Source organism: Mytilus edulis, chromosome 12, assembly GCF_963676685.1.
Source record: "Mytilus edulis chromosome 12, xbMytEdul2.2, whole genome shotgun sequence".
NCBI classification, from domain to species: domain Eukaryota; kingdom Metazoa; phylum Mollusca; class Bivalvia; order Mytilida; family Mytilidae; genus Mytilus; species Mytilus edulis.
The window spans coordinates 68,481,931-68,626,109 of NC_092355.1; the positions used below are offsets into that span (position 1 = coordinate 68,481,931).

Below are 144,179 nucleotides of genomic sequence, written 5' to 3' on the forward strand. Positions count from 1 at the left end.
AGGATAGTCATAAGAGGATCATAAGACATGTCCTAAGATATGTCTTATGACATGTCTTAGGATAGCTTCGTGAAACCGGCCCCAGGGCCCAGTTTCACAAAGCTGTCTTAGGACTAAGACATGTCTTAGGATGGTCTTACGACATATCTTAGTCCTTAGTGGGTTTCACAAAGCGGTCCTAAATTAGGACATCTCTTAAAATTGGTCATAAAGTTAGGACAACGCGAGAGGTGTCTTATGATGGTCTTAGGATAGGTATACGTTTATTTATATAAATTACACTCATTTTTAAGTCTCCCAAACAAAGTTTGGAGACTGATTGTTTTTGGTCAGTTCTTATTATTAAGTCACCAAAACGGAGTTTTGGGGACTTTATGTTTTTGTTCGGTTTCTTATTATGGCACCCTCAACGGAGTTGGGGTGACGTATTGTTATTCTACGTTTCTTTTTTTTCTTATTATTATTTTTATTATTTTTCTTCCACACATTTTTGTCCGCGCGATTTCTCGAATTCCAATGGACCAATGTTGATGGAACTCTACTATATTGAGGACCCACAGGTGAAGAGTTGCAGTAAGCATGGAATGGTTCAAGATGGCTGCCGTTACCATGGAAACGGAACAAATGTGAAAAATTCCAGTTTTTGGTTTTGGTGAACTATTTGGATATGCTTAAACTCAGAATCATTATATTTTAATACAATGTAGATGCCCACTATACACTTGTGTTGGAATGATTTTGGCGATCTTTGGAACTTCTATGTTGCCATGGAAACTACACGAAAAATTTCAAAAATATCAAAATGCTCCAAACTTTATAAAAACTTCACAATCACGATGAGCAACATTGGAAGATGTGGTATTTGGAGTTGGAATTTCCAAAATATCTGTTGTTACCATGGAAACAATGCTAAAAGGTCAAAAAATTTCAAAAAAAATAAAAATGCTGCAAACAGGATGAGACTTTACAGGAATGGTCAATGGCATAAGCAGAGTTGACTTTTGAAGTTGGAATTTTCAAAATGGCCGCCGTAACCATGGAAACAGCAAAAATGTCCAAAATTTCAAAATGCTCCAAACTGCATTAAACTTTACAAAAATGATAATATGAATGTGTAGATGCACTCTTTGACTTTGGAATCTTCTAGTTTGCTGCCGCACGCCTGGCAATGGGGGAAGGGTGCCATCCGCTATTGCTCGCAATGGCAAATCTAGTTATTATTATTATTATTATTTTTCTTTTTCTAACCCCTTAAACGGTCCTACCATTTTCTTGGAAGGAGTAGAGGATGGAAATTTTATCTTTTTTCTGGGTAAGGGTCTGCATCATGGGGGATGCAGAACCCAATGTCCATGATACCAGGGTGTCATCTTGGCATAATTAGGGGGGCTCAAAGATGGGTGGGGTCAAATTTTTTTTACATTTCCTAAATTTTCTGATGTATGTAGAGTAGATGGAATTATATATTCTCTTATGAATATTTAGAGACATATGTCTGCTTCAACTTGGCACTAATTTTATTTCAGTAGGGGGTCTCCATGGCATAATTTTAGGGGGGGTGAATTTTCATGGAATATTCTAGAACATCAATGTTAAATTTGTTCTAGAGACATTTCATGGTATATGATGGTATATAATTATGGAGTTAACAATTTGCAGCAGAAGTGACACTTTGGAATTTTCAAAATGGCCGCCGTAACCATGGAAACAGCAAAAATAAGAAAAACATCAAAATGCTTCAAATTTAATGAAACTTAAAACTAATGTTGACTAACTTGTGTAGAATTGATTTTTGAGTTTGGAATTTTCAAAATGGCCGCCGTAACCATAGAAACAGCAAAAATAAGAAAAACATCAAAATGCTTCAAATTTAATGAAACTTAAAACTAATGTTGACTAACTTGTGTAGAATTGATTTTTGAGTTTGGAATTTTCAAAATGGCCGCCGTTACCATGGAAACAGGAAAAATATGAAAAAATTCAAAATGCTTCAAATTTAATGAAACTTATAACAAATGTTGCCTAACTTATGTAGACTTTTCAAAATGGCCGACGTTACCATGGAAACAGCAAAAATGTCCAAAAAAAAATCTGCTTATTGATTGAAACTTTACACACACCTTATTTGGAATCAATAATACCGCAGAACAATGATGTGGGGTCCGTTTTGGTGACTTTTGTGTTAGCATCCTAACACAGGATTACTTGTTTTTATTATTCTTCCTCTTCCTCTTCTTCTTCCGCCACTTTAAAAATGAACTTGTCCGCAGCGGTTCTCCTACACGGCTTGTCAAATTTACTTAGGATTTTACAATATGTTAGACTAACATGTCTAGGTGAGCCATCAATCTTTCGTTTGTGCATTGGGGTCTGTTAAGGGGTATTTTGGGGGGTAGAAAGGAGGGAGGGGTTTACTATAGAACCCTATGGGATTTTATTTTCTAAAATTTTCAAATGAATATAACTTGAAAACTGTAAATGATAGATACATGCAGTCTTCAGAAATGATTATAGGACAATAAAACAAATCACATGAAATATAGGGGGAGTCCCTGGGGGTCATCCCCACCCCCTTCAATTTGAGAATGTGCTTTTATCTTGTAAACGGTCCAGATCCCCACCTCTAAACCATATATATTCTTGAATGGGACGATAAAACAAATCAAATGAAATTAAAGGGAAGTCCCCAGGGGTCATCCCCACCCCGTTCAATTTGAGAATGTGCTATTATCTTGTAAACGGTCCAGATCCCCACCCCTAAACCATATATATTCTTGTAGGGGACAATAAAACAAATGAAATGAAATAAAAGTGATGTCCCTAGGGGGTCACCCCACCCCCTCTTGTTTGAAAACTTGTAAAGGGTCAACATCCCCACCCCTAAACCATATCTATTCTTGTATGGGACAATAAAACTAATCAAATGAAATTAAATGGAAGTTCATGGGGGTCACCCCCACCCCGTTCAATTTGAGAATGTAGTATTATCTTGTAAACGGTCCAGATCCCCACCCCTAAACCATATATATTCTTCAATGGGACGATAAAACAAATCAAATGAAATTAAAGGGAAGTCCCCGGGGGGTCATCCCCACCACGTTCAATTTGAGAATGTTCTATTATCTTGTAAACGGTCCAGATCCCCACCCCTAAACCATATATATTCTTGTAGGGGACAATAAAACAAATGAAATGAAATAAAAGTGATGTCCCTAGGGGCTCACCCCACCCCCTCTTGTTTGAAAACTTGTAAACGGTCAACATCCCCACCCCTAAACCATATATATTCTTGTAGGGGACAATAAAACTAATCAAATGAAATTAAATGGAAGTTCCTGGGGGTTGCCCCCACCCCGTTCAATTTGAGAATGTGCTATTATCTTGTAAATGGTCCAGATCCCCACCCCTAAACCATATATATTCTTGTAGGGGACAATAAAAGAAATGAAATGAAATAAAAGGGAAGTCCCGAGGGAGTCACCCCACCCCCTCTTGTTTGAAAACTTGTAAACGGTCAACATCTCCACCCCTAAACCGCATATATTCTTGTATGGGACAATAAAACAAATCAAATGAAATGTAGGTAAAGTCCCTGGGGGTCACCACCACCCCCTCCTGTTTGAAACTTGTAAATGATGGAGCTCCCCACCCGTAAGCCATATATATTCTTGTATTGGACAAAAAATCAAATCAAATGAACATGGGACCATATAAATGGCGAGTTATGGGAGCTTTGTTTGGGAGACTTCGTAACAGCATCCTGTTACAATTACTTCTTGTTTATATTAATTTTGAAGAAAAAAATCTTATTATTATCTAATTATCTATTCTCCTGTTCCTGCTTAAAACATATATACACTGACGGATTATCAGGATTTGTCAACAATGAAAATTCGATGTATTGATATAAAAATTGCACGTTTTTATCTCTTAACCTTTTATAACCAATAAAGTCGAAATTGAATTCAACTCACTTGTACCAAAACAATGTCATAATTTTATATTCTTTTTTATTAATTTTGCATTGAAAATTTCATATTTATATTGATGTATTGTTTAAAGATAATTTATATATAAATTACTTTTATTTTTTTATATTTATTTTGCAAATTATGTCATTATATTAATCAATACGTTTAGAATAATTTATGGTAAGACATACTACATTTACATGATTTTTTCCCGTAGATCATATTCATATTTGAAAATTTAAAGAACTTGCGACAGGTTTGGGATGTCTTAGCTAAGATTATCCTAAGACAGCATCGAGACGAGGTCTGGGATATGTCCTAGGATAGTCATAAGAGGATCATAAGACATGTCCTAAGATATGTCTTATGACATGTCTTATGATAGCTTCGTAAAACCGGCCCCAGGTTCGTAAACTTATAAATTTTGTTTAGTGAAAAATTAAACGTAACCATTGCAACGTTTTAATGTAATAATTTTATAACAGAAATCTTAAGTATTATTAAAGTTACCATTAATATCATGATAAACTATTTTAATTAATTGATAAAGTATTTTGATAATTGTTAATTCAATTTCATTTTAAGAATAAAACTCTTTATTTCATATTTATGTGTTTGATTAATTTACTTGTATGGTTGGACTCGAAATAAACATATATAGACATCTTTGTTTTATTCACCAGGAGGCCTCGAAAGAACGCGAACGACAGTCCCCCAAACTGTTGTAGTTAAGAATAGTGAGAACAGACATGTAAAGCTGTGAAACACATTTAACCCTTCAACGGGAAAGGGGAGGCAACTGCCTTAGTCTGCGCTTCCCCCCTCTTTCCTGCATAACATAATATTGAAAAATTGTAAACTGTTAATACAGTTAAGGATACATGTACATTTGGTTACGAATATATTGGGTAACCTTTTTCGATTTATATCTGTTAGTAGTTATCTATTATCTAGTGAAATGGCACGTATCTAGTGCTGGTTCCGATTTTATTTGTTCGAAGAGATTAGAGGCGAGGGAATGTTAAACAATTATATAAATTCAGCACATTCACTAAATAACCGAGGAATACAAAAAATGTGTTCAGCGGCAAATATTTCAAAATACAATTTTTTTTTTAAATCAATATCTATCTACAATTAATGTATTAAATGGGAGTGATAGTTGTTTCTCTTTGTCACAACCTTATATTTCACACGGTAAAATTGTTTTACAAATAATTTAACCTATATCGCTGACTGTCAGACATTTTGTATCCGTGACTTTTAAGTCGACATGACGATTAATGGTTGGAAGTTGCTACGCTTATAAATTAGCTATGACTATACAATGGTTGTAACTATCATATTTTTACTGTTACAACCTTTTCAGCGTTTAAACAGTTTGTTTAAAACTGTTTCAACGTTTTCCGTGTTGGGACAGTTACTAAATAACTGTTACAACTTTCAAATGGTTGCATCAGTTTTATAACGACTGTAACAACCCTTTAGGCGTTTAATCAGTTTATTCATGACTGTTGCAACGTTTTTCGAGTTGGGACAGTTGTAAATCAACTGTTACAACTTTGAAATAGTTGTATCAGTCCTTTATTGACTGTGACAGTTATTCCTTGCGTTGCGGTGCAGTCGATTTATGTTATAGACAAACAATTTTAAAGTTTGGACAGTTACAAAATAACTGTAGCAGTGAAATTTAACAACTGTTACAACTTTAACAAACATTATTAGTCTTAGAACGACTGTTACTGGTATGGACAGTTGTTTTTTCGTCCAGTGGTTAAAGCATTCTCTAAATCATGGTGTTTACATCGCAAGAACCACAACTATTATACCTCCTTAGAGAGGACAATTATTTTTCGCGTTTATCTAAATGTAAACTACGATTATTCTACTTTAATATATAGAGACTTTCTGTATTCTGTCTACTGTTTTCTTTGAAATGTTTACTATTTAAGGGGTCAAACCAGTTGCATATATATTAAAATAAGTAAAACATGTTGAAACAAGAATGTGTCTATAGTACACGGATGCCACATCGGCATTATATTAATACTAAGTTTCGAGTTGATTGGACTTCAACTTTATCAAAATCTACCTCGACCAAAAATTTGAACCTGAAGCGGGACAGACGGACGGACGGACGGACGAAGGAAGGAACGAGTCGAACGTTGCACAGATAAATAGGAGGAGCATAAACAATTATTGTTGAAAGTGGAAGTAGTGATTTGGCACAAAATGAAAGTAAGGTAAAGATTAGAGAGAGGCAGGACCTTTGTCGGAACGTCGGAATCGGGTGTTTTAAGCTCGGGATTTGGGGATTGATCCGGGAATATATTTTTCGATTTCGGGATTTCGGGTTATGAATGTCTTTAAATCTGCATCTCGGGATTTCATGTTTTTAAGCCCGGGATTTCGGAATCTGAGGACCCCTCCGACCACCCCTCAAATTAGCCTAAGTCGGTCTTAGTCATTTATACAAGATTCATATCCTACCATTGGCATTTAATAAGAAAGCACTGATGGATTGTTCTAGAAGCATATTTCATTAGACTAATAATGGTCTATATATAAGCAATAACATTTTTTTCATGTTTGAAGCGGCGTAAAATTTTAATTTAATTTGACTTTTACCAAAAGATGCATTGTAGCAAAGGAGAAGAATAATTGTAGCCTGAGGCCAGAAACACGAACATAATTGAATTAAACATAAAAGAAACAAATATCGGACTTTGGAAAAAGGGAGAGGGCTTTTGATAACTTTCAAGTAATGAAATTCTCCATACAAAATATCTTTTACAAAAAGTCATCCTAAAACAGTTCACAAGCCGTATATGCCCGCGATTTCGCGGATGTGTTCTAGTAACATTTAAAACTGATCCAGTCAGGTGAACCAGTCACAGATACTTGAATTCTAGTCAATTCGGCACTTGGTTAAATCGGCACCTGGTCAAATCTGCACCCAGTATAGTCAAATCGGCACCTAGTCAAATTGGCACCTGGTTAAACATGTTAAATCGGCACCTGATGTAGTAATTTTGGCACCCATGTTAAATATGTCTAATATATATTTTATATCAATTAATATATTTTTTTTTGCAATATTCTAAGCAAAACGATTAAAATAAAGAAGGGGTTGTGCCAAAATATGGACGAATTTACATTTTCGGGGGGTTTTTGTATGCCATTTTTTCGGTCTAATTAATGTGAGTGTATTAAAGGAGTAAAATATTTTTTTATGCATGTTTCATCCAGTTGAGCATTCTGTATGATTGTTGGTTTAATGCTGTTTAAACTTTCCTGCAAAGCGACCTTAGAATTGCGTATAATTTTCGATAATTAGTGATACTAATGAAAAGGGCTCATGGTTTTCCCTATCACTACTTCTAACTTTCTCATGATTAAACAACATCTTGCGTAATGGCTTCACATTGGCGGATCCAAGGGGGGTGTTGGGTGTTCTGGGGGTTGGAACCCCCTTGTTTTTGGCCGATCAATGCATTTGAATGGGAGCATATAGTTGGAAACCCCCCCTCCTTTTTACTCTGGGTTGGGACCCCCCTTTTTCAAATGGCTGGATCTGCCCCTGCTTCATTGTTTTTTATTTAGTTTTTCAGTAAAGAAAAAAACATCAATAACTACTTGTATATATATAGAGAGAGAGAGAGAGTTACAGCTCTTTTAATAATATAGCAAGACATTGGTTTGGTTGACTTTTCAATCAACAAAGATTTGTATAGCCTGACTAGTCTAGTGAATTCTTAAAATTTATTAATTGAAAAGAAAACTAATCAAAACAACAGGCTGAATTATCTATTGAATGTTGAGAAAACCCTAAGAATAATTAGAAATAGAAAGATGCCGATTTGACTAGATGCCGATTTAACCAGATGCCGATTTGATTTTTTCTATGGGTGCCGAATTATATAATAACCCCAGATTATTGATTTATTTCCTTTGCATGTAACCCTAAACATCATATAAATGAGGGTTTGGATGGGGATAAATGATCAAAGAATAATGCCCTTAAAAAATGAAGCAATGATAAGGGATTTTTTTTGAAGATTAGAGAGAAAAAAAAGGGTGAAAATTAAATGTTTACAGAACATTAGAACCCCCCCCATCCAGACCCTCATAAATCGTGATAAGCATGAGAATTTTTTTTCGATCAAAAGGGGAGAGATTGTACGCTCTAGACGTCTCCTCAGGCCTTAGTCCGCCACTGCAACTACAACCTCTTCTTCTTCCAGGTAAGGGAGAGATTGTACGCTCTAGACGTCTCCTAAGGCCTGGGTCCGCTACTGCAACGACAACCTCTTCTTCTTCCAGGTAAGGGAGAGATTGTACGCTCTAGACGTCTCCTCAGGCCTGGGTCCGCCACTGCAACGACAACCTCTTCTCCTTCCAGGTAAGGGAGAGATTGTACGCTCTAGGCGTCTCCTCAGGCCTGGGTCCGCCACTGCAACTACAACCTCTTTTTCTTCCAGGTAAGGGAGAGATTGTACGCTCTAGACGTCTCATCAGGCCTGGGTCCGCCACTGCAACGGAAACCTCTTCTTCTTCCAGGTAATTATATAAGGGAGAGATTGTACGCTCTAGACGTCTCCTCAGGCCTGGGTCCGCCACTGCAACGACAACCTCTTCTTTTTCCAGGTAAGGTAGAGATTGTACGCTCTAGACGTCTCCTGAGGCCTGGGTCCGCCACTGCAACTACAACCTCTTCTTCTTCCAGGTAAGGGAGAGATTGTACGCTCTAGACGTCTCCTCAGGCCTGCGTCCGCCACTGCAACGGCAACCTTTTCTTCTTCCAGGTAAGGGAGAGATTGTACGCTCTAGACGTCTCCTCAGGCCTGGGTCCGCCACTGCAACGGTAACCTCTTTTTCTTCCAGGTAAGGGAGAGATTGTACGCTCTAGACGTCTCCTCAGGCCTGGGTCCGCCACTGCAACGACAACCCCTTCTACTTCCAGATAAAGGGAGAGATTGTACGCTCTAGACCATTGTAGACGTCTCCTCAGGCCTGGGTCCGCCACTGCAACTACAACCTCTTCTTCTTCCAGGTAAGGGAGAGATTGTACGCTCTAGACGTCTCCTCAGGCCTGGGTCCGTCACTGCAACGGCAACCTTTTCTTCTTCCAGGTAAGGGAGAGATTGTACGCTCTAGACGCCTCCTCAGGCCTGGGTCCGCCACTGCAACGGCAACCTCTTCTTCTTCCAGGTAAGGGAGAGATTGTACGCTCTAGACGTCTCCTCAGGCCTGGGTCCGCCACTGCAACGGCAACCTCTTCTTCTTCCAGGTAAGGGAGAGATTGTACGCTCTAGACGTCTCCTCAGGCCTGGGTCCGCCACTGCGACGACAACCTCTTCTTCTTCCAGGTAAGTGAGAGATTGTACGCTCTAGACGTCTTCTCAGGCCTGGGTCCGCCACTGCAACTACAACCTCTTCTTCTTCCAGGTAAAGCAGAGATTGTACGCTCTAGACGTCTCCTCAGGCCTGGGTCCGCCACTGCAACGGCAACCTCTTCTTCTTCCAGGTAAGGGAGAGATTGTACGCTCTAGACGTCTCCTCAGGTCTGGGTCCGCCACTGCAACGGCAACCTCTTCTTCTTCCAGGTAAGGGAGAGATTGTACGCTTTAGACGTCTCCTCAGGCCTGGGTCCGCCACTGTAATGACAACCTCTTCTTCTTCCAGGTAAGGAACCGGATTCAAAACTGAACGTGATTGGTTCCGTGCGAAAAAAAAACCAACTCATCTGACTTCAGATTGTCCGGAGAAACAACACCTGAAACGAGTTGTATATTATATTTTTCTTTATATCATATTATTTGTCATTAAATTTTCTTAAAGAATCAGTTTACAGATTTTGACCGGGTTATATGCTTTTTCGTGAATTTAAATGTTATTGTTCAAAAATGTGTTGCCAGAGTCACGCTAAGAAAGACTTCCGGTCAACTTTTCGGTAAAAAAAGCATATTTAAATATATAATGTTTTAATTTCATATGATAGTCTATTACATTAACTTTCAAAATCAGTTTTATTTATTAATTTAGCTTCAGCGGTTCCAGAGATATTAGTTATAATACACCCACTTTTCACTTCCGCGTTTTCCACTTCCGCGTTTTAGACCTTCCCGTATATTATACGCATCCATTTCGCGCCCCTGACAAAAATATGTTTCCTGTGAAAGAAAAAGTGAAACATACGATTTTGGAAAAAACCTAGTCAAAGATATATCAAGGTATTGTGAGAACACAGAGATTTTAATTAAGATAAAGGACGGACGTACATTAAGATAAAGTTGACCCATTTTTGTCTTGGTTCCTATCCGGGTCCGTTTGCCCAAATATTCACGTTCGCTCTCATTCGCACCCCACATGTTCGCATCAAAGGTTTTGTATTGAATAAGTTCGGAAGCTTTATTTTAATCGTCCTTTTGAAAGTGTATTTTTATGCTCCACCTCACCATGATAGTAGAGGGGCATTATGCAGTGGCGGATCCAGCCATATTTTTTAAAAAGGGGGTTCCCCAACACAGAGTAAAAAAGGGGGGGTTCAACTAAATGCTCCCATTCAAATGCATTGATTGGTAAAAAAAGGGGGGGTTTCAACCCTCGTAACGCCGCTGGATCCGCCACTGTTATGTTTTCTTGTCTGTGGGTGCGTTCGTTCGTTCGTTCATTTGACGTCCGTTCATTTGTCTGCAACCGTTCAGCTGTTCAGGTTAAAGTTTTTGGTCAAGGAAGTTTTTGATGAAGCTGAAGTCCAATCAACTTGAAACTTAGTACACTTGTTGCTTTAAGCAATATGATATGATCTTTCTAATTTTAAAGCCAAATTAGACTTTTGACCCCAATTTCACGGTCCACTGAACATAGAAATGAAAGTGGGAGTTTCAGGTTAAAGTTTTTAGTCAAGGTAGTTTTTGATGAAGCTGAAGTCCAATCAACTTGAAACTTAATACACTTGTTGCTTGTGATATGAGCTTTCTAATTTTAAAGCCAAATTAGACTTTTGACCCCAATTTCACGGTCCACTGAACATAGAAAATGAAAGGGGGAGTATCAGGTTAAAGTTTTTGGTCAAGGTAGTTTTTGATGAAGCTGAAGTCCAATCAACTTTAAACTAAGTACTGCTTATGATATGATCTTTCTAATTTTAAAGCCAAATTAGACTTTTGACCCCAATTTCACGGTTACTAAACATAGAAAATGAAAGTTGGAGTTTCAGATTAAAGGGGCACTAGCTGTCAAATTCATGGTCACCGATTTGACTCAAATTCTCATATTTGATTTATAACAATGTAAAACATTTATCCAAACTATCAAAAGTCTAAAATTAACAGTTTACAGAGCAAGGGGTAGTCAGATAATAAATAGATATGTTTCATGTGTATTTTAGTCCAGACGCCATCTAATTACCTATCGATTTGACCTCAGATGACCAAATAAGAGATGTAAACATTAATAAAGATATGACTTGATTAAACCAACACGTGCAATTGGATTTTTATAGGTCTGTTTTGTTTTAGTTTATAGATTAAAAATAGATGTTTCTCATTGCTTTAACCGTATAAGAATGATTTTATGTGCATCGAAATTATTTACCGTAGTTTCACTTTCATTGTTGACATTCTTTTTCTTTAAATAACCAGTACACGTACAATGCATGCGTTTTAAGTCTCTAGCTGTGGTTAAATTGAAGTTCACATGAATACGGATTTAAAGAGGTCAACTCATTCACTTGCAAGTGAATTACTAATTATCCATGTTTCTTAGGCCAACATGGCCAAATAAAAATATATGTGTGGTTCCAGTAACCCTACTGTCCCTATTTTTTCGGCTTAAAAACAGCCTACCCTAAGGCCTAAATTAAAATATTGTTTGTTTGCCCTTTTTCGACCCTATGTTTTGAAACAGGGTAGGTACAATGTAGGTAGGTAAAATATTTTATTTTTCTTTCCCAAAAAATAACTTAGCTCGGTACATTTTTTGTCATGGGTAGGCAGGTAGGTATAATATTTTATTTTATAGATACAAAATCTACATGATGTCATTTTTGTCTGTATTGCTTTTGTTTAAGTATGTTTTTGCTAATAAGTTTCTAGGACTATTAGTATAATAGTCCCAAGTTTTGAAGAAAAAAAATATCATGTAGAATGTGTCATGTCAAACGCTCATGTGATACCAAACGGACTAGATCTTGTACAGAAAAGATAAAACCTGAGACTTCCGGTAAAAAAGTTTTGAGCGGGAAATACAAATATAAGATTTTTGGAAGGAACAAAAAATAAAATAAAATAATATCTTGCTGGTAAGCACAAATAAAAGATTTTCAGGCGGAACGAGTTTATAGGGTCGGTCGGTAAAGGGCAAACAAACAATATTTTAATTTAAGCCACAAGATTTTATTGTCATTTTTCATTAAGCACTGTTAAAGTCAGAATGTTGCTCCCATAGACTCAATGTAAAAAAAAACCATAAAATAAAAAAAATCCCTACCTACAATGTACCTACCCTAACTTTTTTCAGATATAATCAGTGATCTGGAAGGGTTTTTCCCTATGGGCCAAGGGCCCCTCAGGGTTGACTAAAACCTGGGTTATATGAGTATTGCCCAGCCCAGGGGGAAATACTGGGAAAACCCGGGTTTTATTGGGTTTTACTGGGTAATACTGGGCAATACTGGGTAATATAGAATACAGGCCTGAATTTTAAAGAGGATTCATTTATCAAACACATTTAGTATATGTACGTATACCTACAGGTTACAATTTTTATTCAAAAACTGCTGCAAAATTGTCCTTTACATGTCATTTCATTGGTTGGTTTGCTGTTAGGTTTCTGTCCCATTGATGTCAACCAATTTCCTACTTTCCTAATGTTTTACACATATAAACAAATATATTTCATTTGTGATGCACAACAGCATGAACAGTGCTAAGTAAGAATCATATATTAGCTAACAAGAAATACTTCAATATTTATTGGGATCATCAGGGCAAGTAAATTTTTTTCTGGACAAGTAAAATTTTAGGTTTCACTTGCCGGGGGACAAGTGCTCACAACAAATATTTTCACACCCCTGCCAGGGACAAGTGCTCACAACAAATATTTCCACACCCCTGCCAGGGACAAGTGCTCACAACAAATATTTCCACACCCCTGCCAGGGACAAGTGCTCACAACAAATATTTCCACACCCCTGCCAGGGACAAGTGCTCACAATAAATATTTCCACACCTCTGACAAGTATACATATGGACCATAATTTGGTATTCGGCCTTTGGTTTCTTTTTGTATCCTTTTTTATAAGTTCTAAAATTTTAACTTTTATTTTGTGGGTTGTGTTGGTGTTAGAATAGTATGAATGGAACAATTGAGTTTTTTCGAGAAAAAATTAATACATTTTGATTCACCGTTTACGTGACAGGAAACCAAACAGGAAACCAATCTTTATTTTCTTTATTTTGCACAATATAATTCAAAAGGCATAAATAAACACCATTACTAGTGTTACTTGCTTCATGTTAATATTTAAAATCTATTTTCAATGTTATATTAAAGTTTTTTTTAAACGTGACAGGAAACCATAAGAAACCGAAAGCATTTTTTTAGTTTTATTTTATTGCAAAATCTGCTTAAAATAATCTGAACAGTATACTTTTTCTTAAAATCCATCTTAAATGTAACAGTATTATAAAACTCCTAAATATGTGCTTGTTTTGAAAACAATTAGTACAATTTATTCAGAAATTTCCATATTTCTTCATTGATACAGGATACCATAATCGTTGTATCTTGATGTTTTGGCCAAAAAAATATATTTATATTTGGTTTTGAAATTCCAGTGTTATATAAAATTTATTCCAAATCATTGGCAATGTAAAATTCTTTAAATTCAGTAAAGAAAAAAACTTTTAACTTGGAATTAAAATCTTTAAAATAGGCACCATGTGATATTTGTGACCTGTACACCATCTACATGGTTTCCACATTTTAACCTACTTTAGTGGGCTAAAATCAATAAAGTACTTCCTTTCAAGTCATGCCTGGTAAAAGTTTACTTTTCCTTTGACAAGTTTATTGCGTTTCTGAAAAGTGTTTGCAGAACATGAATAAAAAAAAATAATTAAAAATTGTGACAAAGTTACCAACTTTGTACATTCCTAGTGTAACGGTATATTAACATGCATTTTTCATTTAATTATCTTTATTCACCTAAAATATCCAGTAATATTTACTGCTGAAGCAAAATCAATCCAACGAACATCGGCACCATGATAAGAGACGTAATTTCAATTGAATTTTCCAAGGACCCTTTACATCGTTATTGGGAAACGTAGTGTGTTTAAACGTCGGTCAAATTTGAAATCGATTTTGTCAAGTCATTGGGCATTTATTTTCACACAAGATCGTATGTAACATTGTGCACATAGGAATAATAATAGACCCCCGGCGCAATCTCTTTGAAAATTGTATTTTCCTTTTTTAAACAAGTCGAAACAAGTCTACAGATTATGTTTGCTAACATCCCGTTGGAAACAAAAACAATGTTTAGACCTAGTATTTCGTACATCCGGCCGTAATGGCGTTATCACATGTTAGTCACATGTTTCACGTATGACCGGAAATGATTAGAACTTAAGGACAAAAACAATTTTAATAAATAACTGGACTTCTGTTTCGTGTGAAATGTAACGCATAACGATAACGTCATTTTCTTACTTAATTATTACGAAGATCAAAACAAGAATGTAAATCATCTCTGATTTACCTGTTTGAACATCTCGCGAGAGTTCATATTTGCATATTGTTTTTAAGAATTCTATTACAACAAAGCAGATTACATCATCTAAAATTTGCGTTACGAAATCGGACACAAAAATCACGCCACTGTTCTTACATCTGCTACATAAATACTTATAGTTCTCGACATTTTCTTCTCACTATTCTTATTGGTCGATGTTCTTTGTTATTTGAAAGCAAAAGTTACGAATTTGCCGGTGACGATTATCTATAAATCAGTCAGCGTTATGCTCTTCGGAAGCAAAAAGTAACGCGAGAAACGACACAAAAATACGGTTGTAGAATCTTTGAAATTCGTATATTTCAATTTTTTTCTAGGGAAGAGTAGCATACACTTGTATGTTAATAAAAATAATGGCATCTTTAGATGTAGTTACGACTTTTCTTACAGTAATTCAAATTTTATCACTTTTCTATAGTTATAGGAAACGGAGCCCAATAGCAAATTATGGTCCATATTCAGAAATAGTTCAACTGATATTGATATAAATGTGAAGAACTGAAATTGAGCTATTTTATATTTTCAGTTTAAAGATCTACTGTTCGTTTTATTTGATTCAAGTCCAGTCAATTTATTACTTAGTAAAGGTAATTTAATATTATAGTCAAATTGTATTGGATCGTTAAGTTTTTTATTTTATCGAATGAAATTCAGAAATATATTTCAATTGTAAATGATAAAATTATTAAAGGAGAGATAATCAAGAGCTAGCTGGTTCATTCTAAGTAGCATTTCACCAGTGCTTTTTTTTAAATTCTCTTTAAGGTGGTACCTAACACTTTAACTAAATTTAATTTGGCTCATTTAATTTTCTTAATATTTTGACAAATTATTTACTTTGACCCTTTGACAAAAATATAAAAATTTCAAAAAATTTGAACCAACCGTTTAATCAGAAAAATTACACTGGTTATATATATGTCGTGTACAAGTTACGATTTTGTACAGGTTATAACATGTACAAAAATGTTGTACATGTTATAACTTGTATAATGCAAAAATACAAGTTATAACATGTACAAAAGTACCTCATACATGTTATAACCTGTACAAAATATTGCTTAAAAATGGTTTTAACTTGTACAAAATTTAAGATAAATCTTAATGAAGTAAAATATACATTTAAATTCACCAATGCATAAAGAACAACAAGAAATAGGCCAGAACGTGTCTTTTTCTGTAGAGGACAATGATCACAAAGTGTCAGAAATATATGATTCATGACTTATGTTCGCAAAATGTGTTTTCATGTAATTGTATGTTTTATGCAGTCCATCATGGCTTAAATAAGTGTGACACTATTTACTAAAAGCTTACATTTTCTCAATGACAATTACATTAGATATTAGTTACTAAATAGCAGTTTGACAAACACTTATTTTGATCATTGAGAAGCTTGATACTCCCTTATAAACACAATGTCATTAAAACATTCTGCTGATTTTACAGAGTTATCTCCCTGTAGTGTCAGGTATGTACCATCTTAAACAGGATTAACATTTTATAAATAAATTGGAAACAAAAAATAACCTGACATAATTTATACAAAATGAAGTGCATTTGTTAGTGAAAACTAAACAAAACATTACAATCAATTCATTACAATGTGAGTTGCTTAAAGAGTAAGAATTTTTAAGAAGCCACTTGTGGTGTAGGAATGACAGATTGGATGTTAATGTCAATGAGACAGCAACTCTTCAATGAAAACATTGTATTCAACCATTGGAAACTATCTTTAAATTAGAACTATCACTGAGTTTGTACTTACAATAATGAGCAACACAAGTGCCACATGTGGAGCACCTGAGATAACCCCTATTTTTTTATGGGTTTCCTGTCACTCAGTCTTTAATTTTTAGCTCACCTGGCCCTTCGGGCCAAGTGAGCTTTTCTCATCACTTGTCGTCCGTCATCCGTCGACTTTAACTTTTTACATTTTGAACTTCTTTTAGAGAACCACTGAATGGAATGAAACCAAACATGGCATGCATGTTCCATATGAGGTGCTGACCAAGTGTTGTTACTTTGTAGCCGATCCATTATTTAAGATGGCCGCCTGCGGGGGACTTAGTTTAAAATAGGACCCTATGGGAAATGCATACAAATGACTTCTTTTAGAGAACCACTAAATGGAATGAAACCAAACATGACATGAATGTTCCTTATGAGGTGCTGACCAAGTGTTGTTACTTTGTAGCCGATCCATTATCTAAGATGGCCGCCAGCGGGGGACTTAGTTTAACATAGGACCCTATGGGAAATGCATACAAATGACTTCTTTTAGAGAACCACTAAATGGTATAAAACAAAACATAGCATGAATGTTCCTTATGAGATGCTGACCAATTGTTGTTACTTTGTCGCAATTGCAACATCCAAGATGGCTGCCAGTGGGGGGACTTAGTTTAACATAGGACACTATGAGAAATGCATACAAGTCTTCTTCTAAAGAACCACTGAATTGAATGAAATCAAACATAGCATGAATGTACCTTTCCTTATGAGGTGCCGGCCAAGTGTTGTTACTTTTAGCCAAATTTTATATTTTTTTATATGATTTCAAAAACCCAAGTAGAATCAGGTGAGTGATACAGGCTCTTGAGAGCCCCTAGTAAATTTTGTGTTTTGTGTACTGTTGTTTGTCTTTTTCTTTTTTAGCCATATTTTTATTTTGAACATCTATTATTTGTATTTATTAGATCCTTGTCCAGTCAATGTAATCTTTGTACAGTCAAGTTGTCATTATAGTCAATGTGATCCTTGTACAGTCAAGTTACTATTATAGGTAAGTGTACATTATGTGTGAACTATATAGGATCAATTACTATTGAAATTTGTTTCAAATGTAAAATGTTCAAACTCTATAGGGGGAGATAATGTAAAATGTTCAAACTCTATAAGCATGGTAAGGGGAGATAATGTAAAATGTTCAAACTCTATAGGGGGAGATAATGTTAAATGTTCAAACTCTATAGGGGGAGATAATGTTAAATGTTCAAACTCTATAAGGGGAGATAATGTAAAATATTCAAACTCTATAAGGGGAGATAATGTTAAATGTTCAAACTCTATAAGGGGAGATAAGGTAACTGTAAAATGTTTAAACTCTATAAGGGGAGATCAGGTAACTGTAAAATGTTTAAACTCTATATGGGGAGATAATGTAAAATGTTCAAACTCTATAAGGGGAGATAATCAACATATAGTTTTTACATTCAAAATACCACCAATGTTTTTTTATAGTAAACAAGACACAAAGAATGTGATGACATCATTACAATGTTATTTGTCTTCAAATATAAGAGCATTGAACTAGTGCTATAGAAAAATAAAGTGAGATATATATAATGAGCAACCCAACAAAGCAAGAATGGAGATGTGTACAGGTTAATATATAGTCAACGATTCAAAAATAACCTCATATGATAAGGTCTTTATTTTTATTAAGCAGGCCATTAAATTTAGGATTTAATTGCACATTATACCTTTTTTTTTTTGTTGGTTTGGTTTGGTTTAACGCCCTCACATGGTGACCCCCTATGGATTTGGTTAGTGAATTTCATATGGGTTCTTGACCTCTGTGTCTATTGTTAATAGTGACGTCATCTATTGATGTTGTTGTATTTCGTTGTTTATTTTTGGAAAGTTTGCTATAGCTTGCTATTGCTACTTTCCTTAGGCGTCTGCCTCAAACTTCCTGTTGACAGATTATCGCAATATATTCTGCTACGAGATGGTGTAGTACTAGTGTTTGAGTTCTGATTCTTGGAAGATTCTTTTAAAATTTTGAGTAACTACTGTTTTGAATGAAAAGATTACAGCTTGAATAAAAAAGAAATGAATGTTCACCGACGATTCAGATGAATTTAACTTCATTTTCAAAAATGAGTATCACAAACACTACTTTGCGGATCTGCCATGCGCTGAAGAGAAAATCACAAGAAATCTACGCGAGATTACGTTTTCATTCATTCAAGAATATTTCATGAATGAACATTTTCCCGCTCTACTTTTACCTGTTTACTATATGTACGTACGTAAACGTGGTAAAATCCCGAGTGTATCGAAAGAATCGGGAATGACTGATTAAAATGCGAGAACAAGTTGACATTTTGACCAAGCTGTCGGATAATTGAAAAGTGATAACGGTTTGTTTGTTTGCTCTGGTTTAAACAAAACACAGGTGAAAGAATATAAAATACTCAATAATTATATCATATGTCTAACGTCTCACGCCAAGGACGAGTAAAGGTAAATACTCGCTTTGATTAAACAAAAATTTAAAAATGCATTGTTTTTGTCTAAACATGGATCGAAAAATTTTGATGCCAAAAATCATTTGAAAACTTAATTCCCTTATTTAATTACTAATTGTTTCACATTCCAATGTGGATATGAGGAACTTTACTCGTTCAGCATGCTCAAGTGGATCAAACTTACAGCAGAAAAACTTTGACCCAACATCAGTTCTTCTTCAGTCTTCTTCCAATAATTTACATTATACCACTTCTGGTGTATTATTGTAAATTTGTATCATATAGCATCCGTATTAAAAGCAACCGAGTCAGCATCTACTTCTTCCAATATTATAGCTCAGGGTATCAAGACAAGTTCTGTAGAAATGATTAAGGCTCATGATGTGTAACCTTTGGCTAAAATAAAATTGAGAATGGAAATGGGGAAAAAATTTGGCTAAAATGGCTGCATCAATTTCACCTCAAAATTTAGATAGATGACAGACAAACCTGTGCATCTTGAAAAGTTTGAAGGCATACCATGCCCTATATACATAGATTTCAATTGCATTGTCATCCAAACACAGAGGCAATGATTACCTTAATATATCAAATGAATGACTTAAAACAAAAATTCTCAAATGTTATTTACTCATAAGACAATGCTTAATTTCACAACAGCAACTAACATGTGTTACAGGTTATAAGCACCTCTATGAATCTAGTGATTATAAACTTTTTATTCCTGTGGTCATACTGCTGTTGTTATGCTCCCACCATATTGAGTTTTATCCTTGTTCTGCTGTAAGTATGTACCTCCTTCCCTTACTTGTATGTACATGTACCTCCGTACATCCCAAAATTCGTTTATGTTTTCGTACTTTAGTTTGCCTGAACCAAATTGTATGAAACTTATACGCAATGATTATAACCACAATTCACAAGTCAAGTTTGAATTTTCGTTGCGTCACTTTTACCATTCTAGCGTTTTATGCTACTTTACAAATAGGAAATATGCTGGAAATTTTAGTTTCTGTTCTCTAACTTTAGTTTGTCTTAACCAAATGCTATGAATCTTATACACAATGCTCATTACCACAAACACTGATCAAGTTTGAATTTTGGTGGCGATCGTTATACCATTTTAGAGTTATGCCCCTTTACATATGTAAAAAATTGCTGAATATTTTCGTTTCAGTTATCTAACTTTAGTTCGCTCAACCAAATGTTATGAAACTTATACATTGTAATACTTTTAACAATAAAACAAAGATCAAGTTTGATTTTTGGTGGAGTAATTTTAACTGCTCTAGGGTTGTGCCTTGTTACAAATGGAACCAGATGCTCCGCTTGACACATCTTTATACGACCGCAGAGGTCGAGACCCTGAACAGTTGGGGCAAGTATGGACACAACATTCGAGCTTGATATAGCTCTGAATTTGGATTGCGATCAAATTTTTGACTTAATATATAGGTTTCTGACACAAATCAAATGTCAATATCTTACACATCTATTGCCCAATACTGTGTAATTAGAATGTATACACAATGCTTATTACCCCATAACTCAGATCAAGTACACATTTTGGTAGTGTCACATTTACAGTTCTTGAGTTGTGACCCTTTATAACGTTAATGCTAGCGGGGGCATCATTTGTGTCCCATGGACACGTTCCCTATTTTTGATAAAAGCTTTTAATATAAATTCGCTTTCATTACAGTTGTATTGATTTAAGTTACTGTTACTGTCTTATTTATAAAAAAGGATGCGGTATTTTTTGCAAATAACCAATGCTATCCAAAAGAGTTCAAGGAGGAAAATGTATTGATAACCATAGGCCACCATATGGTCGTCAATAATGAGAAATATTTGTACCATATACATGTAGAAAAATATAAAAGGCCCCGATAGGAAATATGTGGAGCAATTCAAACAAAAAAACTTACGTGTTAATTTACTAAAAACAAATATGAAGGATCTAAACCAATAGAAAAATACTAATTCACAGGCCCTTGATGTTGACATGGCATGGGTACTTAAAAAAGAAATTAACAGAGCTTTCTGTATATTTCAATATTTTAGATCTACAGTTTTTAGGTTGCAATAGAAAATATCAAAACTTTTTATGACAAACATGAAAAAAAGTTATTTTTGATAATTACTGACGAGACAATGGTTTAGTTTAAAACATCCAAGCTGTGATGAAATACATTTTTGAAATAATACACGTCTATAACCTTTTTGGAATAATATGCAGCTACAGTTGCAAACTTTCCAGAGGTGCTATCCAGCACTTTGATTATACAAAACGCAGCAGGAGAAGTCCCATGTGCGATAAATTCGTTATATCGTATATATGGTTCACTACTTACCCCCTTCGGCCTCAGCCCCTATGGATTTTACTAACCCTCTATGGATCTGTAGGGGGTCAATAGCGAACCATATAACTTATAACTGTAAGTTTATTTTATTGGAACAGGGAGATAACACACACACATTGATATGTTTATAAGAAACATTCATAACAAGTACGAATGAAGTATTTTTTAGTCATACTTCAATGTTACATATATATCGGGCTTAAACAAGTAAATATGATTTATATTTATTTTTCACAGATGCTTTAGATGACGACACAACGTTACTTAGAAATTAGGCTGACCTCAGAAGTACATTCATCAGTATTTATTTATTAGTATGTATTGTATAATATATGTTTTTTTAAGAGAACAAAACAAATCAATCCATAAAGACTGCCTCGATGATCTTCACGGTGTTGTGGTATTGTGTTCACCTTTAGTGTGGGAGGTGGTGGGTTTAAACCCTGGACAGTTCAACCAAAGATCTTCACGGTGTTGTGGTATTGTGTTAACCTTTAGTGTGGGAGGTGGTGGGTTTGAACCCTGGACAGTTAAACCAAAGATCTTCACAGTGTTATGGTATTGTGTTAACTTTTAGTGTGGGAGGTGGTGGGTTTGAACCCTGGACAGTTAAACCAAAGATCTTCACGGTGTGTTGTGGTATTGTGTTAACTTTTAGTGTGGGAGGTGGTGGGTTTAAACCCTGGACAGTTCAACCAAAGATCTTCACGGTGTTGTGGTATTGTGTTAACTTTTAGTGTGGGAGGTGGTGGGTTTAAACCCTGGACAGTTCAACCAAAGATCTTCACAGTGTTGTGGTATTGTGTTAACTTTAGTGTGGGAGGTGGTGGGTTTAAACCCTGGACAGTTCAACCAAAGATCTTCACAGTGTTGTGGTATTGTGTTCACCTTTAGTGTGGGAGGTGGTGGGTTTAAACCCTGGACAGTTAAACCAAAGATCTTCACGGTGTTGTAGTATTGTGTTAACTTTTAGTGTGGGAGGTGGTGGGTTTAAACTCTGGACAGTTAAACCAAAGATCTTCATGGTGTTGTAGTATTGTGTTAACTTTTAGTGTGGGAGGTGGTGGGTTTAAACCCTGGACAGTTAAACCAAAGATCTTCATGGTGTTGTAGTATTGTGTTAACTTTTAGTGTGGGAGGTGGTGGGTTTAAACCCTGGACAGTTAAACCAAAGATCTTCATGGTGTTGTGATATTGTGTTCACCTTTAGTGTGGGAGGTGGTCGGTTTGAACCCTGGACAGTTAAACCAAAGATCTTCACGGTGTTGTAGTATTGTGTTAACTTTTAGTGTGGGAGGTGGTGGGTTTAAACCCTGGACAGTTAAACCAAAGATCTTCATGGTGTTGTGGTATTGTGTTAACTTTTAGTGTGGGAGGTGGTGGGTTTGAATCCTGGACAGTTAAACCAAAGACTTGAAAATTAATATTTGCTGCTTCCCCAAAATGAGGTAAATCAATACAGAGTCAGAGTAGATAGTTTTCACATATGCCATACAGCCACTTCCTTTTTTTCACATCTGCTGTACAGTCACTTCCTGTTTTCACATATGCCATACAGCCACTTCCTGTTTTCACATCTGTAATACATCCACTTCCTGGTTTCACATCTGTCATACATCCGCTTTCTGTTTTCATATCTGTCATACAGCCACTTCATGTTTTCACATCTGTCGTACAGCCACATCCTACTGGTTGATAGTTTGAAATTATACAACACTTATTGTACAATGAAAATTTCTTTTTCTTGGCTTCTATGGAAGGGAATGATTTTATATTTGATGAACAGCTTGAAAATGTTGATTTGTAGAATGTTAGCAATTTTTTTTGCCCCATTTATGGGCATTATGTTTTTTGATCTGGGTCCGTCTGTTCGTCTGATCTTCCGTCCGTTGGTCCGTCTGTCCTGCTCAGAGATGGGTCCGATTACTTTCAATGTAATTGATTAAATTACAATTACTTTGTCATTTGTACGATTAAATTAAATTAATGATTACATCATTTCTGAAAGTATCTGATTAAATTAATGATTACATTGGCAAAGTAATCCTGATTACATCTGATTACAATGAATTTAAAAACAAAACATTTTGAATGATGTGAATGAATTAACATTCAATATATATAACTATAGCATTTTTGAGAAAGTATTTTATTTGGTTCAATTATAAAATGATAACTTCAAATTAAACTTCATCTATTTAGATAAATACCAAATTTCACTACATATATATACATTACACTTTATCACCAATGATCTCTGAATTATTTTGAATTAAATTTAATAAAGATATATCATAATCAAGAGTTTTTTTGTTTGTCTTCTGACCTCTTTCATAATTTACATGTATTCCAAGTTGCAGTTTATGGAAGTTTAAATATGGATGAAAATAAAGTTACCAGTTAAAACCATGTTAAATTTTAATAGAAATGATTAATCAAATTGTAAACAATATGGAAGTAGTTGTACTAAAAATCATTGCATTTTACATGTACATTTTTAAAAATTTTAAACAACATATTTGTCCAACTTTTAATTTGGTTTGTGCTAATTAGATAAATTTTCATGTCTGATTTATTTTTTATCATATATATTTCCCTACAGCTATACTCTTTTGGTAATTGCAATAAAAACAAACCTTAATTAGTCTCCTACCTGTCAATTCAAAGTTGACAAAAATCACAAAAATTAACAAAAGATTATAATTCAGGGTTAAAGAAAAGTATTACTTGAATATATAACAGTTATTATCAAATATTAATATGAAGATCATTATAAAACGATGAATATACATGTATGTACAAAATCTTTTACTAAGATAAAAGGTATATAATTGTATTATATGTCTCTGCTTAGGCTAATGATGACTTTTCAATACTGTAACAGTTTATTTTTTACTGAAGTAGACATGCTTAAAGTAACCAAACCATTTTAGTATGTTAAAAAATTATCAAATATGAATAACAAAGAGGTTCATTTAATGACCAAAAACACAATTTAAGTTTTTTTTTCATTGTAATCAGAATGTAATCAAAAAGTAATCATGATTACAGGGTATTTTGAGAAGTAATTGATTAAATTAAATTACAGGTAATCAGATTTTTGGCTGATTAATGATTACACTGATTACTTGAAAAATTGTAATCAATTACAGCTGATTAACAATTACAATTACAATTACCCCAAGTCTGGTCCTGCTTCAGGTTAAAGTTTTTGATGAACTTGAAGTCCAATCAACTTGAAACTTAGTATACATGTTCCTTATGATATGATCTTTCTAAATTAGAGATTACTCCCAGTTCACGGTCCACTGAACATAGAACATTATAATGCGGAATGGGCATCTGTGTACTTAGGACACATTCTTGTTGTTTAAGCTGTGCAACTTCTTTCTGTTACCCAATAGTTTAAAATTATTCAAATTCATTGTATAAAGAAAATGTTCATGAAAGTTCATGTGATGAATAACAATGATACACATATTCCTAGACTAAAGAATAATTATATAAACAATTACAGTTTGTCCAACAGCCTTCAACAATGAGCAAAACCCATACCATATAATCATCTATAAATAGCCTTGGTATGATAAAATGTGAAACATTTCAAAAGAAAAAATCAACAGCCTACTACAACAATGAAGGAAAAACAAATATGGTACACTGAGCTTCTAACTACAGCCACTACGTTATAGGTCCTGTCTGTGGAAAGAGTCACACCCTGTATGTAGAATACACAGCTTCTAAATACAGCCACTACGTTATAGGTCCTGTCTGTGGAAAGAGTCACACCCTGTATGTAGAATACACAGCTTCTAACTACAGCCACTACGTTATAGGTCCTGTCTGTGGAAAGAGTCACACCCTGTATGTAGAATACACAGCTTCTAAATACAGCCACTACGTTATAGGTCCTGGCTGTGGAAAGAGTCACACCCTGTATGTAGAATACACAGCTTCTAAATACAGCCACTACGTTATAGGTCCTGTCTTTCAACAGACACATACAGAATAAAAAATGATTAAATTTAATGTGACTGGTCTAGTTGATTATTGATAATGTTTCGAGAAGCTGCAATATGATATTTAATATTGTTCTTTATGTGTGTCTTAATGCTGGTAAATAAAACTTTTGACATTCTTAGACCTGGGAAAGTGCAATAGATGTTCTGGTGTTTGATGGAAAAAGTCACACCCTGCTTGTAGAATACATTTGTACCTCATTCAGTCACACCCTGCTTGTAGAATACATTTGTACCTCATTCAGGTATGTGATTAAATCTTCAAGGTTTTGAGTTCAGTTCATTATTAAACTATAAATAGTGCAGAAAAGTTGAGATAAATGACTGTTTCAATGCTATAATATATTATTTGAATGAAATAAGAAGATAAAAATATTAGGTCAGTATTTTACCACCCATAGTGATCATGTTTTTTTCAATTGGCAATAACACAAATACCTTAATTAAAACTCAACGGTATATATTAAATATAACTTTTCTTTTCTATTTTAAGGCTATAATGGAAAGTTGGAATGAGGTAAGATTTACTTAATAGTCTCCTTGTCATTTGTAGTTTTGTTCCCCATTAGTGTACAATTAGATACAAGTATGTGATAACTTGAGATAAAAACTAGTAGAATTCTAAGTGAACTACCAAACTACCTATTCCAAAAACAAAAAAATACAAAACTGGGACAATGCAAGGTGCAAGGTGAATAAAAGATTCTAAAAGTAGGTGGTGGGAGATAGTGTATTATTTATGTAGTACCTTCAGAATCCTTGTTTATTTGTAACTCTAAGTAGGTCTGTAGAGTTATTTGAAAAAAATATTGGGACAATTTTTCTACATAAAAAAAAATACAGAAGTTATCTCCCCTTGCCATTGTTAAGTTCATGTGAGTTGAATACGACCAATCTATTTTATGGTATAAAGAGCCGACTGATACAACACACTTTTTTTCTTGTTAGGTTACATTCTCATTGCTTTATTATATCCCACATCTACATTTATTCAGTCTACATACATTTATATATGTATCTCTTTAAGTAAGGCCTAAAAAAAAAAGATATGTGTTTCCGGTAAAACATTTTGAAAAATAGGGTCGGTAGGTCGGAATTCTTTTTTTTTTTTTTTTTTTTTTTTTGACATCGTAAATGAAATCCGGAAAATTATCATGTTTTTGAAGCACCTGCTGTGCAAATTTCTTGGATTTTAACCTATTTGGAATACCTTTTGACATTAATAAAATGTTTTACTGGCTTTCTATGCAAGAGGAAGCAAGAGAGAAAAAATATTATGTCATCTATCAGAAGCCTGTGTCAAAAACAGGGTCGGTTGATAAATTTTTTTTATTTTTTTTTTTTGGAAGATCCAATAAAAAAGTTAGGGTCGGGGCTAAAAAACAGGGTCGGTCGGGTTACCGGAAACACGGATCTTTTTTTTCTCGGCCTAAGTTAATAGAGAGATTTCTACTAGCTGATATGAAAAAGGATGAGAAAGTACCTAGGGGCAATTAAAGGAATAAGTGAATGAAACACAACTACATGTCTTCAAAAGGCAATTAAAGGACTTAGTGAATGAAAAACACAACTACATGTCTTAAAAAGGACAAAAGTAGGGGCAACTAAAGGACTAAGTGTATAACATATCTTTAAAAGGACAAAGGTCAAAGTCCAGAAAATACTACAAGAAAGAAAATTCAAGAATATGCCAAATCTAGTCCATAATTTTATAAAAAAAAATTTTGTTTGAAGGTTAACAATTTTGTCGAGCCTGCGACTTAAGTTGCAGAAAGCTCGACATAGGGGTAGTGATCCGATGGCGGCTAACATCTTAAAAGCTTTATATTTTAGAAGGTTGAAAAACTGGATGCTTCATACTTTGTTACAGATGCCTCATGTTATGAAGTTTCCGTCAGTCACATGTCCAATGTCCTTGACCTCATTTCCATGGTTCATTTGGTATGTGTGTACCTTGCAAGGTCTTCATGCCCGTTAGACAGTTTTCACTTGACCTCGACCTCATTTCATGAATCAGTGAACAAGGTTAAGTTTTGGTGGTCAGGTCCATATCTCAAATACTATAAGCAATAGATCTAGTATATTCAGTGTATCGAAGGACCGTCAAAGTGTATATGTCCAACTGGCAGGTGTCATCTGACCTTGAACTCATTTTCATGGTTCAGTGGTTACAGTAAGGTTTTTGTGTTTTGGTCTGTTTTTCTTATACTGTATGCAATAGGTTTACCATATTTGGTGTATGGAATGATTGTAAGGTGTACATGTCTAGCTGGCAGGTGTCATCTGACCATGACCGCATTTTCATGGTTCAGTGGTCAAAGTTCAGTTTTTGAGTTTTGGTCTTTTTATTTAATACTTTATGCAATATGTCATGTATGTCAACTATATTTGTTGTATGGAAATATTTTATGATGTATATGTCAATCGCACAGGTTTTATTTGACCTTGACCTCATTTTCACAGTTCATTGCTCAGTGTTAAGTTTTTGTGTTTTGGTCTGGTTTTCTTAAACTATAACCAATAGGTCAACTATATCTGTTGTTTGGAAGAATTGTTAGCTGTACATGCCTTGACCTCATTTTCATGGTTCATTGGTCAATGTTTAGTTTTCTTGGTTAATGTTAAGTTTATGTGACAGTTGTGATAAAGCTTTTTATTTAGGACTATCAACATAATATCAATGATTAGTAAAGAAGGCGAGACATTTCAGTGTGTGCACTTTTGGTGTTTTTCTTGATAATATAATATGCATAAATCCCAACAATTTTATGCTATTAAAAGAATTCCTCGAGCTCTCTGTCTGTTATTTGAAGGAAGGATACTACTAATTTATGTAGTCATTGCTAAAGAGAAGAAAACATAATTATTACCTAATTTAACAGTAAGGACATTCATTACAATATATTTTTATTACGGTTTACTTACAGAAACTTACTACAGCTGCTGGGAATAGAGATATAGAAGCCTTAAAATTATGTCTACAGAATGGTGCAGACATTGATTATCAAAATTAAATGTGATTTCTATGTTTTACTTACAGAAACTTACTACAGCTGCTATAGTTGGAGATATAAAAGCCTTAAAATTATGTCTACAGAATGGTGCAGACATCGATAATCGAGATGTAAGTAAAATATTCACATTCAAAACTACCTTATTTTAATAATTCATAGAAAAATCATTTGAAGATACTGCCTTTTATGGTACATGAACAAAAAAAGACACAAAACTACATGTTACTTAAAATTAAAGCACAGTGAAACAGTGAAAACTACAAGTAACTTCAAAATTTTGAATATTGTACATAAACACACGACAACAATTTACTTTAGAACTATAATAATAGAAGTATAAAAAATAAAAAAACAAGTTGCTTCAGAACATAACAGATTGTACATAAGCAGAATAAAACAAAGAAAGTTCTACAAATTACTTCAGAACATAACAGATTGTACATAAGCAGTATAAAACAAACAAAGTTCTACAAATTACTTCAGAACAAAACAAATTGTACACCAGCAGTATAAAACACACAACTACAAGTTACTTCAGAGCATAACAAATTGTACACCAACAGTATAAAACACACAACTACAAGTTACCTCAGAACATAACAGATTTTACATAAGCAGTAAAAAAAACACACAACTACATGTTCTTCAGAACAGAACAAATTGTACATAAGAAATATAAAACACACAACTACAAATTACTTCAGAACATAACAGATTGTACACCAGCAGTATAAAACACACAACTACAAGTTACTTCAGAACAGAACAAATTGTACATAAGAAATATAAAACACACAACCACAAGTTACTTCAGAATATAACATATTGTACACCAGCAGTATAAAACACACAACTACATGTTCTTCAGAACAGAACAAATTGTACATAAGAAATATAAAACACACAACTACAAGTTACTTCAGAACATCACAGATTGTACACCAGCAGTATAAAACACACAACTACAAGTTACTTCAGAACAGAACAAATTGTTCATAAGAAATATAAAACACACAACTACAAATTACTTCAGAACATAACAGATTGTACACCAGCAGTATAAAACACACAAGTTACTTCAGAACAGAACAAATTGTACATAAGAAATATAAAACACAAAACTACAAATTACAGTGAAACCTGGGTAAACCGAACCCTGATAAAACCGAATTTCAGTTTAAACCGAACAATTTTCAAAGTCCCAAAAAATTTCCCTATCAATTAACGTTAATCTAACCTGAAAAAGACGAACCCTGTCAACACCGAATTCCGAACGCTTTTTGAAGGCTCGTTAGTAAATTTATATTTAAAAATTACCTGTCAAAATCGATCAATACCAATCAAAACACTAAAATATTATTAATTATTTGCATGATTTAATTAAACAAACACAGGATGGCAGAGTATCCCCGAGGGTATTTGAGGTTTAATGAACTTGTGAGTTGTTATTACAAACTAATTAGCATGTTTGTGTCCATGTATAAAGTGATTTTTTTGTTGTAAAGAAACGTTAAACTGATCAGGTACCCCATCGCCGATAATGACAAGAAAGGAACTTTCCCTCAGGTTAATTAAATGCACGTTACTCAAATAATTACGGCCACAAAATCGTAACTGTCATTCTGTAGTTAAACTGTTTAATTAAATAATAGTTTTAAAGCCTATCACTGGATTAAGAAGTCGTGCAACACAATAAGGTCAATCGATTTCGATATCCGGATTCCCTTTAGAGGCCCTATATATTTGATTCGAATGCTCCCAACGACCTCCGTTAGCTATTTAGCAACGATAAAGTCCAAGAATAAACTGGATCCCTGCTGTTGTTTCACTCCTATCGTGTGCCGAAGTATCAACCAGCGGGTGACCAGTTTAGTCCGAGAACTCGTGTGTACAATGACGTTCCCGATTCAACTACGGAATCTTCATTTCACAGTGACTGTGAATCTGAATTGGTTAGTGAATGAACGGATGAGAAAATAATTATAAAAAGCAAAATCGCTCCACGTCGGACATCTTATAACGACGAGCGTGAGTGACGGAGTGGCGTTTGATTTGTAAACAAAAATGTAGCAAAACGTCATCTTCTTATATTTTTACATTTACATCTAAATCAACACAAAAATAAACTGTCGTCTGTTGTGTCACCTATTATCCCTTGTCAGTAAATGTCTAAATTATTTTGGTGTCGACTTCCGTTTACCTCTACAATCCGAACACCTGTGAAAACCGAACAAAACACAAGGTCCCGTGGGTGTTCGGTTTAGACAGGTTTCGCTGTACTTCAGAACATAACAGATTGTACACCAGCAGTATAAAACACACAACTACAAGTTACTTCAGAACAGAATAAATAGTACATAAGAAATATAAAACACACAACAACAAATTACTTCAGAACATAATAAATTGTACACCAGCAGTATCAAACACACAACTACAAATTACTTCAGAACATAACGGATTTTACACCAGCAGTATAAAACACACAACTACAAGTTACTTCAGAACAGAACAAATTGTACATAAGAAATATAAAACACACAACTACAAATTACTTCAGAACATAACAGATTGTACATTAGCAGTATCAAACACACAACTACAAATTACTTCAGAACATAACGGATTTTACACCAGCAGTATAAAACACACAACTACAAGTTACTTCAATACAGAACAAATTGTACATAAGAAATATAAAACACACAACTACAAGTTACTTCAGAACAGAACAAATTGTACATAAGAAATATAAAACACACAACTACAAGTTACCTCAGAACATAACAGATTGTACATCAGCAGTATAGAACATAAAACTACAAGTTACGTCAGAACATAACAGATTGTACACCAGCAGTATAAACATACAAATACAAGTTACTTCAGAACATAACAGATTGTACACTTGCAGTATAAAATATACAAATACAAGTTACTTCAGAACATAACAGATTGTACACCAGCAGTATAAACATACAAATACAAGTTACCTCAGAACATAACAGATTGTACACCAGCTGTATAAACATACAAATACAAGTTACCTCAGAACATAACAAATGATACACCAGCAGTATATAACACATAACTACAAGTTACTTCAGAACATAACAGATTGTACACCAGCAGTATAAACATACAACCACAAGTTACTTCAGAACATAACAGATTGTACACCAGCAGTATAAACATACAACCACAAGTTACTTCAGAACATAACAGATTGTACACCAGCAGTATAAACATACAACCACAAGTTACTTCAGAACATAACAGATTGTACACCAGCAGTATAAACATACAAATACAAGTTACCTCAGAACATAACAAATTATACACAAGCAGTATAAAACACATAACTACAAGTTACTTCAGAACATAACAGATTGTACACCAGCAGTATAAACATACAACCACAAGTTACTTCAGAACATAACAAATTATACACAAGCAGTATAAAACACATAACTACAAGTTACTTCAGAACATAACAGATTGTACACCAGCAGTATAAACATACAAATACAAGTTACCTCAGAACATAACAAATTATACACCAGCAGTATAAGCATACAACCACAAGTTACTTCAGAACATAACAGATTGTACACCAGCAGTATAAACATACAACCACAAGTTACTTCAGAACATAACAGATTGTACACCAGCAGTATAAACATACAACCACAAGTTACTTCAGAACATAACAAATGATACACCAGCAGTATAAAACACATAACTACAAGTTACTTCAGAACATAACAGATTGTACACCAGCAGTATAAACATACAAATACAAGTTACCTCAGAACATAACAAATTATACACAAACAGTATAAAATATACAAATACAAGTTACTTCAGAACATAACAGATTGTACACCAGCAGTATAAAACACATAACTACAAGTTTCTTCAGAACATAACAGATTGTACATCAGCAGTATAAAATATACAACCACAAGTTACTTCAGAACATAACATATTGTACATTAGCAGAATAAAACACACAACTGCAAGTTACTTCAGAACATAACAGATTGTACATTAGCAGTATAAAACACATAGCTACAAGTTACTTCTGAACATAATATAATAATATATCTGTATGGAAACTGATATTTTATATCATTATACTGAATTCGATATTAAATCAAAATCTGTTTTTAATTTAACAGTTTAAATGAGAGAAAAAAGTAAGTAAAGGTATTTTTTTTCTCTCATTAATTGTTTATGTTTGTTTTGAATTATAGTTGAAAAAGTTCTAATTTGAATATTTACACCAAGGTTAACAGCAGGTGTAAAACAAATATCACACATGTATGTTATTGCTTCACTTCGACCACATTCCTTAATATATACAAAATTGTGTTGTTAATTAGACAGGTTGAATGGACAACAAATAATTGTAAGAATCATATAAAGTGGGGTCTCATTTTGTTTGTCTCCTAGTGCTAAATCAGGAAATGTAACTATTTTGCATATTTCTTTGAAAAAGTTACTTTTTAAAAAATTGATCATTATTCTGAATCATGTTAATCAGACAGATTTAATCATTATATTAACAAATACTTGTTAGAATTATATAAAGTGATATGTCATTTTACTCAGAGAATTGTAATGAATCCATTGATATAAATATTTTGTTCATTTCTTAAAAAAAAAAAAAAAAAAAAAAAATTAACATGACAGTTCTGATGGAAGTTTTGACATCTCACAAAAAAAAAAAAACAGTTGTTTATGATCAATATAAATACAGGTGTGACTGGTCATTTTATTCAGTTTTGACCACTGATTCATGTGATATCTATTTTGTTTATATTTATTACACAACATTGTCCAGTTTATCAGACAAGTTTTGATGTCAGTTGTATTATTCCAGGGTTGGGGATGGACAGCATTAATGTCTGCTGCCAGGATAGGACACCTGGAGATCTGTAGACACCTCATTGATAGAGGATGTAAGATCGACATCACAGCAGTATGTTATCTACTTAGTCTGATCACATTACTATTAATCTACACTAAATCATGTTGTTAATTAGACAAGTTTAATGAACAAATATTTGTAATAGTTATATCAAGTGGGGTCTCATTTTACTCGTTTTATTGTTCTGAATTAGAAAATATTACTCCTTTTCATATTTCTTAAAAAAAATATTTTATTAAAATGAACAATTATACTGAATCTACACTAATTCCTGTTGTTAATCAGACAGTTTTAACGAACAAATATTTGTAAGAATCATATATAGTGGGGTCTCATTTTGTTTGTTTTGTTCTACTGAATCCATTGATTTAATTATTTTACACATTTCTTGAAAAAAATATTTTTTTAAGATATCAGGTTTAATGGAAGTTTTGACATTTCACAACAAAACATGTTTAGTTATTGTTTATATAAAATATAAATACAAGTGTGACTGGTCATTTTATTCAGTTTTGACCACTGATTCATGTGATATATATTTTGTTTATATTTATTACACAACATTGTCCAGTTTATCAGACAAGTTTTGATGTCAGTTGTATTATTCCAGAGTAGAGGAGTGACAGCATTAATATGGGCTGCCAGGGAAGGACACCTGGAGATCTGTCGACTCCTCATTGATAGAGGATGTAAGATCGACATCATACATGTATGTTATCTAATTAGTCTGATCACATTACTATTAATCTACACTAAATCATGTTATTAATTAGACAGGTTAATGAACAAATATTTGTAATAATTATATCAAGTTGGGTCTCATTTTACTCATATTATTGTTCTGAATTAGAAAATATTACTCCTTTTCATATTTCTTAAAAAAAATATTTTATAAAAATGAACAATTATACTGAATCTACACTAATTCATGTTGTTAATCAGACAATTTTAACGAACAAATATGTGTAAGAATCATATAAAATGGGGTCTCATTTTACTTGTTTTGTTCTACTGAATCCATTGATATAATTATTTTACACATTTCTTGAAAAAAATGTTTTTTCAAGATATCAGGTTTAATGGAAGTTTTGACATTTCACAACAAAACATGTTTAGTTATTGTTTATATAAAATATAAATACAAGTGTGACTGGTCATTTTATTCAGTTTTGACCACTGATTCATGTGATATATATTTTGTTTATATTTATTACACAACATTGTCCAGTTTATCAGACAAGTTTTAATGTCAGTTGTATTATTCCAGGATGATGGATTGACAGCATTAATGTTGACTGCCATTGGAGGACACCTGGAGATCTGTCGTCTTCTCATTGATAGAGGATGTAACATCGACATCACAGATACAGTATGTTATCTACTTAGTCTGATCACATTACGATTAATCTACAATAAATCATGTTATTAATTAGACAAGTTTAATGAACAAATATTTGTAATAATTATATCAAGTGGGGTCTCATTTTACTCGTATTATTGTTCTGAATTAGAAAATATTACTCCTTTTCATGTTTCTTAAAAAAATATTTTATTAAAATGAACAATTATACTGAATCTACACTTATTCCTGTTGTTAATCAGACAGTTTAACAAACAAATATTTGTAAGAATCATATAAAGTGGGGTCTCATTTTACTTGTTTTGTTCTACTGAATCCATTGATATAATTATTTTACACATTTCTTGAAAAAAATATTTTTTTAAGATATCAGGTTTAATGGAAGTTTTGACATTTCACAACAAAACATGTTTATTTATTGTTTATGTAGAATATAAATACAAGTGTGACCGGTCATTTTATTTAGTTTTGACCACTGATTCATGTGATATATATTTTGTTTATATTTATTACACAACATTGTCCAGTTTATCAGACAAGTTTTGATGTCAGTTGTATTATTCCAGTTGTATGGAGGGACAGCATTAATGTCGGCTGCCAGGTATGGACGCCTGGAGATCTGTAGACTCCTCATTGATAGAGGATGTAAGATCGACATCACAGAAGTATGTTTTCTACTTAGTCAGATCAAATACTATTAATCTACACAAAATCATGTTGTTAATTAAACAGTTTTAATGAACAAATATTTGTAATAATTATATAAAGTGGGGTTTCATTTTACTCGTATTGTTGTTCTGAATTAGAAAATATTCCTCCTTTTCATGTTTCTTAAAAAAATTTTTTTATTAGAATGAATGAGTATACTGAATCTACACTAATTTCTGTTGTTTAAAATTAGTTTTAACGAAACAAATATTTGTAAGAATCATATAAAGTGGGGTCTCATTTTACTTGTTTTATTCTACTGAATCCATTAATATAATTATTTTACACATTTCTTGAAAAAAATTGTTTTTTTAAGATATCAGGTTTAATGGAAGTTTTGACATTTCACAACAAAACATGTTTATTTATTGTTTTTATACAATATAAATACAAAGTGTGACTGGTCATTTTATTTAGTTTTGACCATTGGTTCATGTGATATATATTTTGTTTATATTTATATTACAAAACATTGTCCAGTTTATCAGACAAGTTTGAATGTCAGTTGTAGGATATGTTGTATATTATTGATATTGACAACAAAGTATTGTACATAATATTTACATGTTATTTGGTTATATTATAGAGAGATGGATACACACCTTTACATTGGGCTGCTAGGAAGGGATATCTACTGATCACAAGATGTCTGGTAGAACAAGGAGATGCAAGTCCCTTGATTACAACACATAAGGTAATATTTTATAGTATATGACCAGTGTTCAACTATTAGGCCAGACTTTTTATTTTATCTGTTTAACGAGAAAATTTGTAAAAAAAAAGGGTCGAGGGGGCAAAATAAAAAAAAAATAAAAGTGCAAAATTGGTCGAGTCAACACTAAAAATAAATGTAAAACCATTATAAGTGACTTTTTAGCTCACCTGGCCTGAAGGGCCAAGTGAGCTTTTCCCATCACTTTGCGTCCGTCGTCCGTCGTCGTCCTTCGTCGTTAACTTTGACAAAAATCTTCTCCTCTGAAACTACTGGGCCAAATTAAACCAAACTTGGCCACAATCATCATTGGGGTATCTCAGGGATTATTCCAGGTGTTTTCAAATGGGTCCCTTGAACATCAAATTGGGAATTTTTATCCCAATTGGGAATTTTTTATGCATACAATCTAAAACGAAATAATATCATTTCCTGACCTGTAAAAACGGAAAATGTATATTAAGTTTCACCTGAACACTGCTTGAAGAAGTTATTGGATTCAGACAAGGGAAGTTGTAATACATGAATACCACGAATACCATTGCACATGATGCACTATCATCTTACCTTTGGTAAACAAGGCATATATATATACCAGCTAACATAAACCTATGGCACTTAAGCAGTTTAGCTATTTATTCGAATTTCAAATTATCTCATAATATATAAGATATCTTATATAACATATTAGATTTTTATAAGATATCTCATTTAATATATGAGATATCTTACATAATTATTTTTTTTAAAGCTATCTTATATATTATATGAGATATCTTATATTATATGAGATATCTTATATATTTAATAAGATATCTTATAAAGTTTAAAAACTTTATAAGATATCTTATATACTTTATACTTAGATATCTTATATACTTATAAGATATCTTATATACTTTATAAGATATCTTCTAAAGTTTATAAGATATCTCATTAAGTATATGAAATATCTTATAAATATTTTTTATACAAGATATCTTATATAGTTTATTGGATATCATCTTAAGAAAACTATATAAGATATATTATATGAATTATCTTATAATTTCTATACGATGTCTCTAATAATATATCTTATATAATATATATAGATTCTACCACTTCATCGAGTGTAATACGATATTTATCCACTCGCGACAGTTAAATTTTCAAATTTAAAACGCAAGGCTTGCCCGAGCATTTTAAATATTTAAAATTTAACTGTCGAGAGTGGATAAATATCGTATTACACGAGATTTGGTGGTGGAATCTGTTTCTCTAATGATTTTCTAACATTATGCAGGCACACTTATTCCTTCTTTTCAAATGATCTGCAAAAAGATGTGTTCTTTCTATGTGACTTCATCAGACATGATCGCCTTTTTTCATGCCGTCACAATAGGAAATTCAGAGGAAAGCAAGAACATTCGACGTCATAATCGGATTTTAACCAATGAAGTACTGAGATCAAACGAACCTCACATTGATTAAATTTTTTATTACAATGTGTGCAGAAAGGGATAAATTGACGAAGAATTAGAGAAATAAGATATATCTTAAATAATCTTATATAGTATATAAGATATCTTATAAATATACTTTATATAAGATATCTTTTATATAGTTTATAAGATATCTTATACAATTTATAACATATCTGATAAAGAAAACTATATGAGATATCTTATAAACTATAAAAGATATCTCATAAATTTTATAACATATGCATGTAAGATATCTTATAAACTTTATAAGATATCTTACAAACTATATAAGATATATAATGAACTATTATATAAGATATCTTATAAAGTTTATGAGATATCTTGAAGTTAGATTAAATAACAAAACGGCTTGCCATATTAACCACTGAAAAAAATCATCCATTCGGTATTTTTTCAACAGATCATCTTTATAAGCTTACCTTGATTCAAATGGATTTCAAATTGAACTGGCCAATTGTCAAATTCAGAAAAGCAATTACAAAAGGTTATATACTTATATTTAAAGCAATTGCACCAGGCACCAGTGAACTTTAAAATTATTTGGATCATTTTTATATCTTTTGAAATAGTTCCATAATGATGACATCGTATTTCAGGGGGGGGCTCATTTCATGAATGGTCCATCGTCAACATTATTTTCAAAAACGCTCAAACTTTTGTCTTTTGAGGAAATAGAGTAAAATATAAAATAATTTCTTTTACAAAACAGGATTTAAGCAAGTTACATAAACGGCTCTGCTGGGCAATCTGCTTTTATAAGATCAGCGCCCATTAAAATTTATTCATCAATGTTATATCAAAATTTGAATTTTTTCTTTGCCGAGGTCTGCTTTGACACCAATTTTGACAAAAAGCATGTTTCTGATCAACCTGCTAAGCGATCTACTTTTGCGAATTCAAATACTTCCATAAAATTTTATTCAATTGAATCCGGCTGCTAAAATTGTTTACCTCACGTTGACATAATTAAATCGTTGTTAATAAAATGCGATCTTAGTCAGCATTCTTATCCGGATTTTACTACGTTTTGACGACAAACTATGAAAAATTATAGTTGCGGTAATAGGTGACTGAAACTTTTTCGGAAATACCGATTTTTATTTTATTTTCCTGAATTGGGAATTTATATTCACTAACATTTTTTTGGGGCCGCTGGCAGATTTAAGGGCCGCTAAGCGGCCCTAAACTATATAGTGGAATCATCCCTGTATCTAGTTTAAAAATGGTGTCCGGTGACCCGTCCAACCAACCAAGATGGCTGCCATGACTACAAATAGAGCATAGGGGTGAAAAACAGTTTTTGGCTTATAAGGCCACGGTTTTTTAATTTGTTGGTTTACGGATTTTCTCCATGAAAATGTCGGGTCGGTCGGTCGGGAAAAAAAAAGAAAAAATATCTTTCAAGACATAAAACAGATACGCAAAATAAATATATATTTCACCTTTCTAATAATATGTTTGTTATGCTTTTTTGTCATATTTCTTAAATTTTAGTTCGATGAAATACTATTGCTCAGCTGTAATAAACATCGCATAACATTGTCTAATAATTTCCCGTAAAAAAAGGGGGATGCACGGATACTTGAAAGACGAAATTAAATCGTCATTTCACAAACAAGAAAAACAGATTCACGTAGCTCTTAATCAATTCCAGAAAACTTGGTGAATAATGATCTTCAAACACGCAAACTGATAAAGAAAAAAAATAATGTAAAAACTTCGTACGAAAACAAGTTTCAACACACGTGTCAAAAACGTTATAGACTCGTCCACTGGAAAAACGAGAATATCGGGTAAATCTGTTATCATGCATTCCCGTTTTTTATCCAAATGGATGATATTTTTTTTATTATCTATGAAACAAGATAATTTCGAATGATTTGTTAATAATATTGAATTCAGTACTTTAACTTGATGTCTTAAACTTCCACCTGTCCACATTTGGACAAGTCTATTTCTATGAAAAGATGCATATTACGGACTGGTGACAAATAAGGGAAACAGAACTTATTGCGTAATTCTTTTGAATCACAGGTTTCGTTCCGCAAAATTATTTGCGCAAACGACATTTCAAGGTCATTAATAATTGATTTGTCTATTTTTAGAAACGTAACCTGGAAGTTTTTCTTTTTTTCACAACAGAAAGTGTTATCAATTCTGTTAGTGATTAATGCATTTCATTTCATAAAAAAAGGATATTTTAATTATTTTTCAGGAATAATGCATTTGTTAGGGTCGGCAGGAATAAAAAAGCATGAAAAGTCAATTTTATTTTTATTCTGGAAATCGGCAAAATCAGGTCGGCGGATCCGTAAACCAACAAATTAAAAAATCCTGGCATAACTCAAAAACCAAAGCATTTAGAGCAAATCTGACATGGGGTAAAATTGTTTATCAGGTCAAGATCTATCTGCCCTCAAATTTGCAGATGAATCCGACAACCCGTTGTTGGGTTACTGCCCCTGAATTGGTAATTTTAGGGAATTTTTGCTGTTTTTGGTTATTATCTTGAATACTATTATAGATAGAGATAAACTGTAAACAGCAATAATGTTCAGCAAAGTAAGACCTACAAATAAGTCAACATGACCAAAATGGTCAGTCGACCCCTTAAGGAGTTATTGCCCTTTATAGTAATTTTTTAACAACTTTTTGTCATTTTTTGTTACTTTTCTAAAAATCTTCTTCTCTGAAACTACTTTGCCAAATTTAACCAAACTTGGCCACAATTATCATTGTGGTTTACAGTTTATAAAATGTGTCCGATGACCCAGCTTCCAAACAAAATGGCCGACATGGCTAAAATTAGAACATAGTGGTAAAATGCAGTTTTTGCTTTATATCTTTAAAACTAAGACATTTAGGGCAAATCTTTCAAGATTTTAATGTCCATCAGAATAAGATATATCCCCTCACAAATTTTCAATTGAATCGGACAACCTGTTGTCGGGTTGCTGCCCTAAAATTGGTGATTTTAAGGAAATTTTGCAGTTTTTGGTTATTATCTTGAATACTATTATAGATAGAGATAAACTGTAAACAGCAATTATGTTCAGCAAAGTAAGATCTACCAATAAGTCAGCATGATCAAAATTGTTAGAGGACCCCTTAAGGAGTTATTGCCCTTTATAGTCAATATTGAACAACTTTTCGTCATTTTTGTAACTTGTATAAAAATCATTTCTAAAACTACTTGGCCAAATTTAACCAAACTTGGCCACAATCATAATACTAGGGTATCTTTTTAAAAAAAAAGTGTCTAATGACCCCGCCTACCAACGAAGATGGCCAACATCTGTAAACACATTAACAGGTGAGCGACACAGGCTCTTGGGAGCCTCTAGTTCGTAAATCTTAGTAATCTTTTACAAAAATCTTCTCCTGAAACTACTGGGCTAAATTAATCCAAACTTGGCCACAATCATCTTTGGGGTATGTAGTTTAAAAAATGTGTCCGGTGACTCGGCCATCCAACCAAGATGGCCGCCACAGCTAAATATAGAACATAGGGGTAAAATGCAGTTTTTGGCTTATATCTCAAAAATCAAAGCATTTAGAGCAAATCTGACTGAGTTTAATTGTTTATCAGGTCAAGATATATCTGCCCTGAAATTTCCTGTAAAGAGCAATAATGTACAGCAAAGTAAGACCTAAAAAAAAGTAAACATGACCTAAATGGTCAATTGACCCCCTAAGGAGTTATTGTCCTTTATAGTCAATTTTTAACAATTTTCATAAAATTTGTAAATTTTTACTAACATTTTCCACTGAAACTACTTTTCCAAGATCATTATAGATAGAGATAATTGTAAGCAGCAAGAATGTTCAGTAAAGTAAGATGTACAAACACAATTTTGTCATGAATCCATCTGCTTCCTTTGTTTATTATTCACATATACCAAGGTGAGCGACACAGGCTCTTTAGAGCCTCTAGTTTTTATACGACCGCAAAAATTTTAATTTTTTGGTCGTATATTGCTATCATGTTGGCGTCGTCGTCGTCGTCCGAATACTTTTAGTTTTCGCACTCTAACTTTAGTAAAAGTTCATTTTAATTTGAAAGGAAGGTTGGGATTGATTTTGGAAGTTTTGGTCCCAACAGTTTAGGAATTAGGGGTCAAAAAGGGCCCAAATAAGCATTTTCTAGGTTTTCGCACTATAACTTAAGTTTAAATAAATAGAAATCAGTGATGTTTTGACACAAAGTTAATGACCACAAAAGGAAGGTTGGGATTGATTTTTGGAGATGAGATCCCAACAGTTTAGGAATTAGGGACCAAAAAGGGGCCCAAATAAGTATTTTTCTTGTTTTTTGCACCATAACTTCAGTATAAGTCAATAGAAATCTATGAAATTAAAACACAAGGTTAATGACCATAAAAGGAAGGTTGGGATTGATTTTGGAAGTTTTGGTCCCAACAGATTAGGAATAAGGGGCCCAAAGGGTCGAAAATTAAACTTTGTTCGATTTCATCGAAAAATAAATAAAAGGGGTTCTTTGATATACCGAATCTAACTGTGAATGTAGATTCTTAATTTTTGGTCCGGTTTTGAAATTGGTCTACATTAAGGTCCAAAGGGTCAAAAATTAAACTTAGTTTGATTTTAACAAGAATTGAATCCTTTGGGTTCTTTAATATGCTGAATCTAAAAATATACTTACATTTTTTATTTTTGGCCCAGTTTTCAAGTTGGTCCAAAATTATTATATTAAGTATTGTGCAATAGCAAGAAATTTTCAATTGCACAGTATTCAGCAATAGCAAGAAATCTTCAATTGCACAGTATTGTGCAATAGCAAGAAAATTTCTAATTGCATAGCAAGAAATTTTCAATTGGAGTTATCTTTCTTTGTCCAGAAGGTAGTAGTTGAATCAACTTAAATCATTGTTTAAACAATATAAAATGTATGTTCACTTTTACTACCAACTGAAAAATTAAAACAATCTTTACCATTCAGTTATAACAAGCACTTTTTTACATTTTAATATTTTATGATGTATTTAATTGAGTAGTTATTGTTGCAAACTCCATTAGAAATTTGAATTAAGATCAGTTTTTGAATAAGGGAAAGGAGGATGTGAAAAAAAATGGGGGGGGGGGTCCATTTTTCTCTCATTTCAGATTTCATGAATAAAAAAAAAAATTCTTCAAACATTTTTTTGAGAGGATTAATATTCAACAGCATAGTGAATTGCTCAAAGGCAAAAAAAAATTAAGTCCATTAGACCACATTCATTCTGTGTCAGAAACCTATGCTGCGTCAACTATTTAATCACAATCCAAATTTAGAGCTGAATCCAGCTTGAATGTTGTGTCCATACTTGCCCCAACTGTTCAGGGTTCAACCTCTGCAGTCGTATAAAGCTGCGCCCTGCGGAGCATCTGGTTGTTCATTTATGTCCATTTTTAAATCACAGCATCCACAATTGTATGGCGGACTAATATATTTTTTTTAATTACGTCATCTGAGTTCCTCATCTCAAGGTCCATTAGGGGTCCTGACCCAGATATAGAAGGCTCAGGATAGGGTATACAGATATAGGAGGGTGTAAATCGGATATTCAAATATAGGAGGGTGTGGTGGGGGTATACAGGTATAGGAGGGTGTGGATTTGGTAAACAGATATAGGAGGTTGTGGAGGGGTATATAGATATAGGAGGGTCTGGATGGGATATGCAGATTAGAAAATTTTGAATGGAAGAAAAAACATTGAAAATGGAGAGAAATTGGTGCAAAAATATAAAGATTAGAGAATAATATTTGTGTGTTGAAATATAAAGATTAGATAGAGAATAATATTTCTGTGTTCAAATATAAAGGACTTGAATAATATGTCTAAAAAATTAGAAAAGATAGTTAAAAATGAAGACCCCCTAAAGTCCCACATCCCTTATGTAGACATAAGGATGCATTTACCAATCTTTAAACTGCAGATCGAGCTTTTATTCAAATGCTTTATAAACAAAAGTAAAAAGCCTATTTAAAGTCTTCAAACAATTGTGAAAAATAATCTAAATGTCATCTCATCAGTTATATTTAATGAAGGAATATAATCTTTGTTAGCATCTTTAAAAAAAAACACCACTCAGTTGTTACTTATACTAATTGTAAGATTTGTGTTACAAAAATCTTCTTTGTAGTTAGGCCACACCAATTTAATTCCTTGTTCGACGGACCCGCCCGCACCTATTTTTTTCAAAACAGATTTTTTTATTTTTATTATATTCCCGCTTCCTGCATCAGGAAATGTAATCATGTCTATTTCCCGAACCGTTTTTAACCGGATTTTTGTGACAAAAATGTCGGTTATTGATTTGGGGATGTAAGCCGGGCTGTCGGGCGGCGGGGCTGTCGGGCGGCCGGGCGGAAGTCAATCAAATGTTGTCCGTGCATTAACTCATGAACCAAAGCTTTTAGAATTTTAATATGTTGTTACTGACATCTATATGAAGGTCAAGTTCAATAATGGCGTTTTTGACTTTTACCGTTCAGGAGTTATGGTTCTTGAAAGATTGAAAAATGGAGTTTCCAGGCGTGTTCGTGCATTTCCGCATGAACTGTTCTACCAAAGCTTCCAAAATTTTAATATGTTGTTACCGATGACAAAATGGAGGTCAAGTTCGATAATGACGATTTTGACTTTTACCGTTCAGGAGTTATGGTTCTTGAAAGATTGAAATATTGAGTTTCCAGTCGTGTCCGTGCATTTACGCATGAACTGTTCTACCAAAGATTCACAAATTTTAATATGTTGTTACCAATGACAAAATGGAGGTCAAGTTCAATAATGACGATTTTGACTTTTACAAGTCAGGAGTTATGGTTCTTGAAAGATTGAAAAATTCAGTTTCCAGTCATGTCCGTGCATTTACACATGAACTGTTCTACCAAAGCTCCCCAAATCTTTTCTAAAAGAGGGGTCCACTTATTTTGAATAATATTAAACTGTTAACGTAAATGTGTTAACATGGTTAAAGTCCAGGAATATTAAAAAATTCTTGGACATGTTTTGACCATTTAATACCATATAGATATTATAGTTATTTGGGAAAATATTAGCTCTTTTGTACTAAAAGTGTTTTTCCAAAAATAAAATATATTATAACTTATATTAACCCCTCATAAAAGGGATATTCATAACATTAAGGTGTTGTTCTGAACCTGATTATGACTTGGATGGAGAATTGTCTCATTGTCAGTCACACATACATAGACTAGATTTAATTATTCAGTTATTTCTTGTTGAACATGGAAAAAATACTTCATAAATTAAAGAAATGTCAAGATACAAGTGATAAATCAAGTTTTAATATATTCAAAACCTACTTTTTTATGTTTTATACCAAAAAAAAAATGTAATTGCTCGCCTTTACTTTTTACAGAGCTTCGCCTCAAAAATTTGCAAATTAAATATTTTTTTATTAAAATTTTCAAATCGCTTGCTCGCCCCAATTTTTTTAGTCCCAAAATCTGTAGAACAAGAAATTAAATTGGTGTGGCCTTATCAGATGAAAACAATATAAAGATTTATCTGTATTTCAGGGTAATACTCCATATGATGAAGCAGCAGCAAGACGACAGAAAGAAGTGATGGAATACTTACAGGTATATATAGTGGTAGATATGGTGTTGAATTGCGATGCTTAACAAGAATATTTTTTGTTGAAAAATGAGCTGTAATGGCGGATACCGACTGTAGTGACAGAACAAATTAATGAATTCTTAAATGATGACGATAGTTAAGACAATTTTGAGGGATTCGGTCCTGAATGTTTTTACAATATTAATCATCGTAACATATTTGCAAACCTGCCAATATTTAACTTTTCACCAGAGAATGACAGGGAATTCCCAGACGATCTCCAAAATGGATGGTCATGTCAGGACAGTGATGTAATTATTGCCCCGTTTACCGATGAATCTAAATTAAACAATGGTATGCAAAGCAATGAACCTTTGGATTTTTAAAAATTATTTATAAATGATGATATATATAAATGAACTTGTATTTCAAACCAATAAATTTGCCAAGGTAAAAACCAATGACGATGAAGGTCTGAAAGTAAAAAGCCGCATTAAAAAAATGGCAACCGGTCACTCTAGACGAAATGTATTACTGGATTTGACGGCAGATTTCTAAACAGGCTGACCTTATTCTTAGTGAAAATAAATGCAATACAACCTGTACAAAAGTGGTTATTGGTTTGTTGAGCCGGTATGGACTTTTGGAAAATGGTCACCATGTGTACATGGACAATTATTACTTGTCACCAGAACTATTTACAGAACTTGGAGTATTAAATACTTATTCCTGTGGCACATGAGAGAAAATTGTTTGGGGGTACCCGATGCCCTGAAAAAAACCAATCTGAAGCTGAACTTATGTGTTATCAATGCTTTTATTTTGATCAAAAAGTATCCACCAATAAATAAAACCAGAAAAGAACATTACATTTCAGGACATCTGTAGTAAATGCTCTCATTCAGAACATGCAGAAGGCTGTGAGTACTCCCAGACTGCAAAGTTGCATTGTGTGTACCAAAATGTTTTCAGGTGTATACACGCCAGAACTATTGAGTAATCCTCTTGCCTGCTGGTAAAAATTCTGCAGGTTCTGGATAAACAGTTGTTATAGTTGCTTGATCAGCAATTTTGAACACTTAATGTAGTAACATTCATTGTGTTATGTTCATACTGTTTATTACAATTTAACGTGTTTTTTGTCCTTAATGAGTTATTTTGACTCACCTGTGTAATACCTGCAGTATTACCTGTGACTTTTACAAGTTTTTTGCCAAATATTTTTTTTACAAATATCTAATAATTACAAATGTTCTTGTTTTACAAATATCTAATAATTACAAATGTTCTTGTTTTACAAAGTTTTATGTTTATTGAATTGTTGAAATATATTAAATCATAAAATTTTACCTTTGTATATCTTTATTTGCACCTGTACAGGAAAAACATGACTGCAGACACAAACAAACACAAAAAATGAAAAATCTGAGTCAATTGCACTAATAATTCATATTTTGTTCAGCATTGCACAATGACACAATAAAATCAATGCAGCAGTCTCAGGGTTAAACACCAAGAAGCAATACATCCAATTAAGTTTTGGCAAAATTGCCACAGTTCACAAGTGATACACTCTTGTTTGAGTCTCTTGTTTAATTTTCATTTCTGCTTTTCATCTTAAAAACTATAAAACTTGGTTGAGCCAAAATGATCAGCAAGACAGGTTTTGGCACACAGTTTCCATTAAACACAAATATTCTTGTTGCATTGCAAAATTTTTTGAAATTTAATAGTTCTACAAGTCACATGAGTCAAGATATATTCACAGTGCATATTCCTCATTTTTCAGACTGTCATGTCAGAGAAATCTTCAGATGTTAGTGCTAAACTAAGGATAGAAGGTATTTTTTTTTAACTTTATATCATTATTATATACATAGTCGCTGGGCTTCCAAAATGTTGTATATGGCTTTTGTTGTTGTTGCTAAAACCTACATTTTCACACAATCCGGCTTGATGGTAGGAAATCTCTGATGTTCCAAAATATCATACAGTTGAACCAATAAACACATTGGAAATAAGATTTATAACTATAATAGATAATAAACTATGGAGCTATACCTTTAGCACCTTTCAAATATATGATATACACGACATAGTAAGTACCACCAAATATATGATCTTCTTTATAATGCTATAGTCAGATAGTACAAGCAATATTCTACTTTGCTAGAATTATTCAACCAAGAATAAGGTAGCCATTGTATAGATGACATGCTGACATAATAGCTGTTAGAAATCAATAATTTTGTCTCGCGTGCGACTAATGTCTAAGAATGTGAGATATAAGGATCACACTCCAATCATGGCATGACTCGGTGATCAAGGTCAAGTGGTCGATGTCAAGTCAGTATCTTAGATGCTATAAACAGTAGGTCAACTATATTTGATGTATACAATGATTGTAAGGTTAGCATGTCTGTCTGGCAGTTTTCACCTGACCTTGACCTCATTATCATTGTTTATTGGTCAATGTTTAGTTGTTGTGTTAAGTCTGTTTCTCGAATCATGTACCAAATAGGTCAACTATATATGATTTATAGAATAGTTGTAAGGTGAACATGTTTGTCAGGCAGTTTTTAACTGACCTTGACCTCATTTTCATGGTTCATTGGTCAATGTTAAGTTGTGTTTTGTCTGTTTATTTGATCCTGTAAACAAAAAGTCAACTATATTTTTTATATTGGATGATTGTTAGAGGTACAAGTCTGTCTGGCAGGATTTATCTGACCTTGACCTCATATATATGGTTCTTTTATCGATGTTTTTTTCATTCTAAGGTATGTTTCCGGGTACTATAAGCATTAAGTCATCTATATTTGATACAATGTATTTAAAATAAGGTATGTTGAGTATGTCTGTCTGGCAGAGTTCATGTAAACTTTTCATGTCAGGGTGTTTTGTGCCCAATTATATATGGTGTGTGCTTTTCTCATCGTTGAATGCCTTGCAGTGACCAATTGTTTCTTTTCTCCACTTATTTGAACTCTGGCGGATAGTTGTCTCATAGACAATCCTACCACATCTCCTTTATTTTATATTGACCTCAATTTTCATTGTTCATTGGTTCAAGTTTAGTATTCTTGGTTAGATCTATTTCACAGATACTTTTAGTAAAAGGTTAACTATATATTTTTATGGAATGATTGTAAGGCTTACATGACAGATATTTACTACCTGCTTGCAGATACTTGATTTTTCAATATTTTGAATAAACTTAATGAACTCAAATAACATTTCTCTCAAATACTGCAAAACAGAATGACTCTTTATTTGGTCAGCTGCTTGTTATGTCTGAGTATTAATGTGTTTGCACTTTTCTGATCGTCAGACACCTACTTCTTGTTTTCCAATACTTTGAGTTAATTAGAGTGGAGGTATGCTCAGTCAGAAAGCAAGCCCTTACAAACGACTGTTGTTGCTACTTTTTAAAGACAAGAATGGGACTGATATTAAGGGGGCTTCATTAAAATTCATAGAATTTTTTAATAATTTGTCAAAATGTAGTTTTTAATCATGCTTTTTTCCAAAATATTATAAACAGTATGGGTCATCGGACTTTTTTTCACGCTACAGAATGTACAGGTTGTGCAAAATTGACAGATTTTCTATAGATTATGCATGGAAAATTCAATTTTGTGCGATAAAAAGAAAACAACACCATTTAATTTTAAGATAAAATGTGAGAAGATAGATCTTATAACATGCTTTTAGATCAGAAGAAAAATGGGGTCGCCAGACTTGTTTTCTTGCTTCATATTAAAATATGTAAATTCACAACACTTTCTATTATAAAAATTACTTAAACGAGGTATTTCCCCTACTATCTGAGTTAAGTCTCTTATGTGGCAAAGTTGAATAAAAATGAATCAAACATTCACAATTTTCTATATCAACATGAAAAGTCTAACAAATGAATTAAATACTACTCTCAAAATTTGTACATTTCATTAAAGATCTAGACCATTTGTAATTTGCTACTTAAAAATCCTAGATGGAGGAAGACACCCACTATTCTGAAGTTGCCTTATACTGCGGGAAAATGAAATTGGCGGCAATTTAGAAATTTTCTGTTTCTGTTTCTTACTTCCCATTGGAGTCAGAAATTGATGTCTTGAGCATGTGTCTTGTTATTATACAAAAAATAATTAAAATTATGCAAATTGTCTGTTAGTTTTTCTACTATTTTCACCAATAAACTTGCATTAAATAAATTTTACAGAAATATAAAAAATAATACAGACATTTTGTATCTGAAAGTAAAAAAAAACCTATTTAAAGTCTAAAGATCTGTCACCCCTTATGAAACCCCATTTGAACTAAATTCCAAAAGAAAGACATTTTTTGACATTGTAGTTTTTTTTTTGTCTGAAACATGGATATCAACATGCATGTGAAACGAATGTACACAACATTTAGTGTGTTTCAATCAATTATTTAAATTATGTTCACTTGTAAATAACAGCATATAGATCTATAATGCAGCAAGAAACTCCCGCACCCGAAAGTGTCCTTCAGCTGGCCCCTAAACAAATATCTATACTGGTTCAGTGACAATGATCGTCATACTAAACTCCGAATAATACTTGTAAATAACGGCATATGGTGCTAAGATAAAAAATATTCTTATTTGTTTGAAGTGTCAATAAAGGGATGTAACTCGTAAATTACTATTACAACCGCTTTGTCAGAAATTTTGACTGATTAAAGTGGCACATTTGCCTATTACAGCGTATTAAGTGGCACTTTGACACTGGCCAGTTCAGAAAAAGTCTCACAACATAATTTAAATTCAGCATAGCTCAGAAGTTAAGAAAGAAATTTCAACTTCTTTGTAGAAAAAAAATTGCCTCGACGGGTGACAAACTCGTGTTTAATAGCGTCGTATTCTAATCATTACATTTTATCAAAACAATTTTTATGTTATAACTAATAAAAATACGCAGTTGTCATTTATAGCAAAAATCATGTTTTGGTTTCATTTGATATGACTTTTTTAATGAAACCAACCGGGGTCAGCTTTCCTACTGTGCTTAGCACAACATTGTGTGCTTTCTTGTTGTTTTTTTTAAACCCACGTTTTCTCTTTTTTAAAGTACTCAAGTATTTGGTTTTGTAGAAATGTAAATTGTTATCAGATCAACATTTTTTATTATATCTTTAAATATAAAAACAATCTATTCTGAACTGAGAAAAGATCATATTTACTTTTTGTTTAAGCCTTGGCAAAGTCAAGGCGTTGAGACTTGGGCCTGCTATTGGTGGTGTCAACAATTTAAAAAAAACGTGATTATTATAACAATACAAAGATGTGGTATTACCTTATAGTTCCAGCATTCCATTCATACTGTTGCTGTTGTATAATAGTTGATATATAGATGTGGTATAATTACCAATGAGACAACTCTCCATAAGAGAGTCATTCAAGTATTACCTTATAGTTCCAGCAGTCCATTCATACTGTTGCATAATAGTTGATATATAGATGTGGTATGATTACCAGAAAAAACAAATGACGTAAACGTAAAAGAACTATAGCTAGGTCACCTTACAGCCTTCAAAAATAAGCAAAACCATACCACAAATTTTGCTATAAAAGGTCCTGAAATGACAAATGTTAAACAATTCAAAGGAGAAACTAATTGCCTGATTTATGTACAGAAAAATCAACCAAAAAAAAACCAAATATGTTATACAGCAATAAAGGAAAACCACTGATATACATCAACAAAGGAAAATCACTGAACTATATGCTCCTGACTTGGTGACAGGCACATGCAGAAAGATTACAAGGACACGAGGGGCACTTTCTATATAAAGGTATACACAGACATAATGCTGGTATGGGTCACTTTTTTGGAATGTCAAATATATCAATGGTGTGTTGTTTAAAAATGTATATTAAATGAGTTGTGATTTTCTGATGATGCATGAATGGGTAGGGATTTTAGCATAAATCTATAAATGAATTGGGTGTGTTAATCAAACCCCAGCCGCACTTCTGTACCCAAATTTATAGATTGTCGAAAACAGTTGTCCCTTTTAGGTGGTCTAGAAAAAAAAATCAACAGGCGAGGAAAAGGATAAATCGTGTAAGAATTAGAGAAATGTGTAAACTTAATTTTAAAAATAGAGAAGTTTAATGTTCTCCTTTATGAAAAAAACTCTTTACGATAAAATATCTTTATAGATGAAATGGTTCCAACTGAAATAAAATTAATGGCTGACAAAAGATCTATTGATTTGTACCTCAAATTACTTGAGTCAGGCTCTGAGAAAAAGAGAGACATACGTTTAGTAGTAGTTGGGAAGAAAGGTGCTGGGAAGACATCATTGATTAGACGATTGTTTGGTGAAGACATTACAGATGTTACCAGTACAAATGGAATCGAAATTCACAAAATAAAATGCAAAGCAATGTCTGATGATGGCATATGGAATAAATTAGATGGTATGATGCATAAGCTTAAATATGTTTCTCTTTTCTTAAGAAAGTAATTTATAACAGTTTTAGTTTCTAGTTTACATAACATATTTTTAAGCAATAATTTGGGTTGGTTTGGGGATGTTCAGTTCTGGAGGCATAGGTCTAACAAGATCTGATTCAAAGTTCCATTTCGATGATTTCAGGTCTTGAATATTCACAATTAGTTCGACGTGTTGGAAAATAGATGAGAGGCATTAATTGGCCAAATGCAAATCTAGTGCATTAATTTGGCAACATTAATTATGTTAGCTTTTACGCAGTATAAGCAAAGGTGAACAACATCAAATAGTTAATTTTCCCCCCTTTTAAGCATAATTAGATGTTATTTGAATAAGATAAGAAAACTGTTATACATACAAAAATGTAGGGATGCAGATTGTCAAAGGACTTCCTATAACTCTTTATCTACCACTGATGGATATATACACGGTTTTCATCATCGTTCTGTCCGCAGTGACTGATAAATCTGCTTGCATAATCTAGCGTGTTTTCGCAGTGACTGATAGATCCGTTGTAACATACACTAGCGCAGTCCCGGTGACGGATATTTCCGGAAAATATACCACTATTAAAACCCTTTAGATTGGACAAAACTGTTGTGGAGTCCCGAAATGAACCAATGAAATTCGGTTTAACAAATGAATAATCTTTCAACTCGTACATTCCTTTTTAACAAATTATGATGAATTTTACACGTGTTCGAAATGCGATTAAAACAATGGTGGACAAATGGGCTATCAAATTGGATAGCGAAAGTGAAGAATTTGAAGGATTTATGCAATTAGAAAGCAAAATTAGAAGTATCGTAAGGGATAGTTTAGTTTGTCAGAACAATATTGGGAGTCTTCCGAGGCTGAAGAAGCCAAACATGGACAAATAATTTGAAAACTTTTTCGTTCTTTAACAGCAGCTTTCATGTTTGATAAGGAAAAGAAAGAAATTGATTTGGTATTTGTTTCATTTTTCAATAAATATACAATAAATACTGATTAATTAAACATTTTATTAGAGTACTCATAACACAGCCTTAACAATTTGTGAAAAATTGTCTCACTGCAAATTTTCTCTGGTAGTTAACCTACAATTCAGCTGCAGTAGCTAACTAATCAGCAGTGTGTAGTAGTGAACTGTAAAGGAACCTGTGGTAGATAAGAAAATATTGTCCCTCGTAGAACATATATTGCCCTCGCAAGCTCGTGCAGTATAAAATTTTATTGTATAGCAATATAATATTTCCTACAGAAAGTAACCAAAAGTTAGCGTGCAATAAATCCCATTATTGCACTAGTGCAATAAATCTTCAAAATTCATGACGTCATCAACGACAAAATCTTAGTTTAGCACTTTCGCTCCTGAATTAATATTTTTCGCGGATTTTTCAAGCCGAAATAAATTATCACGAGACAATTGCCTGACCGGAATTAATTTGACAGATGCCCGGTAAAAATGACTATCGTATTTTTGATCGCTCATTTCTCTGGAACGGATTGAAATTTCGGTTAAAAATTTGAGATCTGTAGTCTTTGTCATGACTTATTAATATGAGAAAAATTGTAGCTCCGTACTTTTTGTTATTTTTCTGAAACTCAATGATTTCATCTGTCTCTCAACGAGAGTTTTGAAAGTGAAACTTGTCCATTCGATATCGATCTCGTTTTTGTGGTTATTTACCTATTCTAACTTATGGATGATTACTAGAGTGAAATACGTATCGTCTGATCATATTCGTTCCAAATTTAATTATTTTTCAATTGTTATTCCAACAATATGATTGAAAATTGTCCGACGGTCACGATGGTTAATGACCGCCATTTTGTACACAACAAGACATATTGAAGGGAGACAACACTATTTGTTTTTTTTTAAGACGTACATTTGCAACGCTGGAGTTGTCTTTCTTTTACCAATGTATGATCATACTAACATTCACTTTCAGTGATCAAAAATAATTTTCTAACTTTTCAGACTCGTTAAAAAGAGTTTAATTATAACATTAAACACAGACTTACATAATTTTCAGTTGTTTTTTTTAAAGTTCATTTGATATCTGGTCTGCCTGAGTGTCAGCAGGTACTGTCCTTCATCACAAAGTGCATTTATAGGAAAATTACAATGTATTTAATGTTTTTTCTCATCCATTTTTCTTTAAAAAAAAGTTTTTCAAACAAAACTGTCAACTATAGTCATTAACATGGAACAAACAAACGTCAAAACAGAACAACAAATAAACTGATCTCCATTTTCAATTCTAGCAATTCCTCTCAGTGTGGTATTTAGTGAAACACTCAGGCAGACACAGATGTTTCCCACAATCAAAACACCCAAACTTTGTCTGCTTGATAGGCACATCTCGACTATTTTGGCTTCTCATGTAACAAAGATGGCATCTAGACTTTTTGTCAAACGAGTAAGACATGTGTCGCTGAACTAGGCGGTTCTCCATAGGCATGAGTGATTGTCTGCCTCTACGTGTCTCGGATGTATAGCCATTTACCAAACCCTTGGCCACAGAAATTGAAAAGTCCAGAAATGTCATACTAGTTTGGTTGTTTGTACTCAAACTAAAGAGTTTAAAGGCATTAAATTTTGCCATTTCCATCAACACAAAGAATACCCTTTTGCTCCACTTATATGTTTTATGTTTGTAACAATAGTATTGGATATATTGATCTGCATGATCTACCCCACCCATGTTACATGTATAGTCGGCTACTGCCTTTGGACAATCAAAATTTTGTCTAGTGAATGTCCCATCAATATTGGCACGCCTTTTAACTTGTGAGATACTATGGTCATGGATGGTAGACAGGGTATACACATTTTTTTTATCACGCCAAACACTAGCAACTAGTGGACCCTTCTGTCTAAACTTCATATCTCCACGCTCATTGATACCAGTTGGTTTTTTACACATTATGTCTTTCGGAAGCTCCCTACGATTGCATCTCACTGTGCCACAAGCATATGTACCGAAATTGTCATATAGAGCAGAAAACAACTCAGGACTCGTAAAGAAATTATCAGTGTACAGATGGTACCCTTTGCCAACTAAATCAGATTGCTGCAAACATCTTTTTACCACACTACTACCAAGATGTGTCTGCGGGGGTTGCATTTTTGCCAGGATATATGTCAACGTATTGTATATAACTATTTTGTGAATCTGCCAAAACCCAAGCTTTTACACCCCATTTGTGAGGTTTTTGGGGCATGTATTGCTCAAACTGTACTCTCCCTTTAAAGGGAATCATTGTTTCATCTACCGTTATATTTCTGTTTGGAGTATATTCCTGCTTAAATGCTGTGTTAAAATGAGTTTGGAGAGGTTTTACTTTATACAATGGGTCAAAATTTGGATCTCCAGGCAGAGGTTGTTGTGTTGAATCAGAAAAATGGAGATATCTCATAATTTGAGTAAAACGATCCCGGCTCATGGTTTTTGAATGTAATGGTGACTGAAGAAAACTGTCAGTGGACCAATACATTCTTGTGGATGGTTTCCTGTCTATTCCCATTTCAAAACAAGGACCAAAGAAAGCATTCATCTCCTATATTGTCGGTCTAACCCATGCCATTTTGTTTTCATCGGGTTTGTTCTCTTTTTGCAATTTAGCATATGAATCAGTTTGCTGTATCAACATTTCCAACAAAACATGATCAAAAAACAGTGTGAAGAAGTCCAAAGGTGTTTTATCCTGAGACATGATTCTTGTAGGGCCAGTTCTCCCAATGGGGCTGAAAAGATGAGGCAACCCACGCTCAAAATAAAGAAAGTCATCATGCCAGCCATCAGTGTTTCCTGCATCACCAGCAGGTCCAGGTACATCTGTGTCAGATTCCTCATCACTTTCCAGACCATCGGAATCGTCACCAATTCCCTGAAGTAGCAGTTGTTGCTGAAATCTTGCTTCAGCTTCATCTAATTCTGCCCTGGAGAATCCTTCAAACTCGTCTGATTCAGAATCAGACGACATTTTTTTGGTGGGTGAAATACTACGAGGAGACGAGACTTATACCTTCTATCACTTTATTAAGTAAAAATTATTCCACAAAGACGACTAAAGATACAATATAGTGGAGTGACAAATCACGAAAAAGGTGCTTATTTTACGAGTTTAATGGACCGGCATACCTGCAGGCTGAAAATTATATTTTTGCAAAGCCAATACATTAATCTAACTTTTTTGCCCGGTCGTAGATATTTCGTACGGTGCAATTTTTTTTGAGAGTGAAAAGAAAATGAATTTTCGATTTTTACTTGAAATGCATTCCAAAAACATTTTTTAACATGATTTCATTTTTATAATCCACAAACTCTTAATTTTAGATTTTATTAAGAGAGTAACTACACATGTATATTATAAAATGAACATTTGTTCTATTGAACCTTATTTTTAACTTTTTTATCCCCTTTGAAAAATGCATACTCTTTTTTTTATTTGAACGGAGAGGTTACAAAACTTGTAATTCATAATTTATCGATATATTACAAAGTTTTTTATGTGTAAAGTAATAAAATTTCATTTTCTAAACTTATGAGACCAACTTCAGCTCATTCGGATGAGTATAACTATATTTTTAGCAATTTATAAACATTGCTATGAAATTCATTGAATTTCCGGATTTTTAATTCCTTACCGATACGCAGTATTATTACTTTTGATTGATTTACCTGGATAAATCACATCAACATTTTGTCATAGTATTTTTCGTAGTTGTTCCTTTTCAAAGTCGTTTTATTAATATTTTTGTATTATAGGGTTAGTAAACATTGTTAGTGTTTAATTGTTACTGATTAATTTTGAGTCAAATAGTTATTAAAATGTGTTTTTACTTTGACAAATTAATAGGTCTTTTATAATTTAAAAGTTGAATTGGTGCGGATAAGTTGTTTATCCGGAAAATGTCTACTTTTAGTAGCCCATTGAAGCTTACGGCTTCGCAAGCTAAAATTCGCCGTATGTCAAACCAGTGGAATCTTTGCATTATATGTCAAGTTTCAACAGTGGAAAAACTGTCCTCTTTATCTACGAAAGGACAGCAAACACTTTTAGATGCTGTGAATACAAGAAAAGATGACGTGTTTCGTCGACTTCATGATGAATATAGTTCACTTGTAGATGTAGACATTGAAAGATTGTGTTATCACAAATCTTGTTACAAATCCTACACTAGTAGAGTCAATTTAGAAAAGTTTGTAATGCCTGATGTTAACAATCTTAAAGACACTTCCAATGCGAATCAACCATGTTGTTCCCATCCTGTTCAGACCAGATCAATGTTCACGCCGTTTGATTGGACTACTTGCATTTTCTGTAAGCACAAGTCGTATAAGCGCGACAAAAACCTACGTCACTTAGAAAGTGATGAAAGACTACACAAAATAAGTGAATTAGCAGACCATAAACGTGATTTAGAGTTGAAGTCACTTCTTTTTTCGGAAGAATTTAAATCTAAAGCTCTTTACCACAGAGCTTGCATTGCTAATTATTTACTTAGCATTCCAAAGAGAGAACAATTTAATGATGAGGTGGACATTTCTGTACATGACAAGGCTTTTCAATCCTTCGTTGGTCACATAAATGAAGACTTGCTTATTCACAAAAAGGCATACCTAATGTCTTTTCTTTTAGAAACATACTGTTTCTTCTTACCTCCCGAATTAAAAACGAAATATACTTCAGCCAAACTTCAACGAAGGCTAGAAAAGCATTATGGAAATGCTATCGTCATTCAGAAACAGAAAGGGCAGGGAAGATCCAATATAGTATTCAGCAGTTCTATATCAATTGCCGAAGCCATTCAAGCAGCTAGCCATTTAAAATGTGAGTTAAAACTTTCGGAAATTGAAGCTGAAGTTGAAATAGGACCTATAAATGAAGACCAGACTTTACATGCAGCCGCTTCAATAATCCGTAGACAATTGCAGTCCTTAGATATATCAAATGAGACTTACCCAACACCATCTGAAATATCGTTGTCTTATTCTACACAGCACACTCCTTGCTTATTAACAAAGTTTTTGTTGTGGATTATTGATGATAAGTCATACAATGGAGAGGGTAATGTTTCTGACCTTCCTGCCGATGTGATGCGTAAAGTCCTTGCAATAGCCGAATGTATTGTTTCATTGAATAAAGGCATTTTTACATCATTTCATCTTGGTTTGGCATTACAACTCCACCATGAGTTTGGTTCCAAAAACCTGATTGAAAATCTAAATTCACATGGCTTTTGCTCATCATACTCAGAAGTACGAAGATATCTGACTAGTCTAGCAAATTTTGAAATAGGCAGAATCCAAGACACATCATATTTACCTAATGGGATTGCTTCTTTTGAAGAAGGTGGTCATATCATTCAGGAGGGGGCTGATAATATTGATATTAATGCTGAAACCATAGATGGTAAGAATACCTTTCACTCAATGGCTAGAGCTGTCTTTCAGTTTCAAAATGACACATCCAACGCAAGTATTAGTTCCATTAAGGTTAAACGTGGACCAGAAAGATCTCTGATGTTGGATGATTCTAATACCAAACTTATGGCATGCTTACCTTACAACAAGCCAAAAGAACGTTATGGTCCCCCATGATATGCAGATGCTTATGACAAGATTGTGTCGAGCTTTAATGATTCAAGACTAGATGTTGCTGATATGTCTTGGGTATTCCTTCGAATACTGTCGAGACGCAGCATTGATCCTATTCCTATTTCTGTAGAAAGTAATGAACAAATTGTCCCATTTTGGACCGGTTTCTACAAAAGATTATCTGAATCAAAATATGAATTTACGCTTGTAGCCTATGCTCCGGTCATTGACGCCAAACCTAGCGACATGGCAACAGTATATACCACCATGAAACAATGTTTAGATATGTCAAATCGTGCTGGTCAACAATACGGCAGGGTTCGACACTAACGCTAGCCCGCTAGCCCGAGACTAGTAACTTTTGTGTCGGGCTAGTAAATGTCCGTGGCGCGGTAGCCCGAGGGGCTAGTAAATTTATTTGTCATTGAACATCAATCTGTTGTACTTTCGGCAAAGTACAGTCCAAACGCCGGTCATATCTGACAACTTTGTGGAATATTGTCTACACTGGTTCCACGACCTCTTTATTTACATACAGATAGGTACTGGAGGGTAAAATTTCTACCGTAAACCAGTCGCCATATACAGTAAACTCGGCCTAAGATTACTCGGCCCTTAAAGTAAGAATGCACCACGTTTCAAGATAACCCGTTTTGAAATGAACAATAATTATACTGCATATACATTTTGGTTTTATTATATTTTATCATTAATCACAACAGAGATCCTGATAAATCGTGTGCATAGTTTAGCCTTATCTATTACATAGTCGTCGCGTAAATAGTTTAAATTGGAAATGTCCTTTCGTTCTAAAAATAGAGCGTTGAAAGGTTCCCTGTTGAAATTTCCCTTTACTCCAAAGGTACACGTGGTGATGAAAACTTTTCGAACTTCTCTGTCTTTATCGAATTAGCGTTTGTCATGTCGTCATAATTCATTTCGTATTGCTCGGGACTTATCATTACAGTTGCAATGGACTGAAACGAAAGTAAATTTCCGATAATATTAAATGTGATTAGCTTCTTTTTGAGAGCTGAGGGGGTGATGATGATAACAAGACTAAGCCATTAGTATCATAAAGCGTCCATTGCACGTACCGGGATGTATGCATGTCATAATGCATTAGCGAGAACAGGGTTAAAACTCGTCATGAGACAAATTAGTCCGAGATTACTCTGACGTCCAACGGCTGTTTTGCCAGACAAGCTGGGGCCGTGGGACGTCAGAGCTCGTCCCACGGCCCCAGCTTGTCAAGCAAAACAGCCGTTGGACGTCAGAGTAATCTCGGACTAGAGACAAATCAGTTGGAACATGAAGACTCAGCATCAGAAACCAAAAAAATAGGGGACAAGTCAACTTATTTATGTAAATAAAATTAATCAAAAACATTGTTTTTTTTTAAATTTGATTATTTTAGTTGATGAGTTTTTTATAAGCAAAAAAAGTGTCCCATTGAATTGTCTTCTGATATTCATCTGTGAAATTTCGTTCTGGGACAGAATATCACATTTTTAAACTATAAAATAGACTTTTTAGTGTCCCCCTTAGTGAAAAATTGTCCCAAGTGCTTGGACATAATTTCATGGATGTTTTATAAAAATATGTCACAAGGGACAATTTTTCATACTGTAGCTATTTTTTTCTGTCCCTAAAAAAGGGAAATAATTTAGCAATCATTGAAATGTTTTACTCAATTCATTAACAGTAAAAATGCAAGTTTTGACAAACAAATTCCTGCTGTTGTTTCTTTGGTGTTCATTTTTAAATTTTTAAATTTTTTTTTATGAAGATAACAAGTATGAAATAGTTATTTTTCAGACTGAAAACATCTTCTTATAAGGCCTCAGAATGCAGGATTTTGCATCTAAATTTCAAAAAATTTCTGGGGGGGCATGCCTCCAGACCCCCCTAGCAAGTTCGCAGGCCTACGGCCTGCTCACTCGTGGGCCGTTGGCCCACTCACCGGGCTACCTGACACAGAACAGGGCTAGTTGAATAAAATTTTTACTAGCCCTGCGGGCTAGTGCCTACAAAAGTTAGTGTCAACCCCTGAATTATACGCTGTACAAACTTTTGATCAGCAATTATATGCTGTCGCCCAACAGGTGAAATGGTCTATGCCGGATGTTTTTCACTCCCATATAATAAGACTCGGTGGGTTTCACGGGCTTTCCTGTTTTATAGCAACAGTTGGTAAGTTGTGGGCATCAGCTGGGCTCTCTGACTTACTTGTAGACTCTGGAATTTATGCTTCAAATACAGTTGATCAAATGCTAGTTGGTAAACAGTTTAATCGTGGTGTTCGAGGATTAACATTGGCCTATGAGGCTCTTATGGTTCTTTTGTTTAAGGCATTCTTTAATTGGTGTAGAGATGAAAACCGTATGAAAACGATTCAACCAAATGTGTGGAAGGTGTTCCTTGACTGTCATAGCTCATTTGCTGTCCCCAGCACATCACAAAGCACTGAAGATATTGAGGAGTTCTTCAATGTTTTTGAAGAGCATATTGTACCTTTGTTTGAAGAATTCAGAACACATTATTGTAGTATATCACCAACCTTTGCATTTTGGGATATGTTTCTTCGTGCAGTTGAAATATTGTTACAGAAGAGCTGAACGGGATGGTTTGTGGCTTTTACATTTGAAATCAGTGTCTGCAATGTTGCCATACTTCTTCATAACTAACCGGACAAACTATGCTAGGTGGACTCCAGCCTACGTTTTGGATACATATATGTTAAATTTACCAGAAACGGTTAAGTCCTCCTTTTTGTCAGGTGAGTTTGCAGTCAGACAAAAGCCTGGAACCTTTAATGGTATCTGGAGTGACATGGCCACAGAAAAAACTATCATTAAAGATTCCAAAGGTTGTGGCGGCATTGTAGGATCTGAAGCTAAGAAGGTAAGAGCTGAACGGGATGGTTTGTGGCTTTTACATTTGAAATCAGTGTCTGCAATGTTGCCATACTTTGATTCCAAAGGTTGTGGCGGCATTGTAGGATCTGAAGCTAAGAAGGTAAGAGCTGAACGGGATGGTTTGTGGCTTTTACATTTGAAATCAGTGTCTGCAATGTTGCCATACTTCTTCATAACTAACCGGACAAACTATGCTAGGTGGACTCCAGCCTACGTTTTGGATATGTTAAATTTACCAGAAACGGTTAAGTCCTCCTTTTTGTCAGGTGAGTTTGCAGTCAGACAAAAGCCTGGAACCTTTAATGGTATCTGGAGTGACATGGCCACAGAAAAAACTATCATTAAAGATTCCAAAGGTTGTGGCGGCATTGTAGGATCTGAAGCTAAGAAGGTAAGAGCTGAACGGGATGGTTTGTGGCTTTTACATTTGAAATCAGTGTCTGCAATGTTGCCATACTTTGATTCCAAAGGTTGTGGCGGCATTGTAGAATCTGAAGCTAAGAAGGTAAGAGCTGAACGGGATGGTTTGTGGCTTTTACATTTGAAATCAGTGTCTGCAATGTTGCCATACTTTTCCATAACTAACCGGACAAACTATGCTAGGTGGACTCCAGCCTACGTTTTGGATATGTTAAATTTACCAGAAACGGTTAAGTCCTCCTTTTTGTCAGGTGAGTTTGCAGTCAGACAAAAGCCTGGAACCTTTAATTGTATCTGGAGTGACATGGCCACAGAAAAAACTATCATTAAAGATTCCAAAGGTTGTGGCGGCATTGTAGGATTGACAAGAAAAAAACCAGCATTACTTCGATAGATGCTTACAAGGCATATTCTTGCGCATTTCAGTGCTGAAATGAGAGCAAGATCTGGATTATCGACCGACACAGAAGGTGAGCACGAAGAAAACAAACCAACAGCAATGAATCGCGACGAACAAAATGTGTCTGATTTGGTTAGTTATGTGCATTCAAACATGACTGATCCATTTAACATCACCGATCATCCAAAATACTTGATCAATATTTCTACAGGGATGCAAGCCTCAAAAGACGTTCAAGATTCTCTTCTAAAATCGCTTGAACGTGGCAACCAAATGGTCAAGTCTTTTGTCGAAGGTTGCTTTAATTAAGGTGAAAACCGTGTTTTCTACAGTCCTATTTCGAGGTCTCCACTAAAGACATTTGAGGATATGACTAAGACTTCAAAACTCAAATGTAAAACAGGTGACATTGTGAAAGCCCATATAAAACCAGAGATGATATTTCGTCGCGCTTTAGCCCTGGCTAATGTTCGAGAAGATGTTACAGTAGACAAGATCTTGGCATATCCTATTGGTTCAATACCTTCAGCACTTTTCCACGATGATGGTACCATGCGTAAGTGTTGCAAATCAGATATAATTCACCTACTTGAAGAGGAAATCTGCTCTTCCTTCAACCTTCCAAGTTATGACACAGCAAATACAGTTTTGATACGTGATGGTATGGGAATTATTCAATGTATGGATGTCAAGAAATGCAACACATTTGGTGATCTGCTACGAAACTATGTAACAATGCTTCTGACGTGTTTTTTTAAATGCTGGAACAGTGGTCGATGTTTTTGATCGCTACGATGTAAAACATTCAATCAAAGCAGCGGAAAGATTGCGTCGAACCTTGTCATTTGGAGCTCAAAAGGTTTATCAGGTTATTGAAGGAAGAGCAATTCCGGACTGGAAAAAGTTCCTTTGCAATCCAGAAAATAAACAGTCACTTATCAGATTACTTGGTGAGTATTGCGAACGGTATTTTGGACAGTCTTCTTTAGAGGGAGGTACCGAATTGTTTCTCGCGGGTGTTTTTGAAAACCCAGAAGTTGTCAAGAGATTTTCTTGTGATGGCCTGTCAAATTGTACTGACTTATACAGCACACAAGAAGAAGCAGATACACGAATGATTCTTCATTCGGTGTATGCAGATGCCAATATTTTTTCGAATGATAGAAAAGGTCGTATTATTATAAAGTCATCTGACACTGATGTGTTAGTGCTCTGTGTCCACTATTTTCCTAAACTTGAAAATACAGAGGAGATGTGGTTCCAAACTAGGTCAGTATCAAATTTGAAAGATGGAAGGCGTTTTCTACCTGTTCACGATATATGTCGCTCACTTGAACCCTCAATCTGTAATTTACTGCCAGCTACACATGCCCTCACAGGATGCGATACGACTTCTTCTTTTTTTGGTCTCGGAAAGAAGTCTATGTACAAACTTTTGCAGAAAAGTGCAGACAATTTCCAATCCCTTCAGATAGGTTTTTCAACGGGAGATCAGGAATCCGCCATTCATGATGGACGCAAATTTGTTGCTTTGTTATACGACCCGAAGAGGAAATTCAGTGATTTACATGAAGACCTAAACAAGTTAAGGGTGAAATTTGCCACAACAAAAGATATGAATCTTGTTAGATTACCCCCATGTGAGGCGTCCTTTTTACAACACATCCTCCGTGCAATGTTACAGACGCAAGTTTGGATGCATTCACACATTGCAAAACCAGCAACCAGACAGCCCAAAAAGTCTGGTTGGCAAGAGGGTAAAAATGGTTTACTACCGATTTTGTTTGAAAAACCTATGTCAGCAGATTTCCTTCAAGACCTTATTTGCACATGCAAGGGTAAAAAGGCTTGCGATAAAAATTGTGTCTGCAACCAGCAAAATCTAGGTTGTACAACTATTTGTTCGTGTGAAGGTTCTGAGAGTTGTAGAAACTATCTTACTCACATTCAAATTAGTGAAGAAGATGACGATGAAAATGGCGTCTGAGTGAATCATGACATTATTTTTAACAAAATGATTACAGTTGGTTTCTTTGTGGTTAATATCACTTCGACTATGCGATTATTTGAACCTGTGTATTTTGTTTGGTTCTTTGATTTTGTGTATGTTTTGTTTTGCATTTGCATCTGCACTTTATGACTGACCACTTTTTATTTGTTTTATGGGTTTTATGTATGCATACATGTAGCTGTCCTGCAATAAGGGAAAGTTTGTTTTTCTATCCGTACAATATGTATTTTTATTGGAGTACACATAACAATGACGCATTGGAATTAATTGTTTCGATCTCATTCACATACCTTTGGTGAAATATTTGCCACTGACAAATGGCATATACCATACCAGAAGCATAATTTACTCTCTTTTAATTTGAGAAAACGTATAAATCAGAAATACATCGTAAAATGTATATGTGAAGAAAAAAATGCCAATTTAAGGTCATAAACATGTTTATCTTGTGTGTAAATATTGTTGCTGATCTGAATTTTCTTTAAAATCGCCATTTTTTTATTTTTTTTATTATTTTTTTTTGGATAGTGAATTGTTACAGTTTATTGCTTCATTTAAGAATTAAATTTTGTTTATTAAAGCAAATGTGATATTATTTGTTTGATGGTTCATAACCCCGTGTGAAATAAATGTACTTCGGTGAAAAAATCGACCACTGCACTTTAACCCCAAATTAAAAAAAATGCACCATATTTCGATTCTACGACCAGGCAAACATTAAACTTTAATCATTTCTCTATCCAAAAATGTATAATTTAGCCTGCAGGTAGGGTGGTCCATTAAAGTTGAAAATTCATCGACTTTGTCACTCCACTAATAAATTAACACATTTGTTTATTAAGTATCTACGAAAAATAATTTTAATCTTTATTTAAATCGAAACAAGTGAAAAAATGAACTAATTCTGGATAGTATAAGTTATGTCGCCGAGGTTCCGCCAAGTTGTTATCATATTTTCCATAACAACATCAATTTCCGGCTTTCTATTTTTAGCGTTGGATTTATCACTCTTTAAATATAATTTGCAGATGACGACACCAACAAAAAAAATTAAAATGATCTTAAGAATCACAGGAATTTAATGACATATAACACGACACCGGAATCTTATTTATTCTTTAAATTGCAGTTGATCAAAAACGCTATATAAAATTGTTATTTTGCGAGGACTACGAACACCTGTCAGGACACCACGAGGCTTGATTCCGATTCTAAAACACTACATAAACGATTGGAAATTGACAATACTAACCTTCAATACTCATGATACTTTATGAAGTTCGTTGAGTAATGATTTTTGTTGTTTTTTTATGCTTTCTTAGGTTAATTTACTAAAAAGTTGACTTGATCATTCTCGTCCGCCATGTTTGTTGTGGTCATAATTTTTTCACCTTAGCTTCAAAACTTTACACTTATAATAAATTTTACATTTTAATTATTTTATTTCTTAAATTGGTCTCACGTCGTCATCCGAAGACAATGGGTTTCTGGACAATAACTTTAGTGTAAGTAAATAGAAATCTATGCAATTTAGACACAAGGTTTATAACCACAAAAGGAAGGTTGGGATTGATTTTGGGGGTTATGGTCTTAACAGTTTATGAATTAGGGGTCAAAAAAGGGGTTCATATAAGAATTTTTGTTGTTTTCAGACACTAACTTGTGTTTAAATGTATGAATCTCTCTGAAATTATACCACAAGATTCCATACCACAACGGGATGGTTAGGACTGACTCTTTGGGGGGTATGGAATTATGGAATTCGGGGCAAAACAGGGGAAAACAAGGGTTTCCTGATAAATGGACAATTGAGACAGTTTAAAAGCAGTGTAAGGGAGGTAATCCAATTACATTTAAAGAACAATGTTGAGTATGTTTGATTACCTCCCTTACACTGTTTGTAAATTATTTATGAATAAATGTTGTACTTTCTTTCTTTGTCTAAATAAAATTGAGAATGGATATGGGGTATGTGTCAAAGCAACAACAACCCGACCATAGAGCAGAAGTCCACCAATGGGTCATCAATGTAGCGAGAAACTCCCGCACCCAGAGGCGTCCTTCAGCTGGCTCCTAAACAAATATATATATACTAGCTCAGTGATAATGGATGTCATACTAAACTTTGAAATATACACACAAGAAACTAAAATTAAAAATCATACAAGACTAACAAAGGCCAGAGGCTCCTGACTTGGGATGGGGTTAAACATAATTTATTGAGATCTCAACCCTCCCCCTATACCTCTAGCCAATGTAGAAAAACAAACGTACAACAATATGCAAAGTAACACCCAGTTTGAGAGACATCCGAGTCTGATTTCAGAATATGAAACAAAAAGAAAATAAACAAAATGACAATAATACATAAATAACAACAGACTACTAGCAGTTACTGACATGCCAGCTCCAGCTCTCAATTAAAACTGATTGAAAGATTTATGTCTTCATCATATGAATATCAGGCACAATCCCTCCTGTAATTAGAAATTAGAATTTGATATTATGACTATATTATCTTGACCGAAAGAATTTTTATTTTTGGAAAAAGGGAAAGGGGGAGGTGAAAAAAAATGTGTGTGTGGGGGGGGGGGAGGGGGTAAATAAGAAATTGTGTGGGGGGACAATTTTTTTTTACAGATTTTAGATTTTAGAAATTAAAAAAACAAATTCTTCAAATTTTTATTTTTTTGCAAACAAAAGGGGGGTCAATATGCAACAGCATAGTGCAAAAGCAAACATATTGAATATAAATTCAAATCATATGACCAATTCTTAATTCTTTGACTACAGTTATTCTGAGTTTGAAACCTATTATGTGTCAAATATTTAATTACAATCCAAATTCAGACCTGTATCAAGCGCAAATATTGTGTCCATTTTTGCCCCAACTGTTCAGGGTTGGACCTCTGCGGTCGTATCCAGCTGCACTCAGGAAAGCAATTTATTATTAAAAAAAAAACACAAAAAAACCCAGAAACTTGAGTTTCAGAAGTCATGCTAAACAGATTTCCCCTGGATCTCCAGTGAAGAAACTTAAAAAAATAAATTTATTTTTGCACACTTTGTAGGAAACACCTACATCTTTGCTACCAAAAGTCAAACTGATTTGTTGGCAAATTAATAGATTTAAGGGAAACTTCATGATCTATTATTTAGTGTCCATTTCGTTAATGGTTTCAAAACTTAGTACATATACATTTTTACATGTACCTACTGCCTAGCATTTAAAACTATATATGTCTTTTATTAATCCCCTACCGTCTAAGGGGACTTTAGGTTTGCACTCTGTCTGTCTATCTGTCTGTCTGTCTTTCTGCCTGTCTGTTTTCCGCACTTTCTTCGTCATGCTTGAAGATATTGATTTGAAAGTTAGTATATAGTTTTATCATGACAAGTTAAAGATCAAATTTTAATTTTGTTTCGGTCTGATGATTTTGTGCAGAATTATAAATGGTCCTTGGACTTAGAAAATTCACTTAAATAATCACCCTCATGAAAATATTTTTCTGAATTTTTTCTGAACTTAATGCTGAAATTTTACTGAACACATTTAGTAAACCCTTTTCTTAAAAATGCCTGAATTTGGCACGTTCCAGCAAGTTTTCAGCACATTTTCAGTAAAAATTCAGCAGTACGTTTTCAGAAAATATTCAGCAATATTCAGAAATAATTCAGCATTAATTCTGAATTTTTCTGAACACCTTGCTGAATTTTACAGAATCTATTAAAAACCATTTGCTTAAAAATGTCTGAATTTGGCACATTCCAGCACATTTTCAGCAAATTTTCAGTAACAATTCAGCAAGTCATTTTCAGTAAATATTCAGCAATATTCAGAAATAATTCAGCATTAATTCTGAATTTTTCTGAACACCTTTCTGAAATATTCAGAACCTATAAAAAAACCTTTTGCTTAAAGATGGCTGAATTTGGCACATTCCAGCAAGTTTTCAGCAAACTTTCAGTTACAATTCAGCAAGACATTTTCAGTAAATATTCAGAAATAATTAGTATTATTTCTGAATCTTTCTGAACAACTTGCTGAAATATTCAGAACCTCTTAAACACCATTTTCTAAAAAAAAACCCAGCTATAATTTAACCCGTTCCAGTGGGTTTTCAGCAAATTTTCTGTTAAAGTTCATCTAAGACTCTAAAGGTAAACTTTTCAGCATTTCTTTCTAAAATGTTCAACAAACTAAACAAAATTTAAGCAAATATTCAGTAAAAATTTGAATTAATCTATACTCAGCCAATATTCAGTCTTCAGCTATTGTTCAGGATGGGGTTCAGACCATTTTCAGCTTTAGCTTACATTTTTCAGGAAAGGTTCAGATGATTTTCGGTTATAATTCAGGAATGTTTCCATTGGTATTTAGACAATATGAGCTTTTTAATATTCTGTCTGAAAGACACTATTTATCCAAAACAAATAAACATTATTTAAGAAATACAATGGTATCATATGTGAAGTAGAATAATTAGTTGTGTCTTTGTCTTTTTTATTATTGCTTTTTATTTTGTGTCTTATATAGTTGCAATCAGATCAGTCAAGCCTTTTACAACTGATGATTAGTTTGTTATGTTGTGACATCAATGACCCAGCATTGTGACATAAGAAATTCATGAGAAAGTGGACACATTTTGAAGTCGGTTATACATAATTCAGTATAGATTTTGCCCATTTTAATCTTTAACTGACCAGTAATGACCGTTTGTTATATCTCTGGGTTTTTTGTTTTTTTTATCTATGAATTGTTTGCTCAGCATCAATCATGCCACATCTAATTATTGTTATATTTTGTATAATAAACTTATAATTGTCCCAAGTGAAAGCTTCCATGCTGCTGTTGATACTTGGGCCAAGTATTGTACACCGTTAGGTTACCACACGAAAGGAGCACTACAGTAAATCTACATGTAATCTCACGTCTTTCACTTGAAACATTTCGTATCTATAACAGTAACATTAACAATATGCGTCTTGTTCTATTTTTCCAACTAAAAAAAAGAAGTCTTTTGGACTCTTTCCTGTCCTTCAACCCTTTGAAATTTTCTTGTGTTAATAGGGAAAATCATCAATCCAATTTCAACGGCCTGATAATTATTTCAAATAATGTGAATCATGAATTATTCATGAAGTTTTAATTCTATTAATTCAGAAATTGAGAATCATTTGTATATTAAATAAAAATCAGATTATAATATATGTAAACTTCTTTTTCTTTCTGTATTAATCAAAATTGAAGTTTCAGAGCTTCAAACTTAGATCAGTTCAATTTCTGCTTGAATTTCAAAAAGTTTCTGTGGAAGATGCAGGACTTTCACCTGCAAGAAAATACAATCCACAAAGAATCCAATGTCTTACTTATTTTCTAATTCAATATAGATTATGATTTTTTCATAATGCCGTTTTTTTAATTGATTGATTTAATATCATGAAAATTTTTTTTTTAGAAGGGAAGCGAAAAAAAGTATAAACATTTCTTAGAGTTTTCTGTATTGAAAGGTGCAGATCCATGATTTTGTTAGAGGAAAGGGCGCCCCTTTTTTTTATGATCAATGCATTTGTCGATTTGAATTGGGACATATAGTTGCCGCACCCCCACTTTTTAAAATGTCTGGATCCGCTCCTGTTGGTGTGAATACTTGTAAAAAGTCTATGCAATTATCATATATATGAAGCTCCATATGTGGGACCCTGGCACCCTGTATCTGCCATTGATTGATACTTTCATAAAGAAAAGCAATGTGTCATATCTAAGTTCAGGTTAGGGGCACAATATGGTTCATTTCCGAAATCCTGCTTTTTTGTATTTTTTTCATTATTCCTCTCACATCTGACATCCTCCCCCTCACTCAATTCCATATCCCCACAATCCCCTATAATTCACATCCCAAAATTTGCAAAAAGCATGCCCCCCCCCCTTTTTTGTCCCTCAAATAAAAAAAAACTGCTAGTTCCCAAAATATGGTTCATTTACCAAATCCGGTTATTTTGTAAAAAAAAAATCATGATTTCTCTCACATTCTCCCCCTCCCTTTGTTCCATATTCAACCCCTGTATCTCACATACCAAAACTTGCAAAAGCATGTCCCCCCTTTTTCTTTTTTCCCCATTAAAGTAAAAAAACAGCTGGTTCCTAAAAAAAACAAGGACATTCCCCTTCCTCCTCTGATTTTCTCTAAATACATGTAAGTTGAATGGTCAGTGCATAATGATGTGCACAAGTTCAATACATAATTTCAAGGATTTTCTTCATTTTTATTTATTTTCTGGTGTTGACTTTCTCAAAAATGGTATTTATAGATTGTCTCAATAAACTTTTATCTTTAAATATGATTTAAAATTAGCAATAAACATTTCAGTTCAAACTGTAATATACTTATCTGATAAATATAGCCATCTACGGGTGCGGGAATTCTCGCTACATTGAAGACCCATTGGTTGCCTTCGGCTGTTGTTTGCTCTATGGTCGGGTGGTTGTCGCTTTGACATATTCACCATTTCCTTTCTCAATTTTATCGTTTCACAAATCGTATTTAGGGCGCCTAAATAGTTTTTTGTTGACGTAATTTATAATGCGTTTCCTGTTCAGAAAGGTTTCACTTATTAAACTGGTATCTACTTTCTGCGAACATAGTGTAGTAGCCAGCAGGGGACCAGCTTAGATCATGAAAACGTTTTAACTCCCCATATAACTGACTGTACTATCAGTGCTTGTAAATAACACTGTATTAGTTTACAACAACAGAATACAGAATACAATTGACTAATCTGATCTTATTCTTAGTTCTTTTTTATGCCGAAATACAATTAAGTAAGGCATATTTAAGAACTTGGAGAGAGATTCAGAAAACTTCTTCTACAGATAAAATTAACACTGGCAGTGCACCAGCAAAAACGGATAGGTTATCGAACAAATCGCAAATAATTTCAACGTAAGTTCCCTTTTCAAATTTTGAATTTTTATAAATACTTCGACACCGAGACACATTGACACCTGGCAAGACCTCCGGTGTCAATATTTTAATATAACATAGGTCCTTGCTGGTATTATTTTGGTATGCCTCTCAAGTCTTCATATAAATGAATTCTAGACATTCCGGCACCTTGTCAAATTGGCACTGTTATAGACAGTTCGGCACCAAGTCAAATCGGACCTGGTTAAATTGCCCCCAAAATTAACAGATTATGTTTTGCAAGTTGGGAAATCATGACTTTTAAAGAAAGGAAATTTATTATAGAAACAACAAACTTGTTATAAATTGTAATTGATATCAGATCTTCAGTTTTTAATGTGATTACCAATCATAACATTATTAATAGAGTACTAATGACTTTAAACAGAAAGCCAGCTTATTATTGTTTATTGTAGATTTCCTGTGGACATGATTACATTTGGGTGCCCCTGAGTGGGAAAATCTTAAATGACACCCTCCCTCTTTTTTTGGTACATGTAGTTAATGATTTTGAGATATTTTTATTTGTTTATATAAACTATTTTTACTTCGAATATATTTTGATTTTACTGATTGGCTAATATCTCAAAAAGATACTACCCAAATTCTTAAACTTTCCCTTTAAAATCATATATGTCACAATGCTTATGTTATATCAATTACTCTGCTCTAAAAATTAATTGTTTACATTGTTTACGCCAATTGACTTCAGATCAACCCAATAATTAAAAAAACAACTTCAGTTTGGTGGTCTTTGGTGTATGTGTATTCTGCTCTGGTCTGATATAAAAGTTTGAAAAATATTTTTTATGCCCCACCTACGATAGTAGAGGCCGGTGGCATTATGTTTTCTGGTCTGTACGTCTGTTTGTCCGTCCATTCATCTGTCCGTCTGTCTGTCCCACTTCAGGTTAAAGGTTTTGTTCAAGGTAGTTTCTTATGAAGACTTGAAGTCCAAGCAACTTGAAACTTAGTATACATGTCCTAATGATATGATCTATCTAATTCTAATGCCAAATTAGAGTTTAACCTCAATTTCAAGGTCCACTAAATATAGAATATGATAGTGTGAGTGGGGCATCTGTGTACTGTGACACATTCTTGTTTGTATTATTTTCAGTATTCTGTCTGAACAGTTCAGCATCTTGCAAATCTGTTCATATAAGCTCTTAGAGCTGTTCTGAACAGTTCAGCTTTCTATCATTTCAGAAAGGTTTTTTTTAGCTGTTTTGAACAATTCAACACTGTCTGAATAGTTCAACACATTTTCAGATGTCTCTCTGAAAAATTAAGCAAGTATTTATTCTGTTCAGAATGATTTCAGTATTGTTTCTGAACATTTCAGGATCTTGAAAATCTGTTCAGAAAGTTTTCAGGGCTGTTCTGAAAAATTCAGCACTGTTCAAAGATATCAAAAAATGTTCAGCATAGTTTCAGATGTTTGTCTGAGGAGTTCAGCAATAACTGAACAGTTCAGATTATTTTCAGCTTCAGTTCAGCGATGTCTGAATTTTTCAGCACAGTCTGAATTTTTCAGAAAATGTTACAGCACTTTTTCAGCAAATCTGAACATTCCAGTAATTTTTCAGTATTTGTTCAGAATTTGGAAAAAGTGCTTCAGCAAGTTTTCAGATCCCAAAATTTGGTTCAGCATGCATTCAGCTAGGGTCCAGAACCTATTCAGCAAAACTCAGCAAAAATTCAGACATTCTTTTTCATGAGGGCTGAGTTTTCAACATTTTATTTCGTCATGCTTGAAGATATTGACCTGATATTTGTTATATAGTTTACACCATGACAAGTTATAGATCAAGTTAGAATTTTGTTCCAATACATTCAATGTTTAACCAGTATGGAACTGTGTCATTCGTCAGTCCAACAAATCAGTTTTCCACACTTTTTTTCTTCATGCTTGATATTGGCGTTATGGTCCTTGGACTTAAAAAAAATCACTCAAATAATCAGTTTTTCCGCATTTTTTTCGTCATGCTTGAAGATATTGATTTGAAGGTTAGTATATAATGTTATCATGACAAGTTACATATCAAATTTGAATTTTGTTTCAGTCTGATGATTTTGTGCAGAATTATGGTCCTTGGACTTAGAATATTCACTCAAATAATCAGTTTTCCGTACTTTGTTTTGTCATGCTTGAAGATATTGATTTGAAAATTGGTATATAGTTTTATCATGACAAGTCACAGATCAAGTTTGAATTTTGTTCCGGTCTGGTATTTTGTGCAGAGTTATGATTCTTGGACTTAGAAAATTCACTAAAATAATCAGTTTTCAAGATTTTTATTCGTCATGGTTGAAGATATCGACTTGATATTTGTTATTTGTTATATAGTTTACACCATGACAAGTTATATTATAGATCAAGTTAGAATTTTGTTCCATTACATTGAATTTTTAACGGGTATGGAACTGTGTATTGCCATGCAATACTCACAGAATGCTTGTTTTTTTACTGTTGGATATCTGTCTCATTGATGTTAACACCATAACTTCTTTTATTCATACACATTGACAAACATCACTTACATTGTGATACAAAACAAATTTAAGAATCATACAAGCTTTACAGTAAAATACTTCAATATCTATTGGGAAATCAGGGCAAGTAACCTTTTTCTGGACAAGTAAAATTTATAGTTTTACTTGCCCGGGGATAAATGCTCACAACAAATATTTCAACACCCCTGAATGACATTATAGCCCAAAACACAAAAGAGTATGTGCCTTTCCATAAATTGTGTTACCTAATTATGTACAGACATGACCAAACTCATTAATCTGCAACGGTAGATGAATTAGCTATGATTTTTGACATTATTATTAAGTTAAAATAAATAAAATGTTGGTTCTAAACATATATCATTGTTTAAAAATTGCATACTAGATAATAGTTTATTATTAGCTGCATTATTAGCTTGGTTAAAAATATGCCCCAAAACTTCGTTGTAATAGTATTGTCTAGATAATAATCTCACTTCATTTGCATCCTTATCAAGCGTTACATGGTTTGATTTTAGGCAAAGAATGTGCTCATCATGTTTAGTTTTTGGAATGAAAGTCAGCAGAAAAGTAGGGACGTCAGCATTAAGACTGGTTATGTTGACTGATTAGACCTCTTATACAAGTTAAAATTAAAAAGATGATGCACATTACTTTTTGTCTCGCCTGTGACGAAAGTCGCAGAATGCGAGACTTAGGGATTGCATTTCATGTGATGTTGACGATGACGACAGTGTCAACAACTGTTAAGTTTTCTGCTTAAGATAGTTTGATTTTAAGGCCCTGCCCCCTAGGTCATGGTCAAGTGAATTTGAATTAATTAGGAAATTTGAATATTTTAAAGTTGTCTGCTTAAGTTAGTTTGATAGAAACTACTTGCGATAGATCAATGATATTTTGTATGAAGTTGCATTATACTATCAGTAGTTTATTATTACTTAATTATTAGTTAAAATTTGCAAAATATGGAGAAAACAACCTAAAATATTCAAAAATGACTGAAACCATGCGATGTCATTGCAAGTACTTTATCACCACTCACTCATATTGGAAACCAAAATTTCAAGAATTTTCAAATATTTTAGATCAATAAGAGCTTCCATCTAGAAAACAACTGTTTACTTAAAATTTGAAAACAATGCATTACATGCTGTTTTTATAAAGTTCTAAATTTCCACTTACGTGGAATAACATATTTGTGTTTAACTTTCTTTATTATTTTTTTGTAATTTTGTAGCATGTAATTGAGAGAAATCGAAAAGTAATCATGTACATTTGTGTACATACAAAAATCAGAGTAATCGATTATTTATCGAATACACAAAAATCCTTCAAGTAATCGATTATTAATCGATTACATTTGTCAGTAATCGTGCCCATCCCTGATTATGTACATTAGAGGGTCTGTCCCCCTAGGTCATGATCCAGTGCTCTTTGAATTAATTAGTATGTTAAGTTTTCTGCTTAAGTTAGATTGATAGAAACTACTTTCAATAGAAAATGATACTTGCTATTACGTTACATTACTGTCTGTACATCTCAGTTTGTCAACCATTTTCAGGTCCTGTCCACTAGATCATGGTCCAGCGACTGTATAAATAAGCAATGTTGCTGTCCATCAGATTGTTTTTTATCAGAATTTTATGCCTACGGAAGAGACATATCTCTATGCCAACAGTTTATTTATCTATGATATGATATCTCACAGAATTAAGGAATATTATCATTACACTATTTCGTTTGTTATTTATAATAATCTTTTTAAATTGACATTTTGTCACATGCCTTTCTTTGGATGTTATCTCGATTGCGAATTAGAGGTTTTCCAGCAGCAAAATGTAGATCAATGCTTCATCAAAATTTTGTCTTTTTCGAAATTTTCTATGAATCTTTGTAAAATTTCTGATATACGTTTTAGTATAAATCAAACTAAGAGTTCCGAGTCAAATCTGGTAGCTAATGCTGCTATATCATGTGAAGATATTGATATACAATGTTTAGTGATTTCCCACGAGACAGCTATCCACCACAGACCAAAAGACGAGGGTTTAATTAAACAATTACAACTCACTGTTTGCCTTCAAAATGATACAAAAACCACACTGTCGCATGGTGGTTCAAGTTTATTTTATACTGGGATCTCACATTTTTTTAATATTATTGTAATTTTCTATTGATAGGAACCAATGGAGAAACTGAAATTCATGCAAGACTCTTGAAACCATTCAAAGGAACAATTGAAGCATCAGCAGAAGGAGCCCATAAAGCTGTGAAGGAAAACACACCATCAACAAGTTTTGATGAATCACAGACAGTAACCCAGCAGCCTAAAATAATGTTACCTTCAGTTACCACTGAATCTCAAGTTGAACCTCCAGTAACCACGGAATCTCAAGTTGAACCTCCAGTAACCACTGAATCTCAAGTTGAACCTCCAGTAATCTTGCAGCAACGAAACCAAGCATTAGAACAAGCAAGAATGGAAATTGAAGCCATGCTTAAATCTAATGTTGATTTACATGACAAAGAGGAGTATGCCACATTATTGTTATGGGATTTTGCAGGAGATGAAGAATTTTACCACACACATCAAACTTTTTTATCACAAGATGCGATTTATCTTGTCGTAACAAAACTCAATGAGGCTGACGACAAAAAAGCAAAAGGTAATATATCATATACACTTATATGCGGCCAAGCTTAGCGAAAGGTAGTGCGTGCGAGGTAATCAGTCAAACAAACTTTATTAGATTAACTCGTAAAGGAGTGATCGTTTTCATTGGCCAATTCAAACCTTGGTCCTCACACCTGCGAAAATAGAACATGCGTACTATAAGTTGAATGGACTGATCAGTATTCACGTAGCCGGTCAATGTTGTTATAACCTCCATCGTCGTATGCACGTACATTATTGTGTTCTTGATTATCCCATAGCAATTCTAGCTTTTCAATGATACATGTATGTGCATGTAAAATTATATATTCACTCTGCGGACAAAGTTTTTAAAATTTTAATAACTTTCTTAAACTATCCTTGATTTCTACCAAACTATGACAGAAGCTTGTTAATGATCATAAGATAGTATTCAGAAATAAATTTTGTAAAAGACAAAATTCCTGTTTTTCAGTATTTTATATTATTGATAGATGGACTTGGTTTTTCTGCCAGTTAACATTACATTCACTCTGTGGTTAACGTTTTTGTCAAGTGAGCCTATGACTTTTGTCGCATTATTGTAGGGTGTACATGTCTAGCTGGCAGGTGTCATCTGACTTTGACCTCATTTTCATGGTTTAGTGGTCAAAGTTAAGTTTTTGAGTTTTGGTCTTTTTTTATAATACTATATGCAATATAGGTCAACTATATTTGGTGTTTGGAAATATTTTATGATCAGTCGTGCAGTTTTGTTTGACCTTGACCTAATTTTCACGGTACATTGCTCAGTGTTAAGTGTTTGTGTTTTGGTCTGTTTTTGTTAAACTCTAAGCAATAGGTTATATATAACTATATTTGTTGTATGGAAGAATTGTTAGCTGTACGTGCCTGCCTGGCATGGTTCATCAGACCTTGACCTCATTTTCATGGTTCATTGGTCAATGCTTAGTTTTCTTGGTTAATGTTGGGATATGTGACAGTTGTAATAAAGCTTTATATTTAGGACTATCAACAAAATATCAATGATTAGGAAAGAAGGCGAGACTTTTTAGTGTGTGCACACTTGTTAAAATTTTAATAACTTTTTTAAACTATCCTGGATTTCTACCAAACTTGGACAAAAGCTTGTTATTGATCATAAGATAGTATCCAGAAATAAATTTTGTAAAAAAACAATCCTGTTTTTCAGAATTTTATTTATAAATGGACTTAGTTTTTCTGCCAGTTAACATTACATATTCACTCTGTGGTTAAAGTTTTTAAAATTTTAATAACTTTTTTAAACTATCCTTGATTTCCACCAAACTTGGACAGAAGCTTGTTAATGATCATAAGATAGTATCCAGAAATCAATTTTGTAAAAAAACAATCCTGTTTTTCAGTATTTTATTTATAATTGGACTTAGTTTTTCTGCCAGTTAACATTACATATTCACTCTGTGATTAAAGTTTTTAAAATTTTAATAACTTTTTTAAACTATCCTTGATTTCCACCAAACTTGGACAGAAGCTTGTTAATGATCATAAGATAGTATCCAGAAATCAATTTTGTAAAAAAACAATCCTGTTTTTTTCAGTATTTTATTGATAAATGGACTTGGTTTTTCTGCCAGTTAACATTACATTCACTCTGTGGTTAAAGATTTTGTCGAGCGAGCCTGTGACTTTTGTCGCATGATTGTAGGGTGTACATGTCTAGCTAGCAGGTGTCATCTGACTTTGACCTCATTTTCATGGTTTAGTGGTCAAAGTTAAGTTTTTGAGTTTTGGTCTTTTTTTATAATACTATATGCAATAGGTCAACTATATTTGGTGTATGAAAATATTTTATGATCTATATGTCAGTCAATGTTTAGTTTTCTTGGTTAATCTTAGGTTTATGTGACAGTTGTAATAAAGCTTTATATTTAGGACTATCAACATAATATCAATGATTAGTAAAGAAGGCGAGACATGTCAGCGTGTTAAGATTTTAATAACTTTCTTAAACTATCCTGGATTTCTACCAAATTTGGGCAGAAGCTTGTATATAATCAAAAGCTAGTCTCTAGAAGAAAATTTTGTAAAAATATATTTCCTGTTTTTTAGTATGTTACTTATATATGGGCTTAGTCTTTCTTCCAGTTAACATTACATACAGTCTGCAGTTAAAGTTCTTAAAACATTTATAAGATTCATAAGGTAGGCGAGACACTAGGTTCCGCGTAACTCTTACAAATTTTTGTTAAACCAATTATCCATTCATTTCTATGCTAGTAAGTAATTTTGTTTACTTCGAAACAGTGACAAATCTGCTGAATCAAATATTATGCTATATGAAAAATAAGGAAATCTGCTTACTGGTATTTTAACATTATATTCTGCATTAATTTAGACATGTTCAAAGCAGATATAATAAACGCATCCAATAAGTTCAATACTTTTGTGCACAAGATAATGCAATGTTCACTGCGCTATGACAGAGTTTCAAATGACGTAATGTTGCTTGTGATTTGCCATGAATTGACTCAATAAAGTAGTTAATTATTTTGTTGTCTCTATTATTTAAGTGATTTTCATATTTTTTAATAATTACAAAATACCTTTGGACTCAACTTATATTTAGACAACTGCATACCTGTCAACCTCTGAAAATGAAAAGTCAGGTCATGACCTGCATTGAGAAAAATAATCTCAGGTCATAACGCGTACGACATTTTGCGGGCTCAATTGAAGAACAAAAATATGTATACATATAATTTATATAGTCAATATGTATATGAAACAGTTAGAACATGTATACAAGTTTATTTCAGACTATTGTTATATTCCATAGTAGCAGACTTGGCATTCTTTAAAAGAACTGCACTTGGTTTCAGTTCATAGCAATGCAAATGTGTATTCATTTTACAAGAAAGAAGAGCACACAGTGTATCCTTATTAAGATCAGCCCTAAACTCTGTAGCTATTTTCTTTACTAAAGAAAATGCCCTCTCACTGTCTGCATTGCTGTTTGGCAAAACCAGTAATGTTTTAGCAAGTTTTGACAAAACAAAAAATCTTGGCTTGTTAAGAAAAATGTCATGCAACTTGGACATTTCTCCCCAAAATGTACCAATGTCAGTTTCAGGGGAAGTGCAAAGTGGAAGTTCATCTAATGGGGTCAACTGATAGTCACTGAACTCATCTTGTAGCTTGTTGGAAATATCGTTACGTAGCTCAGGTAAACAAGTCCTACATTTTGACTTTTGGTTACATTGAAAAAGACCGATAAAACCGAAGGTCGTATTACTTCTAAATACCGGAAACAATTCCGGTCAGAAATCCGGGTGAAACGGGTAATGTTAGAAATTCCCGGGACCCGCCGGGTAAAGAAAAACTCCCGGGTGAGAGGTGAAAATAACGGGTGTCACCCGCAAAAAACGGGTGAGTTGACAGGTATGCAACTGTCTGTTGTTATATACAACCTGTACGATTAAGAGTCTGACATATTGTATAGACAACTGTATGTTGTTATATACAACCTGTACGATTAAGAGTCTGACATATTGTATAGACAATTGTATGTTGTTATATACAACCTGTACGATTAAGAGTCTGACATATTGTATAGACAATTGTATGTTGTTATATACAACCTGTACGATTAAGAGTCTGACATATTGTATAGACAATTGTATGTTGTTATATACAACCTGTACGATTAAGAGTCTGACATATTGTATAGACAACTGTCTGTTGTTATATACAACCTGTACGATTAAGAGTATGACATATTGTATAGACAATTGTATGTTGTTATATACAACCTGTAAGATTAAGAGTCTGACATATTGTATAGACAATTGTCTGTTGTTATATACAACCTGTACGATTAAGAGTCTGACATATTGTATAGACAATTGTATGTTGTTATATACAACCTGTACGATTATGAGTCTGACATATTGTATAGACAATTGTATGTTGTTATATACAACCTGTACGATTAAGAGTCTGACATATTGTATAGACAATTGTATGTTGTTATATACAACCTGTACGATTAAGAGTCTGACATATTGTATAGACAACTGTCTGTTGTTATATACAACCTGTACGATTAAGAGTCTGACATATTGTATAGACAACTGTCTGTTGTTATATACAACCTGTACGATTAAGAGTCTGACATATTGTATAGACAATTGTCTGTTGTTATATACAACCTGTACGATTAAGAGTCTGACATATTGTATAGACAATTGTATGTTATTATATACAACCTGTACGATTAAGAGTCTGACATATTGTATAGACAATTGTATGTTATATACAACCTGTACGATTAAGAGTCTGACATATTGTATAGACAATTGTATGTTGTTATATACAACCTGTACGATTAAGAGTCTGACATTTTTTATAGACAATTGCATGTTGTTATATACAACCTGTACGATTAAGAGTCTGACATATTGTATAGACAATTGTATGTTGTTATATACAACCTGTACGATTATGAGTCTGACATATTGTATAGACAATTGTGTGTTGTTATATACAACCTGTACGATTAAGAGTCTGACATATTGTATAGACAACTGTATGTTGTTATATACAACCTGTACGATTAAGAGTCTGACATATTGTATAAACAATTGTATGTTGTTATATACAACCTGTACGATTAAGAGTCTGACATATTGTATAGACAACTGTCTGTTGTTATATACAACCTGTACGATTAAGAGTCTGACATATTGTATAGACAATTGTATGTTGTTATATACAACCTGTCTGATTAAGAGTCGGACATATTTTATAGACAACTGTCTGTTGTTGAAGACTGTACATTGCCCTCTATCATGTCCTTTTATTATACCCCATGCAACCAAGTTGCGGAGGGTATAATGTTATTGACCCGTCCGTCCGTCAGTCCGTCCGTCCGTCAGTCCTGTTTCTTGTCATCGCAACTCCTCTCAAACCACACAACAGAATTTCACGAAACCTTTTCAGATAATAAGGACATACTATGTAGTTGTGCATATCGACGGGAAATTGCGATTCAATTTTTTTTCTAGGAGTTACGCCCCTTTGAACTTATTTACTTTAATGTACTACTGCAACAGTTTGTCATCGCAACTCCTCTTAAACCACACAACAGAATTTCACGAAACCTTTTCAGATAATAAGGACATACTATGTAGTTGTACATATCGATGGGAAATTGCGATTCAATGTTTTTTTTCTAGGAGTTAAGCCCCTTTGAACTTATTTACTTTAATGTACTACTGCAACAGTTTGTCATCGCAACTCCTCTCAAACCACACAACAGAATTTCACGAAACCTTTTCAGATAATAAGGACATACTATGTAGTTGTGCATATCGATGGGAAATTGCAATTCAATTTTTTTTCTAGGAGTTACGCCCCTTTGAACTTATTTACTTTAATGTACTACTGCAACAGTTTGTCATTGCAACTCCTCTCAAACCACACAACAGAATTTCATGAAACTTTTTAGATAATAAGGACATACTATGTAGATGTGCATATGAACAGGAAATTACGGTTCAATATTTTTTCTAGGAGTTATGCCCCTTTGAATTTATTTGCTTCAATGTACTTCTGCAACAGTTTGTCATCTCAACTCCTCTGAAAACACACAACAGAATTTCATGAAATTTTGTAGATAATAAGGACATACTATGTATATTGACAGGAAATTATTATTCAATATTTTTTCTTATACAATTTTTTTTTCTTATTCTTATTTAATTTCTCCAATGACAATGTGGGCACGTTGGGTATGTGAGCGTGCTCACTAAGGTTCTTTAATTATTTTTGGCTTTGAGTTGCTCTCTCATTGATGTGTATTCAAGGGAAACCTCCACAAAAAGTCCAATTTGTTTTTACTCTGACTAATAAGCAAATTGTCTCTACAATTGTACACTGATTGAAGAAATTATTGGATTCAGACCAGGGAAGTTGTAATACATGACTATCATTGCATATGATGCACTATCATCTTAACTTTGGCAAAAGAGGCCTATTACAAAAACATATATACCACAAGTACCAGCTAACATAAACCTATGGCAGGCCCTTTAGCTATTTATTCGAATTTCAAATTATCTCATAAGATATATGATATCTCATATAATATTTAAGATTTATTTAAGATATCTTAAAGTATATGAATTATCTTATAAATATGTTTTGTATAAGAGATATCTTATATAGTTCATTGGATATCATATTAAGAAAATTATATGAGATATCTTATAAACTACATGTATAAGACATCTCATAAATTATTTCAGATATCTCGTGAACTATATAAGATATCTTATAAACTTTATAAGATATCTTATAAACTTTATAAGATATCTTATAAACTTTATAAGATATCTTATAAACTTTATAAGATATCTTTCAAACTATATCAAATATCTAATGAACTATTATATAAGATATCTTATAAAGTTTATGAGATATCTTGAAGTTAGATTAAATAGCAAAACGGCTGGCCATATTAACCAGTGAAAAAAAATTAAAAATATTTCAAATAGAACTGGCCAATTGTTGAATTAAGAAAAGCAATTACAAAAGTATATATATATATGCTTAATTGATAAGTTATTTAAAGCAATTGAACCAGTGAACTTTAAAATTATTTGGATCATTTTCATATCTTTTGAAACAGTTCCATAATGATGACATCGTATTTCAGGGGGGGGGGTCTCATTTCATGAATGGTCTATCATTAACATTATTTTCAAAAACGCTCAAACTTTTGTCTTTTGCGGAAAAAAGAGCAAAATATAAAATAATTTCTTTTACAAAACAAGTTTTAATCAACATAACCGGCTCTGCTTGGCGATCTGCTTTTACCATTCAAATTCATTCATCAATGTTATATAAAATTTGCTCTTTGCAGAGGTCTGTTTTGACACCCATTTTGACAAAAAGCATATTTTTGATCAACCTGCTGAGCGATCTACTTTTACGAGACCACATACTCTCTTAACATTTTAACTTCAATTGAATCCGGCCGCTAAAATTGTTAACCTCATGTTGACATAATTAAATCGTTGTTAATAAAATGCGATCATAGTCAGCATTTTTATCCGGATTTTACTATGTTTTGACGACAAACTTTGAAAAATTATAGTTGCCGTAATTGGTGACGGAAACTTTTCCGGAAATACCGATTTTTGTTTTATTTTCCTGAATTGGGAATTTATATTTACAAATTTTTTTTTGGGGCCAATGGCCGATTTAAGGGCCGTTAAGCGACCCTAAACTATATAGTGGAATCATCCCTGCAATTAGTGCAAAGAATCCAATAACCATGGCCAGTCCACTTCATAAAACAAAATAGGAATATATAAAGTAGGGAAAATATGGTAGATTTTTAATAATCACATCTTCCCTAGAAAAAAAAAGAAAAAAAGACAGACATCAGTCAAACTTTAACAATTTTATTTTCAAACCTATTTGTTTTTAAGGGCAATGTTTTCTGATCTTTCCATTGGTATGATTAAGGCAACAGAAATTATGGGCTTCATGGTCGATAAAAGTATTGAATCCATTCAGAAAACAATTTGATGAAATAAAAATCTGCATAATATCAAAGAAAAATTGGTTCTTAAAACATTAATAAAACTTCAACCTGACAACCTCAGTAGCAATGTCATAAGGTCTTTTCAAATGAACTTTGGTAAAACAAACATCTAAATTACCCACAAAATATATATAAGTCACAATAATGAATGTGACCAGTCCATTATAAAGGACCATGAAACTGTCCACAAATAAGTCTTGGTTTCTTGTCATTCTATCGTCCACCGCCACTATGGTAGAACAAGCATCTAAATTACTCACAAAATATTTTACTCACTATAATAAATGTGACCTGTCAATTAGAAGAAAAAATATCTCTCTTATTTACCTAGCAGTCTGCTGATTGTAAATTCAACTTTTCATCATACTATCAAATGAGGTGAATGTACCAAAGAGATCTGACAATTACATGGCAAAAAAAAACAAAAAAAACCAACAACATAGAGCTAAAGACAAAGCAACATGATCCCCATTAAAACCGGGGGTGATATAGTTATCAAAAGTACCAGGATTATAATTTTATACGCGCGTTTCGTCTACATAAGACTCATCAGTGACGCTCAGATCAAAACAGATAAAAAGCCAAACAAATACAAAGTTGGAAGAGCATTGAGGACCCAAAATTCCAAAAAGTTGTGCCAAATACAGCTAAGGTAATCTACTCCTGGGGTAAGAAAATCCTTAGTTTTTCGAAAAATTCAAAGTGATATCTGGTGCCTTTGAAGGGTAGGTAGTTCCTGCTTCACATATTGCACCCGTCGTGTTGTTCACGGGAGTATACATTGTGTGTAAAATCTTATTAAGTGATGTCATAATCAGGGAAAAGAGGACAGGATTGTAGTTACGACTATTGGAACATATTTATCATCATTGGTAAAACAAACATTCCATAATAGTCGACCAACTTGTGATGGAGTCCATAAAATGTCCCATGGGATAACTTTAACCTGAACACTTGGACCCCATGTTTCAAAGGTTATCATGATGGGAAATGCAAGCTCTGGCAAATCTTCATGACTAAGATACATTTACCCCATATGGAGACCCTCTAGACACAATATAATTAATCAAAGTACTGAAGTACTGACATCGGATGACCACAAGTTCTTGTGGATGGTCACAAGCACTTGTCTCAGAAAAAAAAATCACATCTTTATACTTGAAAGTGAGATAAATGTACAGAGATATATTTTTTTCTGAGACAAGTTTGTGCGTGGATGATGCATAAATGACAGGGAATTCAACCTCACCGTAATCATATTGTAGTGATACAAATCAGTATACTCTGTTTGTTGTTATATATTATATAAATATTTGCACATAACAGTTACATATATATATAATTTTCATCCATTGTATATCTTTTTGTTCTACTAGTGCAGTGCAAGTGCATGATGGACACTCTTCTGTAATAATTCGATCTTATAGATAGGATTTGAGTAGGCATTCATATTTTCTTGCAAAACGTTCTTTTCTCGAGATATTCTTCCGCATGCGTTAACACAATTTTTATGTATGTCAGTGCATATATATTAATGATTTTTGTCGAGCCTGCAACTTTTGTTGCAGAAAGCTCGACATAGGGATAGTGATCCGGCGGCGGCGGCTACGGCGGCGGCTACGGCGACGGTGTTAGCTCACTTCTTAAAAGCTTTATATTTTAGAAGGTGGAAGACCTGGATGCTTCATACTTTGTATATAGATGCTTCATGTTACGAAGTTTCCGTTAGTCACATGTCCAATGTCCTTGACCTCATTTTCATGGTTCAGTGACCACTTGAAAAAAAAGTTCATTTTCATGGTTCAGTGGTCAAAAGTTAAGTTTTTGAGTTTTGGTCTTTTGATCTAATACTATATGCCATAGGTCAACTATATTTGGTGTATGGAAATATTTTATAATCTTTGTGTCAGTCGCGCAGGTTTTATTTGACCATGACCTCATTTTCACGGTTCATTGCATAGTGTTAAGTTTATGTGCTTTGGTCTATTTTTCTTAACCTATAAGTAATGTGTCAACTATATATGTTGTATAGAATCATTGTTAGCTGTACATGTCTGCCTGGCATGGTTCATCTGACCTTGACCTCATTTTCAAGGTTCATTGGTCTTTGTTTAGTTATCTTGGTTAATGTTAAGTTTATGTGACAGTTGTAATAAAGCTTAGCTTTATACTTAGGACTATCAACATAATATCAATGATTAGTATAGAAGGCGAGACATTTCAGTGTGTGCACTCTTGTTTACTTATATATATATTTAAAACGACAAAACATTTTCATATTATTAATTTGTATTCTAAAAAATATTTTTATGAGTGTTCATTGAAGAAATGAATTTATAACAAGCGATAAGGAATGTTATTTTGCACTCGATAATGTTCTCGTATTTATACTATGGGTTACCAGTCAAAAACGAAAGTCAAATCTCTGTGGCAACAATACATCGGAATGCCCTTACCGTCATCGTGATGTAAAAACCGGTAAATATGACTTGAAGTGTAAGATAGATGTGCTGATGAAAAGTCTTTGCTTTGTAGAGATGTTTCAGTTGTGGATGAACTCAATACATTGCTACTGTAGTACCACTCAAGTGCTTGGAAGTATTGAAGAGAAGAATAAGTGTCTTTATCCACCAGTGGTTCTTGTTGGTACACATAAAGACAAAGTTGAGGCTTCTGAGGAAGTAAAGGTATATATTAGTATACATATTATGCACAGTTTGTCATCGCAACTCCTCTGAAACCACACAACAGAATTTCATAAAACTTTGTAGATAATAAGAACATACTTTGTAGATGTGCATGCATATCGACAGGAATTATGATTAAACTTTTTTTTCTAGGAGTTATGCTCCTTCGCTTTGAACTTAAACTTTTTGCCATACAGTACTAAACAGTCCGTCTGTCAATCCTGTTCTTGTCATCTAAACTCCTTTGAATTTTTATACCCCAAGCAACAAAGTTGCGGAGGGTATAATGTTTTTAACCCGTCCGTCCGTCTGTTTGTCTGTCTGTTCGTCAGTCCTGTTCTTGTCATCGCAACTCCTCTGAAACCACACAACATAATTTCATGAAACTTTGTAGATAATAAGAACATACTATGTAGATGTGCATATCAACAGGAAATTACGATTGAATTTTTTTTCTGGGAGTTATGCCCCTTTAACTTAAATATTCTACTGCAACAGTCTGTCATCTCAACTCCTCTGAAACCACACAACAGCATTTTATGAATCTTTGTAGATAATAAGGACATACTATGTAGATGTGCATGTCGACAGGAAATTACGATTCAATTTTTTTTTCTAGGAGTTATGCTCCTTCGCTTTGAACTTAAACTTTTTGCCATAAAGTACTTAACAGTCTGTCTGTCAGTCCTCACTCAGTTCTTGTCATCGCAACTCCTTTGAATTTTTATACCCTAAGCAACAAAGTTGCGAAGGGTATACTGTTTTTGACCCGTCCGTCTGTCTGTCCGTTCGTCAGTCCTGTTCTTGTCATCGCAACTCCTCTGAAACCACACAACAGAATTTCATGAAACTTTGTAGATAATTAGGACATACTATGTAGATGTGCATATCGACAGGAAATTACGATTGATTTTTTTTCTAGGAGTTATGCCCCTTTAACTTAGAACTTTGGCCTAAATATTCTAGTGCAACAGTTTGTCATCACAACTCCTCTGAAACCACACAACAGCATTTTATGAATCTTTGTAGATAATAAGGACATACTATGTAGATGTGCATATCCACAAGAAAAAAAAATTTTCTCGGAGTTATGCTCTTTTAACTTTGATACTACTGCAACAGTTTGTCATCGCAACTCCTCTGAAACCACACAACAGAATTTCATGAACCTTTGTAGTTAATGAAGACATAATGTGTAAATGTGCATATCCACAAGAAAATTTTTATCAAGTGACTTTTGTACTCTCAAATCTTATTTTCTTGTTAATTCGACCTGTTGATACTGTTTATAATGCTTTTTTGTTATTTTTTATTTATATGGATCTTGTCTGTACACCAGCTTTGATTATTTGTAATATCTTCAATTTTTCACTTATTCTTACAACATTTGTATAAACTTCAAGATTATAAAAAAACCAGTTTTTTTCTAAAGTGAACATTGATTGGTTAAATATTTCTCAGTCATGTCCTGTGTTTGAATTTGTTTGTTAGCTTTTTGGTCATGAATGTTTGTCTCTAATATTTAATTAACTGTGCATTTGTATTCAGATATCGCAGATCAAATTTATTCGTTCATTGTTTAATCATACGTTTTTTGATGGAGTTAAGTCTGCCAATTGATATTTTATCGTATGTTTTCTTTGTTGTGATGTTATGCTATTGTTTCATAAAAAGGGAGAAGGTTTGGATCCATTAAAACGTTTAATCCCGCTGGAAATGTTTGCACCTGTCCTAAGTCAGGAATCTGATGTACAGTAGTTGTCGTTTGTTTATGTAATATATACGTGTTTCTCGTTTTGTTTATATTGATTAGACCGTTGGTTTTCCCGTTTGAATGGTTTTACACTAGTAATTTTGGGGCCCTTTATAGCTTGTTGTTCGGTGTGAGTCAAGGCTCCGTGTTGAAGGCCGTTACCTTTAACCTATAATGGTTTACTTTTTAAATTGTTATTTGTGTGGAGAGTTGTCTCATTAGCACTCACACCACATCTTCCTATATCTATATCCACAAGAAAATTTTTATCAAGTGACTTTTGTAGAGTTATGAGTCTTTGAACTTAGGAATCTGGTGAGATTTTGTTGGTCCAGTGACAATGTGGGGGCGTGGGGTATGTGAGCGTGCTCACAAAGGTTCTTTAATTTAATTCCTTGTTTGATTCACTTCAAACTTTATAGAATGACAAATCATGATATGCAAACATTGCCATTCAGGAAATTTCGTTTTGTTTAGATAATCAGAATCATGACCATGTCACCTTACAAATGTTAACTTTTTTTAAAACCATCCTTGGCGTCGCAACTCCTCCTACTTTATTTTTCTGGATCTACATGAAAATTTGTGTATTAATTTGTTAGATCCTAATATATAGATGTGCACGCAGGTATGGTTTTCTGATCCATTCAGGTGTTTTTTTTTAACTATACACCTTTCAACTTAAATTTGTTTGACAAAACCGAACTTGTCATTGCAACTCCTCCTACATGGTTTATTGCGTCCGCTTTAAACTTACAACAATGACAGGTTTTTTTTTCACTTCTTCCATTGGTTGATAACATTTGATTGTGTCAGGTTTTATGTACTTTCAATATGAAACTTTCTTTCAGACTTATTTAGTTTATTCACAAAATATACTTTTTACGTAGTTACATCAAGAGTCAAAGATCCTCTTGATGAATCATGTACGGTTTCACTGATAACCAAGGTTCATAAATAGTTGTTCATATATATATACTTTTCTTGAAATACAAAAAAATTATGCATTATGTATTTATCTATTCAATTTTGGATACTTCTTGTCACTGACTGCAGTAACGGATTTTATTTTATTATTTTGTTTTCGTTACATCTTTTGATACATTCTTGAACCAAAATTTGGAAGACATTAATATTTTTCAATTTCTGATTAGATATATAATACGATTTGTATATAGAAAAACCTAAAATTGTTTCGAAATAATTCCGACCAAAATATTTTTTTCAAAAACTTTACATTCGAACACTAATTTTTTTAACGATATGCTAAAATCTACATTTTTTTCTCATTAACTCATAAATACTCTTCCAGAAATTTTCTAAACATTCACAAGTAATAAAACAAGTGGTTATAATCATCTTTTTTCATTACATACATCACATATAGACTGTCGTTTGTTTGTTTCCATTTATATAATAAGTGTTTCGTTTGAAATATGAAATTTAAAAGTTTCAAAGTATATAGTTTTAGCTTATTCTCTTCTGAAAAATGAAAAATAAGGAAATACAATTTCAGTAATTTTTAAGATACATATACATTTGCTTACACCAATTGAGTGTTCAGTTTAAGCTTTACAAATGGATTTGTATAATATGTTAGTTGGACTATTTAAAGCTTCAATGTAATAACCTTTCCAAATAAATTAATCTCATAGAATATTTACAATACTCCTAAATGAAATTTCGGACATTTTAAGATGGCTTTTATTTTATGTCAAAATATTTATGTCTGGTTACCAATTACTCTTCTTTAAATATCAACAATGCTATTTCCAAGAGGAACTCATTTTACTGCTAAAACTGTACCACTTTTACTATGAGGTTTGGTAAAGGAGGGGTGAAAGATACCAGAGAAGCATTCAAACTTGTATGTCGAAAATAAGTAAAAACTGATATCCTAGAATGGAAAGCTCATATGCACTACTATCTTTTTCAAAGGTCAAAATATAGGACTGTGCGGCATTTTTTCAACATGTATATGACCCAAACTTCTAAGAGTTTAAACTTATACTAAAATTCTGTACTACCTGTCCCTTTACTTTTGGGTCTTCCTCAGAATTCAATTTCACCACTATCCATGTGTATTCATACTGGTAAAATTCCCAAGTTCTGTTTCTACGAAATGAAACATATATAGATCATAGCCGTGAACCAGTAGGTAAACAAAACAAAATATCTATGAATATTATAAACTCCCCAAAAGAGCGTGGTTTGTGAAACAGCTGTAATTACAAAATGCAACCTATAAAAGCATTTATTCAAAAATTCTTGAAAACACTGTTTCTCACAATAGTTTTTTTATTATGATCATAGCCTAAAATAAAACACTGGATATGCTATTACAGTATATTTTATACCCCCACCCCTGATTCAATTTTTAAACAATTCGAAAACAATTTAATACTTTAATTAATGTCAGCTTACCCTACATGTGTGTGCATGTTTTCTGACATAAAATGTATAGAACCTGTATGAAACTATATTCTGATAACAAATTGAAAGCATTTCAGAATTCAATAAATGGAAAGCTTAGTAGTTAATCATTACAACATTCAAGGTTACATAAAGTATCCAATCCACCTTTAGTCTCCAGTTCATATCTAACTGTATCTATAAAAGTTCATAATATCTGCCTCAAATGGTCTGTTTAGGAATATAACAGTTTTTGTCCATTTGTTTGATGTGTTTTATCATTTGATTTTGCCATCTCATTAGGGACTTTCCGGTTTGAATTTTCCTCGGAGTTCAGTATTTTTGTGATTTTACTTTGTAGGGCCCCTAATGCTTAAATTACCTGTTTTATGACCCAGGGGTTAGAGCTTTTCCCCTAAGGCCTCATATTTGTTTAATAATTCTGCCGTTTCTGTGATTATGAAATATTTATTAGAATCTAAGGATAGAGTACACTATTGTTAGTTTAATTGAGGTATTTTTGTATCCTGAATATTTTAAACTCCTAAAAAGAGGCTTGGTTTGTGAAACAGCTGTATTTACAATGTCAACCTGTAGGCTAATTTCTACAAAAAAAATATGCTGAAATAAAGCACTTGTGTCATCTTTAATATCATTGACAAAAAAATATCAAGTTACTAGAACTCTTTCCAATTTTCAAAAATAATGGTTCTATTTTCAAAATTAATCCATTTGTTTTCCCCTAAATTATCTGTTTTCTTAAATCTGTCAAGGCGATAGTTTTTTTTGGGGTCTCACCACCTGATATTACCCAACGGATTTTAATGAAAGTTGATATTAACTAACGTATCCTTATATTGTTCCTTGTGTCCAAATTTTCGACAATTGATACGTTGTAGATGATTGAAATTCACACTGTCTAATCGATCAACCTCATGCATTGCAATGATTATCTGGTATGGCCTTGCCTCTTCGTAGAAATCACAAAAACCATGTGAATAGAAAGCTTTTATTAATGTTCGTGACCTTTATTCATGATGTCACTGCACCGCTAGTCCCAAATGGAATTGGGTGAAAGTAAACATTACTACAGAGTCAATACCTTTGGTAATACCAATATCTTTCTAAATTTATTTTCCACACGAAATACGGTTCAGACGCGCCTTTGTGAGATTTTTCATCAATCAATCAAGAAACAAATGTGAAAAGCTACGCGGGCATCTTTTCCAAAGAAGCACTGAATGAAGCTTCATGGGCAATAGGGTTATATTTTAATGAAACTTGATATTAACTGACGTATCCTTATATTGTTCCTTGTGTCCAAATTTTCGACAATTGATACGTTGTAGATGATTGAAATTCACACTGTCTAATCGATCAACCTCATGCATTGCAAATTATCCGACATTATATGAGTAACAGTAACCTTGATGTAATTCTGAAAGTCTCAATTTTCCAGCGAGATCGATGGCAAATCCTTTAATAAGGTCAGAGCTAAACACTATAATTGACACATTTTAGTCATGCTGCGTCTGAATTGTGATTAGAAGCAATAAGGAATTATTAATTTGCTCTGAAGTTTTGCAGGTGGAAAGGTATCTGAGTCACATGAGTCATTCCTGAGCAAAAGTGATCAGTATGTGTTGAGTATGTGCGATATAAAAAAAAACTTCTTATGCAAGAATAGGGCGTCATTAACAGTCGTTATTAAAAATGTAAAAGAGAGTTCATGGCCTGATCATTGCTGATTATTTGGTATTGCTTTATTTATTGCCTGATTGTGTTTATTTTAATTAATTCTTGGTCATGGATGCTAAATGGTAAACTGCTTTTCTGTTGAATCTAAATCTGTGCAATTATCTTTACCATTGATTCATCATTTCTTTCACGTACGCGCCTCAATATTTGCAGTTTTTCTGTCTTTTTTTATGGTTAACTCCAATCCTCTGTGACTTTCACTTTTTTGTACTGACTGCTCGCATCCAATTTTCCATTTATTTATTTTTCTGGTGACAAACATTGACACAAAATACATCTTTCCTACACAATGACAATCTTTCTTATTCCCGTGTTCGTAGGAGTAGACTTTATAGGATTTCAAAAACTAGCCATTATCCGGGAATTTTTTTTCCAAAGGATCTGTTTAACTATATAGTTAATTAAAACTCAAGCAACTAATATACAACCACGTTTATTTCACCATTTTCTACATAAGAAAATGCCTGTACCAAGTCAGGAAAATGAAAGTTGTTATCCATTCGTTTGATGTGTTTGAGCTTTTGATTTTGCCATTTGATTGTGGACTTTCCGTTTTCAATTTTCCCCGGAGTTCGGTATTTTTTTTTATTTTACTTTTTGCAGCACAAAACTATTCCAAGTTGAAGTTAAACATCCCTGCTTGTGGACTAGATATATTCGTGCTTACTGCAGGGGGCATCACCATTGTCTTGTGATGTATATCCAAACTCATTGTGAAACGGTACTCTAATTTATAATAACCATTGACATATATTTTATGTTTTTTTGTTCTTAGACTTATTGTAGAAAACAACTTTATTTTTTAGATTGAGGATGCATGTAGAGATTGCCTTGATAAATATGCTGAGGATGTTTCAGCTGTTGCACGAAGACACATTAGTGATAAGTACGAGTACTTTATTTCAAACACAGAAGATAATCCAAGTGTATTCCAGCTAATACGACAAAATCTCTTAAACTTAGCCACAACAATGAGAACATGGAATAAAGACTATCCTATTAAATTTATTCAGTTGGAAAAATGTCTACGAGAGAAAAAGAAGGAGTTACCAATTATTTCCTTTAATGAAATTAAGCAAATATCTACTGAAATACCAAAACCATTAAATCATGAAGAACTTATGTTATATTTAAAATTTCATCATGAACTCAGAGCTTTGGTTTATTTTGAGGATCTTTCAGATTATATCATTTTAGATACTCAATGGTTGTCTGATGCTTTTAAATGTATAATAACAGCAGAGAAATTTCAATCAGGTGCCAGACGGCATCTTTTAACGGATGAATGGAATGATTTAAATATTAGAGGAATATTACATAGTGTGGTTTTGGAAAATATATTAGAAACAAATAAGAAAATCTTTAAATTTGAGGAAAAGCAAAACTTGTTTCAACATAAAGATCATATATTGAAAGTCATGGAGAAATTTGATATTATAATACGTCCAACTGTATCAGACAGAGATGCCGCTGATTCAAATCCTTGCTATTACATACCGTGCATGGTTAAAGATGTACCTGACTGTCCTATACACGAACAATTTAATGTGACAGAAAAAAACTGTACAAAATCCACTTGGTTATGTTTCAAATTTAAATTTCTACCAGAACATTTAATGAATCATTTGATTGCTTCACTGAGCCGGAAGTACGAAATTGCAGAAGTACCTCTCCGTGGACAAACAAAACGGCCAATAGCTCTTTTCAGAGGAGCTGTCGTCTTTAAGTTTCAGAAGACTTCAAAATTACTTGTGATGACATATCCCAATGTGATTCAGATTCAGGTTTGGGATTTTGGGAAACATTGTAACATTGAAAGATGTCTTTTCAAGGACATTGATGATTTTGTTACAAGAGAAATAAACACTATAATATGTAAAAGATTCAAAATGACGACTGTAAAATTTGACAAAATGTTGGGATGCAGCCTTGCAGAACCAGAATGTGTGACAGGATTTTATGAGCAAGATGCAGATTATTTTTGTGAGATGTGTACAGAAACACATATCAATGAATGGTCTGATCATGCACCGATACAGGTAATATATTATTTTAATTGTTTGATAGGAAAGATTTCTTCTCATTCATGTTATTGCATCATTTTTAATATATTAGTCTAGAAGTCATTCTTGCATTTATAAAACATGTTTTGACAACTTGTTCTCACGCTTTTCCTTTGATTCATAAATATTATCCACAGGCACCCGTTTAGCAATTATAAAAAAAATCACTGTCATTTTATTTGTTTTTTTTTGTGTGTATTATCTGTCTTTTTGTATTAAATTGGCACAAATATCTGAATGTCTACTATGTTTTTAAGAGTATATATGGATATGTCCCCTCAGTCAGGTTTCAGTTGATTTTAGGTTACTCTTATTGATTTGGTATAATTTTGAAGACTAACATACACTAGATAATTGATATTTAGTTTAAGGATGTTATAAAAATTTCTTCATTTCCAATTTAACCGCAATATTGGGATGTACCTTTAGTCATGCTTAAATGACTTTTAAATTTTGTTTGTTTACTTATTGAAGTCATTTGTGTGATAACAGTTCACACAGGATCGACATACATATAGTCTATGAAGTCAAAAAAGAAAAGTACAAAGGGATATTAAATTCCTTAAGGCATTTTTTTTACGCAGGGAAATCACAATTTATCAAATTCCTGTATTTATAGATTATTGCTGCAACTAGATAACATTGTACATGTTATGTATGTTTCATTAATTATTTATAAATTTAAGTAAAAGTAATGAACATTCAATAGTGGTAACAATTTTTTAATTTTTTTTAGCTGACCAAGATTTCTGAAAAAACTCAACATGTTCCAGGATCTCATCTTTGGGTTGAAATCACCAGTCCAATGCAAAGTACATCCACAAAGGTAACACTCTACTGTTGAAAACATACAACATGTATATAAACTAGTATTATGTAAATATATGTAGTTTTGTATAACTAAATGTGTAGGATGTTTTAGATTAATCATAATTACATGGATAGCATTTATCACTGGTCAATTATTGTTACTATCAGTTATAACGGGTAATCAGATCCGTAACCTTTTTATGGGTTCGAAAACATTATAGAAGAAAAAAGAAAGAAAGAACACCAATAATGATCGACAAGTCAAGATCTACAAATAATTTTAATGTCCGAAATAAACTGTCGACTTCGTACGCTTATAGCAGTTATTGGCTATAAACATGCTAAATATGGATGTTTACCCATTTTTTGTATGTTCGCTCATCATCATGAAAACTATCAGGGATAAGAAGAAACTGTTTACAGCTAAAATGCTCATCAGGACAAGATCTACAAATTTGTCAATCTAGCATACATAATTAGTTGACCCCTTGTAGAAGCTAATTGTCCTTGAAGATGTTTAATGAGGTTTTGATGAGTTCAGGTATTTTTGTGCATTTTTGGCAAACACTTTTAGCTTTTAATAAACTACTTGGCAGACTTCGTATATCTGTATATGCCCTTGCATGATGAATTTTACCATTATTAAGTTTTATTTGTTTTGTTTTTCTTTTTTTTCTTCATTGTATGCTAGTAGACATGTATATCATGTATATTAGAAATTCAAAATGGCCCGAACTCCGAGGAAAGGTTCAAAACGGAAAGTCCGTAATCAAATTATTAGTTTATTATTTATTGACAGAAATTTCTAAAATTGTCAGCTAATAAATTTTGAAATTTAAAAAAAATGTTATGTTTCAACTTCCTCAAAGTTGACTTCAGATAGATTTGGCTATTTTTTTTAGATCCATTTTGGTCATATAGCTCTTCAACTGTTTAGATTCTTATTCATCCTTTGAAGGTAAATCCAGAAAAACGCATGAAATATATATGGTGTTGTTTTCAAATCTCATTGAAATTATATTATAGCTTAATATGCAGTATTAGCGTTGTTCAATTTTGAATGTCGTACGGCGACCAATTGTTGCTTACATCTTTTCCATTTGGTGTCAGGTGGATAGTTACATTGGCCTTCATATCTCATGATTGTATGTCTAGTTAGCTCACCTCTTGTTCATTTGTTTATCGCCCAATACAAATTATTTTACTTATTTCAGAGTTACTATGAGTTTTCCAAACTTTGTTTATTTTACATACCAGCCCTATACATGATTAATATAATGAAACCTGTATGTGAATTATAACTCCTAAGTCCAAACAAATAGAGTGAGCAGAAAGGATAAGTATCATCCACAATGCTTAGTTTTCTGTCAAAATTGAATAATTTCTCAAGGTTTACTAATTATTATATTATGTTTTGTATAATTGAACATGATTTATTAATTGCAGGTGCGTCTAAGTGTCAAACGTGGTAAGAAAGATTATTCAAATATTTCTGAAGAGCCACCAAGTAAACGCAATTTGAGAGAGGTATATGATATCACAATAATGTATCCGAAACTATGTATAATAAACATTCTGACCGATATAACATTTAGAAGATTGGTATGATTGCCATTAAGGCAACTCTCGAAAACACACCAACGACACAGAAAATAACAACTATAGTTTACTGTACGGCATTCAGTAGTGAGGAAAACCCATACCACATAGTCAACTATAAAAGGCCCAGAAACGCCAAATGTAAAACAATTCAAACAAGAAAACTTACAGCCTGATTTATGTTCAAAATGATATTAACACGAAAAACAAAATAATATAATATACAACAACAAACGACAGCAACTGGATTACAGGCTCCTGACTTGGGAGAGGCAAACACAGAATGTGGCGGGGATAAACTAGTTCAAGGCACCAATCCTTCCCTAACCTTTTATGGACAAAGGTTTAACATTACAACATAAGAACAAAATATAAAAATCAGTTGAAATGGGCTTAACTCATCAGATGGATGCAAAGCAGAAAAAAACCATCTAGCTAAATCACAGAGTGGACGTGGCAGGGTGCTTTTACATCCCCAAAACAAAAAGAAACTAAGGACGGATATTGGAGTAGCCTTATTTACGATTACGCTGACCTTTTACATACTTTATATAACAATTATTTACTTTTATTATTTGTTTTCAGTTCACCGCAGAGCAGATCAATTTTACAAAGATGGGAATAATTGTGCTTAATATTCTTGCTGATGCTTCTTATGACCTGTTAAAACAAGATATACCAAATATACGTCCAAGGAGCGATTGTGATATCACATACTTGTACCAGGAGCATTATAAATTAAAAAAGCATGTTCCATCTAAAGGATGGGGAGGGGACTGGCAAAAAATTCAGCTTACAAACATAGCTGTTGGAGATGATATTGAGCGTATAAGACTTACAAGGAATGAACTACAACACTCACGGGCAGCTGAACTTGGGGATACACGTTTTAATGAGTTGTGTAACATATTAACTGATCTCTTACAACGTTTTGATCAACTTAACAAACCAACAAGGCTTTATACTGATCACCTACATGAAATTTTGGCTAAAACTATTTCTGCTGAGGACGTTCAATCAATTGAAAATGAAATATTAGGTAAGTTAGAAATCTTAGCCTTTTTAAAAACAGAATTTGTGCACAAAGTTCGTTATGATTGTATCCATTTATTTTTTTACAACAGTATGAAGGTATGCGAACATAAAACATAAGTATTTAGAGAACATTTTCCATTGCATGATAATCAATATAGCTTCCTTTTCTACTGGTTTAAAAATTGGGTTTCTTTGAAAACTGTTAAAGTAGAACTTAAAACAAAAACTAAAGTTATCTGAGCAGTTGTGATTTATTTTGTTTTCATTTCAGAAATTGAAGTTGAAATTCCAACACAATAGAGAAATAAGCTCATGCGTATTTTTTATTACAAATAGTAATTTCAAAACTTTTAAAGAAATTTACATACTACCTACCATACCAACTTATTGGCATTAGACTGATCATTTTTGACTAGATCCGTGTATTGAGAAAAAAATGCTACCAATTACAGTCTGTCTTAAACCGTCTCTACATAGAGTTATACAAATAAATGAACCAGATGAAAAAGTCAACCAAACTGATTATTCATAGAATTATGGAATGTGATTTCCAAGATGGAATAGAGAAGAAAACTGTCTATTCATAGAGTTATGGAATGTGATTGCCAAGATGGAATAGAGAAGAAAACTGTCTATTCATAGAGTTATGGAATGTGATTGCAAAAATGAAATAGAGAACAAAACTGTCTATTCATAGAATTATGGAATGTGATTGCCAAGATGGAATAGAGAAGAAAACTGTCTATTCATAGAGTTATGGAATGTGATTGCAAACATGAAATAGAGAACAAAACTGTCTATTCATAGAATTATGGAATGTGATTGTCAAGATGGAATAGAGAAGAAAACTGTCTATTCATAGAATTATGGAATGTGATTGCCAAGATGGAATAGAGAAGAAAACTGTCTATTCATAGAGTTATGGAATGTGATTGCAAAAATGAAATAGAGAACAAAACTGTCTATTCATAGAATTATGGAATGTGATTGCCAAGATGGAATAGAGAAGAAAACTGTCTATTCATAGAGTTATGGAATGTGATTGCCAAGATGGAATAGAGAACAAAACTGTCTATTCATAGAGTTATGGAATGTGATTGCCAAGATGGAATAGAGAACAAAGCTGTCTATTCATAGAATAATGGAATGTGATTGCAAAAATGGAATAGAGAACAAAACTGTCTATTCATAGAGTTATGGAATGTAGACTTGTTTTATTTCACTATAACTTTAGTATAGGTCAATAGAAATCTATGAAATTTAAACACAAGGTTTATGACCAGAAAAGGAAGATTGGGATTGATTTTGGGAGTTATGGTCCCTGCAGTTTAGGAATTAGGGGCCAAAAAAGGGCCCAATCTTGCATTATTCTTGGTTTTCGCACAATAACTTTAGTATAAGTAGATAGAAATCAATGAAATTTTAACATAAGGTCTATGACCACAAAAGGAAGGTTGGGATTGATTTTCAGAGTTGAGGTCCCAACAGTTTAGGAGCCAAAAGGGCCAAAATTAAACTTTGTTTGATTTCATCAAAAATTGAACTATTGGGGTTCTCTGATATACTGAATCTAACCGTGTATTTCGATTCTTAATTTTTGGTCTGGTTTTCAAATTGGTCTACATTAAGGTCCAAAGGGTCCAAAAATCAAGTTTGATTTTAACAAAAATTGAATTCTTGGGTTTCTTTGATATGCTGAATCTAAACATGTACTTACTTTTTTTATTATGGGTCCAGTTTTCAAGTTGGTCCAAATCAGGGTCCAAAATTAAACTTTGTTTGATTTCAACGAAAATTCAATATATGGGGTTCTTCAATATGCTGAATCTAACCATATATTTTATCGTATGTTTTTCTTTGTTGTGATGTTATGCTATTGTTTCAGAAAAAGGGAGAAGGTTTGGATCCATTAAAACGTTTAATCCCGCTGCAAATGTTTGCACCTGTCCTAAGTCAGGAATCTGATGTACAGTAGTTGTCGTTTGTTTATGTAATATATACGTGTTTCTAGTTTCACGTTTTGTTTATATAGATTAGACCGTTGGTTTTCCCGTTTGAATGGTTTTACACTAGTAATTTTGGGGCCCTTTATAGCTTGTTGTTCGGTGTGAGCCAAGGCTCCGTGTTGAAGGCCGTACTTTAACCTATAATGGTTTACTTTTTAAATTGTTATTTGTATGGAGAGTTGTCTCATTGGCACTCAACCACATCTTCCTATATCTATTTAGATTTTTAATATTTAGGACCGGTTATCAAATTGGTTCACATTGAGGTCTAAAGGGTCCAAAATTGAACTTTATTTGATTTCATCAAAAATTGAATTCTTGGGGTTCTTTGATATGATGAATCTAACCATGTATTCAGATTTTGGATATTGGAATACCACAAAGGGATGGTTAGAATTATCTTTGGGAGTTATGGCTCAAACCGTTAAGGAATAAGGTGCAAAAAAGGGGGAAAGGGTTTCCAGGTTATTGGACAATTACTTAAGTACAAAACATAATTTAAAAGCAGTGTAAGGTTGGTAATTGAAACTCATTTTAATATCTCACCTAAACTGCTCTTAAATTATGTATATTGGAAATTTGCCAAAAACTTTATAATTAATAAATTCCAATGGAAATTTGCCAAAAACTTAAGTTTAATGAACTTCATTGGAAATTTGCCAATATAAAATGTTGCATTGGAGTTATCTTTCTTTGTCCAGAATAGTAGTTTTAAAAAATCAACTTAAATCATGACTGTATAACATTTCATATTTTATGTAGTATTTAAATGAGTAGATATTGTTGAAAACTCCATAAGAATTTGAATTGAGATCATTTTTGGAATAAGGGAAAGGGGGAGGTTAAAACAATTGGTGGGGTTCAATTTTTCTTATTTCAGATTTCAGAAATGAAAAAGAAAATTTCTTCAAATATCAAAGGATTAATATTCAACAGCATACTGAATTGCTCAAAAGCAAAAAAAAGCAGTTTAAGTTCATAAGACCACATTCATTCTGTGTCAGAAACCTATGCTGTGTCAACTATTTAATCACAATCCAAATTCAGAGCTGTATCCAGTTTGAATGTTTGTGTCCATACTAGCCCCAACCGTTCAGGGTTTGACCTCTGCGGTCGTATAAAGCTGCACCCTGCAGAGCATCTGGTTTAGTTTTGAAATATGTTGTAGGCCTTGTCGAGTTATGAAATAAAACACAAAATAAAACATAGGTCACCGTGCTCGTTTTCGAGTAAATTGAGGCTGAAAATTGGGGATTTGTGCAATTTTGCAAAAGAGTTAGGCAATATTATAAAAATTTTGGAGCAAATATTCTTCGTCCTAAATTATTAAAATCGGGTTCAATTTGAAGCTGTGATAAGTGACAATAAGGAAAAAAATAAATCCCTACACGAACTACTATACATTTTTTCAAGCTTTGCTTGAAATTGCAGACCAGATGCTCAAATTGGTTTTTTTGTAATCCAAAAAATATGGAAATAAAGTGTTTCTGATAATGTAATTTTTATCATTTTTCTGCATAAACTGCATTTTGTCATGCTTTCTCCAAATATTAAATAAAAAATACATATGTCACCGTGCTGGATTTTATAATAAAATCGAATTATCCTAAAAATTGCGTTCCCCCTTTTGTAACATCATCATTAACGCTAAAGTGCACAACGTCCCTGGCAGACTTTTCAACGTAATTGCTGCAAAATACCGGCGACATTTTTGAGATGTATAAATATTGCTTGTAAAGAGCTAACTAAAAATTGGTAATATTGTTTTCGGAATTAACATCATGTGAATCATAAATACATCTCTTTGTTTGTGGTCTAAGTTTGAAACATCTAAAAAAAATTAGTGATTACGGACTGTTGATAATTATACCCCCGCTTTAAAAAAAGGGGGGGTATACTGTTTTACCTCTGTCTGTCAGTCCGTCCGTCCGTCAGTCCGTCCGTCAGTCCGTCCGTCAGTTAGTCCCATGAAACTTTCGTCACATTTTTCTCAATAACTACACATCCATCCTTTCTGTAATTTGGTATCAACATTAATATATGTCAGCCATACCGTGTGATGCGTTTTCAGATTCATCACTTGACAACTTCCTGTTTACCGAACACTTGTATGATTTTACACATGATAGCCAAGTTGAAAATTTTCGTCACATTTTTCTCAGGAACTACAATACAAGGATTTCTGAAATTTGGTTTCAGGATTTATATAAGTCAGCTATACCGTGTGATGCGTTTTCAGATTCATCACTCGACAACTTCCTGTTTACTGAACACTTGCATATTTTTACACTATTAATATTATCCACTTGCGGCGGGGGTATCATCAGTGAGCAGTAGCTCGCAGTTTCACTTGTTTTCACGGCTTTTAAAATTAAAGACTCGGCAAATCAGAACTTGACATACAGTCACTTGTGTATTAATTTATACCATATGTTTACCTCTAGATGTTGTTTTTTGTTTTGATTTGTTTTGTTTGATGGGCTGCTTTCCATTATAAAAATCCTTTAATTCCCTTTATTCACGTTAAAACACTTTTTATACGACCGCAAAATTTGAAAATTTTTTCGTCGTATATTGCTATCACGTTGGCGTCGGCGTCGTCGTCGTCGTCGTCGTCGTCCGAATACTTTTAGTTTTCGCACTCTAACTTTAGTAAAAGTGAATGGAAATCTATGAAATTTTAACACAAGGTTTATGACCACAAAAGGAAGGTTAGTATTGATTTTGGGAGTTTTGGTCCCAACATTTTAGGAATTAGGGGCCAAAAAGGGCCTAAATAAGCATTTTCTTGGTTTTCACACTATAACTTTAGTTTAAGTTAATAGAAATCTATGAAATTTTGACACAAGGTTTATGACCACAAAAGAACGGTTGGGATTGATTTTGGGAGTTTTGGTTTCAACAGTTTAGGAATTAGGGGCCAAAAAAGGGCCCAAATAAGCATTATTCTTGGTTTTCGCACAATAACTTTAGTTTTAGTAAATAGAAATCAATGAAATTTAAACACAATGTTAATGACAACAAAAGGAAGGTTGGTATTGATTTTGGGAGTTTAGGTCCCAACAGTTTAGGAATAAGGGGCCAAAAAAGGGACCCAAATAAGCATTTTTCTTGGTTTTCGCACCCAAACGTTAGTATAAGTAAATAGAAATCTATGAAATTTAAACACAAGGTTTATGACCATAAAAGGAAGGTTGGTATTGATTTTGGGAGTTTTGGTCCCAACAGAATAAGGGGCCCAAAGGGTCCAAAATTAAACTTTGTTTGATTTCATCAAAATTGAATAATTGGGGTTCTTTGATATGCCGAATCTAACTGTCATGACTGTGTATATAGATTCTTAACTTTTGGTCCCGTTTTCAAATTGGTCTACATTAAGGTCCAAAGGGTCCAAAATTAAACTTAGTTTGATTTTGACAAAAAATGAATCAGTTAGGTTCTTTGATATGCTGAATCTAAAAATGTACTTAGATTCTTGATTATTGGCCCAGTTTTCAAGTTGGTCCAAATCGGGGTCCAAAATTAAACTTGTTTGATTTCATCAAAAATTGAATAAATGGGGTTCTTTGATATACCAAATCTAACTGTGTATGTAGATTCTTCATTTTTGGTCCTGTTTTCAAATTGGTCTACACTAAAGTCCAAAGGGTCCAAAATTAAACTTAGTCTGATTTTAACAAAAATTGAAATCTTGGGGTTCTTTGATATGCTGAATTCAAAAATGTACTTAGATTTTTTATTATGGGCCCAGTTTTCAAGTTGGTCCAAATCAGGATCTTAAATTATTATATTAAGTATTGTGCAATAGCAAGTCTTTTCAATTGCACAGTATTGTGCAATGGCAAGAAATATCTAATTGCACAATATTGTGAAATAGCAATTTTTTTTTTAATTAGAGTTATCTTTCTTTGTCCAGAATAGTAAGCAAGAAATATCTAATTGCAAAATATTGTGCAATAGCAAGATTTTTTTTTAATTGGAGTTATCTTTCTTTGTCCAGAATCAACTTAAATCTTTGTTATATACAATATACAATGTATATTCACTTTTTACTACCAACTGATAAATTAAAATAATCTTTACCATTCAGTGATAACAAGCAGTTTTTTTTTACATCTTAATATTTTATGATGTATTTAAATGAGTAGTTATTGTTGCAAACTCCATTAGAAATTTTAATTAAGATTAGTTTTGGAATAAGGGAAAGGGGGATGTGATTAAAAAAATTGGGTTCAATTTTTTATACGACCGCAAAATTTGAAAAATTTTTCATCGTATATTGCTATCATGTTGACGTCGTCGTCGTCGTCGTCGTCGTCCGAATACTTTTAGTTTTCGCACTCTAACTTAAGTAAAAGTGAATGGAAATCTATGAAATTTTAACACAAGGCTTATGACCACAAAAGGAAGGTTGGTATTGATTTTGGGAGTTTTGGTCCCAACATTTTAGGAATTAGGGGCCAAAAAGGGCCCAAATAAGCATTTTCTTGGTTTTCGCACTATAACTTTAGTTTAAGTTAATAGAAATCTATGAAATTTTGACACAAGGTTTATGACCACAAAAGAACAGTTGGGATTGATTTTGGGAGTTTTGGTTTCAACAGTTTAGGAATTAGGGGCCAAAAAAGGGCCCAAATAAGCATTATTCTTGGTTTTCGCACAATAACTTTAGTTTAAGTAAATAGAAATCAATGAAATTTAAACACAATGTTAATGACTACAAAAGGAAGGTTGGTATTGATTTTGGGAGTTTAGGTCCCAACAGTTTAGGAATAAGGGGCCAAAAAGGGACCCAAATAAGCATTTTTCTTGGTTTTCGCACCATAACGTTAGTATAAGTAAATAGAAATCTATGAAATTTTAACACAAGGTTTATGACCATAAAAGGAAGGTTGGTATTGATTTTGGGAGTTTTGGTCCCAACAGAATAAGGGGCCCAAAGGGTCCAAAATTAAACTTTGTTTGATTTCATCAAAATTGAATAATTGGGGTTCTTTGATATGCCGAATCTAACTGTCATGACTGTGTATGTAGATTCTTAAATTTTGGTCTCGTTTTCAAATTGGTCTACATTAAGGTCCAAAGGGTCCAAAATTAAACTTAGTTTGATTTTGACAAAAAATGAATCAGTTAGGTTCTTTGATATGCTGAATCTAAAAATGTACTTAGATTCTTGATTATTGGCCCAGTTTTCAAGTTGGTCCAAATCGGGGTCCAAAATTAAACTTTGTTTGATTTCATCAAAAATTGAATAAATGGGGTTTTTTGATATACCAAATCTAACTGTGTATGTAGATTCTTCATTTTTGGTCCTGTTTTCAAATTGGTCTACACTAAAGTCCAAAGGGTCCAAAATTAAACTTAGTCTGATTTTAACAAAAATTGAAATCTTGGGGTTCTTTGATATGCTGAATCCAAAAATGTACTTAGATTTTTTATTATGGGCCCAGTTTTCAAGTTGGTCCAAATCAGGATCTAAAATTATTATATTAAGTATTGTGCAATAGCAAGTCTTTTCAATTGCACAGTATTGCGCAATGGCAAGAAATATCTAATTGCACAATATTGTGAAATAGCAATTTTTTTTTTAATTAGAGTTATCTTTCTTTGTCCAGAATAGTAAGCAAGAAATATCTAATTGCAAAATATTGTGCAATAGCAAGATTTTTTTTAATTGGAGTTATCTTTCTTTGTCCAGAATCAACTTAAATCTTTGTTATATACAATATACAATGTATATTCACTTTTTACTACCAACTGATAAATTAAAATAATCTTTACCATTCAGTGATAACAAGCAGTTTTTTTACATCTTAATATTTTATGATGTATTTAAATGAGTAGTTATTGTTGCAAACTCCATTAGAAATTTTAATTGAGATTAGTTTTGGAATAAGGGAAAGGGGGATGAGATTAAAAAAATTGGGTTCAATTTTTCTCATTTGAAATTTCATAAATAAAAAAGAAAATTTCTTCAAACATTTTTTTGAGAGGATTAATATTTAACAGCATAGTGAATTGCTCTAAGAGAAAACAAAAATTTTAAGTTCATTAGAACACATTCATTCTGTGTCAGAAACCTATGCTGTGTCAACTATTTAATCACAATCCAAATTTAGAGCTGAATCCAGCTTGAATGTTGTGTCCATACTTGCCCCAACCGTTCAGGGTTCAACCTCTGCGGTCGTATAAAGCTACGCCCTGCGGAGCATCTGGTTAGAATTTCACATTTATTTATTTAATTAAACTTTTTTAAGGGTGAATGATTACAATTGTAAAGAATTGGAAGGCTCCTAAACAGTTTCAATGTTCACAGTTTTTATAGTTGACAATGCAGTAAGGCCTTTGCTCATTGTTTAAGACCGTACAGTGACCTATAGTTGTTAAATTCTGTGTCATGTGTGTCTCTTGCGGAGAATCTTCTCATTGGCAATTAATCCACATCTTCTTTTTTATGTTGTTGACATCATGAAAAAACAACCATGTTAAGTTTAATGACTTCAGGATAATATATTGTACCACGTTTAGGACGGACAGTGGGACGCCAGACATTAGTATACCATAATACGTACCGTCAAATTTTTTACGGGCTCATAAAAACATTGTTGGCTATTGTCTTTTGAATTTTCCGCGGAGTTCAGTATTTTTTTGCGATTTTACTTTTTGCTACCTGGAGGTAATAGGAATTTTGTTCTTTTATCAAAGTTGTTTTATTGTTGATTTTAGCGGAATACCATTATTTATCTAACATAAATAAATTGTTCAGTTAGGAATTTTCCTTCTCCGTGTACCTAAATTTTCGTAATTAGTTTTAAAATATCATTGTTGGATTTCTGTGCTGTAAAAAGATTACAGAAAATCAGACAAAATCATGGATGACGAATGACAATGTCCTCTGCTTGAACAGAATATTTTGTTTTCATCAATTTGGGAATCAGAATATGTTTTTAAGACACATGTAAACTACTAGAAGTCCAAATAATTATGACAGTGAGGAAGGGTATATTAATTTTTTGCTTTGGTGGCCCGCCTTCCTGCGACGTGTGAAAGAAAAGAAATATGATAGCCTTTCAAGACGTTTTGGACTATAAAATTATTATACTCCTTCCAGCCTTTTAAAGTGGAATGATCGTTCCATAAACATTTTTCATCTGAATTTATTTTATTTTAGACAAAAACTATATCATATGTAGGACATACGTCCTGAACATGCATGAAATATTTGCACCTGGACATTAACCACCAACAATCAATCAATATATTGGACATAGTAAAATTTAACGTGGTATTCACAAACGTTTCCGTTAACATTGTGATAACGGGTGCGTTTGTATGCACATAAGACATAATTGATATGTCGGGTGTTTTCATTGGTTTATCAATCGATTCGACACTACAATGGTCAAAGAGTTTGTTTACATTTTTATAATAATAGTGTTAACTTTTTCCAGCGATTGTGCATTCTAGACAATATGATACAATACGTCGAAAACAAACAATCCGATCAAGACTACATCTGGTTTAGGTTTAATTTGTTCATTTGGAGAAATGTAACACAATACATTATTTTGAATCTGTTCAAAGTTTTGATTTTTCTACCCTGTATACCACATTGCCTCACATTCTCATTAAGAAAAAATTCACACACCTAATTAAATGGGCATTTAAAAAATCAGAATGTAAATATATATGTTCAAACTCTTTAAGGTCATTTTTTAGTAGCAATAAACAAAAGAACTATGTCAATTGGACATGCTTTGATACTATATATGCCCTTGAATTTTTACTAGATAACATTTTTGTTCGCTTTGGGGTTTCCGTATATCGTCAGATTATCGGAATTCCAATGGGGACTAACTGTGCACCACTTATTGCGGACCTGTTTTTGTATTGCTATGAGTTACAATTTATGACAAAAATAAGCAAAGACCCATCGAAACAACATCTGATAAACAAATTTAATAATACTTTTAGATATTTGGATGATATTTTGGCTCTCAATAATGACGACTTCAGTACTGTAAATTCAGAAATTATTGCGAGGTTTTTATTAATGCGAATAATGCGAGCGTCGGACGATCGCAATAATTAAACCTCGCATTCTTACTTTCATTTTTCCAATGTCAATTTGTGATTGATTTATCTCCCTTTGTTCAGTGGTGTGATGTGTTTAACCTTTCACCTGGGGCATTTAAGGGTAATATGTTTTTACAACTTATTTCGGCTAACCTGTGTAATCAGTGAAGCCAGGTGACATTTTTATAACACTTCGACTTTTAATTGGTAATGTGTCTGTAATATGTTTATGATTGAACAATACTGCCGGGAACTTTTATGAATGGGATACTAGTACTAGTAATTACTTTTGAATGCTGTTCGATTATTATATAAAGTGACAAATTACGATGTTATTTTATTTTGTTAATATTGTTTGTAATTGTTCAGTGGAGCATGTGTATTTTCAGTATAAATAAACCTTTTGAAACTTAGAAATAAAAACAAGTTATATAATACAATTTATTACAATAAATAAATAATAAATAACAAAATAACAAAGATCATCAGAAGATAATATTGTTCATAAAGCACAAGCTACTATTGTTCATTGAGCACAAGTTCAACACTACATGTAGTTCATTAAAAATACAATTTAACACTTTATACAGTCACTTATACCAGACTTTTTCCAACCTAGCAAGATAATGTCTTTCTTTGACTTCAAGTCGTGGAACACTTTACTCAACCACTTAGCATGTAACGGCTTGAGAACAGAAAGTCTTAAGTCAACCTTGTTGATGGTGGATGAATCTTTAAGATCTTCAGCAACCATATCTGCGTACCAGTTCGTGAATTCGTTTTTCATGGCAGCTTTGAGCTCACCATTCACGCTGAGATCCATTGGCTGAAGTTCCCCAGTACAACCCGCGGGTACGAAAACATGTTGAATTCGAGCTTTAGACAAAGCATCTAGGACTTCTTGACACCTGTGTGCACGGAAAACATCAAATATGGCAATTGACTGCTGTCGTATCGGCAGGTCTAACTCTTCTTTAACTTTGTCGGTATACGGCACAAGGACAGTCTCAATGTATCGCACCATGCTCTGTTCATTACTCCAGTGGCTCTCTGTGTGGAAAACGTCCCAGTCGGAGGGAAACGGATATTTAGCATGGCACTGGTCTGTTTTACCTTGGTATAAAATCTGAGGTGGTAAGAGGCAACCATCTGATGTGCTACCTAGTAAACCTGTTATCTCACGTTTATCTTCTAAACCGATGATATCAACTTGCTTTGAGCCCTCCATCTCTAATGTCCAGTTAGATACAGGGACGATCTTCAACCCGGTCTGGTCAAAGTTGAAGATAAGTTGTGGAGGCACTTGGTACTTTGTAACGGTCTCGTTGATGATACGATCACTAGTAACCCGAATTTAACTTGATTGGACAAAAACGCATTAACGCTGTTTAAATGAGATTAATCGTCATTTGATAAAGATTGACAAAAATTAAAAATCATTTTTAATTTATTTCAATGCATTTCAAATCATTTTAATGCCAGTCAAATAGATTCGCTTGCAGTCGTTCAATTTAATTCAAGTTGGCGGTAAGTTACGTCAAACAAATAGGCCACGCCCCCGTTAAACTATTTCAAACTAGTATTAATTCGTTTTAAACCGTGTTGAGACCCGAGCTTTTAACAGGTAAATCACTCAAGCAAAACAACATCGATGTATCTTTCGTTTATTTGTTTCAAACTTTATCGACTTATATATATAAATGCGTGTATTCTTATTAAAGTCATATACTTATCACAATTTAAACAAATGAATGATCAATACACGTAACATATAAGGAATTTAAATAAAAATATAAAATATTGATGCACGGTTTAAAAAATTTAAAACTTGTGAATCTGTTAAAAATAAAATAGTTAGATGTTTAACATATTTTTAATTTGCCCAAATGCAGTAGATCTTTATATCACATATTCGTTTCAAAACTTGCTGAGTGCTATGAAAACTTGTGACATGTCAGTAATGTATGGTCCATTGCAATGACTTACGAAACTTTAGGTATTCCTGTATATTTCTGTTTCTCTTTTTCTGTCTTACTATAGTGTACTCGTAATTTAAATATAGACACGGAAATTAAAGTTACTTACAAAAATTATTTATTTTTCACATAGTTTAAATCGATGTATCTTATATTTTCGGTCAACAAAAATATTCCCTAGCTGTATATTGATATATGAAATAGCTTGTAATAAAAGCAATGTTGTGTTAAATAATAAAATTAATGAAGATAATGTTGACATTTGTTGAATTTAATAAACAGTTAAGTCTTGCACAACTTTTTAAATGAAGGAACAGCTCAATAAACTTTTAAAACTGTGTTTACAAGTGTAATATTGGTCACTGACGCGAAACAGGCGTTCATTGTGGAAAAGCAGCACAATACGAAAATTGTGAATTGTGGTTCCGATTCTGTAAAGGGATTATTGTGCTGTCATGCACCGTGACGTACAAAAAGTCTTGCTATAAATGAACATATATTCTGTTTATATGAGATAAATTTTAGTCTGCGATAACGATGGGTTGCTTGATTTAAGTTTTACGACCTTGACTTGCTATAAGTCGACATTATCTTACGTCTAATGCATTTAAAAACAAGAATGTGTCCTCAGTACACGAATGCCCCACTCGCACTATCATTTTCTATGTTCAGTGGACCGTGAAATTGGGGTAAAATCTCTAATTTGGCATTAAAATTAGAAAGATCATATCATAGGGAACATGTGTACCAAGTTTGAAGTCGATTGGACTTCAACTTCATCAAAAACTACCTCGACCAAAAACTTTAACCTGAAGCGGGACAGACGGACGGACGGACGGACGAACGAACGGACGCACAGACCAGAAAACATAATGCCCCTCTACTATCGTAGGTGGGGCATAAAAACGTATATTTACGTTTAGGGCATTTAATATAAGTCTACCTACCAAATTAAAATCAACATAAACATTATTAAAATAAACAAGAATGGAAAAGAAACAATTATGCATTGTTGCTCTGATATAATTTTTATTAACTATATTTGAGCGGTGTCTTCCGCGAATGCCAACATTTTATATGTTACCTATTCCTTGAATGCCAACAAAAATATTTCAATAGATGTTTATATAATAACAATAGGTGTTTTTATAAGTATTTAACTGTTAAAAATAATTAATGAACTTTAAAGAAATGCAACATTTTATCACTTTTTCATAAGGAAAAATAGTAGATTTTAGGGGTAAAATTATTATGAATTTTAAAGAAATAAAGAAAATTAAAACGTTTTATTACTTTTTTTTCAAAAAAATGTTTGGAAGGAATATGTTAATAACATAGGAAATATTAAAATTTTTAATGAAATTTTAGTTTAATACAATTATTCCAAACTAAATAAAGGATATAAGAGATTTGTTTTAGTTCCATATCAATTTATATATTTTATTAGTTAATATAAACTACTAGTATATGAAGATTTCAGTTGTACAATTAATTAAATTAAAAAAATAATCAAGTTAATTTGATAACATCTAAGCTGGAAACTCTACAAAAGTTTCAAGAAAATTCATGAAATATGGCAACAAGAATTCAGATGAGTTGCGAACATGACAAACAACTAAACGATGTTATTTTACGAATCACTTACAATAAAATAAGAAAAGGGGTGTAATTGTATAACCAAGAAAAATACCCTGAACAAACTGGAATAAACTAAATAGTAATCTAACACGAGATACAAAGTTTCAAGAAATTTTATATGGTAGGATATCACAGCACACACAACTATAGAAATATTGAAAAAACCTTCAAAGTCCAAGGAGTCTATTGTAGAATTTGTGCAAACTAGAATTCCTGTCCTGACAATATTCACATATTGACTTTGTGATGCAACACTTTTGAAAGTTTCATTTTAAGAGAATCCATAATTGTTCAAGTAGGAGCAGCAAAATATGATTTTTTAACAACTTAACAAACATGAACTAGATTTAGCTACCTGTATTTACCTATCTGTTTAATTAGTATGATTGTTTTGATAAGCATGCACTGTTGTGATGATAACTACTTGCACCTATTCCTTGAACGCCAACATAATTTTACAGGTAAATTGTCGGTAGATCAAAGGATGTTGGCATTCAAGGAATAAACCATTTGAGCGATAATGTCTTAATAAAAACTGATTGTCGTATACATAAAATATTTCATCTAGGTGCTTTCGTTGAAGTTCGCGTTACATATCAAAATGAATTTCATTGGTTGTAACGATTGCAAACTTTTAATCCAGGTGTTCTCATCGAGGTCCGCGTTCATGTTTCAATTCAATACACAATATTTCATCTAGGTGCTTTCGTTGAAGTTCGCGTTACATAGTAAAATGAATTTCATTGGTCGGAATATTTGCAAACTTTCAATCCAGGTGTTCTCATCGAGGTCCGCGTTCGTGTTTCAATTCAATACACAATATGAAGTCCAATATGGTAAAAAAAAAGAATTTTAAACTCTACGATGTCCGAGTAAATAAATAGAATTTAGAAAATAAAACACTTTTACGATTCTTCCAACACAATAAACTTCCAACACAACAAATATACTATCCTTTTCGCCGATGAATAATTAGAACTATAATACTGAGACTACTATAACACATGTTATTTGTTATAGTAGTCTCAGTATAATATAAGAACTAGGATTTGTATACTATTCAATCTGGGAACAGTATACCTAACAATATATATGTTCCTGATTTGATTTATTCCTCGAGAAAATAAATTTCATTTATTCACTTAAATCAATAATTGATCAACTTGAACTTTGAAAAAGTTACATTAATATATCTTTTCGCATCCTTTAGTTTAAGGTAATTAAATCCGAAAAACTAAATAAAATTAATTGTATTATTTAATTAAGATTCTTTATTTCTTATAAAACCAAGTGAACGGTAAAAAGAAAGATATTTTTACTTATAATATTAACATACAGATTTTGCGTATGACCAGTTTGCACAAAGCGAGCAACACGAATGAGATATTGGTGATCAGCCTGGAGAACATACTTTTATGTATATATAATTCAAATTAATTTACACAAATTTTTCAAAACACAATATTTTTTGAAATAAATAAAGTGCCCAATTTCGAAACATTTACTCGGCTTACATAGTTAGGTTTAAGAAAACTTTCTGTTAGAGTTGTGCAGTTTAGAATATAGTGAAATACATCAACCTATCTCTTGAGAGTTACAAAGTACACAGTACCTTTCCTGTCTCCTAATTCTACGCCATCTACCGGTTGCTATAGGTAACCGATGATTTCCAGTTCTAAACATATACAACGTTATCTTATCTTCATAACGTAATAAGTCTAAATATTCTGCAAATTCAAAGATTTCTTTGAACAGTTTTTAACATAATACTTTTGGAGAATATTCCATTTCTGATTTCCAAGTCTGCTGAAATTGGTAAAAAAATCTCTGTTTAGTGCTCAACTTTAACCCTTTTGGATTAAAACTATAGTTACCCTGATTTAACCAAATATTTTAAAATACATATTTATTCAAGATATTTTTATACAAATCAACCAATCGAAAGTAAATCCACCATCTACGTTGAGTTTATAAATATATCTATATAATTTACTATCGGAACTGTTTACAATGTTAGACCAAAAAGATACCATACGGTGTTCCACATATACTGACATAGGATAAGCGCCTAGCTCTCCATAAACCATAAAGCTTGGGGTTGATTTTTTCAAGTTTAAGAAAAGTTTGCAAAACTTGAAATGCACTTTCTATTGCATCAATAAAACTAAATCTCCAAATTTCACAGCCATATAGCAATATAGGCCTTACAATCTTATCAAATAGATCGTACTGACATTTAATTACTAGTAGATTAACTAAAATAATTGATTCGATATTTTTATTAATCAATCGATAAATTGAAGAACTGAATGGAATGAAAACATAAATAAAGAAAATATTAGTTTAACGCCATTATCTTTGACTATCCTACAGGTATACTAGCCAGGAGACTGTACAGTGGCGGATGCGGGTTTTGTTCCGTAGATAAGACCTCCCGTTTGTTTGACGAAATTATTTTTCAATTGGGACATATGGTTTGAAACCCCTCTTTTCTGTGACCAGTGGTTGTCGTTGTTGTTTATATTTTTCTATAAGTGTTGTACATTAATCAGGCCGATAGTTTTCTTGTTTGAATTCATATTTGTAATTTTGGGAAATTTTATAAATGTTTAAGCGGTTAGGTTTTCGCTCGTTGTTAAAGGATGTACGGTGATCTAATTCATTGGCAAGTACACCGTATCTTCTTACATTTATTCGTTAAATCATGTAGATCTTCATCAAGTCTAAATAAATAAATGATTTTGAAAATGTACTTATTGATAACTATACAACTTTTAATTCCAAATGATTATGTTTATCTAACATAGAATTATTATCAGCGGAGACATATACACACTAAGTCTAAACTGGTTTAAAAAAATATTGTCACATGTATATGTAATAGTGTGTTTTTATGTAAAAAAAAATCTGTGAATATCTACCACTACTGTTACCGGCTTAAGAGATCAGCGTTTCTCGCGAGCTTTGAATAAACAAATCCAAACAAAAACAAGTACATAAAATGCATATTTTTAATCACAATATAGAAACACTTAAATTGTAATACATATTTTTATGAATAATTCAATTTTATTAAATCTTTGTCAATCAGGCATGTACAGCAGCATCAAGGGATTGTAAATAAACAATTCCTTGGCAGCATGTATTCTTCTATATTGTGACCTTATTTGAACTAAAAGAAAAAGAAGAAGAAGAAGAAGTCTGGAATTATCGCTATCTGTTCGACGGTCTAAAGATTACAGTGCGTTATCGATCTAGGTGTTCTCGCTGAGGTCCGCGTTCTAAATCTTAAGCATTTCATTGGTCAGTAGATTTTCAATCTTTCAATCCAAGGTGTTCTCAATTGAGTCCGCGTTCATGTTTCAATAGGATAAACTATATTGTTAGTTTTCTATCCAAGTTAACAAAGTAGATTTTTTTTATCCGAAAAGACGGATTTTTCTACATGTTCTACAATAAAGTTGTACAACGATTGAATATTGTTTAATGCATAAATGTCCAGGTCTAGATCGAACTTGCTTTGCTTCGACGAAAGTACGAATACAGAAAAATCACAGATTTATATTAAAACTAGAACGTTCAAGAACAGTTAAAGAAATCATCACAATTTTTTTATTGTTAGTTATTTTGTACAAATATAACTATAATGCGAACCCGAGGTTGTAAAATAGCACGTGAAATCGCAACTGAGCGTGAATTCTTTGGTTCTATGAATACCTATTGTCAATTTAAAGTTCTGTTTCGACATCATTGTAATATATGTCACTGGACGTTAAAACTCAATCCTTAATTTCGTCTTCGTCAAATAGTGCTGTTGGTTTCTTTTTATTATTATTACATACTAGTATACATGAATACACCACAAGTTATTCCTATGTAATGTCATTTACTAGATATTTAGTGCAAAGTAAATTTTAAAGATGAAAGTCGTATTGGTTCGATAATGCTTCAAACTAAATATAAACTGAGAATACATGTATAACTGCCATATTCCGAATCCCCGACATTCATTTGTGTAAATGAAGAAAAGATAACAATGATCGGTATCTGTGTGAATCTACGTCTCAATCAAGCTTCATACAGATGTTACAGAATATTCAAGATTTACAACTTTTCTTGAATATGATTGCCAATGGAATAAACCATGCAGGAGATTTCAAACTAGCCCAATTAATTTGTGTGTGAACTATAACAACTGAAATCGTAATTCTGTTGTAGTGTATATTGGTCGTTTCTGTAACATGAAGGCGTATGGCAACCATACTACCATACTTAGTTCAAAAGTACACCACAACCCTTTTCTTTGTGCATAATACGCTCAGGAACATACATCTTACTATTTTGCATGGATTGGTAGTAAATGTAACTTTTTAACTGTAGTCCATTTGACATCAAAGTATCATACGGAGGCTAGGATTTATAATTCGGCTAGTCTGGATGACTTCGTACAATACCCCCGCTCCGCATTCATTATAGTTTAAACATACATAATTTAAAGTTTAGATCCTTTAGTTTGCATATATATGGATATGACATTTAAATTTCGTATTGCTTAGTTCCAACCTGCAACACATTTTATTTGATGTCACCAATGGTAAACATGTAAAATGAAACAATAACTTACTATAATACCAATATAAACTTTTGTTGTATGATTATACAAACCGAAATCACTGCTAGACTAGGTGTTGACACGCTCAAATTAACAAAATTGTGTTTCAAAGAACCAATGCACCAAATTGATTTCATAGGATTTAGTTTAACATTTAAACCAGTTCAAGGAATGTATTACTTGACAAGAACAATTGAAATGTAGGACAAATTCGGCTTACAACACGAACTTTGTTCAAAGAATAGTACCAAACATGTGACAAAAAGACGGGTGTGTAGCAGAGGTATCGCAATCACTGATGGATTGGTGGATAGTTACTGTTTGATCAACGTTCAGTGACAAGTATCTCATGTGCATATTGCAATACCAAATTAAACTAACTTTGAGCAGACGACAAAAGCGAAATTGTGACAAATTTCATTTCCTAGTGTTATTTAGGAAGTCAAACATGTATATAGAAAGTAAATTTTACTATTATTTATTGAACAAGATAAGAGGATCAGTCACTATTATTTATTGAACATAACAAGACTGAGTTCAAAACCGCTTAAAGAAGTTAAACCCGGTGAATGACACTCCTTATTGCTGAATTTGGGTTTGGCTGACCTAAATTTCTATTACGTATTAAAACAATTATTCAAATTAAATATACAATTATTTTACTGTTTTTTTATGGGGGGGGGGGGGGGGGGTCATTTAATTTTTTCCAGAACATGTTATAATAGTTTATATCCGAGCCATAAAATACATGTATTATATCTGGCATAGTCCCAGATTATATTCTTTGTTAATATGCATCCTTCCTTTAAATTCTTGTTTTTCTTATAACACTTTACATCGTATATCAGGGGCACTGCCGAAAATAATCTTTCAAAAAGCAAATCTAAGTTATAACCTTTAGAACTTGTATGTCTGATAATTTGCTCACATGACAAGAAATTTTACAATAAACATTGGTCACGCACGATAGATTCTAATGTATGACACGTGCCGTTGCAATAGCCAGTTTACACGCATAAGCGCACACATGTTTGTCGAATAGGCCAGTTGATTGGAGGAAAGTTACCAAAAACCACGCCTACCTTTAACTAATACACAATCAAACGCCTTTGACATAAACATAAATAATACATGGGTAAGATTACAGAGCTTTTGTTGCGTATTCAATATTTGCTGAGACTACTATAACACAGAGATTGGTCACTCCATGTACTGACCAGTCAAAACGTAATTATTTTAAGGTCATCGATAATATCCGAGTCACGTGAACCGAGGTGATTGACTGCTGAAGAGAATTATTTAATAAGCAAATGTCGCTGTTTAGAGAGGTTTAAGATTCGGTAAGTGTGAATATAAGATTTATAATAATCATTAATGTTTGTTTATTTACACTTTGAATAAAAAAACTGCAGTTATAGACTTGAATTTACTGTCTAAACTGGGATGTAACCTCGAATTTTTACCAGACCGTAGGACCGGGTCAATGAGCAACTCGGCTAAAACTTTGATTTCAGATGAACAATCGGTTTTCGGACAATTGGAATGCAAGCCTTTGTAATAAAACGTTGTAAGTATGTAAAATTTGTAATTTTATGGATTACCGTTTTTTCTGTGTTTTTGTGGCAATCCTGAATGATGCAGAACTGAGAAATTCTGAATCACACGTGACAAGGTCCATACACAACATGAGTTCTGATGATGAATGATAGGTTCATTTATATTTTAAATTTAAAGTCATAAGAAACCTCAAATTAAAAAAAAAATATGCATATGTTTTTTATAACTGAATGGATAGTTTTCATTATACAACTTATGTACATATACTTTTTTCTGAGGAAAATTCTTTAATTTGTCCACATTTAGAAGAAGTTTACTTATTTTTAATTGCTTGCTTCCAGGAAGCAATTCGCCGACATATTTTCCGTATGCATAGTGACCCGAGCGTAACCCTCCTCGTAAAAATCCGGTGACCACAATACGCATGGATCTGTCATTGAAATAAACAAATATCTGATTATACATGTTAAACACGTGCTCAATACCCATGCTTTTTGTGATTTGTTTACTATAAGGTGACAATCGGTAAAACTCGGCTTCAAAACACGGCATTTAATGAGCAGCCATATTTGTTAAATCATAACAAACAAAGAGAAAAAAAAATTGACGATTATATGATATATTTGCGAAAATAATGATAAAATCGTGCACAGAGGACTAAGTTTATGATGTATACATGCATTGGTTCAAGAATTGGACAAACATTATTTTTCACCACTCACTCGTTTCATATGACTTTAAGAAATTCAGACATTTATTTGATTCGGCTGATAATATAAAAGCAGTCTTTTCATGTTAGAACAATAATTTTATGCAATGCAAGTGTGAAGCCTTGTCAGACTGTCTGCATATAGAGTTTGTATCCTTAATGCTACAAACATTATATTATTATTAGTACTTGCACTTGGTCTGCTTTATCAGTATAAATGTTTTGATAAATACTGACATGATTGTTCAATTACTGATGAGCCTTCATCTTAGATAACTGTCTTAGAATAGGCTATAAGATAAAGGTTCTTTTTTATTATTCTAATCTGATATACTCTTTACTGTAGGATTAAGAATGCTTCGCAGAAAGAAATCAGCTGGCATTGGAAGAAGAGCGAAGTACAGGTATAGGAAAAGGGAACAGAACCATTTCTCCATCAATTAAAAAAAAATATTATTGTTTTTGAATTTCATTGCCATATTGTCATGCTTGTCTCAGTATATTGAGAATTTAGAAATAAATATTTAAGTATTTTAATATATATTTTTATTATTAAATGCATTTAAACGAAGACAGGATTGCAGAAGTTTGGATGACACTTCAATGAAAAAACACACAAGTAACCACACATCTTGATATATTAAAGGAATAGTCATTTGCAACAGTACCAAAAAAAAACATAAGGAGATTATGATATATTTTTAAAAATGATCTTGAATGACAGAATCAGACAACTATTGAAAGCCTTTGGTAGTTTGGAATTCGCTGTAATTACCTTCAACAATGAGAAAACTTAAACTTTGCTTCAAAAGTCCCTGACGTGAAAACTATAAACAATTCAGTAGAGAAAACATGAAGTCTACATTAACAAAGCACTTTGCAAATAAAATCAAATATGATAGACACGAACCATAGCAAACACTGAAATACAAGATCCTGACTTGATACAGGCACATAAAAAAAGTAGCATGGGACATTTTTGTCTCGCCTTGACAGAGTCAAAAAGCGAGACATAGGTATGTTGTTTCCGGCGGCGTCAACAATGTATTAGTTTGTGATTAGGTCTAGTTTAGGGTGAACCACAAGTGTTTGGTCATCATGCCGGAAACGGGCATATTATTTTTGCTGTGGTTAAAGCAGTTGTCAACTCTTTTCATCTAAGTAGCTTGATTGTTTGGGTTACAAAAAATGTACGAAGTGCACAACGTTATATAATATAACTAAAACCTACGACACAAGCAATTGACAATATTCAAGTTTTTAAACCACTGGACGTTAAGCAACCAACATTCAAGTTTTTTTTTGTTTTTTTTTTAGATATCTTCAGTATTTAGTCTGGCAATTTGGAAGCTTTTCACATTTAGAATATCTTACAATTCGTCATAAAACCTAGTTCCGCACTACACATTTAATTGTACATAACACCATGATGCACCAAGAAATATACTTCACTGAAAATGGGACTTTAATTGAGGTGTTGTTATATTTTGGAAATTGTCAACTAAAAACAACATGTGATATTCCAAATATAATTGAGTTTTGAGATACTTGGTACAGCTTCAATCACTAGGTGACATAAAATAGTGTACGTCATTAAGATTCTGTAAAAACGCAATGAACCCAATATTCGAGAAATATTTGCCGATGGCGTTCTCGTGTAGCTTAGAAATTGAAAATTTGACAAAATTTCACCACCACACTTTTCATTGATCAATTGAAAAAGGATTTTAATTTTCGAAATAAAATTTGGAAACAACAATATACTATCTTTACCATGTTTATATAGCTCACTATGTGGAATGGCTTTTGGTCACTTTATAAGGCCGTACGATTTCCTAGAATTAAAAACTGTGTAATTTGGTCTCTGGGTTGAGTCTCCTCATTTAAATTTCCACCACATCTTCTTATTTTTACATTTGTCACTTTATTTTTTATGTCATTGTGACCTGTCTTTTGACATACACATACATATAAATGAGGGGAGGGGGTATGACCTTTATCAGGACTCCGGGATCGGGCGTTTTTAAGCTCAAGGTTTCGGGATTGACCATTTCGAGATCCGGAAATTTTTTTAACTAATTTCGGGATGTCGGGAACTCGGGATATCGTGTTTTTAAGCCCGGTATTCGGGATAAGCACCCCTCCTACTAAAGGAATGTGATCAGGAAAAAACCTCACCACCTAATTATCAGATTGAAATTAAAAAAAAAAGAATTAAGAGAGGGGAAGCTAATGAACGTCGTTGTACCATTGTAACTTTATGGTGTTTGAGAAATAAAGAATCTTAAAACCGAAAAAAAAAATGGTTTGAAAAATAAAATTAGCGTTGGATAATCTGAATGAGGGTCGGGTCGGGGGTTCTTTGTTTCCTATAATTTCTATGCCATTTTTCTCTTCTCAGTTTTCAATTTTTACACTTATTATTTTCTCTTCTCTAATCTTTAGTTGACTATCATTTTTCTACATTCTCTACATTTTTTACCTTGTAAAACCCCTTCCACACCCTCCCGAATCAAACCACAAGGATTACTGCAAATATGTATCTTGGATACTCAGCTGTGAAAATACCTTTCAAGTATACGGAATAAAAGTTTATTGCAATTAACGCGACTCCGTCGTGTATTCTGGCACCCAGCTATTGACACTACCTGTCTTTACAGGTAAAATATTTGTATATTAGATACAATTAACGGACCTGTAGCAAAACAATGTACCTAACTTTAAGATGGATAAGATTAATCACATTTGCATTTTCGCCGCATAATTACAATTTATTAACGAACTGTAAACTGATTAAATAAAAATATATAGATATGAATAGTGATAACAAAGATATTAATAAATTATTTTCCTTTTCCATCTAATTTTTTTTTTAATTTACTTTTAATTATATCCGATACTGATATAGACAATTAGTAGTCTCGGTGATTAGGTGGTGATATATGTCGTCTGCTACTGTTAAATACGAAACTACCGTTAAATACGAAACTACTTTATGTTAACGTAGCTAACGTAGCTGAAAAAGTGGAGACTCACACTACACGGTAAATCGGTAGTGACCAATCTCTGTGTTATAGTAGTCTCAGATATTTGAAAAAGTTTAAGACTCTTGATTCAAACTTAAAATTATAGAATATGCTCGTAATGCATTTTCGCAATTTCTTTAAATTGAATTTTATACATAATTTCACCTACCTGGTGAGGATAAAATACAAAGGAGTAGGTTCAGTAAGACCCCTTTTTTGCCCCAAAAATATAGCAGTTTAACAAAGTTGTGATACTGTAATCGTTAAGCTATTTATTGGAAAGTAGAATGATTCTGCTACATAAATATGGGCTGTTTTTGACAATACATGGCACATATATCGGATACTAGCATCATAAAGTCATGCTAAATTACTGAAATCTTCACAATTTTAGCATTTTAGTTAAATTTTAGATGGGTTCTGTCAAAAATGAAAGTGGCCGCATTCATGTTCATTCATAATATTGAAACGTAAGTTGTTTTTGATGATAATACATAATATATATAAAGGTTGAGGATGAACACGGATGCGGCCACTTTCATTTTTGACAAAAACCATCTGAAAAGTGACGATTTTTGGCAAATTTGATAGATTTTTCATATTCAAGCTTGAATCGGTGCGTTTTTAATGACTAAATCAGTTAAAATCTTTCACAAAAACTAATTGAATCAATTGAAATAGACACTTAAGTGTTTTAAAAGTGTCTAAAATATTTCGTCAGATGAACTTGAAAATTGAGGCCAAAATCGGCCCTACTGGACCTACTCCTTTAAAAAAATTGCAAATTACAACTATTTCGAATTAAATGGTTGTGATAAATGGGTATCAAAATGTATTAAAAAAAAAAAAAAACAAAGACCAGTTTCAACAAGAATGCTTTGTTTTTATTGCAGAATCGCATAAAAAATTCATGTTATCGTATTTTCAAAAACAATTAACAATTTGAAAACTGCTTTTCATTTTTACCTTACTAAATTCACATATTACGCAAATACGCATAGGTGGTAGTCGCCACTTGCCGCTCAGTGAGTCTAGAAGGTGGTCTGTGACACAAACAACATTGATGACGAGTTCCATTTCATTATGAATTGTAGAACATTTAAACTATAGAAAGAAGGAAATGTTTACGGAACTACTGTTAGTCAAACCCTAATATATCTTTAAAGTTGATCAACATTTTAACTCTTCAAATACTGTAATGAGGCCCCTCATGGGGGGGGGGGTCCTAGTAATCACATAATCACCATTTTTTTGCCAATATAATCACATAATCATTAAATATTTGCTTATCTTTAGTAATCAAATAATCATAAACTAAAAATACAGTCCTAGGTAATCAAATAATCATGAAATATTTGGCTTAATAATCAAATAATCATTTAAAAAAACGGCCAAGTAATCACATAATCAAAAACCCCATGAGGGCCCTCTGTAATATAAGAAAAACTATGTAAAAAATATAAATGTGAAAGTCAGCACTCCATGTTAATTTAATTGTATCGTTTACACATGCATGTAATAATTTTACCTTATAGTTATGTTTATGTATGGTCTTGATAACTAGTAATTGAAGTTTTATGAGAAACAAAGTATTCGTATTCCTTTAAATCATAAATTACAGTACACGAAGACAGCCTAAGGGTAAAGTACAAGTGAATATATCATAAAGATTATATTTAATCCTCATCCGTACGCGTCCTTGTAAATGCAAAACTCTGGATTTTACTTGGTTCAATGTTCAGTGGTAAGTATTTCATATATGCGCAGGTCCTGAGACAGAAAATCGAATTATTCATTCACTTATGGTCTTCAAAAATAACGATTGCGGGATGATGGACAGGAAGACTTCAAGCGTAAGAGTGTGAACTAGCTGTCAGTAACTTAAGTACTCTCAGATCTTTTCTTGCTAGTGTCTTTTTGTTGTTCTGGTACTTTTGAATCTTTCATTGTTGAAGACCCTTTAGCGACTATAAAAGATGAACAGGAATAAAAACGCTGACCGTTGATAATTTGTATTTTTGTTAAGCATTGACTTTGTGTGCGATTACGTCCCGTGTATGTTTACTCCATATTCCTTTATTTTCTATTTATATAAAAGCGTTTGTCTTGACAGTAAGTTGACACGACTTATGACGTTACGCCACGAGTTATCGTTCCTGACGTTATCGAATAACGTTCACACAAACAAGTCAATGCAGCCGTGTGGCACCGTTAAAGTCCACAATTCCTCTAAAGTCCACAACACCGCTAAAGTCCACAACAATTTTCCGCTAAAGTCCACAACGCCGCTAAAGTCCACAAAATTTCCGCTAAAGTCCACAAAATGACCTCCGCTAAAGTCCACAAGAAAACACCGTTAAAGTCCACAACAACAAGTTCCGCTAAAGTCCACAAAAAAGCACCGTTAAAGTCCAAACATTTTGTTTTCATTATCAAAAGACAATTTTCTGTTTTTTACACCCGATATTATAGATCTAATTAAAAGCGCGGACTTTTGTTCTTAGAAAGTATTTCTTGTCAGCATAAATTATATTTTTGATGAATGAAAAAATTATAGTATTTGCTTTATCGAATTTTATGCGATTTTCTATCAATCAAACAGACAACATTTCTGAAAAGTTATCTAACTATTATACTCTTTTTATTTTTTAGTAAATATTTGTTCATCCACAAGAAACTCCAACATAGCGTTCTCTTTATGTATATGCTGGAGACATAATTTGGAGCTTATATTTGATATTTAAATTTCCTTTGCAATATCTATAAAACATAAGTAAGATTTCCATTCAGTGTCTGTTAGGTTCCACAGCAGCCAAAACGGTCCGTAAATCTCAAAAATAGACTTGAATCCATCATGTTCTTTTTTGAAATCAAAATAATGATAAAGAATACCACACATTCATACATTTTGTGGTGCTCAGCAGATTTACATCACTCTTTGGTTTGCATATAAAAAAGAAGATATGGTATGATTGCCAATGAGACAACTGTCCACAAGAGACCAAAATGACACAGACATTATAAACAACTGTTTGTTTTGTTTTCAAAAAGGAAAATTAATTTGTTTCAGAATGAAAGATGAATTGCATAAATTATACGCGGATGTGGTTCTGTATTGTGTATTATCCATGATGAGGTTTTTTTTCAACAATGCTACATGTAAATATGTTCCAGACAATAAGAGTATATCTGATTTGAACCCTTACGCGTACAATGTGGACCATATAAGTATACCTGAACGTATACTCGTACCGTATGAGTATACCCGTATGGTTTAGTATGAGGTCGACCATACATGTGCATTTGTCAAATTTATCAAGAGTCAGAAAATGAAATAAAAACTTTAACCAAATAAACTAGAGTCTTTAAAGAGCCTGTGTCGCTCACCTGTACTTACTGATCCTTTGGAAATCATTTAAAATAAGGTTAAAATCATAATTTATAGTATAAGATATCATTAGATACTATAATAATATCTAAGATAATAGCAAAGAACTCAGGGGCAGCAACCCAACAACTGGTTGTCTGAAAATTTCAGGGCAGATATATCTAAATCTGATGAAAATTTTTGCCACCGTCAGATTTGCTCTAAATGCTTCAATTTCAGAGATATAAACCAAAAACTGATTTTACCCTATGTACTATTTTTAGCCATGTATGCCATCTTCGTTCGCGGGCAGGGTCATCGGACACATTTTTTAAACTATATACTCTTATGATGATTGTGGATAAGATTAGTTACACTTTGTTTAAGTAATTTCAGAGGGGAAGATTTTTGTAAAAGTTAACGATGACGACGACGCCGGACGACGCCGAACGCAAAGTGATGAGAAAAGCTCACTTGACCCTTCGGGCCAGGTGAGCTAAAAAGTGACGCTACATTTTTTAGTTTGAAATTAAGTTCAAATGCTCAAATTGCAATTGAAGTTATGGAAGAACATACATGTATATTTTGGAAGATAAGTTTTTAGAACATTTAGGAACGTTGTACTTCAAAAACCGATAAGCCAGTAAAGTAAAAATGGTCAGAAGTATTTGTCACCTATAATTAGTTGTTATACATATATCATAAAATCTACGGGTATTTTTCATAACAAATATTAGGAACTATTTCATGTAAGATTTTAATCAAAATTAGTACCAATAGAAGCAGACCTCTCATAGGTTTGTTTGTTTATTTGGTAATTTATCTATTTTGAAGCGTTAATTCTCAATTTCTGATGATAGAACACAAAGTTTATATCTTATCCAAAAAATTTGATTTACACCAATAATGAAAAACAAAACTAACCGAAGAAAAGTATGACCAAATAAAAAAAAACTTGCCGACGTATTTGTGTGTTGAGAAATCCAGAACTAATAAAAATAAGTGTCTATGAGCATTGGAGGGTGTGGAAATAGGATAAAGACAGGATGTGGATATAGAATAAAGGCGATAGAAACGTTCATCTTGCATTGAACCCGAACACCAACAATTGTTGAACTATCCTATAGTCATATTGATTGATAAAATGTACGTCACATCAAAGTTCACGGTATCGCTTTCAGAGTTAATTTCGTTTCTTTATTCTCTTTTAAAGATACTTTTTTTAGTATTGTGAAAAGGCTAAATGGAAGACTAGTATGACGTTTTTAGCTGAAACTTTTACGAATTATATAATATCAAAGAATGTTTCTGTTCTTTTCAATACAATTTTATTGGTTTAATACTGTAGAACAGATTTAGCGTTTTGTGAGTTTATAGAAATTAATCTTGTCAGTAATTTTACATGTGATTAAAACACTTTACCAAGATAAACAACTAGTGTATGTATATTTTCTTAAGCCCCATTTATGGGCATTGGTTTTTCCTTTTGAATGGTTTTACACTTGTAATTGTTTGGGACTTTTATAGCTGGCTGTTCCGTGTAAGCCAAGGTTCCGTGTTGAAGGCCGTACCTTGACCTATAATGGTCTTTTATAAATTTTAACTTGGATAGAGAGTTGTCTTATTGGCACTGTGACTCATACCACATCTTCCTATATCGATCAAATCAGGTTTTGTTGTGACATTTTGGTAGAAACCCATTCAACGCATCGATATCTGATACTAATCGATAAAAATATAACTTAAAGCATAGAATATTTTCTTTTTTATTTGGAATTTATCATACTGGCTTCATTTTTCCGTTCTGAAAATCATAACAGAAATTAATAACGTTAAACGTTGGTTAAAAGTTTTGCGACAGGAGACCTTTGGGAATTCATAAACTTAGTATTTTTTTGTTAAATGATAATATAATCAAGATTGTTGCATGCCGTTCAAATGTTATAGATTAGGAGGCACATTTGCTTTGTACATTAATTATGTCAAAAAGTGATTATATGCAAAGAATAAGAGAAAAAAATTACTTGTTGAATGCAGTAATAATAAATAACGAATTTACAAACTTTTTAGAAATGATGTCCAAATTGGCCATCAAGATCAAAATTGATAGAACAAAATTATATACCAATACTGTACTTTTTTCAAGTATCAAACTGATAAAAAAAAAAATACCGAGAAGAAAGGCCAATGCTTTGTATTGTACTAACGGGATAAAAAATAACGAATAATATGTTTTTAACAATAAAAAAATTGGTGTGGACTTTAACGGTGCTTTTTTGTGGACTTTAGCGGAACTTGTTATTGTGGACTTTAACGGCGTTTTCTTGTGGACTTTAGCGGAGGTAATTTTGTGGACTTTAGCGGAAAGTTTGTGGACTTTAGCGGCGTTGTGGACTTTAGCGGAAATTTGTTGTGGACTTTAGCGGTGTTGTGGACTTCAGAGGAATTGTGGACTTTAACGGTGCCACACAGCCGGTTCTGCAATCACAAAGTGATTAAATAATGAAAAAAAATATTTTTGGAAACTATTTGACATTTTTATGGTAACTTTTTCTAGATGCAGAGTGTCGAAAGTTTGAATGCAATACGTAACGGTAAACGTTTTGACATAGGTTGCTTTATCGTGTTCCAGCAATTCTTCTGCTCATTTTTAACCTTTAAAAATGAATTACTATATACTTTTAATTTATATTCTCCTTTTTTAATATCGAAGCATCTGCACGATTTATCTATATGTTCTTATGAAAAATAGACTGAGTTTTATCACTTTATTTCATTCTTAGTTTATTTTGCAATAAATACGTTTCATAATGCACGCTGTATCCTCATGAAATTTTGTTTTGAAAATAAAAATCTTACATGTATCTTTAGAAACTTAGGATGATGTGTAAAAAAACGGGAATTCGTACAACTATTAATTCGTGTTAAAATGGTCGTCAAAATCACCGCTCGGACAAAATGGAAAAAGGAAATTGATTTGGATGAGAATACGGATAGAATAAGTCGAAAAAGTACAATACAAGCAGACTTTGAAACTCAAACAAAAAATAGTTTGTTAGTATGGAAATTCAATGTAAAAAAAAAGGTGGTTTAACTTGGTTATTTTGCCGAATAACATTCTATGTGTTCCAAATGTAAACAGTCTCATAAAACCGTTTTCGTTTCGGAAACATTTTAAAAATAAAGTGCTAGCTAGACCAAGTTTACACAGGACATACAGTAACATCGGAATCAGGCCTGAGAAGGTTACCGTAGGCTGAGAAATACATAGAAACTTGATTTGGAAAAAACAAAATAAAAAAAATGAGGTCCCGTTAGAGTCTGATTAAAGCCAGTCCCAAGTATCCACTTGCGTCTATAAACGCAAGCTAATAGTTGGGACTGGCTTAAGTCACTAAGTAAGACTGGTTTCGTTATAAAAAAAATTCTCGAAATTTACAAGCAAACGACTGACTTTATATTAGTATTCAAATAGCAGAAAGAGACTGAAATAGCTAGATCTTGAAATCATTTAGATTTTCTATTCGTGTTAATTTCCGCTTGCATGGGTACTCGCTGGTAGTGTAGTTTTTTTTGTGTGTGATTTGAGTTGGAAAAGATTGCTCATAATATACCCTCATTGTCCAGTGTCAGTCCAAATTTTTCTCAAACATTTTCCCGGATCGGCTCTATTACAAAACCTACCTAGTATTGTATTCAAGTTAGTGTTAACTTGTTCTCGTCCTGAACATGCATGAAATATTTGCCACTGGACGTTAAGCAACCAACAATCAATCCTACAATTTACACCCGTTACTTGAAACTTTAGCTGTTAAAATTTAAATCATTGCCTATAATTTTTTCAAAGAAATCGACAAAATTTACGAACATTTAGGCAAAATGAAATATATACGTTACCGCTTGATAATTATGGAAGTGGGGTAACATGAGACTTTATTTATAAAAAGTACAAGTACAAATAAAATAAAAAAATATATATGTAACATATTATTTGTACACCAGTTTGCTGTTAGAACGATTAATAGAGATATGGGATATGCAATTTATAAGATAGCTACAGTTGGACATTTAACTACATCAAAACCAAATACACCAAGCAAATTAATTGTGACTAATGCTTATTGGACGAGTATCTTTTTATTTCTAATTTGTAGTCAGTTTACTAAACGACGGTTCCCTAAATAGGAAAGTTTTGATAAGTATAATTATCACAGTAACATTTCAGTCTCCTAGTACATATTTGTTTAAGTTCTTAAACTTTTGTTCTTCTGGAGAAAATTCCAACCATAATGAAATAAGGAGGTGCGGTAAAATTGCCAATTAATCAACTTTCTACCAAATACAAAATGACGGAAATTGTAGGGTTGTGGGCCCAAATATACCATCAGTAATTAGTTACGAATCAGTTCACATGTTCTTTATTATTTCAATTCTCTTAATACACATGAAAGGATTAACTGAAATACAAAAAATACACAAAAATAGAATAAAGAATTGAAACAGCAAAATGAACACTTTACCATAACAAAATACAGCAAGAACACGTGATCATAAAATATATAAAATCACACATTTAATAATACTTTCTTATAGTTTATATGTGATTTTATATGCATTATATAATGCTGACAACCAAATATATGTCTTATACCAGGTCTATCTTTTTTCTATATTAAACATTTCTATGTTTTCTCTTTTACAATATACGGCGTCTCAAAAGTTACGATAAAATGGTCAAAATACTCTTTATAATAGTTTACCAAAAAACTTCTATTAAATACACATATTCTTTGACTCATATATAACAAACATACCGTATTGGTTGACCATGGTATTCTAATATAGCTTCAAAAAACGTTTAACTTCAAAATTAGCTTCATCACATTCGATTCACAAAAATAAGTACTCTCTCGATTAGGGGACCGAAACATGCTAAAAATGCTTGTTTACAATAAAGTGTTGATTTCAAATAAAAATAAGTTAACCAACCAACTTTGGTCTTAACATACCGGCCCCTTAATTGTGGTCATGCAAGAACACAATTATCTTATAAACTAACCACAGTAGACCTAAGTGGTTTCAAAATGTCAAAATATATCTAACTAATAACAATACTGTCTTATCAAAATTAAAAAACAATCATTTAACATTGTCCATATCAGCTTCCAGAACCAAACACAGTTTTCCAATTGATCTGGTCAATACAGTAGAAGCAGTTTTGACCTTCGCTACACGCACTGTTCCAAATTTGTCCGTAATGACTTCCAAGACGCGTCCCATTGTCCATGAATTTCTCGGAGTGTTTTCAACAATAAGAACAAGATCATTGATTTTAAGATTTCTTTCCTTCTTGTTCCATTTAGCTCTCTGATTTAATAAAGGAAGATATTCTTTTGTCCATCGATTCCAGAACAAGTCTGACAAATATTGTACTTGTCGCCACCTTCTACGAACACAATTGTCGGATTTAACAAATGTCCCTGGGGGAGCGCTTTCTCCTGAACGAAGAAGCAGAAGATCATTTGGCGTTAACACATTCAAGTCATTCACACTGTTAGGTACTTCTGTGATAGGACGACCATTTAGTATAGCTTCAACTTCACAAAATAATGTTTGCAAGTTTTCATCATCCAAACGCAACTTTTGCTCCTGCAAAATAGAATACAAAACCTTTCTTACAGATCGAATGAGTCTTTCCCATACTCCACCAAAATTAGATGCTGCTGGAGGATTAAATTTCCAGTCGATGCCCTTTTGAAGCATAAAATTGTCAATCTGATTCAGATTCCATTTAACAATTTCATCTTTAAGTTCTCTTTGCGCACCTACGAGATTAGTTCCATTGTCCGATCGAATAATTTTGGGTACTCCTCTGCGTGCAATGAATCGCCGGATTGCATTAATGCAAGAACTGGTGTCTAGGGAATCGGCTACTTCCAAATGTACTGCTCTTATTTTGAGACATGTAAATATCACACCGTAACGTTTAACAGTACACCTTCTCTGTTTAATTGCAAAAGGTCCAAAGTAATCCATACCAACGATTGTAAACGGTGCAGTATCTTGAGTCACCCTTTCGCTGGGCAAATTCGCCATTTTCTGTTGCATGATGGGTGCTTGATATTTTCTACATTTGACACATTTAGAGACAATATTCTTGATTATACCGTTAGCACCTATGATCCAATACTTTTGTCTGAGTTCGGTCAAAATAGCATTTTTCCCTAAATGTCCGATCGATCTATGAATTCCTTGTATAATTGAATATGATAATGTAGATTGTTTTGGCAGTATGATTGGATGCTTCGATGTTTCGGTTAGATTTGATCTTGCTAATCTCCCACCAACTCGTAATATTCCTTTTTCATCAATATATGAGTCAAGTTTAAACAGTCTTGATGTTCGCTTAACATTCAACTTATCTTTTAATCGCTGTACTTCATCATCGAAATGTTGGTTTTGAACAAAACGAATAATAGTCATTTCTGCGTTGTGTACATCCTGTACTTTTAGATTCAGAGTTTTGACTAGTTCCTTCGATTCATTTAGTCGCTTGGATTTTGCTTGTGTAGGTAACTTATCTTCATTCTCATTTGCTAAGTCGTTTTTTCTTCGGTAGGTTTGCTTAAAGTTGTTTACGGCCTTCAACAACCAAGCTACAATTCTTTTCAACTTGTCAAAGTCAGAACATCGAGAAATCAAGGTTTCAAAACTGTTAAATTCATCATAATCATCGTCCACAATTGATGCATTAACCACTGATTTTCGTTTGACTTCTGAGTCATTATCTGGAAATTTCAAGTCCACACATACTTGTGGCCATTCACATTCTGGTAACCACAAATAATCTGGTCCCCTGATCCATTGAGGATTTTGTTCAAATTTCGAAATAGTCATTCCACGCGAAGCAAAGTCAGCTGGATTTTGCTTCGTATTAACATAATTCCACTGTGAATTGTCGGTAGCTTCATGTATTAAAGCAAGACGATTTGCAACAAACGTATGATATCTTGAATTTCTGTTGAAAATGTATCGCAGCACTGTCATACTATCTGTCCAAAAGAACACTTTATCGATGTTGTAATTCAACTCTTGCAAAATAACTTTGCTCAATCGAACTGCTCTTGCTGCAGCAGTTAATTCCATTCTAGGCACGGTAATTGTTTTCAGAGGCGCAACTCGTGATTTCCCAAGAACAAATGAGCAATGAATCCTCCCAGTTTTATCAATAAAACGAAGATAGAAAACCATGCCATAACCGATATCACTGGCATCCGAGAAACAATGAATTTGTGTTGACATTACATTTTCAAAATTTGGCGGCTTGTAACATCTGTCAATCTTAACATTATGCAACTCGTTCAACTGATTCAACCAACTGATCCATTTTTTCTCATCTGTCTCATTAATTTCTTCATCCCAATCAACTTGTTGTTTGCATAAATTTTGAAGAATTGACCTTCCTATGAGTACAAAAGGAGATGCGATTCCTAACGGATCGTACACAGAACTTACAACTGATAATATTCCTCGCTTAGTATGAGGATGATCATTGGTATTTATTTGAAATCCAAATACGTCTCTATCGATGTACCAAGATACTCCTAGCGCTCGTTCAATGGATGATTCGTTCTCAAAATCAAGCTGATTAGTGTTTTTTGTGCGACTCTTGTCTGGTATTGATTTTACTACAGTTGAACTCGTGCTTGTCCACTTTGTCATATTAAAGCCTCCTTTTGTGCAAAGAGATCTAACACCATCTACTAACGATATTGCCTTTTCGTCTGATTCGGTCGATACTAAACAATCGTCTACATATATATTGTTCAAAATTGTTTCTGCAACTTGTGGCTCGAATTGGTTTCCATAGTTCTGTGCAGTTTGTCTCAACGCAAAATTACAAACACTTGGAGAAGATGTAGCTCCAAAAATATGAACGGTCATCCTGTATACTTCTGGTTCGCTGTTCATGTCTCCATTTGGCCACCATAAAAATCGCAATAAGTTTCTATCTTTGAGTGGAACTTTTACTTGGTAGAACATACTTTCTATGTCACCTTGTAACGCAACTTTTTCCGTACGGAATCGTAAAAGTACTCCTATCAAATTATTAGCAAGGTCTGGTCCTTGCAATAACAATGCATTCAGCGAGACTCCCATGTACGATGCAGAACAATCAAATACTACTCTAATCTTGTTCGGTTTTTTGTTGTGATAAATTCCGTGGTGAGGAATGTACCAGACTCTTCCATCTTCTTGGTTTAACTCAGTTATTGCTACCTTTTCAGCAAAACCTTTCGAGAAAAGATTGTTCATAAAGGAAACGTAGTCGTCCTTAAACTTCTGATTCTTTGTCATCTTGTTTCTAAGTCCTTTAAGACGATTTAATCCTTGAGACACATTATTCGGAAATTTCACCTCTTTGTTTCGAAAAGGTAAGGCAACTTGGTAGTGTCCATCCTCAAATTCAATAGACTCATTCACTTGTTTCAAAAAATAGTTGTCTTCAATGGAGTTCTCTTTTTTATCGTCAATAAGCAGTTCTGGGAAGTCCAAATTTATTGATTTTCTCACAAGACTATCCAATTTATTATTTTCGTGGATTGCTGTGAGCTGTGCCCGATTCACCACAGCATTCGTTTCTGTAATTGAGTCCTTACGAATCAAGTTCCATACTATCCAACCTAATCTACTCCTTGTAGCATGAGGAGAACCTGCTGGACCAGTAGCAATGTCATATGGAGTATATGCATCGGGTACATTATTACCGATCATCAGGCCGATAGTACCATCTATATCAGGAAGTACTATGTTGTTCAGATGAGGCCACTTTACAATTTCTTCATTTGTAGGAATGTGTGTTTTGGCAACCGGCATTTTATCCTTAGTATACACAGTAGGTAAGTCTATAACAGAGTTAGTGTCTATATCACATACTTGTAGTCCATTTAATGCATAGGTAGACATTCTATGCGGGGTGCCCATAGTGTTCAATGAAATTTCCATCTTTTTTCCATTTCCGCCTAACTGATGCATAATCTCTTCAGTGCAAAAAGAAATACTACTTCCGGTGTCGAAAAATGCATATGTTTCAATAGCATGTGATCTGTTTTTTAGTTTAACTTTAACCGGAATTATGGCCATTGCGCATGAAGAGTGTGACTTGTTACCGGCCCCTAATTGATTAACTATTTCAATTTCTGGTATATGACAAGCACTTGGGTTTTCTTCATCGACAGAATGTTTCTCGCTGTTCTCTTTATTGCTACTTTTCGATTCATCATGTAATATTGACGGGTGTCTTTTACGACAGATAGAGCATGTTAATCTGTACTTACAATCTCTTGTCATGTGTCCTTTTTTCAAACATCCGAAACATAGTGCTTGACTTTTCATATGATTGTATTTGTCAGGTGTAGGTAACTTTTTAAATACGTTACACTGTTCCAACTTATGTGACTTAGATTTGCAGTATGAACATTCACTAGTGTACTGTGGTTTTTTTACTTCTCGATTTAAATCGGTTGCAAATGCATTGTTTCCGGTTCGAAAGTTGCGTCTCGAGTTTTCATTCTTCGCAGGTTCAGTTTTTCCTTTTGTCCCTACTGCTGAACTACCATATGTTAAGTCGTTTACCTTCTTAGCTTCGTCCTTCACAAATTTAACAAAATTACCAAATTGAACTGTCTCTTTGTTTGTTTTTATTCTAAGAACAACACTTCTCCACCTATCATGAAGATGAAACGGCAATTTACACATGAGTCGCTTTATATTTTCTGAGTACTCTAGGATACGTAAAGCGTTAATACTATGTGCTGCATTTTCACACTCTATTAGAAAAAGTGAAAACTCATCCAAACCTTTCGAATCACCTGCTTTCAGTGTTGGCCATTCAAGGGCTTTCTTAATGAAGGCATTAGCTATAACCTCACTGTTGCCATATCTTTCTTCAAGCTGTTCCATTGCGGCTTGATAAGCATATTCACCGCTTAAATGACTGAAGCCGGACACTACTTTGTGTGCTTCTCCAAAAGTAAATTGTTCTAGATAGTTCATCTTTTCATCTTCTGTATCACTGTTTTGTACTATTTTAACTGTGAATTGTCTCACAAACTTTCTAAATTCTAATGGGTCACCTGAGAACCTTTTAATTTCTGGCATAGGTTTTCTCAGATTTTTTACAATTGCAGTAATGGCTTCTGAATTATTGTTCTGATCTGTAGGTCCAGAATCTTGTCTATTAGTTGTAGTTGTGCTATATTCTTTCTTTTCGGTTATTGGACTTTTGTAATAAGTAGAACTTAAAGTGGCTGTACCGATATTTGTTGTGCCTTTATTTGTTGACCTTTCCACTTTCTCAACTTTCGGTTCAAAATGTGGTGCATGCGGATTTAACTTAACTTTAGCAAATTTATCTTGTTTTTGTTCTTTAAACAATATCTTACTACGTATGCTTTGTGTTTCTGATTTTACGTTTTCTAACAGTTCATACTTGTTTAATATATTTGTCTTAGCATCTGATACAGCAATTCCTGTTGATAAATCTAATTCTTCTTCATCCATCTGAATATTGATTTTTGCCAATTCTAGCAATCTCTTCTTTTTCAAAGCTTCCTTCTTTAATTCTAATTCGACTCTTTGTTGTTCTTCGGCTAGCTTCTTTGATGATATGTTACTTAATATAGAGGAACGACTGCTATGTGTGCTTCTTTGGTCACTATGATGCGACGCAGGACCTTGACGGCTAGTATAACGGTCACCTCTATGACTAGAACTTGTCTGGCTCTGAGAATCAGAAAAGTACTTTTCAATTGTTCTTTTGAAATCACATAAAAATGCTTCTCTGTCTTCATATATATAAATGTACTCTTCCTTCTCTTGTTCCCTTATTCTTGCCATAAAGTTCTGATGTTGCTCCAAATAATGTTCATATTTATCCATCCATAGTGAAAATTTACTTCTTATGACTTCAAATGGTGCATTTTTTTCTACGAATGACAAAATGTTTTCACATAGTCTCTTTATAACCTCAAACATGTCATCGATTGTTTTCTTTTCATATAATTTACCCTTTTCTGTAAAGGTTCTTTTTCTTGCAGTATTTTCCATTTCTGCAGACGCTGAGTCTAAATCTTCCTCCGTGTCTGTCTGTTCTTCACCAAGTTCACTAGCTTCTATATCCATAACTTCGAGTCAATACGTTAATGTAATGTAGGGTTGTGGGCCCAAATATACCATCAGTAATTAGTTACGAATCAGTTCACATGTTCTTTATTATTTCAATTCTCTTAATACACATGAAAGGATTAACTGAAATACAAAAAATACACAAAAATAGAATAAAGAATTGAAACAGCAAAATGAACACTTTACCATAACAAAATACAGCAAGAACACGTGATCATAAAATATCTAAAATCACACATTTAATAATACTTTCTTATAGTTTATATGTGATTTTATATGCATTATATAATGCTGACAACCAAATATATGTCTTATACCAGGTCTATCTTTTTTCTATATTAAACATTTCTATGTTTTCTCTTTTACAATATACGGCGTCTCAAAAGTTACGATAAAATGGTCAAAATACTCTTTATAATAGTTTACCAAAAAACTTCTATTAAATACACATATTCTTTGACTCATATATAACAAACATACCGTATTGGTTGACCATGGTATTCTAATATAGCTTCAAAAAACGTTTAACTTCAAAATTAGCTTCATCACATTCGATTCACAAAAATAAGTACTCTCTCGATTAGGGGACCGAAACATGCTAAAAATGCTTGTTTACAATAAAGTGTTGATTTCAAATAAAAATAAGTTAACCAACCAACTTTGGTCTTAACAGAAATGTTAGCTCGCTTATACTGCTACTTCATTTTATATTTGAAAATTACCATTCCATTATATGAACTGCATATTCAAAAATATGTTTTGTCACCAATATCCTAATAGAGCACGTATCATCATGCTGTTTCACCCGTGTCCGTTCGACCGTCAATCGCGCACTTGGTGTATACATTTAGGGTTTATACGGCTTATTATTAAGGACTGAGTGCTGTCTTTTTACTTCAGGTTTAAATTATGTACCTGGTGTTACCAAAAATGTACTCATATTCAAGGTGCGCATTTCGTCTTGGTTTCCTTTATTTTTTGTTCATGACAGGTAGCTGGATTAGACGTTTTGCTAAAATATAAAAGGCAAGCAGACTCCGGCTTACATCTCCTACATGTGGAATTTCAAGCTGAACCTTTTATATTTCGCATTTGCAGTTTGTTTTACTTAAAGAATGCATGTATAATCTCAAGATTTGTTTCGTAAATAATTTTCCACAAATGACACTGTTGAACTTTGTGAAATTTTGCATACAATTTGCACTGTTTGTCCGACTTACTGAGCTTGTATTGTATTGTCCCGAACATGCATGAACTATTTGCCACTGAACGTAAAACAACCATCAAAAACCGAGCAATTATAAAACTGTTTACTGAATCATATTTTTAAAGTACTATATTTCTGCATGGATAAAGCAACGACACCACCATTGCCTTAAATGATGGAGTAAAAAACTCAGTAATTCAAATGAATTACACGTGAAATTTTTCATGTTATTTTCACGTGAACTTTGCAAAAATATGAAGGTATTTTTCATGATTTTAATTAAATTTTAGAAAAAAAGATATTATTTTAATAATGTTATTTTTAAAAATAACGTGCATTTAACGTGTACCAAATTCCGGTGATTTATGCATGAACCATTATCATAAGTTTCACGTGTAACCAACCAGTATAAGCAAGTTTCAAGTATTTCAAATGACAATTTACACTTAGACTATAGCCACACAGTAGGACAGTAAATGAACAAAAGACAAGTAAATCAGAAACATGCATGGATCACGCAAAAACATGCAGGGGCGACACCGGAGTAATGGGAGTTTGCTTCTTGCAAGACATTCGCCGTGAAAACAATTTGATATGAAGACAAGCCTTTGTTTCAACTTTGTTTTAAAATTTCCAACATAAGGCTGTTACGGCCCAGGTCAATGTTCTTAAGCATCACATATTTTTCTTTCATTTTATTGTTAGCTTTCTTAAATAAATATTCACATATTATAGACTATATTTTTTGTAATTTCTTTTTTGTTCAATTTCAGTTAAACACTATTTCTGATTTCTTTTTTATAAATTGTAAATGTCTTTTTCTTTTTCTTCATCTTTTTGAAACCCTGGTTTTGTATTACCACTGACCAGTTCAGTAAAGAAACAGCTGCCTCATGTTTGCATAAATGTGTTTGTAACCAATCTATAGCTAACATGCTATTATTTCCATATTTTTTATTCCGTGTCTATAGATAGTCTCGATCGGGGAGACAAGATTTATTTTGTCTGTTGGTTGCTTGGCTAGCGTAAACTAATAGATTTACCTCATACTTTGAAGTTAGATGGGGATTGTTTTTAAATAAATGCTTTAATTTTAGTACTCTCTGATGTATTTATGATGGCTTGGTTTGAAGCGAGAACAGACGAAATATGCGGACTAGTCCTTAAATTAAAGGATGCGAAAAGATATATTAATGTAACTTTTTCAAAGTTCAAGTGAATAAATCAAATTTATTTTCTCGAGGAATAAATCAAATCAGGAACATATATATTGTTAGGTATACTGTTCTCGAATTGAATAGTATACAAATCCTAGTTCTTATATTATAGTAATAATTATTCATCGGCGAAAAGGATAGTATCTTTATTGTGTTGGAAGAATCGTAAAAGTGTTTAATTTTCTAAATTCTATTTATTTACTCGGACATCGTAGAGTTTAAAATTATTTTTTTTTACCATATTGGTCTTCATATTGTGTATTGAATTGAAACACGAACGCGGACCTCGATGAGAGCACCTGGATTGAAAGTTTGCAAATATTCCGACCAATGAAATTCATTTTACTATGTAACGCGAACTTCAACGAAAGCACCTAGATGAAATATTGTGTATTGAATTGAAACATGAATGCGGACCTCGATGAGAACACCTGGATTGAAAGTTTGCAAACGTTCCAACCAATGAAATTCATTTTGATATGTAACGCGAACTTCAACAAAAGCATCTAGATGAAATATTTTATGTATACGACAATTAGTTTTTATTTAGACATTACCGCTCAAATATAGTTAATAAAAATTATATCAGAGCAACAATGCATAATTGTTTCTTTTCCATTCTTGTTTATTTTAATAATGTTTATGTTTATTTTAATTTGGTAGGTAGACTTATATTAAATGCCCTAAACGTAAATATACGGTTTTTTTTTAAATGCATTAGACGTAAGATAATGTCGACTTAGAGCAAGTCAAGGTTGTAGTTGAAATCATCCCTTCGTAAATTTTACGGACGCCATCACGAGTTGGTTGACGGTTATGGAATAACCATTTCACAAATGATATCGGATATGTTCCTTACGTCGTAACTACAATCCCCTTCCCTTTCATGAATGTGACCTACCGAATTAGACTATTTACCAGATTTGTAATCACATAAGCAACACGACGGGTGCCACATGTGGAGTAGGATCTGCTTACCCTTCCGGAGCACCTGAGATCACCCCTAGTTTCTGGAGGGGTTCGTGTTGTTTATTCTTTAGTTTTCTATGTTGTGTCATGTGTACTATTGTTTTCTGTTCGTCTTTTTCATTTTTAGCCATGGCGTTGTCAGTTTGTTTTAGATTTATGAGTTTGACTATCCCTTTGGTATCTTCCGTCCCTCTTTTGTAAAACTTAAATCAACCAACCCATCGTTATCGCAGACTAAAATTTATCTCATATAAACAGAATATATGTTCATAGCAAGACTTTGTGTACGTCACGGTGCATGACAGCACACTTATCCCTGTACAAAATCGGAACCACAATTGACAATTTCGTATATTGTGCTGCTTTCCCACAATTTACGCCCATTTCGCGTCAGTGACCGATATTACAATTTGACACAGTTTTAAAAGTTTATTGAGCTGTTCCTTCATTTACAATGTTGTGCAAGACTTAACTGTTTATTAAATTCAACAAATGTCAGCAGTATCTTCATTAATTTTATTATTTAACACAACATTGTTTTTATTACAAGCTATTTCATATATCAATATACAGCTAGGGAATATTTGCTGTTGACCGAAAATATAAGATACATCGATTTAAACTATGTAAAAAATAAATAATTTTTGTAAGTTACTTTAATTTCCGTGTCTATATTTAATTTACGAGGACACTATAGTAAGACAGAAAAAGAGAAACGGAAATATACAGGAATACCTAAAGTTTCGTAAGTCATTGCAATGGACCATACATTACTTACATGTCACAAGTTTTCATAGCACTCAGCAAGTTTTGAAACGAATATGTGAGATAAAGATCTACTGCATTTGGGCAAATTAAAAATATGTTAAACATCTAACTATTTTATTTTTAACAGATTCGCAAGTTTTGAATTTTTTAAACCGTGCATCAATATTTTATTGTTTTTATTTAAATTCCTTATATGTTACGTGTATTGATCTTTTATTTGTTTAAATTGTGAAGTATATGACTTTAATAAGAATACACGCATTTATATATATAAGTCGATAAAGTTTGAAACAAATAAACGAAAGATACATCGATGTTGTTTTGCTTGAGTGATTTACCTGTTCAAAGCTCGGGTCTCAACACGGTTAAAAACGAATTAATACCAGTTTGAAATAGTTTAACGGGGGCGTGGCCTATTTGTTTGACGTAACTTACCGCCAACTTGAATTAAATTGAACGACTGCAAGCGAATCTATTTGACTGGCATTAAAATGATTTGATATGCATTGAAATAAATTAAAAATGATTTTTAATTTTTGTCAATCTTTATCAAATGACGATTAATCTCATTTAAACAGCGTTAATGCGTTTTTGTCCGATCAAGTTAAATTTGGGTTACTAGTGGATGAAATTCACTTTTTTGGTGCTCAAAGTCAACTGGTAGTTTTCTGGCTGCTTTGGTACCTTTTCGCTTGACGTACCCGAGTCTTTTTAGGAAGGATACGGCCCATGTCTTGGTGATATGAATCGACCCACCAGCTTCACTGAGTAGTGTTGGGTTTTTGTGTTTGACTAGACCACGGGCTGTTGCAATAACGATAGCTTGGTTTACGATGCCACCGGCTTCTCTGATGCTGCGTATGTGGGCTGCTACATCTTTGTCTAAATCACCAAGTAGTAGCGGTCTACCACGTTTTTCTGGTGTCAACGCATTGACAGGTTGGTGGTTGGATTCTTTTGAGTGTACAAGATATTTCTTTTTCATGGCTCTTACTGCACTTTCTTTAATGTCAAGTTGGAGGTCTTTGCTAAATTTGCGGGCAGCGGCAACATTGCCATGTTCAGTGGCGTATTTAGCTATTTTAGCACGGGTCTCTGGTGTGTAGTGGTTGTTGCTGGCTTTTCTCTTGACCCCCCGTTTTGTGCTGGTAGTTGACTCATCAGTAGCAAGAGAGTTGACAATTTCAGTGTTAGCAGCTTTAATTTTATCAGCTGCATCTTTGTTGGTAGCGTTATCAGGATTGGGCAACCTCAAGACGATATCGTCAGGGGAGCGTTTCTTTGTGACAAACTTCCACATTGACATTTTTTTACTTAATGGCGTAAATGATGATGTGTGGGTGTTTAGAGTCCGACTATCCTGTCTGGATATCGCGGACTGTATCTACCTATTCTATAGACTGGAGTCTGTCGGTCTTTTTGCCTTCATTTTACTCCGACTGCGTTGGTCTTGCTGGTACGGAGTATCAGGACGTGCTGCTTGTATGGCTGATTGTATTGCCTCTTTGGATTGTTCGTTTAAGACGGGCGATGTGTGCGGTGGTGTGCGCAGTAGGTCTGGGTGGTCGATGTCAAACCCATCTTCATAGTCGACCCTACTGCGCTTGCCTCTGTCATTGGTGGAGGTGTAATATACAAGGCGGTGGCAGGCCTTGTTGGGGTTATAGGGACTGGTGACAATATCCCTATTGACTACAACCCCAACTGGTTCCCCTTTGTACTTAGTTGGTGTTAGTACGTGTCCAACTACGCTGTCTCTTGCCTCTGTTTGTGTGTTGGTAGTTTGTTGGACTTGCTCAGCAGGTATCACGGCTGTTTTTGTTGCCTTCCACTGGTCAAAGCGCTTTGCGTCTCTTCTCCTGGTGGATGGTGGCTTGCTCTTCAGGGCCGGCTTGGATTTACTAGAGGATGCCTCTGGTTCCTTAGCCTTGGTCTTGGTCCACGTCAGTTGTACTGACACCTGGTCAGAACTTGCCGAGAACTTCCAGGCAGGTTCTTTTCCAGTCAACTTCATGGCAGCTAACAAAGCGCTCAAGTCATCGGGTATTTCCATGATGATTTGTCCAAAAAGTGAGTAGTGTTAATTAAGCAGTGATCAGTACGGGTATCCTGAATGGCGTAAAAAAAATATCATTCCTATTTATAACCAAATGAGTCTTTGCTAATCAAAGCTAATTTATAAGATGTGTAATTAAATTTATTTTTAACAATATACCACAAGCCAAGCCTTTATGATGAATTTTATTTTTCTCAACTTCGCTTGTATGCATAAAAGGACTAAGAAGCCAAACATAATTTACTACGGGTGATTGCGTTAAAAATATCCTATAATTACCCAAGCCGGGCCTCGTTCTACACTAATCTTCTGCACGTGGTCGATGTTCAATTAAGTTTCTAGATCCCCAAAGTCGGCATGCACAACACATAAGTTCTAGTAATGCATCTTAGTTTCTAGATCCCCTTTACAAGTTACATCAGTTAAGAATTGTGTATTCAATCACAGAAAACATACGGAAGGTAACTAAATGCATAGATTTGAACAAAGCTTTACTTTGCGAAAAGACATGTGAACATCTGTGATTTACAATAATGTTCAGCATAATTTTTTTTTTTAATCGGCAAGTCGCAATAATTAAACCTCGCATTTTTGCCTGTGGTTGGCAAATCGCAATAATAAATGCACGCAATAATTTCTGAATTTACAGTATGTATATTAAAGAAATTTATCCTGTTGAACTTTAAATAAAGCTAATACTAACAATTACCACTGCCCTTTCCTCGATCTTGATATCTATATCACTAACGGAAAGCTGAATACTAAAATTTATGATAAAATAGATGATTTTTCATTTCCTATCGTTAATTATCCATTTTTAGATGGTGACGTTCCCTTGTCACCATCTTACGGTGTTTATATATCTCAACTTGTACGATTCGCTCGTGTATGTAACAATGTTTTAGATTTTAACGAGAGAAATTTATGTATTACTGAAAAATTATTACACCAGGGTTTTCGATATCACAAACTAGTCAAAACATTTACTAAATTTTATCATCGGTATAAGGACATCATTCGTAAATATAGCTCAACATGCAGACTTCTTATACGTTCAGGTATTTCACATCCAATTTTTTATGGAAATATTCTTTATAAAGCACAAAGGTGTCAGTATTCACCTCAAAACCTAACAAAACCTTTGAATAGAATTATTAAGAAGGGATATAGTTACGATACTGTTGTCAGGTCATTAAAGATTGCATATTTTGGCGTTAATATTGATTCACTTATAGGGTCTTTGCATCGGAACTAAACACATTTATTCAAAAACCAGTTGTTGGCATGACACGGGTTAAGTTCTTCTCATATATATGTTATGATGGTATGATACTAAACCCCTAACGGGAAGGATTGTGCCTGATGTTCATATGATGAAATCATAATCTTTCAGTCAGTTTAATTGAAGTCTGGAGCTGGCATGTCAGTTAACTGCTAGTAGTCTGTTGTTATTTATGTATTATTGTCATTTTGCTTATTTTCTTTGGTTACATCTTCTGACATCAGACTCGGACTTCTCTTGAACTGAATTTTAATGTGCGTATTGTTATGCGTTTACTTTTCTACATTGGCTAGAGGTATGGTGGGAGGGTTGAGATCTCACAAACATGTTTAACCCCGCCGTATTTTTGCGCCTGTCCCAAGTCAGGAGCCTCTGGCCTTTGTTAGTCTTGTATTATTTTAATTTTAGTTTCTTGTGTACAGTTTGGAAATTAGTATGGCGTTCATTATCACTGAACTAGTATATATTAGTTTAGGGGCCAGCTGAAGGACGCCTCCGGGTGCGGGAATTTTTCGCTACATTGAAGACCTGTTGGTGACCTTCTGCTGTTGTTTTTTTTTTCTATGGTCGGGTTGTTGTCTCTTTGGTACATTCCCCATTTCAATTCTCAATTTTATTATAATACATGTAATAATGATGAGATAA

The 144,179-nt window shown here is 33.2% G+C and overlaps 2 protein-coding genes and 1 long non-coding RNA gene across 3 annotated transcripts; 2 read left to right on the forward strand and 1 right to left on the reverse strand.

Annotated features, from left to right (window-relative positions):
* The first annotated feature begins 23,887 nt into the window (after positions 1-23,887).
* LOC139498994 (uncharacterized) lies at positions 23,888-28,535 on the forward strand. The gene is made up of 3 exons (XR_011658069.1): positions 23,888-25,655; positions 25,904-25,927; positions 28,451-28,535. It is a non-coding gene; the product is annotated as an uncharacterized lncRNA (long non-coding RNA).
* A 4,753-nt stretch (positions 28,536-33,288) lies between these two features.
* LOC139497802 (death-associated protein kinase 1-like) lies at positions 33,289-100,825 on the forward strand. The gene is made up of 15 exons (XM_071286037.1): positions 33,289-33,408; positions 33,968-34,066; positions 34,625-34,726; positions 35,284-35,382; positions 36,012-36,119; positions 45,171-45,233; positions 47,000-47,051; positions 51,401-51,661; positions 75,701-76,186; positions 86,300-86,451; positions 93,181-94,413; positions 95,174-95,263; positions 96,694-96,774; positions 97,432-97,885; positions 98,153-100,825. The coding sequence occupies exons 1-15, from the start codon at positions 33,289-33,291 to the stop codon at positions 98,179-98,181; spliced, it is 3,429 nt and encodes a 1,142-aa protein (XP_071142138.1). The 3' UTR covers positions 98,182-100,825.
* A 28,425-nt stretch (positions 100,826-129,250) lies between these two features.
* On the reverse strand, positions 129,251-136,624 carry LOC139498984 (uncharacterized). The gene is made up of 2 exons (XM_071287629.1): positions 136,516-136,624; positions 129,251-136,158 (listed from the first exon to the last, which is right to left on the reverse strand). The coding sequence occupies exon 2, from the start codon at positions 136,030-136,032 to the stop codon at positions 129,988-129,990; it is 6,045 nt and encodes a 2,014-aa protein (XP_071143730.1). The 5' UTR covers positions 136,033-136,158; positions 136,516-136,624; the 3' UTR covers positions 129,251-129,987.
* Positions 136,625-144,179: the final 7,555 nt, after the last annotated feature.

Excerpts from the sequence above, each read along its gene's own strand:
- LOC139498984 (XM_071287629.1), bottom strand. The coding sequence starts at position 136,032 with ATGGATATAGAAGCTAGTGAACTTGGTGAAGAACAGACAGACACGGAG.
- LOC139497802 (XM_071286037.1), top strand. The coding sequence starts at position 33,289 with ATGTCAGTTGTATTATTCCAGGGTTGGGGATGGACAGCATTAATGTCT. Across the intron at positions 47,052-51,400 it reads TGCTAAACTAAGGATAGAAG|ATGAAATGGTTCCAACTGAA; the intron begins GTATTTTTTTTT and ends ATATCTTTATAG. Across the intron at positions 94,414-95,173 it reads CTGATCATGCACCGATACAG|CTGACCAAGATTTCTGAAAA; the intron begins GTAATATATTAT and ends AATTTTTTTTAG.